At 44.1% G+C, this 121,896-nt stretch overlaps 2 protein-coding genes across 2 annotated transcripts; both read left to right on the plus strand.

Moving 5' to 3' along the window:
* Positions 1–7,559: 7,559 nt before the first annotated feature.
* gpr107.S (G protein-coupled receptor 107 S homeolog) lies at positions 7,560–58,230 on the plus strand. Its single transcript, NM_001094924.1, is given in 18 exon segments — positions 7,560–7,677; positions 12,419–12,544; positions 13,291–13,341; positions 14,017–14,102; positions 14,797–14,930; positions 15,276–15,415; positions 16,527–16,583; positions 16,685–16,792; positions 17,147–17,280; positions 24,284–24,359; positions 25,160–25,233; positions 31,303–31,420; positions 40,144–40,274; positions 42,706–42,749; positions 51,046–51,095; positions 51,806–51,889; positions 53,350–53,477; positions 56,741–58,230. Coding segments are annotated over 18 exon segments (1,755 nt in total). The 5' UTR covers position 7,560; the 3' UTR covers positions 56,838–58,230.
* Positions 58,231–89,803: 31,573 nt separating this feature from the next.
* ncs1.S (neuronal calcium sensor 1 S homeolog) lies at positions 89,804–121,564 on the plus strand. The gene is given in 8 exon segments (NM_001091667.1): positions 89,804–90,231; positions 105,208–105,232; positions 115,194–115,332; positions 115,588–115,666; positions 116,059–116,147; positions 116,865–116,942; positions 117,309–117,430; positions 119,907–121,564. Coding segments are annotated over 7 exon segments (573 nt in total). The 5' UTR covers positions 89,804–90,167; the 3' UTR covers positions 117,408–117,430; positions 119,907–121,564.
* The last annotated feature ends 332 nt before the right edge of the window (positions 121,565–121,896 follow it).

Raw genomic sequence — 121,896 nt, forward strand, 5'->3', positions numbered from 1 at the left:
TAAATATCTGGGGATTATTATTTCTCTAGATCATAATCTGTACATCTCAGATAATCATAACCCAGTAGTAGAGCAATTTGGAAAGGCAGTTAAAGTATGGTCCTGTTTACCAATTTCCCTATGGGGTAGAATTAACTTGTATAAAATGATTTATCTTCCTAAGCTTTTGTATAAGCTACATAACTCTCCTGTATGGATCTCAGAATATCATTTTCGCAAGATTAATTCTATTTTACTGCCTTTCATATGGGCTAATAAATCCCCACGTATTTCATGGACCTCATTAACAGCTTCGCTGGATAAAGGGGGCTTGGCTTTACCCCATCTACGGTACTATTTTTTGGCTAGTCAAATTTATCATATTCACAGTTGGTTTCATAGTGATGTGGAGGATCCAGCTTTGTTAATTATGGCTTCCAGAATTGGATCATTGGAGGCCCTTAAAAACTTGCCATATAGACGGCTGTGTGATTATGATGACTACCCATCTACAATAGTGGTTCCATTTAAAGCATGGGAAATTGCCTGTTCGTATATAGGCCATAAGTCCCCTCTGATATCTCCCTATCTGCCATTGTGGAGGAATTCCAATTTGCCTCACTTTAAAACTCTGCAAGATTGCTCGTATTGGACTGCAAAAGGCTGTAAGCTGCTGGGAGAAATTCTGGTAAACCAGGTTTTTCCTACTTTTCAACAAATGAAGGTTCAACTTAGTGAATCAGAATTGCAATTCTTTCGTTATCTCCAGTTGCGCCACGCTTTCAAGGCTCAGTTCTCATCTCTGGAGGTGATATATAATATCCCCTCGATAGAGCGGATATTGAGGGATCCGAAGAGGGATAAACTGACCGCTAGGCTCTATCAGGAGTTATTAAGCACTATTCCCTCACCATTTGACAGGGCACGGAGACGTTGGCAACAGATAGTCCCTGATATTAGTGAAGAACAGTGGGAAGAGGCTACTGGTTCAATTTATGGTGATCTAATTTCTTTACGGGATAGACTTATTCAATATAAGTTCATTCAACAGCTGTATATAACTCCTATAAAGAGGCAGAAAATGGGTAGAGAAACTGAAGCAAATTGTCCAAGATGTCAGGAGCCAGACGCATCTTTTTTGCATATGGCATGGCACTGTCCTCCAGTGCAAAGGTTTTGGAGGGAAGTGATTGGATATTTGGGTGACAACTTAGCACTTCCCTGTGGTTATTCCCCAGGAACCTGTTTACTGGGACTGGTAGATGATTTAGTACCTTTAAACAAAACTAGAGCACTCATGCGGGTTATACTGTTTTATGCCAAGAAATTAGTGATAATGAATTGGATGGGTAAGAACAATCCGACTATTACTCAATGGGTTACTCTAGTTAATAAAATACTTCCCTCTATTAAGCTTACTTATCGGGCCCGAGGGTGCCCGGAGAAATTTGAGAAAATATGGAATCCATGGCTGAAGATAAACGGTTTGGGAAAATTGTAGAAAGTTATATCTATAATCTAGCTAAACTCAGGTTGGACGCTGGGTATAACATGCTGTGAATTATGATAACATTTAAATGATTTAAGCGAATTAATCAATTAGTACTCTGGTGGATAACTGAACTTGAATTTGTATTTGTGAACCAGGTTTTGTGTTGTGTCTTTCTCCTTCCCCCTCCCCCCCTTTTTTTTTTTCTTTCTCTCTCTCTTTCCCTTTTTCCTTCTGGTGGTAGTGAATATGAGAGGTTGGTAGGAACCACACTATAATAGAGTTGATCATTCATGGGGTAATGGTATCGGGTGAGGGGTAACACTGGGATTGGTGTTGATAAGGGTATAAACGAATGGGAAGGATATTGAGAATTATTATATGGTATTGCTGTGGTTAAGGGGGAGATAGGACACAGATATGATCGAGTGAGGGGAAACACTGGGATTGTTTTGGTAAGGGTATAACCTAATGGGATTGGTATTACAACTTATTCACATTATATTGTGTGGTTTAAGGGGGAGGTAGGACACAGACATGAGTTAATGCGACAGCACATGTATAATGAATCGCATAGGGGGGTAATATATGTAGCTACACACAGTAGCCTATGGGTAACGTACCCGAGGATGGGTTAACCTTAATAACACGGAAGGGATCACGGGATTGGATGCATACACAAGGGTTGTGAAATGCATGGTGGGAAGCTCCTTCAACTTCTATGCGCACTACCGAGTACAGGAGGATGTAATGTATTGTGTTATGTATTTTTTTTTTTCTCGTCTGTTAAAATTCAAATAAAATAATGTTTAAAAAAAAAAAAAAGATATCTTCCTCTGCAGAACTACAGCTCCCAGCAGTATCCATAGTGCAAGCACAAAATATGACCAGCAAAACTCCAAACCTGCATGGTTGAGCTTTCCAGGCTTTTTGGAGTACCCTGCATCAACAGGGCTATCGAACTCCCCTTTAGCCCCTTAAATATTTTCATGAGTTCTGGTCACCTTCCTCTGTGAAAGTAGGAATCTTCCAGCAGTAATGGCTGCGAGCACATGGCAATCTCCTCTTATATAGCCCAGCAGCGACACCGTGTGGCTACTTTTGGGATCAGCCAAGCTGCACCAATCAGGAAACCTTGTATACACCATGAGATGCCAAATGAAAAGGGGAACTTACACTTAAGGGTCCATACATACATATTGAATAAAAAGTTTTGCAGCATAAGGGCTGATCTTGGGGTACTTAAACAAATAACCACTTGTATAAAGCAAATGCTTTTAGGATTTGAAGCCCATCTTCATCCATCCAGGGGAGCAGTAGGATGTCAAATAATTCAAGTCCTTAAAGGCTTAATCAATCTCGCTTTCCACTTCGATAGAGGGTCCTTGGGTTTGCTTCAGATTGGCTGGTAGGCTGGTAAATTCATCATCAAAATATGTTGCATCCTCCCAGCCTATATCTTGCAAAATAGTCACCAAAAATGTTCATTATTAGATGTTCTACAGAAATTGGCACGTACTGGAGATGGATAGAAGCCATGCCAATAATTGCCAAGGGTACCGCCCAGTAGATCCTACAGTTATCGGGCAAAAGGCTGTTGAGACTGGGATTCTGGCTCGTAAACTTTCAAAGTCTCTACCATATCCGGGGAAGGGTCTCTGAAATTTTTAATGAGAATTTATTAGGATTACTTTTTTTTTTTTTAATACAATTGAGGTTATGGAATACAAGGCACTAAGTTTGCCCAGGGGCAGAAACACATAGCAACCAAGCAGCAGGTAGAGTTTACTAGTCAACTGTTTCAATGCAAGCATTTTAGTGGTTGCCATGAATTACTGCTCCTGGGCAAATTTAGTGTCTTAGACTTAGATTACATATGAGGGATTGTGTGTTATGTCGTTAGATCATTTTATAACTTCCTCCTATAATTGGCAGGTGGTGATTTAGACTTACCATCCCAATAGCCCCCCAGTCAATAGGTTATGTGTAAGCTTTCTCCATCTCCACTTCTGGTGCCATATAACCTGAACTCCCAACCATTTGCATTTGTGCAGTCTCCATATCCAATGCCTTAGTCAAATTGTAAGTGAATATTATTAAGACATTTAAGTCATAGTCAGCCCTAATTAGTCCCCTTTACTCCAGGAAATAATATAAAGTGACGCATAGCAGTTTTGCCTATGCCGGAATCCACAATCTTTATATACCCACTCTTGTCCATAAGAAGATTTCCTGCCTTTAAAACTCTGCTTTGAAACCCAATGTAGATATTATAATAACACGGGAACATTATCAGGTCATACCTAAGCTACATGCCAAGCTCAGAGGATTCTGGGTCTTTTAAAGGGGTGGTTCACCTTTAAAGTAGACATACAGTCATATGAAAACGTTTGGGAACCACTCTTAATTCTTTGGAGTTTTGTTTATCATTGGCTGAGCTATCAAAGTAGCAACTTCCTTTTAATATAAAACATGCCTTGTGGAATCAGTAGTATTTTAGCAGTATTCAGAAAAATGCCAGCAGCAGACTGAGTCTGGTTGCAGTAGTGTTCAATGATGAAAATGTATTAAGCCCATATGCAAGAAGCACCTGGCACTACAAAAGTGTGAGTTGGGGAGGTGAGCACTCCACATAAGCGAACCTAGTATTTTAGCAGTGACATAAAGTTTATTGATTAACAGAAAATATGCACTTTGCATGATAATAAAATTAGACATGTGCATAAAATTGGGCACCCCAACAGAGATATTACATAAATACTGCCTCCTTTTGCAAATGTGACAGCCTCTAGACGCCTTCTATAGCCTTTGATGAGTCTGATGTCTGGATTCTGGATGGCGGTATTTTTGACCATTCGTCAGGGCCGGAACTAGGGGTAGGCAGGGTAGGCAACCGCCTAGGGCACAGTAACTGGGGGAGCGCACTTCTCAGGGGGGAAATTTTTTTTTTGTCATTATTAACATTTAATTCTCATGGCTGGCCTGTAGTTAAAAGCATACTTATAAAAAACTACATGCCCCCAAGGACTCCAACCCCCTCTGGGGTTTGTTTAATCGTAGTATTATACTGCAGGGTTTCGCAGCGCTCCCCCACCCTTGGAGCGTGACTTGATGGTGCCTTCCTCTGCGATGCACTTGCACGATGACACGCTGGCGCGCATGCGCTTTGGACTGTGGTGCAAGCCGTTACTCACGTCACTCAAGGAGGAATCGGTTCGGTTGGGCCTAGGAGAGAGAGGACCTGCAGACTGTGCGCGCCTAGAGGGAGCAGTAACTCGGCGCTGAAGATTGTCTGTACTGCTGGCTGGGGCCCCAGTGGCTGCTGTAGTTCCTTGAAGTCACTTCCTGGGCTGCTGCTGGTACAGGTACAGATGGGGGGGCTGCAGGTACAGATGGGGGGCTGCGGCACAGGTACAGATGGTGGGGCTGCTGGTACAGATGGGGGGCTGCTGGTACAGATGTAGATGGGGGGCTGCTGGTACAGATGGGGGGGCTGCTGGTACATATGCTAATATGGGGGGGCGCTGATTGGAACCCTTGCCTAGGGTGTCAAACTACCTTTCTCTCCAGTTCAGTTAAATCTGATGGCTGCCGAGCATGGACAGCCTGCTTCAAATCATCCCATAGATTTTCGATTATATTCAAGTTGGGGGACTGTGACGGACATTCCAGAATATTGTACTTCTCCCTCTGCATAAATGCCTTTGTAGATTTCAGTGTGTTTAGGGTCATTGTCTTGTTGGAATATCCAACCCCTGCGTAACTTCAACTTTGTGACTGATGCTTGAACATTATCCTGAAGAATTTGTTGATATTGGGTTGAATTCATCCGACCCTCGATGTTAACAAGGGCCCCAGTCCCTGAACTAGTGTCACTGCCGGCACCCAATACCAGAACAAATGCCAAGGACCCTGGTCTCGGCTTGGCTTCACCAGTAGTGTGACCACCTTTGGGCTTCGGGAGAAGCCCTCAGCTTAATTGGGTGCCACCTGGACTTAACGAGGGGTACAAGGCGAGGTGTTCTGGCTGGCAAAGGGGGCACGACCGGATAGCAAGAGTCTTTGGACAGAAGGTCAAGGACAAGGCTTCTGGTGGAAACGGAACAGACCGGATCAGGACAGGCAGATAACAGAATCGTCAGGCAAGCAAGGGGTCAAAACCAGATAATCAGACAGACTGGATAAGGCAGATGGTCGGACAGGCTGGGTCAAGGCAGGCGGATATCAGAATCGTCAGGCAGGCAAGGGTCGAACCGGGTTGTCAATCAAGGGATTAAGCTGGAAGAATTGTCGTAGGCAGGCAAGGGTCAGGATACAGAATGCAGAATAGTCAGGAACAGGCAGGGTCAAACACGGATAATCAGTCAGAATAGCAAATTCAGGAACAGGTAGCACAAGGCTCAGGAAACCACAGGATAAGATCCTATAACGGGCCCCGGCTACAGGTCTGAATGGGCCTTAAATAGGCTCCCAATTTGCGCCAAAACGTAAGCATTGCGCGCTGGCGCAATCACGCCAGCGCCTTTAAGAGACGTGCATGCGCGCCCTGAGGATCAAAGATGGTGTCGGCAAGGGAAGAACAGGAGCAGCGCAGCGGGCGTCCACGCCGAGGACGCGCGTGGACCCCGCTGCCCACTAGACCACCAGGGTAGGTTTCTTACAACTAGCCACACAGGCCCACAGCATGATGGAACCTCCACCAAATTCGACAGAGGTAGCAGGTGTTTATATTGGAATGCGGTGTTCTTCTTCCTCCATGCAAAGTACTCTCTATGTATTCTCTATGGCTCAGCTGAACCACTGAAAGGTAGAGGAACATGAACGGCACCAGGAATAAGTAGATATTAATGAAACACCTGCCTTTATCGCTTTTTGCACAGAATCCTGTGCACTGAGAAATCCCATAGCCCAACTGCACGCAGTGTCGGACTGGCTCACCGGGATACCAGGAAAACTCCTGGTGGGCCCAGGTGTCAGTGGGCCCTTCTGCTGCTAAACATTTGGCCTATTTCATGGCCATTCCCTATTTCTTGGAGAAAAAGAGGCTAAATAGAAGGAATAATTTATTATAGTATGTAAAGAAAAGAGACTGGGAGAACAGAGGTTGAGCGAGGAGAGGAAGAATAATAGTACTTAGGGTGGGCCCCTGGTGTCCCAGTCCGACACTGAGTGCACGTGATTGTGTGACTGTGAGAAGCGAGGCGGCAGCAGCAGCGTGAGATGAGCTGTTAAAGAAACTAGGGGACAGGGAACGGGAATGGGATAAATAGCAAAATAATTTATTGTAAGAAATGCAGCCTGTAGAAAGGAGAGGTAACCACCTCCCAGGTGGAAATAACCATGAAAAGGCAAGTGGGACATGTATACCTCCCAACTGTCCTTTTTTAGGAGGGACAGTCCCTCTTTTGACAGCTCAACCCGCAGTCCCTCATTTGTACTGGAAAGTCCCTCTTTTCTCTGCACTGAACAGCCAGAAAAAGAAACAAAGTTTCTCACTTAATTGGCTTTTAGCAGAGAGCCCAGAACAGCTAACAGGTGCAAATAAGATACTTTGTAACAATTTTGAGACACAAAAACACAGTTTAGATAAGGAGAAATATTTTCAAACTTTCATAACCTGCCAAATTTTGTAAAACAAACATGGTAATTAGGGGGTGTGGTCACAGAAAGGCGCGTGGTCAAGAAAATGCTGCGCTACATGCGGAAAAAAAATGTTGTCCCTCTTTTTACTTCCAAAATGTTGGGAGCTATGGACATGGTCTGCAGAGATTGGGGAAAGCTGCTGCTCCTGCTGGCAGTTGTGCTGGAGAGGTGGCATAACAAGGACCCAAGGGAAACTATGCAGCCTGTGGCCGCCCGAGCTTGGAATGTTGAAGTCTGACACGACAAGCAGGCATTCCTATCCTGTCATATGCGCCATATGCTCCCAGCATGCCTCGGCTGCTACGGTGACGTCACGTCCAGCGCCGCACTTTCTACGAGTCACGGGTAACTATGGAAGCCGCGAGTCATGTGTTCGAAGTGGGCGTGCCCAGCTTGTTCCCGGAAGTGAGCGGGATGCTGATGTGGTTGCGACTAGTTCCTTTCTAAACATGGCGCTTCAGGGTGGCGGAGGATTAGGGTCCGGAGGCTCGAGGCTGATAGTGTTCGGGTTACTGCTTGTGGCCTTGCCCGTATCGTGGGCTCGGTTCCACCAGCTCAAGCTAAAGGTAAGGCCGGAGCCTGTGTATGAGCCGGACTGCCCTGAGCTGGTAGGGAAAGGACGAGCCGGACATCCGGATACCTAAAGCGATTGCAAGAAGGACTGTCACTGCTTTAGAACCGGACCGGGGAGGCTGTAGAATGAAGCTTGTGCTGATGGGCAACGTGGGGTGGGATCAAAGGTAGGACCGATTGGGCCAGTGACATGGGACTTGTTTCAGCAGCCAGTGGCTGAGGCAGGGACTGGGCTGTATAGAAAACTGCACAATAGGGCCAAGGCTGGTTGCCCATGGCTTAGGGATAAGTTAGACCGCGCTGGGAATGAGTTTGAGTAGGGGCAATAGGGATATAGTAAGTTGGACAGATGCCGTGGCTGCTGGTAGTTACTGCATGAGCAGCTATAGGGCAGGAGGTGGGCAGCCTGCGTGTACTGGGGCATTAACTGGAGCATAGGGGGTAGAATGACAGCAGTGCGGGAGGGGGTACAGCAGTGAGTAGGACTTGTGTGGGACAGGGGGCCTGCAGTGAGTTGGACTGGTGCGGATGGGGGGTCGTCATAGAGTTGGACTGGGCAGTGCCGCCATCAGAAATCACGGGGCCCCGTGCAACAAAATTTTCTTGTCCCAGCCTGGCCCCCCAAACTCCACCCCAGATCCCACCCACATCACAGTAAAAAGGAGACAGAGATTTTGTTTTCAAAACTCATCAGTTAATAGGGCATAATGCTATACTAAAATCTTTAGACTTTAAAGGGGAAATTTATTTCATTATACAGAGAGCTCAATTTCACATGTCCCTTTCCCACAATATATAACCCACTTGCCTGATTTTAAATTTTCACAGATTTTACACCATTTTTTTTTTTGGTCCCCTGAAAAACGTAATATGGGGGTTCAACAGTATTTGAGAAATCTGGCAAGCCATTGCACTGATATTCCAGGATTCCCTCTAACGCCTGAATCGTTCTTGAATAAATTGCAGCCTTGCTTTGCCGCTGCCCTCCTAGGAAGATGGGTAGGAGATACAGTGTTACAGGGCCTGGGTAAAGCTATCTTATGTACCAGTATAGGGAAATCGAATGAATTCTGAGGGAAGGCGTTCTTTGGCACACCAGTGATGTGGATGATTTTTTCACTAGAATTAAACCAGAATGTACAATGAGATGACCATCAGATACAAGGTGAAAATGCAAGGGTTAAAACTGCGAAGTTCCAAAGTCTGTGGCTACTCAAGGAGGTGAAAAAATGCGAAGGCTGAAGTGCACCCTGCACATTTGTGGCATTATTGGCAGGTACACAGTTTATAACATAAGTAATGAACAGATGCTGGCATCCCAAAACACCCAATCCCACAATGTAACAAAACAAGTGCATTACCAGCACAGAGCTGAGGCCACGGCCTGTAATTTCACACAGCAATGAACTACAGGAAACATGTTGATTATTCGCCCAGCTTTGATTTCGGAGGTTGGTCACAGTCCCAGGATATCAGTCCGGTTTCCTGTTGTAGGCTGGAGCACATGGAATCCTCCAAACCTGTGACCTACCCATCATACCCCACGCCCAGCCTCAACAAGCACAACTTTATTTGTATAGCTGGTTAGCGTGCACAGTACCAACGAGCAGCAAAAATTTTGAGCGGCGACAGCTGTCACTCACCTGGACATGGTTTACCGCTATCTGAATTTTATAAAGGACAGACTGGATCTATAGAGGTTATAGTTGTATTCCTCAACCCATCTGTATCAGCTACTACACGACGAAGGAAACATATCAACCTTTAAAAGGGCTTTGTTGTAGTCTTTGCCCCCATGGCTACACAGCAGCTTGTTTATATAAACTAAAGCTGTACTTATCTGTTATCTACTGTGTATCCTGTGCTTGAATGGCTGCCCCCTAGCTTGTTTATATAAACTATAGTAGAGTTTCTGAAGCAAACACACCAGTGCAACACAACAGTACATTATATTGTCATTGCTATTGGTTTTGTTTGTTACTGTCCCTTTAAATAGAGGGGTACAAGGCAGATTTTACAGGGACAGCATTAGTCTTGTGCAAAAGCAGAGTCTATAGAGTGGGCAGGGAGGTGAGGGCAGAAGTACTGACAACAAAGGGGTGGCTGCTGTGTACTGACATGCACAAGGGAGGACAAATATTGATACAGAGGCAGCAGAGTGTGCAGGAGAGATAAGCAAAGCAATGTTGTGAGTACGTGGCTGAATAGAACACACCGGGGTTCTGCCCGGCCTTATTCATGGGATGGTTGCATGGAAACATTCAGTGCTCCGAGGTATCAGCAGTGCTTCATCCCTTCTCTAGTGAGTGAGTACTCGTGGGTGATGTTACATTGGCATTGGAATAGGGTGAAAATGGAAACAAGAGCAAAATCCAAAGATGGTTTCTTTATTCACCCTGTCTTATTTTTATGTTCACTGTATGCCCAAAAGCCTCTCCAACATCTCTTTCCAAAACCAGGTGGGTATTCAGGTTTTGTATTGAGAAGCAGGGGGCAGAAGATTAAAGATTGCACACAGAAGGGCCATCGGTCCTGTAGTTAGCAAGCTGGACAGATGGCCGATCACAGCTTAAAGAAAACTATACCCCCCAAATAATGTAGGTCTCTATAAAAAGATATTGCATAAAACAGCTCATATGTAAAATCCTGCTTCATGTAAATAAACCATTTTCATAATAATATACTTTTCCAGTAGTATGTGCCATTGGGTAATCATAAATAGAAAATTGCCATTTTAAAAAATAAGGGCTGCCCCCTGGGATCGTAGGATTCACTGTACTCAGAAACATACCAACAAACCATACATGTTAGGTCACATGAGAGTTCTTAACAGAGAACAGAGTTCTTTCTTTTAACAGAGTTCTCTCTTTTGCTTCCACACTTCTTCCTGTTACAGTTAAGTTGTAGTATTTCTGGTCAGGTGATCTCTGAGACAGCACAGAGACCATCACGATATTCCAGTATGGTAAGATTCTTTAATATGCCACTTAATATGATATGAACTATCTGTTGCTTAAGTGTTCATTTTGGGAGTATAGTTTTCCTTTAAGTTATCCAATTAAAACTAGGCTGGTGTGAGGGATACAATGAACTGGAACAATGGTTATAGTCGGGATCTATTGTCTGTCTGTTTCAGTTGTGGATAGCCGGGAGTTGTAGTTCTGTAACAACTCAAACTACTCGCTGTGGTTCATTTATTGCCTTCTGTACTGTTTATACAAGGAGTTCATTGCATGCATTAGGTAGAAACCCAGAACAACAAATTTGATGGTTGCTTTTATTATTCTGCCTGTATGGGGAAAGCTGATTGATTGCTTTCCAGAGAGCCTAGATAGAATACACAGAAGAAACATGCCAGTTATTTCTATCCTGTACATGTAAAGGTACAAAATAATCGATCCTTCTCTCTATATAGCTCCCCCTCTGCCTCCAGCTATTCAGTCAGCCCCCTACGCAGGACCCTTTACCAGAGTGAGACAGCCACAGAACACTTAGTGGAACACCCGTTGAGGCACATCAAGGGCAGGGTGCGAGCGTGACGTCCCCTCTAGTCTCCAGCGAAGGAATTGACTCAGTGGCGGAGTTACCAGCTTGCCCCAGGTACCGGTTGGGCGGTGCATGGTCCCATTCCTTTTTTCCTCCACATCGCGTGCAAGAGGGAGGCAGGCAAGACTGTGGCCAGCGGCACTGGGGAGAATAGTGAGCTGTCGTGACTCCTCTGGATCATTGGGGAGTAGGAGAGGCAGACCTCCCACTTTTAGCAGCATCTCTTGACAAATTAATGGAGAAGCATTTGCTTCGGCTTCCCCTAAGAGACCCTCTAAGCGCTGACCAGGCAGCACACTCTTCCTCTCTGCACATTCCTCCCCCGCACAATCTGGCGAGGAATCACTTAGCGAAGGGGAACTATCCCCTTCACAGTCTGAGGGGGAAGAATCTACCATCTCTCCAGACCACTCCACAAAGATGGATGATCTTACTCATTGAGGTATACAAGATTGAAGAGTCGCCATCCCCAGATAAGAAGTTTAGAGGCTCGTTTCACCTGAACGCTAAGTGGTTTTTCCTGCACATGATCAATTACAGGCCATTGTCCAGGAGGAATGGGACAGTCCTGACCACAAATTTCAGATGACCAGGAAATTTGTGAAACTGTATTTGAGACACTGCTACTCCGTTCCGGAGTTTGCGGTCTGCCCTCCTGGCCCTTTAAGGGGATGCACATACACAGGGTTATGCACAGTTATACTTCATGTTCCCGGAAGTATTGCGCCACAAATCTTCGGCTCTGATCTCGGTTTTCGTATTCGGACTTGGATAAAATGACTTTTCCCCTTTGGTACCTCTCTCGGCTGGACGAATTTCAAGGCTTCACTCGGCATGTTATCAGATTTCAGTTCCTTCTATTTCTTGTTGGCTCAGTTGCTTGAACAGACTTACTAGGTAATGACTCGGCTTCCTCCTTTTCATTGTGCACATTACTTGTGTTCCGGCCCAAGGCCACAGAGTAAATTAGTGACAATGCTTCATGCCATTTGTAGCCCCCTCTGGAGAGCCTGCTTATCTGTGACATCATCAGATAGGGGTGTTTGATGCGGGTCCCAAGCCCCCAGTTGTACTGTACAGCAATCTAATGGGCACATTCTGCTCTGGGGATAAGGTCAATAGATTCCTACGTGTATCACTGGGCATGTGCTTACTCTTGCTAACTGCTCTTTGTATTTTTATTGGCAGGATGACATCAGGCAGAAAGTGCTCCTCAACACGTTTGGCTTTTTCAAGGACGGTTATATGAGCGTGACCATTAACAGTTTCTCTCTGAAAGACAATAAAGACTTTTCCGGCTCGGACAGTTCTACTGTAAGTCACCAGTAATGAACTTCCCTGGCACAGAACTAACCCCCCCCCCATTAAAGGGGTTGTTCACCTTTACTTGAATTTTTAGTATGACGTAAAGAGGGATATTCTGAGGCGATTTGCAATTGGTTTTCATTTTTTATTATTTGTGGGTTTTTTTTTTACTTATTTATCTTTTTATTCAGCAGCTCTCTAGTATGCATTACCAGCAACCTGGTTGCTAGGGTCCAATTGACCCTAGCACCAATGCGTTGATTTGAATAAGAGACTGGAATATGAATAGGAGAGGTCTGCCTGGCTTTTTATATAGTCTCTGCACCACTGGTGCTGACTTCTGAAACAATTTAGCATAAGCCATCTTATTAACAGACCTGGAGGAAGGCTGACTTTTGCTACAGTGTTCAAGCTGGAGAACTGAGAGGGATAAACAAATACTACTGTAATTGCAATTACACGTAACTATAAAATCAGTGAGAATGAGGAACAAATGGATTTTGGGAAGTTGCTTAGAATTCGACTTTCTTTCGTTAGGCAAAAGGAAGCCAGACTTACAATTAGAATTGCTTGTTTAAATATGACCCTATGGTAAATGGCAATACAGCGTTTCATCCCATCAGAACTAAGGATGGCAGTGCTGGTGAAATCAGGATTAAGTGCCAGCACATTCCATGCCTTATGCACTTCTGCTAAGCAGCGGATAAAGTCTTTGTGTCATATCCAATAATAATGTTTGTCTACTTTGCCCGCAGTATGGCTTTAGCCTGGACAGAACGAGGAATGACGGATTCTTCACATATTTGGTAAGTGTGGATATTATTCCTACAGACCCTGTGTTTTCTTAACTTCTGTACTGTACATATGAAGGTGGTATGAACAGACTGACCAATGAAAGGATGGATTGTCTAGACTGCGGGTTACAGTCTGAAAGGGGCTCTAAGAATATGGATACAAATATACAGAGAACCAATGTTCTGAGCATACAATCATACTGTACATTCTAAGGGAAACAATATAGCACCTCCCTCCCCTATGTATAAATACAAATATACATAGAAGAAATGTTCTGGGCACACAATAAGCTATACCATCATACTATACAGTCTAAGGGAAACAATATGGCACCTCCTCCCATATGGATAAATACAAATATACAGAGATGGAATGTTCTGGGCACACAAGCTATACCCTCATACTATATTGTGTATGTACTCTTCTTTTGCATGCAGCAAATTCAACAAATTGAATAATAAGTAAAATATAAATAGTTTAAATATTTATGAATATTTCGAATTTCATTCATGCTGCATTGGACAGTAACCACCTGCATCCCCTGACAACCTAGTGCTCGTGTAGCTCTGAAAATTGTAAGACAGCCACAGCAGGGATATCTATAGCCATAATGCAAGTTGTCATAAGATAATCAGCGATTTTATTCAAGAATGCTGGATTTAATTTTTTAAACTGTTTCCCTGCAGGACCAGGAACTTCATTCTTGTATCCTGAAGAACCCCCCAACAGATGTTTCCATTATGCTCCTCAAGATGGATTTTGTGGGGAAACGGTGAGTTTTTCCTCCAATAAAAGTGGGATGCAGACTTAGATTTAGTCATGGTTATTATTTTTAGCAAGAGAGCCATTGGTTTAAGCATGGCATGAGTTGCATATCAGTTACTTGGGAATCCTAGGATTTCTCCATGATGATTTGCTATGAGCTCTTAAGCTAAGCTTCACATCAGCTGCCCAGACTACACCGAGCACATGCATGTCACTGACATTCCATAAAAAAATTCCAAGATGGTTACCTTCTGGGCACAATTTTGAAGACCTGAATCATTAGAGATACTGAAATTTTAGGCCAGTGCAGTAAGTTCAGTATATAAAATACGGTATTTCCACCCCATAATTTATTTAGGGTTTAGTTCTCCTTTAAGTGGCCATTTATGGGCCATTATTTGTTGCTGACTTGGCCCATCCAGATACAACCTGTAATTTATTGTCTTATATATATATGGAGCCAGTCTCATGCCTGTCTGATATTTTACCAGGAATTGGTCAAATTGCTGCTGTATAGTTTTATAAATGCCATTGGGCAAGGACATTGTTGTACTATTGATACAACCCTTTTCTCATGGGTCCACATAGGACCCATTATGTTTGTCGTTGCCTGGTGGTCTAAACTATTTGTCGGTTTCAGCTTTTCTTATCCTGCTACACTCATTTTGTCTCTGTTTCTCTTTTGTTTTTTGTTTTTTTAGTGTTTATGTCAGCAGCGCCAAACATGACATGCCACTTGTCTCTATCTCGGAGAAGACTGAAGAGCCACCCAAAAACATCACAAAAGCTGATCAACCTGAACCGCTTCCTGAAAAGATGAGCCGCAGAGATACAGGTAATAATAAAGGTGCTTTTTGTTAATATACAGCATAAGGAAAGCAATGGTTCATGTGGGAAAGTAAAAGCCCTAAGCTAAAATAAAAAAAGATACCTCATGGCCACCCAGTCTCAGAGCTTTCTGGTGGTGGGTCTTACTTTGTGGCATGAGCTACACGTTTTTTATTTCAGCAAGAAATACTTTGTAGCCTTACTGCCAACACACCATATAATCATTTATATGTATATCAGAACAGCAGTATGGAAGCTGCATATAAACAGAACAGTTCCAGAAGAATAAAGTGCTAGCAAGCACCAAATGTAAATAGGCTACTTTGGTTTGTTTTTTTTTGTTTTTTTGAAGAAGTTGCAGAAAATGCTAACAAAAAGAAAGAAGATGCTTTGGAAAAAAAAGACAAAGAAGGCACAGCTGAGTCTGCCACAAAGCTTGAAAAAGATGCCAATCAAAAGAAAGCAGTGGAAAAGAAAGAGAAAGAGCAAAAGGTACTTGTGATCTGCAGTCATGGTTCTAACTTACATTTTAAGGTGGCCATAGATATATCCCCTGTATTCCCTCATTTGCTAAAAACCATCCAACCCCTGTAATGTATCAGGCTGTATGACTGATTCAGAGAATTCCATGTCTTCGCAGCTCTCACTGTATAAAAACCCTTTCCAAATATTTAGACGGAACCTCTTTTCTTCTAATCGAATGGGTGACCTTGCGTTAGCTGGTAGACCTACTTGTAAATAAAGCATTAGAGGGATTATCATATGATCCCCTTATATATACATAGTTATCATATCACCCCTTAAGCGCCTCTTCTCCAGCTTGAGCAACCCCAATTTAGCCAGTCTTTCCTCATAGCTAAGTTTTTCCATTCCTTTTACCAGCTTAGTTGCCCTTCTCTTTACCCTCTCTAATTCAATAACGTCCTGTTTGAGCACTGGAGACCAAAACTGTATGGCATATTGTAGCAATCGTGTAACTTCTGATCAAAATGCTAAAATAGTTTCAAAAACGTCAAAACTGTCTGAGAAGTTTACTGCGTCATACTAAAATTTAATAAAGTTGAACTACCCCTTAAATTGTTCTTGTTTGTGTGGACAGTAATGTCTTAAGCTCCACTTAGAGTTCGAGCTTTGTTTATATAGGTAGTGATCCTCTAATACAGTTTGCAGTTGGCCTTTGCTTGTTTTGTGATCTATTTCTATTATAAGGTGAACTTACCCTTCATTCAAACTTGGTTATCTGGAAACCTACTGACGCTGATGCTATAGTCGTAGCCGTGATTAACTTAACTTGTTTGTTTGGAATGACAGCAGCTGATCCGCACTATATCTCACTGAGGAAATAAATCTAACCAGCCTCCCTGTACAAGTGGTTGTCACTAAGGTCACTTTGCAGAGGCTTACACAGGAAATGGCTGCTCTCTGGCATATACAAGGAGTGCCTGGATCACTTTTTCAGAGATGCAGGTTATAAGATCTCGCATATGGGAATCCTTCATAATGAAAAGTAGCAAAATGATGCCTTATATTAGATAAATGCAATTACAGTGGTTGTATCTATTGTCTTTAACCAATGAACGGCTTACCATTGTCTGTGTTGCAGGGTCCTATTGAGTATAATGCCACCATGCACGTCGAAAAGGGAGTTGCCTCGTTTCAGGTGAGTGTGAATCTTACACTGTCAGCTGTCGTATGGTGTTGGAGAGCATCATTTGCTCTTGAGAATAATCTTTCTCTGATTTCCCTGTGTTTTTATTTCAGTTTTCCTTCAACATCAGTTCAGAGGAGCTGGAGGGCCTTTACAGTTTGTATTTCCATAGCTGCGCCGGAAACGGCATTTCTGTGAAGCAACATGCCTTTAGCCTGGATGTGAGTAAGCAATTATTATGGTGGGGAGCTAAACCTGATCTAATGTGAAATACAGTATTGGTGGCTGTTAAAAATTTTTGGCTCTTGAAAGGCCGAGTGCTTGTTTTCCATATGAATCACTCAGGATCAGGATATTTTCTTCCAAGGCACTGCGTCCAAATTGCTTGATCCATTACCCAAGTGTCTCCTACACGCCTTGCCTTTACAGGGGATACTTGGGAAACGGATTAAACTTGATCAAGAGTGGATTTTTATGGACAGCAGCATTGGCTAGGGAGACACACACACACACACACACACACACACTTTCCCATTTAAGCATGGGTAATAACTTGCCGCTATGATTCTCTACAGATCAAAATTATAGAGAAGAACACGGAAAGCTACTTGTCCGCAGACGAAATCCCACTACCGAAACTCTACATCTCAATGGCTCTCTTCTTCTTTGTGGCTGGCCTGGTTTGGGTTCACATCCTCCGGAAGCGCAGGTGTAGATTTAGCGTCTTATTTGGCAGCCATAATAACACTGCATACTTCCCGAATCCTGGGAAAACAGAATAGATGTGCAATTAAACAAAACAGAGCTACCGTCAAATCATAACAATTTTCCATTAGCCTGTCAAGTGGGCCCCTCTTCTGCTTTCATGCAATGCCTAACTGGTTATGTCTTCACAGGTAGGGATTTTGGGTAATCTCAAGAAAATATCAGATCTAGCCAATACAGAATGTTAAAGGAAAGATATACCCCCAAAATGAATACTTAAGCAACAGATCTATATTTATATCATATTAAGTGGCATATTAAAGAATCTTACCAAACTGGAATATATATTTAAAGGGATACTGTCATGGGAAAAAAATTTTTTTTCAAAATGAATCAGTTAATAGTGCTGCTCCAGCAGAATTCTGCACTGAAATCCATTTCTCAAAAGAGCAAACAGATTTTTTTATATTCAATTTTGAAATCTGACATGGGGCTAGACATTTTGTCAATTTCCCAGCTGCCCCATGTCATGTGACTTGTGCTCTGATAAACTTCAATCACTCTTTACTGCTGTACTGCAAGTTGGAGTGATTATCACCCCCTCCCTTTTCCCCCCAGCAGCCAAACAAAAGAACAATGGGAAGGTAACCAGATAACAGCTCCCTAACACAAGATAACAGCTGCCTGGTAGATCTAAGAACAACACTCAATCGTAAAAACCCATGTCCCACTGAGACTCCTTCAGTTACATTGAGAAGGAGAAACAGCAGCCTGCCAGAAAGCATTACTCTCCTGAAGTGCAGGCACAAGTCACATGACATGGGGCAGCTGGGAAATTGACAAAATGTCTAGCCCCGTGTCAGATTTAAAAATTGAATATAAAAAAATCTGTTTGCTCTTTTGAGAAATGGATTTCAGTGCAGAATTCTGCTGGAGCAGCACTATTAACTGATTCATTTTGAAAAAAATTTTTTTTCCCATGACAGTATCCCTTTAAGTAAATATTGCCCTTTCTCTAATGTGTGCTTGGGGGACACGGAACCATGGGTAAATCTGATGGCATTAGGAGGTAGGACACAACAATAACTGAAAAACCAGCTCCTCCTCCTCCGCTGGCTATACCCCCCAGCAGGCTGAGCCTAATCCAGTTTTTGTTGTGTCCTCAGGAGGTCAGGACAAGGAGTTATGCCAGTCGCCTACACTGTGTAAGATGCCTTTGCATATTGTCTACAATGTAATTTCTCCTACCGCACACCTGTAGTTCACCAATCCTGCAACTGGTGGTGCGTTTCTTCCGTTGACCCGGCCCGGTCCCTTAGCAACGAATGTGTATAGAAAACGGATCCACACACACAGGTTAATGCAGTCGGGGAGTATTCCCTTTTATTCAGCCACCAAACATTCTATGTTGTTTGAATGTTTGGTGGCTGAATAAAAGGGGATATTCCCCGACTGCATTAACCAGTGTGTGTGCGGATCCGTTTTCTATACACATTTGTTTGCATATTGTCTCCCACCGTGGGAAGTGTCCCTGGGGTATTTTGCTTCACAGCTATCCAGTGACCATCCAGTTCTTATCACCCTCTTTTATTGTGCACAGGAGGAGTGAATTGGCCAGGACACGGAAGGCGCTTGGACCCTGGGGGGGTAAGTATACCTGTTTCCCCTAGTCCCCTGCTCCATATCGCAGCTCCGAGACTTCATTTCTCCCCTATCCCCCCAATGCCCGGAGGGGGGAGCAGACAGCCACCCTTCTCCTCATGGCACTGCCATTAAGCGATACCATATTGCAGACGGGAGAATAGCCGGTATCCGCAGGCCCTGTTTAAAACTTTCGTCCCAACCGGTTCACATACGCCCACAAGCGCATCACTATAATGCTTCCGGATACGTACAGGCGCACATCACGTGACGCACTCTATTCAGAGCGGTTCTTACGCCTATGAGCTTAACTATTTAGCCTTCTCTTATCACACCATGTCTGAGGGGAACAGTTTCCTGGCATGTGCCAAGTGCCGCAAACGACTCCCCTCAGGGCACAAAGAACCTATATGCTCTATATGTAAACCACCTGAGCCTGAGAAGGAACTCCCAGGCCCTACTCCTGTCCAGACAGACCCAACTCGTCATGCTGTTACCGTCCTAGATGTTACTACAGCAACACAGACAGTAATTCCAGACTGGGCAGCCCAGACTGGACATACCAAAGTTGGCATTGTCTTTGGACAAAATCCTGTCCAAATTAGATAAACCCAGACATAGGGGATCCAAACGCAGAGCACCCTCCCCATCAGACGAAGAGAGTGACAATAATTCCAGAGATTCCTCACCGGTGCCCCCAGATGGAGAGGAGGGTCTCTGTCTATCAGAAGGGTTGTCTCGTAGCTCAGACCTTCTAGACGAGGAACCATCAAAATTCTCTGCTGCAGCAGTAGATGACTTAATCACTTCTGTGTTGGGGACTCTTAACATACAGGAGCCAAGATCAGCACAGATAAATCTAAGGTCCTGTTTAAAAGAAACAGTTGGTCTTCACTGACTTTTCCTGCTCATTCACAGCTTGAGCAAATAATTCAACATGAGTGGAACAAGTCGATAAGTCGTTTCCAACCAAACTGCCGATTCCTGAAGCTCTACCCATTCTCTGCGGATACCACAGATAAATGGTTTTCACCGCCTTCAGTGGATGCACCAATCTCACGCCTATCTAAAAACACGTCTCTACCAGTTCTGGATGCCTCGTCCTTTAAAGACCAGATGGACAAGAAAATGGATGGGTTACTACGATCCCTTTTCTCAGCCTCAGGCACTGCCCTTCACCCTATCCTGGCCACTGCGTGGGTTAGCAGGGCTGTCCAAACATGGCCCTGTTTCAAACAATTCTATCTGGAGTGCTGAGACAAGAACTTTCTCAACTGGCAGCCCAAATCAAAGAAGCAAATGAATATATATGTGAGGCGGCCTTAGACGCAACCCAAGCTGTTAGCAGAGCTTCAGCGCTATCTATAGCCACTCGGCAGTCACTCTGGATGAAGCTGTGGTCTGCCGATTTATCATCCAAAAAAATCTCTTTGTCATTCAAAGGAAAACTCCTATTCGGTCCAGATCTTGACAAGATCAAGTGACAGTAGGAAAGAGCACTCTACTTCCTCAACCAAAAGCGCGTTCTTCCTTTCGGGGAGGGAGGTTTTTTCGTCCATCACAAAACAAGAACACTAGACACTCTCCACCATGGCATACAACCTCCGACAGAGGACGTGGCTAAGGCCAGAACCTCCTGGCAGGCTCGTAAAACCCTCTACCAGAACCTCGGACAAGCCCTCCACCGCATGAATGGAGGTCTCCGGCACATGGAACACCTTTGGGGGGGAAGGCTGCTCCATTTTTCCCAACAGTGGCTAGAAATCACATCAGATTCTTGGATAGTGGAAGTCGCAACTCAAGACGGATCAGTACGTCCAGTGCTAGACCTAAAGTGACTAAACAAATTCATCCGCACAAGAAAGTTCAAAATGGAATCTCTACACTCCATCATTGCAGCGATGACCCCAGGCCAATTCCTAACGTCTCTAGACATAAAGGACGCCTATCTACAGGTGCCAATTATCCCTTCACATCAAAAGTATTTACGATTCGCCGTACAAAACCAACACTACCAATTCAGGGCACTTCTCTTTGGCCTTACATCGGCCCCAAGGGTATTCACAAAGATCATGGCAGTAGCCACGGAAGAGATACGGCAGTTGGGAATATCCTCAACCCCATATCTCGACGATCTGTTAATCAAAGCACCTTCTTTGTCAGAAGTGCAAAGAGCAACCCATCTTGCCATGAACAAGCTAAAAGAACTCTGATGGTCTATCAATCTAGAAAAATCCTCCACAACACCCAGTCAGTCTATGGTGTTTCTAGGACTGTTGTTCGACACACAGACACAAAAAGTGTCCCTGACGCAGGAAAAAATTGTACATCTCGAAGATCGAATACGTTCCTTAATGGCAAAGACAAACCAGATTCTGCATGAAGGTACTGGGGGTCATGGTATCAACGATAGAAGCGTTTCCATTCGCTCAAATTCACAAGCGGGAGCTTCAATGGAACACACTTGTCACAAGAGATCCGTCTCTCTCACAAGACGCGAATATCCCTGACCTGGTGGCCACAAACACCTTGCCTCTCCAGGGGAAGACCTCTCGTAGAGTCACAATGGAGACTAATGACAACGGATGCGAGCCTGTCGGGTTGGGGAGCGTTACTGGAGGGCAGATCAGCATAAGGTCTGTGGACTCGAGGAAAGTCGCTTGTCCATAAATCTCCTGGAGATCAGGGTAATTCGTCTGGGACTACGGCACTGGCAAACAGAACTATCAGGCCAACCAGTAAACAGTCAGACAACTCGACAGCGGTGGCTTACGTAAACGACCAGGGAGGCACAAGAAGCAAAGCGGCCTTACAAGAAGTCAGGCACATTTTTCAGTGGGCGGAGCAGAACAATGCCAGACTATCGACCATTTTCATCCCAGGTCTACAAAACTGGGAAGCAGACTTCCTCAGCCGCCAGACATTAGACCCAGGAGAATGGGCTCTAAAGGAGGAAATATTTCAAGAAATAACCGCAAGATGGGGCTGGCTGGAAGTAGACCTAATGGCGTCTCGCCACAACGACCGGTACCAACCTTCTTTGTACGCTGCTGGGACCCTCTGGCACGAGCAGCAGATGCTCTCACAGCCCAGTGGGACTTTCAGCTAGCGAATGCATTCCCTCCAATTCCTCTGATACCCAGAACAATCAAAATCAAAGATGAGCACGACCTGGGCATTCCGACATCAGGCCTCAGCAGAACAACTGTGCAAAGCAGCTACGTGGACCTTTATCCCACTCCTTTGCAAAATTCTACCATTTTGACTCATTTACGGCACATGACACACACTTCGGCAGAAAGGTGCTTCAGGCCGCAGTTGAAAAATCCAGCTAGGACCTCTCCCGCCCTATTACTGGGGGACATCTTTGGTACGTCCCCATGGTTCCCTGTGTCCTCCAAGCACACACTAGAGAAAAGGAGATTTTGTGTACTCACCGTAAAATATTTTTCTCTCTGGTGGCTTGGGGGACACAGGGCTTCCCTCCCTTCATGGAGGCCTATTCTGTTTTTTTTTCAGTTACATGTGTGATAAGTTTTTCAAGTTAATCATTGAAGGTTGAAAAAACTAAAACCTCCTTCGTTCCTTCTTTGGGACAAACTGGATTAGGCTCCGCCTGCTGGGGGGTATAGCCAACGGAGGAAGAGCTAGTTTTCAGTTATTGTTGTGTCCTACCTCCTAATGGCATCAGATATACCCATGGTTCCCTGTGTCCCCCAAGCCACCAGAGAGAAAAAGATTTTACGGCGAGTACACAAAATCTCCTTTTTCCATCTCTTGCCTTGAACCACCATTTCATGATGGTCTGTGTGCTGCCTCAGAGATCACCTGACCAGAAATACTACAAATCTAACTGTAACAGGAAGAAGTGTTGAAGCAAAAGACGAAACTCTGTCTGTTAATTGGCTCATGTGACCTAAGAAGTATAGTTTGTTTGGTATGTTTGTGTGCACAGTAAATCGTACGATCCCGGGGGGCGGCCCTTATTTATTAAAATGGCAATTTTCTATGTAATTACCCAATGGCAAATACTACTAGAAAAGTATATTATTAAGAAAATGGTTTGTTTACATGAAGCAGGGTTTTACATATGAGCTGTTTTATGCAATATCCTTTTATAGAGACCTACATTGTTTGTGGAGTATAGTTTTCCTTTGAAGAGATTGTGACACTGTGGCATTTATCATAAACATGGTATCACTTTAAAGGAACAGTTCAGTGTAAAAATAGAAACTGCGTACATAGGCTGTGCAAAATAAAAACAAAAAATATTTCTAATGTAGTTAGTTAGCCTAATATGTAATGTATAAATACTGGAGTTGCTCGATGTCTAACATAATAGTACACTACTACCTGCTTTTCAGCTCTTTAACCCTGAATAAGTCAGTGACTTTAAGGGGGGCCACATGGGACATAACTGTTCAGTGAGTTTGCAATTGATCCTTAGCATGCAGGTCAGATTCAAAAGCAACAGTTATGACCCATGTGCCTCCCCCTCAAGTCACTCATTGGTTACTGCCTGGTAACCAATCAGTGGAAACCAAGAGAGCTGCAAAGCAGGAAGTAGTGTTCTGGCTATTATGTTATCAACTACAAGAGGTCCTCTGCACTCAACCCATTATCAATATATTTAAGACAGAGACATTTTGTGCATACTGCTACTAAAAAATGCCTTACCCTTTTGGCTATTATGTTAGACATCCAGTCACTCCAGCCTTTATACATTTACATTTTTGTCTAACTATATAAGAAACATTTTTTATTTTGAACAGCCTATCTATTTACCCAGTTTTTATCTCTACACTGAACAATTCCTTTAATGAACTCCTGTTTCCGACCTGTGCTGCAGAACAACCAGCTGACGCTTGGCTATTTAATTCTAGCTTGGAGTCTGGGGATGCCCAGTGAGTTCTAGGAGTTTATCTGCCTGTCATATATTATGACATTAAAAAATATTTTATTGATCAGTTGGCCAATAGCAGCCTCGGTTCATTTGTCCTGTAGAAATCTTGCTTAACGTTTAACCATAAAATGCCCTGTGTAGTCATCCCGTGCAAAGGGATCAGAGCAACGTCATCCTTCTAACAGTTGCATACCTATGACATGACTGTATTTGCACAAACTGTTTGTGCCCAGAGGTTACTGCCTGTAGAAACACCCAGGCCCGGACTGGCAAATGCCAGAGGGGCTGCTGTAAGGTCCCATAGACAGTCACTATTTAGTGGGCTGGTGGAGGACTATTTGGGCCTCTGTGTACTTAGAATGCCAGGGCCTATTTTGACTCCCAGTCCAGACCTGTACACACCACTTTATTTAGTGTACTTTGTAAATTTGATTGCTAACATAAAGTTCTGTTTATGTTCCAGGAATGAAGTGTTCAAGATCCACTGGCTGATGGCGGCACTGCCCATCACAAAGTCGTTGTCACTGGTATTCCATGCTGTAAGTGTCCTGTTGTTACTTTACAAATTGGCTAACATTGCCATGTACGGGCAAGAAATATAGTGATATTATAATTAGGGATGCACCAAATCCATTATTTGGGATTCAGCCGAATCCTTCACGAAAGAATTGGCCGAGAGCGGAATCCGAATGCTAATTCGCATATGCAGATTATAAGTGCTCTCATATGGGAATCCTTCTAAAATGAAAATTGCAAAATGATGCCTGATGCATATGCAAATTATGGTGGAAAAGGAAAAGTGGAAAAACAATTTTTTGCTTCCTTGTTTTTTGAAGAAAAGTCATGTGATTTCCCTTCCTGCCCTAATTTACATATTCAAATTAGGATTTGGTTTGGCCGGCTGAATCCTGCTAAAAAGGCTGAATCCCAAACCGCATCCTGGATTCTGTGCATACCTAATTCTAATTCGGTCAGGTGGAACTCCAAGGTGACTTCTAATATCCTCATATTTGTTTTATTATAATACACAAGTTTCATTGAGTCATGTGACCGAATGGAAAAACTAAACTCCAACTGATGACATCACTGAGAACCATTTCTATGGATATAATTTACAAGCTATTGTGTATTACAAAAACTATATTCATGGTAGTAGCATGTTTTTCTCTAGAAGGGACAGGAATTATCCCCCATCAACAATCGGCATTATTGTAACCAATGTGTAAAGTCGGAACTTACTATTGAATAAAGAGTTACACAATACAGTTGCAATAAATTGTGGCTTCTGAGACGGCTGTCCTTGTCTTATCTTGTCTTTGACTCCTCCTTTGTCTTCTAGATTGACTACCACTACATTTCATCCCAGGGATTCCCAATTGAAGGCTGGGCGGTGGTTTATTACATAATGCACTTGTAAGTATGAGCCATTTTGCTTCGAGTTACGCTTCGGAATACATGAACTTAAGTCATATTAGGGTTAAAGGGATCGTTCACCTTTAAATTGTATTTTCCCTTCCCTCGCAGCTATTGCTGCATGACATTTTAGATTATTTGAAAGAGTAAACTTCCAAGCTCTTTTCACTTGTATGAGATTGTTCTGTATTCTCTTTAATTCTGTCTGTTTGCCCTTTGATTAATAAGCTACTTTCTCAACGTCAGCTTGGGGGACACAGGGACAATGGGGTATAGCTAGTACCATTAGGAGGCAGGACACAACTACAAAAAAGACAACTGGCTCCTCCCCCACTGGCTATACCCCCAGCAGGCTGGAGAAGAGCTCAGTTTTAGTTGTGTCCTCAGGAGGTTAGGACAGAAGAATTTTTTATTTTATTATTTAGTCAGTTTTTGCTGACACCAGGGGGTTGCTGGAACCTTTACACTGCGTAAAGTACCTCATTGGCACCTTCCAACGTGGGACCTGTCTCTGGGGTCACAGGTGTTTCACACAGACCACCCAGCCAATTCCTCTCCTTCCCTTACAGATGGAGACCAGGCTGGCCGGCAGACAGTACTGGGAGAGCGGTCTCCAGGACAGGTAAGTCCCAATGGGCTCTCTCTCCCCCTTTTCCTTCTCCCTCCCCTACCCATGGAGGGCAGAATGGATTTTTTCCTCAGCCCCTAGCAGCCTCATTGGAGAGGTGAGAGGGGGGTTTTCCTGGCTCTGCGCTTCCCCTTAAGCCTCTCGAGCAGGGAGGGGGTTCCCCTACAGGATTCTACTAGTGGAGCGCACGGGTCTCCTACCACATACGCGGCTCGCCAAGCAGCCGCAGTGATCTTCCCTATGCGCTCTGATGCGGTTAGATGCGCTCCGCATGCGCACAGTACAGACGGGCGCCATTTTCTTAGGATAGGCGCCTTTCTTTCTTTCTCCCTGTTGCGGAAGTAAATGCCCGCGGTTTTGTGATCTCGCGCGATCCTAAGCGCGCTCCTCTACCTAGCGGCCGCCATTTTGGATCACACACAGGGGAATATCCACGCTGCTCCCAGACTGCTATACTCTGGAGCGGAGACACAGGGCACCACTGCAGGATTGACAACTGATCCTCCTACTACTACAGCTAAGTGTCAGGCATTACTGGGTTATTCCCCCAGGCATTCCCACTTGCAAAAATTTTTCACTATGTCTGAGGGACCCAGTGCTAGCCTTTTTTCTAGGGGGGCAACCTCAGCCCTGGTCACTTTTCTGTCGTGTGCCAAATGCCGCAAACATTTGCCCTCAGGGCACAAATCTCCTCTATGCAACCAGTGCACTACACTGCAGGTTTCTGAACCCTCACCACCTTCTCCACCTCTGGTGAATCAGGCGGCACAGGGGGATCCCTCAGTATCTAGCCCTGAAGCTTCTCCACACAGAGTACAAGCAGCACCTGAGTGGGCAGCCCAATTGGCCACAGGCATTCCTAAACTAGCGCAGTCACTAGACAAACTGCTCTCTCGCCTGGACACTCATAAACCTAGACCCTCCAAACGCAGGGCCCCCTCCCCATCCGAAGATGACAGCGACTCTCCTCCTAGGATCTTTTCACCTCCTGATTCCGGGGACGAACAAGATCATTCTGATGGGGAGCTTCTTTCAGATTCAGACCAAGATGATTCTAGAATTTCCTCTGACACTGTGGACTCTCTTATTTCCTCGGTGCTAGAAACCCTCCACCTTCAGGAACCGGAGGTCCGTGCGGAGTCTTCAAAATCTCTCTTCAAGCGACGCAATAAGACTTCACCTATGTTTCCGTCCCACAACCAGCTTGATCAAATTATCCAACAAGAATGGGACAAACCCGAGAGGCGTTTTCAAACAAACCGTCGTTTCCTAAGGCTGTATCCTTTTCCACCTGAGCTTACTGAAAAATGGGCTTCTCCTCCATCCGTGGACGCCCCAGTGTCCCGCCTCTCTAAGAACACGGCCTTACCAGTCCCTGACGCGTCCTCCTTCAAGGACTCTATGGACAAGAAGTTAGAGAGTTTGCTACGCTCTTCATTCGCAGCTTCCGGGTCCTCGTTGAGACCAGTCCTGGCTACAGCATGGGTAAGCCGAGCCATACAATCCTGGGCTGACACTCTCCTCACCGCTATTGCGGACGGAGCACCACGTCACGAACTCGCTCAGTTGGCATCTCAAATCAAGGAAGCCAATGACTACATGTGTGAGGCCTCACTTGACGCCACTCAAGCTATCAGCAGAGCCTCCGCTCTCTCGGTGGCAGCCCGCAGATCCTTATGGATGAAACTATGGTCAGCTGACCTTTCCTCTAAGAAGTCCCTGACTTCCATTCCGTTCAAGGGGAAGCTCCTTTTCGGTCCTGACCTTGATAAAATCATTAGTCAAGCTACCGGGGGTAAAAGCACCCTTCTTCCCCAACCTAAAGCACGTCCCTCCTTTCGGAAGAACAAGTTTTTTCGTGGCTCTCAGACCAAGAGCGCGAGATCTTCTCCCCCGAGGCACTCCTTTTCGAACAAGGGCCGTTTCGGCAACAAGCATCGAACTCCCTGGCAGAACCGAAAACACTCTTCAAAGCCCACCGACAAGACTGCCTCCGCATGACGCCGTCCTTCCCGGGCCGAATTGTATAGGGGGAAGATTGTCCCACTATGCAGACACGTGGGTATCTCTTGTTCAGGACACCTGGATTCACGAGGTGGTTTCTCAAGGCTACCATCTAGAGTTCTCGTCTCTTCCACCTCACCGATTCTTCATGTCAAGACTCCCTCAAGAATCGGGCAAACGTACAGCTTTTCAGAGGGCCATTTCCAACCTCCTCCTAGCAGGCGTGATTACTCCTGTCCCCCAGACGAACACTTCACGGGCTACTACTCAAACCTGTTCATAGTCCCCAAAAAGGACGGCTCTGTCCGGCCGATCCTAGACTTAAAGGAACTGAACAAGCTCATTCGTCCGAGAAGGTTCAAGATGGAATCCCTCCGATCTGTCATTGCGGCGATGTCCCCAGGGCAATTCCTAATGTCTCTCGACATAAAAGACGCTTATCTTCATGTTCCCATTTTCCCTCCTCATCAGAGATACTTGCGCTTTGCCTTCCAAAGTTTCCACTACCAATTCACAAGTCTACCATTCGGCCTCACTTCGGCTCCCCGGGTCTTCACGAAGATCATGGCGGCTGCCACTGCTCTGATCCGCAACGAGGGGATCTCCATCACCCCGTATCTCGACGACCTTTTGATCAAGGCGCCTTCGCCTCAGGAGGCTCAGCGGTCCCTTCAGGTCTCCATGACGAAGCTACGGGAACTAGGTTGGGTTCTCAACCTACAAAAATCCTCTCTAATCCCCAGTCAATCCATGAACTTTCTAGGCATGAACTTCAATACTCTGACCCAGAGGATCTCCCTCCCTCAGGAGAAGATTGTTCATCTCCAGGCCCTGGTTCGGTCACTGCTGCAGAAGCCCAAACATCCCGTGAGGTTCTGCATGAAAGTACTGGGTGTCATGGTTTCCACCATAGAAGCAGTCCCCTTCGCCCAATTTCATCTCCGGGAGCTCCAGTGGAACATTCTCAGCACCTGGAGACGGAAATCCCTACTACAAGAGATACTCCTCTCTCCTCAAACTCGGACGTCCCTTCTGTGGTGGCTCAACACCACTCACCTCTCAAGGGGAAAACACCTCGGGGACCCCAGTTGGCGCATTCTCACAACAGACGCAAGTCTCTTCGGTTGGGGCGCAGTGCTCGAAGGCAGGTCGGCCCAAGGGCAGTGGAACCTCACAGAAACGACGTTGCAGATCAATCTCCTCGAGATCCGTGCAATTCGCCTGGGCCTCATCCACTGGCAGCAGGACCTGACGGGGCAGGCGGTGAAGATACAGTCGGACAACTCCACGGCGGTGGCCTACATCAACCACCAGGGCGGCACAAGGAGCAGGGCGGCTCTAAGCGAGATAAAGATCATATTCCAGTGGGCCGAGAATCACAGCGTACAGCTGTCCGCCATCTTCATACCGGGACTGCTGAACTGGGAAGCCGACTTCCTAAGCAGGCAATCCCTGGACCCAGGCGAGTGGTCACTAAAGGACGAAGTATTCCAGGAAATAACTTCCAGATGGGGCGATCCAGAGGTGGACCTCATGGCGACCAGGCACAACAGAAAGGTACCGACCTTCCTAGCTCGTTACAGAGACCCACTGGCCCTAAACGTGGACGCTCTGACGGCCAACTGGCCCTTTCGCCTGGCGTATGCCTTTCCTCCCACTCCTCTCATTCCCAGAACGATCAGAAAGCTTCAAAGGGAAAGGTCCACCCTCATCCTCATAGCACCGAGGTGGCCTCGACGAGCATGGTTCACAGACCTTCTCAACCTCTCCGTCGCAGAACCGTGGCCTCTGCCTCTTCTTCCAGACCTTCTCACTCAGGGTCCAATCCTACACCCAAATCCGACCTACCTCAACTTGACGGCGTGGCTCTTGAGACCAAGATTCTAATTCAGAAGGGATTTTCAAGGGCCGTGGCACGCACTATGTGTGCGGCACGGAAGCCAGTTTCAGCCAGGGCCTATCACAGGGTCTGGTCCACCTACCGTCAATGGTGTTTCACTCGCAAGGTTAACTTCCGGCTTTTTTCTCTACCATCTCTACTGGAGTTCCTGCAGGAGGGCCTTTCACTTGGACTGTCTTTGGGTTCCCTCAAATCTCAAATATCGGCTCTATCCGTACTTTTCCAGAAAAGACTTGCTCTGCTTCCTGACGTCAAAACCTTCATGCAAGGAGTGGCTCATGTGACTCCGCCTGTCAGGGCTCCCACACCTACCTGGGACCTGACGTTAGTGCTCCGGGCTCTTCAACTTCCTCCCTTTGAACCCCTGGGGTCGGTGGCCATTCAGTTCCTGACCTGGAAAACTGTTTTTCTCCTGGCTATTGCTACAGCAAGACGGGTTTCTGAGATCAGCGCTCTTTCCTACAAGTCGCCTTACCTTGTCTTCCACCATGACAGAGCGGTCCTTCGTACCATACCATCCTTCCTACCTAAGGTGGTCTCAGAATTTCATATAAACCAAGAGATCGTGGTTCCTTCCTTCTGCCCAACTCCAGCAAACCAGAAGGAAAGGGCACTGCACACTCTGGATCCTGTGCGGGCCTTGAAGTTTTATCTCTTCAGAGTTCAGGACTTCCGCAAATCCGATTCCCTGCTGGTACTTCCCTCAGGCTCACGTCGGGGCGCATCGGCTACCAAACAATCCATCTCTCGCTGGATCAAACAAGCTATACAAGGTGCATACAAAGCCCGGGGTCAAACACCTCCGTCCAGGGTCACTGCCCATTCGACCAGGGGTGTGAGTACGTCCTGGGCCTTCAGAAACCAGGCATCAGCTGAACAGCTGTGCAAAGCGGCAACTTGGACATCTGTCCACTCGTTTGCAAAATTTTATCATTTTGACACCTTTGCGGCATCTGACACTCGCTTTGGCAGAAAAGTGCTTCAGGCCGCGGTGGCTGACACCACATAAGCCTCTTTTTTCCCACCCGGTTGTTAGGGGACAGCTTTGGTACGTCCCCATTGTCCCTGTGTCCCCCAAGCTGACGTTGAGAAAAGGAGATTTTGTGTACTCACCGTTAAATCCTTTTCTCTTCAGTCACTTGGGGGACACAGGGCTTCCCTCCCTGGATTGAGGCTTTCACTTCCGTCAGACAAGTTCCCTTTTCTTGTTAACTGTTATTGGCTTTTTTGAAAAGTTTTTACTTAGTTATGTAATATCCTGTTGACTTTGGTACAAACTGAGCTCTTCTCCAGCCTGCTGGGGGTATAGCCAGTGGGGGAGGAGCCAGTTGTCTTTTTTGTAGTTGTGTCCTGCCTCCTAATGGTACTAGCTATACCCCATTGTCCCTGTGTCCCCCAAGTGACTGAAGAGAAAAGGATTTAACGGTGAGTACACAAAATCTCCTTTTGTGTGACTATTGAGTGAATTTTCACTGCTTCAAAACTTTCTTCCATCTGGGACCCATATTTAATTCCTTTATTTCCCTGCAACTTTTAGGTTAAAAGGAGCCTTGCTTTTCATCACCATCGCTCTAATTGGTACAGGCTGGGCCTTTGTGAAACACATACTCTCTGACAAGGATAAAAAAATCTTTATGATCGTCATTCCCCTACAGGTATGATGAGCTGTATTTTGTTCTATAAACAAGAGAAAAAGAACCCCAATTGCCTCCCACTCGTACAGCAGTTCCTCAAATGTTAAACTACCTATAAAGTATTTTGTGATTGCTGAAGGCAATCACTAACCAATAAAATTAATAATGTGCTAGGTTTAAACAAAATAAGATTACAATAAAGTGCAAGTGCTATAAGAATTTATTCTATTGATTATACTTTAACTTAAGGGTTAATAAATACTTGATACAATTAATACTCCGCACAAATTAATAGCCTTATGATACAGTGTATTATCAGGTACCTTATGTTTTCACCCACAATCAATCCGACCAAGGAATTAATTAGAATAAGGATACTAAAGTGCTTGAAGTGCTAATTAGATTATTATAAGATGGCAATTACCATAAATTCATAATTGCTTCCAAATTAATTGATTATAAAGTGCTAGACAGTGCCAAGTAATTAATAATAAATATATAATAAATAGTGTAGTTGATATAAGGAGGACCACAATTGATGGGATAAATAGATGTTAAAAACACACACAGAATGCTCAGGTTAAAAAGGTTTTAAGCAAGAAATGGAAAAATGCAGAGGGTGGAGTTGTCCCAAAAACTGCTACCTAAATTGTTTTCTATCCCTGGGACACCACAAAGATAAGGAGGCAGAGTATCCGGGACTTGTGGTCTTGTTTGTTAATCTAAATCCTATTCTGAGAAGAACTAAATGAGCCTAAAAAACCACAAATCCACGGGCTCTTGTGAGCTTTAGTAGCAGAGAAGAGAGAGATACCCGAGCACTAGGTAGAAGTAGATTTCTTTCCCACCCCTTCTATTCTGTTTCCCAAAGACCGAAATTATTCTAAAATTTTAAGTTAAAAGGATTCCAAACGCCGACACGCGTTTCGCAGTGATAGCTTTATCAAGGCGTAATAGGAGCGTACCCCCAGCGTCGGGTTTAAATCACTTCCTTAAGGTGTGTCACTATAGGAAATATCGCGAGACTTAAACCCTACTCGCAATGGTCAGTGTATCTATCGCGAGGATTAGCTACCATGTGTTGTCATGGATACCATGTAGCGTACGTATAGCGTTTAATGCAGAAAATCATATACTTACTGCAACTATTTGGCATATCTAAAACAAATCGCAGATATCATTGCCCGCATTCTTAACGCCTCAGGGGGACTTATCTTATTAAATGAACCTATTATTATTAACCTATTGGCTTCAGATGGATTAGGTCGTTTACTGTATATATGTATGTACTATGATTATTTTAAAATGCCATATTTATTAAATATCAATTAAAATACCATCCATTACTTGTTTTTTAATATATATTTATACATCATAAGAGCATAGGTTAAAAATGAACATGTTTCTTCGATTTAGAATAATTAAATGAATTATAAAATTACTTAAATAAATGATGTGAATAAATTATTCTCATTTATTCCTATAGGGGATACTGTATTCATTCTAAAGATCCAAAAGCTCTCCCTTTTTAACAGAGCTTGTTCCAGGTTTCCTTTACGTATTCCCCTTTACGACTTTCTCCAATGCCCAGAACTTCATAGTAGAAGGATCCTTATTATGTAGTTTTTTAAAATGTTGAGCTACAGTGGAAATTGTTTTGTCACTTTTATTTTCGTTACCAGCAGTTCTAATTGTACTGCAGTGCTGCTGCATTCTTGTTTTAAGCATTTGAGTGGTCATTCCTATGTAACGTTTATTACAAGGACATTCTATGCAATATATTACGCCTTGAGTCCGACAATTTATGTAGTTGTTGACATTATGAATAGTGCCGAAACGATCCTCAAAGTTAGTAATTTTACGTATCCTACTGCACATATTGCAATTACCACAGGGAAAGCAACCACAGTTTTTTTGCCTATTATTTTGTGATATTTGGAAGTGACTCCTGGTCAATAAGTCCCTCAGATTCGGACTTCTCTTATAGCATATTGATGCACGTTTCTGTAATAATGTTCCAAGAGTATCATCTTCCAACAATATAGGCCAGTGTTTATCCAGAATGGCTGTATTTTGTGTCTGCTTTCTTCCACTCTGCTACAGTCCTGTACTGGCTGACATTATAGCTCTCTTTATAAAGACATTATTGAAATTGTTGCCCATCCTACCTTGTCCGCAGCAGTCCTGCCCTGCTTTGTGGCAGATATTTCAGCTATCTGTACAACAGAGCATTCTGTCCCAGTGGCTGCACAGATCCAGCCTGATCCCCATTGTAAGCATCAGTCTTGTCCTGCTTTATGGCTGAGATTCTAGCTATCTGTATACCAGAGCATTCTGTCCCAGTGGCTGCACAGATCCTATCTAATCCCCATTGGAAGCAGCAGTCCAGAAGCTGAGATTCTAGCCTTTGGAGTGGACCTGTCACCTACACATAAAAAGCTGCATAATGAAATTCCTTTGCAAATTAAATATGAAACCCCAAAAAATGTTTTCATTAAAACATCCATACCTGTTATAAAGGTGTTTAAATATCTAAACTGTCAATCAAATATTACCTGCCTCACCTCTATGCCTGTGGCGTAGAGGAGGGACAGTTAATTACTTTCACTTTCCATTCAGCACTTCCTACATGTCACTGCTCTCCTCACATTCCCCCTTCCTTCCTCAGGCTCTATAATTGTGTAGGGCACTGCACATTGACATTAGGTCCCCCATTCTGGTGCATACACAAGATTTTGGGGTGATGCACAATTTCCCTTAATAACCGTGTCCACAAAATGGCTGCTGCCTGCTTGCTGTGATTGTATAATTCCAAGACAGAAGGAAACAAAATTTAAATAATATATACAGTGTAAGTAAAGTTTCTTTTGCTCAACTAACATGATAGAAAAAAATTTGAAATTATTTCTTAGGGTGACAGGTCCCCTTTGAATCAGATAATTCTGTCACAAGGTAAACTTGTGTCCAAAAAACATTATTCACAACACTTGTAGCCCTTAGGCTAAGGTGACATCATAAGATTTGACCTTCATTTGGCCCAGTTACTTTTTGTGGGCAAATAACACAGAACCATGGAAAAAGTTGAAAAGTTTCCAGTCTTGTTCAGTTGCAACTGCCAACAGCAGCGTTGCACAACTGGACTTCTATTATAGAGGCATCATTGCTTGTGGGAGAAGGGGACACCGTCACCCACTTACTAATGTCTGACAACTGCAGGTGTGTGTTTTGTAAGCTTTTTACCTATGGCAGTGGTATACTTTTTGATTCCTTTCGTGGTAATGAAAAGGAGCTAATAGTTATTTATCTAAACTTGCCACCAAAGCCAAAAGCAATGCAAATTGTTCTACTCTAATGTTGACTTACCACACGAAGGCACTGCTGAGCAGAAATCTCGAAGCAGAGATATTTTTCCATATCCCTTTAGTTTATAGAAACTCTGAAGATTCCTATACACAACCCTTTCTGATTGGGCTTTCTTAGTTAATGAAAAAATGTATGCCTATGAGCTGCTTTGCTTCTGAGATAATTTCTCAGTCAGCCACTTTCCATTATGCCCCTGACCTCACCACCTTTAAAGGAACAGTAACCAAAAATGAAAGTGTATTTAAGTAATGACAGTATAATGCACTGATCTATTTTAGAAACTCTGCTATAGTTTATATAAACAAGCTGTTGTATAGCCATGGGAGCAGCCATTTAAAGCTGAAAATGGAGAAAAGGCACAGGATACACAGCAGATAACAGATATGCTCTGTAGTATACAATGGGATTAGAACAATGGGATAGAATTTATCTATCTACTGTGTATCCTGTGATTGAATGGCTGCCCCCATGGCTACACAGCAGCTTGTTTATATAAACTATAGTAGTATTTATCTGTTATCTACTATGTATCCTTTGCTTGAATGGCTGCCCCATGGCTACACAGCAGTTGCTTTATATTAACTATAGTCGTGCTTCTGTACCAAACATACCAGTTTTACCAGTGCCGAGAAACACTACATTATATTGTCATTCCATTAAAACAGTCATTTCTCCTTGGTTTGCTTGGGGGACACAGGAACAGTGGGTATAGCTTGCACCACTAGGAGGCATGACACAACAAATACAAACAAACGAGTCCCTCCTCCTCCTGCTATACCCCAGCTCCCAGGTGGGTTATAGTTGTACTATACTAGAGGATGGACTGGGCAGCCACACTGAGCAGTTTGCTTTCTTGTCCACCTCCAACAGGACGTCACTGGGGTCTTAGAGTGCACACTGCACCGACCACCCAGTTTTATTCCCTTCCCCTTATGCTTTCAGGGGGAGGATGTTACTGGCCGTATGACAGGGGACCAGGACTGCTTCATGAGGTAAGTGTCTCATGCCTGGAGCCCCAGTCAGTGTCTGCGTCCTGATTCCTGTCCTGCCACATCTACAGCATGGGTGAGTAGGGGAAAGAACAGTGCATGTGAAGGGATCAGAAGTGATTCGCTACTGGCACTCATTCCCTCACTTCAGGCAGGCAGATTGCGTGTATTCTAAAACAGAATCTTCACGCACTTAAACTGGGATTCGATGCGCAACCTGGAAGTGATGCACATTGGTCTTGGACCCCTTCCCTCTACTGAGCGCGCTCCCGTAACCTCCCTACTTCCGACTTCTAGATAGGCAGAGCTGGAAGCACGCTGTATTTGCCTGTACAGACCAGAGACCCTCCATCACAGGGATCTCGGTCCCCTCCCCAGTGGGCTTCCCAATTGGCGTCTGGCATCCCCAAGTTAGCCAATTCCTTCGATAGACTCCTGGCTCGTCTTGACAAGCCCAAGCCACCCAAGCGCAGGGCCCCCTCTCTGTCCACGGCAGAGAGCGATGAGGAATCCTGTTCTCCTCCCCTTCTCCCAGACTCAGGAGATGAACAGATTCTCTCTGACGGAGAACTGTCACACAGTTCTGACCAGGAAGAGGAGGAATCTCCTAAATTATCCTATGAGGCTTTAGACTCCCTAATTTCCTCCATACTTGAGACCTTACACCTACAGGAATCTGGAGCTAGTTCAAGTTCTTTCTCGGGGCCTTTTAAGCGTCGGAGTAGATCTTCTCCTTCCTTTTCTTCTCATGGTCAACTTGAACAGATCATTCAGCAGGAGTGGGATAAGCCACAGAGACGCTTCCAACCTAACAGGCGTTTTCTCAAGCTATATCCTTTTCCATCTGAACTTATTGAGAAGTGGGCCTCTCCCCCCTCAGTGGATGCCCCGTGTCACGCCTTTCAAAAAAACACGGCCTTGCCGGTGCCTGATGCTGCTTCCTTTAAGGATTCAATGGACAAGAAAGGTCTCTTTCGTTCCCTATTCTCCGCTACTGGCTCCTCTCTGCGCCCCGTTTTGGCCTCAGCATGGGTGAGTAAAGCTGTCCAGTCATGGTCAGACGCCCTATGCCAGCCAATTGTATCCGGGGTTCCCCATCAGGAGCTTTCTGAGCTGGCCTCGCAGATTAAGGAAGCTAACGACTACTTATGCGAAGCATCTCTCAACGCAGTGATAGGCCGATCTTCTTCTACGGTCCCTGCTCTCGAGGCCGAAGCACACTGCAAAATTCTGCATGAGGGTCATGGGAGTCATGGTATCGACCATAGAAGCAGTCCCGTTTACTCAACACCAAATCAGGGAGCTTCAGTGGAACATTGTCTCAGCCTGGAAATGCAGATCCCCTCTTCAGGATATTCGCCTATCATTCAAGACCAAGGTGTCTCTTCACTGGTGGACTCAAATCAGTCACCTGACACAGGGTAGACCCCTCGGGGATCCTCAGTGGCGCCTTCTCACTACGGACGCAAGCTTATCTGGCTGGGGAGCAGTCCTGGATGAACAATCAGTATAGGGTCCCCAACAGAGCAGTGCCTCCACATCAATCTTTTGGAGATTCATGCGATCTGACTAGCCCTAGTCCACTGGCAACAACAGCTTGCGGGTCAAGCGGTAAGAATCCAATCCGACAATGCCACAGCAGTAGCATATGTCAACCACCAGGGCAGAACAAGAAGCAGGAGCACATTAAACGAAGTCGGACTCCTCCTTCGCAGGGCAGAAACTTAAGCACATATCTCCGATCTACATTCCGGGACTTCTCAACTGGGAAGCAGATTTTCTCAGCAGACAATCCCTAGACCCAAGAGAGTGGTCTCTAAAGGACGACATATTTCACCAAATCACTCAAAGAGGTCGACCTCATGGCAACCCGTCCTCTCTTCCTCGCTCGTTCCAGGGATCCTCTGGCACTAGCAGCAGATGCCCTGACAGCTCCCTGGGATTTCCAGCTCGCCTACGCCTTCCCACCTCTGCCTCTGCTCCCCAGAACACTCAAGAAGTTGCAGAGGGAGCACTCCACTCTCATTCTCATTGCTCCCAGGTGGCCATGTCGCACTTGTTTCTCTGATCTAGTAAATCTATCCATAGACGAACCTTGGCCTCTACCCAACATTCCAGATCTTCTTTCTCAGGGTCCCATACGGCACCCATGCCCTTCCAACCTCAGGTTGACGGCGTGGGCGTTGAGACCGCGATCCTAAAGAAGAAAGGTTTTTCGAATGCCGTTATTCTCACCATGAGAGCGGCTCGCAAAACCTGTTTCTGCCAGGACCTACCATTGTGTATGGTCCACCTACCATCAATGGTGCCAGAGACATGAAGTAGACTTCCTCAGACTTTCCATTCCCAACCTGTTGGCCTTCCAAAGGCGACTGGCCTTACACTCGGATGTCAAGACCTTCATTCAGGGGGTGGCCCATGTTAAGTCTCCTGTACAGTCCCCAGTTCAGTCTTGGAATCTCTCCCTTGTACTTAGGTCCCTGCAACAATCTCCCTTTGAGCCCTTGTCTTCCATCTCTTTTCTTTGCTCACCTGGAAGACAGTTTTTCTGCTGCCCATCGCATCGGCTCGCAGGGTATCAGAGATTTTGGCTCTTTCCTGCAGGTGTCCCTTCCTTGCCTTTTACCATGCACTATTCCTTCCTTCCTCCCCAAGGTGGTTTCCACCTTTCATCTGAACCAGGAGATTACCATTCCAACCTTTTGCCCTTCTCATTCCAACCCTTAGGAGGTGGCCCTTCATTCCTCGGACCCCGTGCGGGCCCTCAAGTATTACCTGAGTGGAGGACATTCGCAAATCCGACTCTCTTTTTATCATTCCTACAGGGCCACCAAGGCAAACATTTCTTCTTGGATTAAGCAGGCTATTCAGTCAGCTTTGGTATGTCCCCACTGTTCCTGTGTCCCCCAAGCAGACCAAAGAGAAAAGGAGATTTTGTGTACTCACCATTAAATCTCTTTCTCTCCAGTCGATTGGGGGACACAGGACTTCACTCCCTGGTTGAGGCCTTCACTTGGGTTACTTGGACATGGTTCGTGTTTATTATTAACCTCCTGTTATGTTCTTTGATACGAACTGGTCTAGCTCCGCCTGGGAGCTGGGGTATAGCAGGAGTAGGAGGGACTAGTTTGTATTTGTTGTGTCCTGCCTCCTAGTGGTGCAAGCTATACCCACTGTTCCTGTGTCCCCCAAGCGACTTGAGAGAGAGACATTTAACGGTGAGTACACAAAATCATGCTCAGTGGGCTCTGTGCAGCTTTTGAGAAGCTAAGCTAAGGGGTTGTCACAAATTATCAAACCGAAAATAAGGTTGGCCTATAATATAAGGTGATGCTACAGGGCTGATTATTAAATTCTGATGCTAGTTGCAATGGTTTCTGTGCTGCCATGTAGAAATGATCTGTATTAATTACTCAGCCTTATTGTGACATTTATATTCTATATGTACTATATATTGTGAGTGGATCCCTAAGCTCAGTAAGTGACAGCAGCACAGAGCATGTGCAATGAATCAGCAGAAAATAAGATGGGGAGCTACTGGGGCATCCTTGGAGACACAGATCTTCCCCGCTAAAGGGCTGTTACAGAAGCCCAAAACATAATGTACAACATTTCTAGCTAATTCTTTATTTTAGCTTTAGTTCTCCTTTAAGATGCAGAGCACAGCAATTGCCACAGATAGAAGTGCTCTGTGCATGGGCACTAATGAGCACAAGTCACTGCAGACTTGGCAATCCCATCAAACTATATAGAACCTGAACACAAGAGGCCGGGCAAAGTGTGAAAGCCATGTTCAATAAGTGATAAAAGTACAGATTACAGGCAAAATGAATAAAGGGTATTAATGAAATGAAGTATTGAATAGCAGCCTTAGGGGGCGTATGAGTTGATCAAGTATGAGTTGTGCTAGTATATTCAAGGTCACTTTAATCCCCTATCAGGGAAGAAATTATTTACTCCCCTTTCAGTGTAATCGAATAACTAGTGGTCGACCCAGCAGATAAGCAGAACCCTCCTGCTCTTTCGAAAGGAGAGGGATCTATGTGGCAAGATTGTCATGTTGAGTAATTGGAAGTTGGAGGCAGCAATTTCAGCAGATCTCTCTCCCAGAAGGTTTTGTTGCAGTTCCAGGAAAAGTCAATAGCAGGGGGTTGTCCTCTGTAAATGAGCTGGATCCCGCATATGATATGTCTGCCTTGAAATGAGACTTTACAAAAACACACATTATTAGACTTCCCCTTTAAGATTATTGGGTTCTGATCTGTGGTTATGAATAATGTAGCTTAATGGGGGTTCCAGTTCTTCTGGATGGTATGATCCCCCTTTAATTGTGTTAAATACTTCAGTGATGTTATTCTCTCCATGTTTTCTCAATGATATTGTGATTGACAGGTGCTCGCCAACGTGGCATATATCATCATTGAATCCACAGAGGAAGGCACAACAGAATACGGGCTATGGAAAGATATCCTGTTCCTGGTGGACTTCCTGTGCTGCGGAGCCATCCTCTTCCCAGTTTTATGGTACGTCTGATTTGGGAAGGTTTATAGGTCTCTTCCTCTTAATGTGAATATGCCATCAAAACCTGTCTGTTTACCATATGTAAACTTTAAAAGGTATCACTACAGAGATTAACTGGCCCCTGCATTGTCTAAACCTCAAATTCAGACTAATCCTCTGCATTGTCCACACCTGTGATCCCCCTGCATTGTTCACACTTGTTCACACCCCTAAAACCCTGTAACTGTTCTACCTGAGACTCAGACTGAAACTGCCCACATTGTTCTCCTGTTCACACTCTATTCAAAATGCTAATGGGGCACCAGCACTGTGTCACTGTATGTAGTACATATTAGACTGGTCCTGATTCCTGTCTCCTGCTCTGTTCTGCCTTCCCTATGCTCCCTGTGTGTGTCATACTTTGGTATTTGTTCTGGGGGTTTGTTAGCAATTGAAAATTATTGTTAGTGGTCCCTAAGGTGTTTAATCATATGCTGGGTTACTGTATTAAACATAGGGGAGGAGGCATATGGATTTAAGGGTATGTCTTAATATGACTTTTTTCACATATGAGTGACATCCTTGCCCCCTGTCCTGCATTACCATTTCCCTCCTTACCATGATGGTTTTTAAATAAAGAGAGCAAGAAAGTGTACAACACTTTTTCATTTATATTACTGCCCCCTGTACCCAGGACCGCCATCAGAAATTGCAGGGCCCCATACAACAAAATTTCCTGGGCTGCACCCACCGCAAGCCCCACCTACAGGTCCGCCATAAAAAACATTTGTGGCCAGGGCCCCCCATTAAAAAATATTGGTGGCTAGGACCCCACATGAGAAAAAAAAATTGGTGGGCAAAATTGGTGGCCAGCCCCCCCCCCCCACATTATGAGAAAATTGGTGGCCAGGGCCCCTTAAACGTCCATGCCTTCCCGAAGTCAGCAGCTCTCAGACAGATGGGGGCCCGGCTAATCAAGTAAGTATGGCGTGGCTGGCCCTCCTTACCCTCCTACAACTCTCCCCCCTGTCCCCCCCTGATGGCTGCCCTGCCTGTACCTGTACCAGCAAGCTCAGCAGCCATCATAATGCCCCCAATCTTTACCTCTGTCAGCAGCAGCCAAAAATAAATCTGATCACATCATATTGCCCCCAAGTATTTATGTACCTGTGCCAGCGCCCAGCAGCAACAGCAAACATATGGGCCGAAAATCTGTACCTGGCTGTGCCAGCAGGAAGCTTCACACTTTACAGTAATAGAAAGAATGTCTTCAGTTCTGTGCAACTGTGCAAGGCTGAGAGCAGCGAGAGCTACACCAAGCAGCCCCCCAGCTCTCTGCCTCTCTCTAACATCACATCAGTGACGTCATTGACGCGTGTATGCACATCGCGGTTCACCACACAGAAGGAGCTATTACTTGCCGGCAAGAGGGAGAAGGGGAAGGAGATGGATTCCATCCAACTGGGTGACAATGATTACTGAAACAAATTATTAAATAAGCGCTTGAAAAAAAGTGCGCCCCTCAATGATGGCGCCCTAGACAGCCGCCTACTCTGCCTACCCCTAGTTCCCGCACTGATCCCTTCAGTGAGCACCAACCATTTGGTTTTTTGGTGTGCTATTAATGTGGACATCGTCTTGCGGTAACTGGTGTGGTTTAAAGTGGGTGTGGTCTAAAAACAGGGAGTGGCTAACACTGGCATCCGTTATCGGCCCTCCACCATGTAGATTGAAAAAATTCCGGCCCTCTGTACCATCGAAGTTGGACAGCACTGCTCTAGGGCATTTCTTGGTATTCTTTGCCCTTTAATCTCATGGTTTTCTTTTGTTCTTTTGCACTCTGATTTTCAATTCTGCTTTCTTACAGTCCCCCAGTCACAGTTTTATCATTATATACTCCTGTTTGCATCAAGGGAGACCTGACTGTGTCTTGGCTTGACACAAACACACCAACACCACTCGCAACTGTGGACACAACTGTTGGGTCTATCTTGGGTTGTGAGTGGTCTAGGTGTATGGAAGGTATCCTTTGCACAAAGATGGATTCCTCTGTGCATCTCCAGGCTACATTTATAATCACTGGTAAAAATTAGGGATGCACCGAATCCACTATTTTGGATTCGGCCAAACCCCCTGAATCCTTCGCAAAAGTTTCGCCCGAATACCAAACGGAATCCTAATTTACATATGCAAATTTGGGGTTGGAAGGGGAAAACATTTTTTACTTCCTTGTTTTGTGACAAAAAGTCACGTGATTTTCTCCCCGCCCCTAATTTGCATACGCAAATTAGGATTCCGTTCGGCCAGGGAGAAGGATTCGGCTGAACTCGAATCCTGTGAAAAAGGCCGAATCCCGAAACGAATCCTGGATTCGGTGCATCCCTAGTAAAAATGGGCAGAAACTTCTGGAATTCCCTAATTTTATATTTCTCAATGCTTTGTGTCTGCCAACAGGTCCATCAGGCATCTACAGGAGGCTTCTGCCACAGATGGAAAAGGTAAGTCTCCAGTTTTATTGTAATGCAAATAGTCTGGGTCTATAAAATTCCTAGAAATTTTTGGATAGAACTTGTGTATATGTCCAGTTTTGCTTTGATGCTCCAGACTTCATCCTCTAGGACAGTGGTCCCCCGGAAGCCACAGTCAAATGTAAAAAGACTAGGGGAGCAACACAAGCCTAAAAAAAAGTTCCTGGGGGTGCCAAATAAGGGCTGTTTGGTAGCCCTAAGTGAATTGGCAGCCTACAGAAGGCTCTATTTGGCCATAAACTAGGTTTCTATGCAACCAAAACTTGCATCCAAGCCAGGAATTGAAAAATAAGCACCTGCTTTGAGGCCACTGGGAGCAACATGTTGGGAACCACTGCTCTAGTATATGAGTGCAGTTGTGCACCTTCACCACCAGATAGCAGTAGTGGTGAAGCAAGTAACATGATGTCCTCCCTAACCTGTGCAATGCCGAGACAAGTAACTATTTATTTCCTGTAGGGATGCACCGAATCCACTATTTTGGATTCGGCCGAACCCCCAAATCCTTTGTGAAAGATTCGGCTGAATACAGAACTGAATCCGCAATTCAGAACTGAATTGCATATGCAAATTAGGGGTGGGAAGTGGAAACAATTTTTACTTCCTTGTTTTGTGACAAAAAGTCACGCGATTTCACCCCCACCCCTAATTTGCATATGCAAATTAGGATTCGGTTCGGCCGGGCAGAAGGATTCGGCTGAATCCTGCTGAAAAAGGCAGAATCCTGGCCGAATCATGAACCGAATCCTGGATTCGGTGCATCCCTAACTTCCAGGCAGTTATATAGCGTTGGCACATTACAGAGATTGTGCATTATTCACATCAGTTCCTGCCCCAGTCCCAGTGGAGCTTAAAATCTAAGGTCCCTTAGACACATCAACACACACAGTAAAGGCATTTTTACTGGGTGCCAGTTAACCTGCCTGTATATTTTGGACTGTGTTTGCAAATAAACTACCTGGAGGAAAAACGTGCAAAGATGGAGAGAACATAATCAGCCTTGCAGATAGTGCCCTGGCTGGAATGAAACCTAGGACCCCAGCACTGCAAGGCAGCAAAGACTATAACATTTCACTCAAACAAAAACAAGGCAAAATATGAATATTTTGCTGAAAAGTGCTATTGTCATGCACTAAACTTTGCTCCGTGTTGTGTATGGTAGGCACTGGATATTGCAGGACATGTCACCACTGCAGGTCTGTCTGATAAAAGCTAAATATTTCAGCACACCCTGCTATTCAAGATAGAGGTACCATGCTCTCAGAAAGGCAGGTGCCAATATAGACATACATAAACCTACTAGCACAGGTATTAAGTAACTGGTCTGCAAATGAGGCTTAAATGCTTCAGACAGACTGTAGTGTAGCAGGTGCTAGAGAAACTCTTATTGGCTGCACTCACAGTAGCAGGCTGCAATTGGGGGGGGGGCAGGTGGGAGTCCCCAATTGCAGTCTAGGGTCAGGTGGAATTGACTCATGCATGACTGAGCATGTTTGGTCATAATGGAGTGTAACCCTTGGACAGGGTTCAAGACTGAAAGTGGGCTAATAAACCTCTATATTTGTATTTATATATGTGAAGAAGGTGCTATATTGTTTTTCTTAAGACCGTACAGTATGAGGGTATAGCTTATTGTGTGCCCAGAACATTCCTTCTCTGTATATTTGTATTTATACATATGGGAGGAGGGGAGTGCCATATTGTTTCCCTTAGACAGTACAGTATGAGGGTATAGCTTATTGTGTGCCCAGAACATTCCTTCTCTGTATATTTGTATTTATTCACCCAATATGCTGCCAAAATTCTTATTCACTCATCATTGTCATCATATCACTTCTAGACTACTGTAACTCTCTTTTAGTTGGCCTTCCCCTCCAGAGACTGTCACCTCTCCAGTCCATAATGAACACTGCCACAAGGCTCATAAACCTCAGCAACCGCTCCTCCTCTGTCATGCCACTCTGCCAATCCCTACACTGGCTTCCACTACCTTTCATAATAAAATTCAAATTAATGACCCTACATCTCTAATCTCATCTCTATATACTCACCCAACCACTTGCTACACTCCTCTATTGACCTGCTACTCAACTCTTCTCTCATTACCTCCTCACATGCTCGCATTCAAGACTTTGCAAGGGCTGCACCCCTCCTCTGGAACTCTTTCCCATGGTCTTCTCCCAACCTTTCTGCTTTTAAAAGATCTCTTAAAACACACCTTTAGAGAAGCCTACCCTCACTCTGCTTAACTACCAAATGCAATACCACATACAGTACTACATGTCTCACTTAATTCTGATCTAATTCTAAGACACTTCCACACCTTGTGTCTTATTCCCTTCCCTTTAGATTGTAAGCTCTTTTGCGCATGGCCTTCCTCACCATTTGTACCGTATTGGTTGTGATATATGTAACTCCATATGTTCTATGTATGTAATTCATGTGATTTAGTTGTATAAACACATTTACTTTATAGCGCTGCGAAATATGCTGGCGCTATATAAATAAATGTTAATAATAATACATATGGGAGGAGAGAGGTGCAGTACAGTATGAGGGTACAGCTTATTGTGTGCCCATAACATTCCTTCTCTGTATATTTGTATATATATAATATAATGCTAAGGAATGCAGAAGAGCTGACTGATGCTGCACAGCCTGTAGGCCATACCTGTGTCTCCTGCTTTAAACCTGAACCCCTCCATAGCAATTCCATGGACCTCTAGCCAACCCTTTGAGCCCTTATACATGTGCTTGCCATTACCTGTGATCCCGATGATACTTAGATGCATCAGAAGGTCAGTGCTCCAGATAATTACCTGGCCACAGCCTACACTTGCAGTAAAGATATAGAGATGGTGCTTCTGCTCTGTAAGTGCCTGATTTTAGCCCTGTCAATAAAGGATCTTCCCTGGCAAATCCAGCAAATTGCGTTGTGACTTATTCCCACCCACCATTCATCTCGGCATTCAAAAGGCAGGTTATCGGCTCCATGTGCTGCAGTGAGTGGCTTCCCATGATGCACCAGTCCATAGTAAAATCAGTGGGCAATCTGGAGTGATGCCAGTCCTAATTCATCCTGCTCAATTGCTCTGCACTAATTTATCCGTTATATGGAGCTTCAGATGCCCCCTCCACATATCTGGGGCAGAATATCAGCCTGGGTAACTTCTGTTGAGTTGTCTCTGCACATTAATGTCCCATTCATTTCTTAGCCACCTTTGCATGGCAGTCGATGGGCTAAACAGTACCTGTCCATAAGCTCTGTGCTTTCATTTCCATTTAACCCTTCTGCTGCCACTGAGGCAGCAGTACAGATTGTACTTTTCTAGCTACACATTGCATCCGTTTATGACTGAGCATGAATTCTGATTGCGAGCGGCTCTAATCCTGTAAGTGCAGCACAGCAGCATCAGGAGTAATTATCTAGCAGGCCCCTCCTTAGTAAAACTGAACCGCCGCCAGTTATTGCTATTAGCTAGACTGCCCTCCCTGGGCCCTGTGATTCAGGGGAACCTGAGAGAAGGAAAGGCCTAATAATAGGCCACAGGGGGGTGATTGATTCTGGCTGTATTCGGTCTTGTCTCTGGTGGACTGGAAGTTCCCTGAGTACATTTATATGTAAAAGTAGGAGCCATCTTTCTTGGAATTATGCTTTCCAAAAGAGTCTCTAAAGGAATTTTATAGATAGATAGATAGATAGATAGATAGATAGATAGATAGATAGATAGATAGATAGATAGATAGATAGATAAGGAATGTTCGAGGCACACAAGCTACACCCTCATACTGTACTGTTTAAAGTGGACCTGTCACCCAGACACAAAAATCTGTATAATGAAAGCCCTTTTCAAATTAAACCTGAAATCCAATTTCTATTTTTTTTATTAAAGCATTCATAGCTGTTGTAAGCTCATTTAAAAAACTCAGCTGTCAATCAAATATTGTCTGCCCCTCCTCTATGCCTTAGGCAGACAATTACTTTCACTTTCCATTCAGAACTTCCTAGATGTCACTGCTCTCCACACATTCCCCCAGTTCTCTTCACTATTAAATTGTGTAGCCAGGGCATGGGGATGGACATTGGGTCCCCCATTCTGGTGCACAAATAAGATTCTGAGATGATACAAGGCTTGCCTTATTAACAGTGTCCACAAAATGGACACTGTTATTAAAGTTCATTTTGCTTGACTAATGTGATAAAATAGAATTTTGAATCATTTTTTTTGGGCGACGGGTCTCCTTTAAGGGAATCAATATGGCTCCTCCCATATGTATAAATACAAATATACAGAGAAGGAATGTTCTGGGCACACAATGAGCTACAACATCATACTGTAATGTAATTTCCTACCCATATGTATAAATTCATACAGAAGGAATGATTCGCTCAAAAGAGAGAGAGAGAGAGAGAGAGAGAGAGAGAGAGAGAGAGAGATATGCACCTTACTATAAATAGAATGTTTTGCCCATATCCCCAGATGGTGAGCACAGTGAGACTCCCCAGCATTGGTGGACTGAGTCCATGTTGACTAATGCCTTCCCAGTACATACACACCTCTCTCCATCACAGCTCTGTTTGTGCTCCGTGTGTAATTAATAATGCGTGTTTAGGTAGCAGAGCTACTTCCCCACATACCTCTCCCATGGTCTGTCTTTATAAGGGCTTGGGGCAGCACTCCTGGCTTCTCTGCGGTGGCACGTACACAAGGTATGTTTACGGAAGCAAACAAAAGACCAGCCCTGGTGTTAATCAGACCCCAACCTGGCAATTTTAGGCTAGGTCCAGATGATTTATAACACTGCGCTCTTCATGTCTTTTCAACAACGGACAATGTCGCACAAAATTACGCTTTTCGCCACCGAAATCCGCCGCATATGTCTGCACCCAAGTGAAAACAATGCTTCTGGGTGAAGGAGAACAATATGGCACCTCCCTCCCATATGTATAAGTACAAATACACAGAGAAGGCATGTTCTGGGAAGATCGTTGGCTATACACTCTCTGTATAAGGAAGGGAAATCCTACAGTATTAATATTCACTGGTATTTTTAAGCACTACTTGATTTTTCCATTGGGGGCTGACATTCATAAATTGTTGCCCTGAAGGATGTATGAGTTTTTCAGGAAGGGTAATGCTTCTACCCCCACAAAAATGTTGAATGCGCAAAGGGCACTAAATCCATCACATTTATTTGGGACAGATTTTGCTTCATTTCTGGATTACTCAGCAGCAACTGTGCAAAGGCAGGCAGAGGTTAAAGACAAAGTAGTCTATATTTAGGTTGTATACAATGGGCAGGGCACTGTCCTAACACGCAGGGAATTGATGTGAGCACTGGGGCTAGGATATACACAGAGGGGATCCCAGCACAGGGAAAGCATCTCATCTGATGCACAGCAGATGCTTTTCTGTCTTTAGGAAGCCTCTCTGGAAATAACGGGGCTTATGCACCATGCCCCCAACTGTGTGTGTGACTCCTGCACCAAGGTTCGGATTCTCATCTGCCCACTTCCCAGCATTACTCCATTTACTCCTACACTTGTCGGGCTTTTCATTGTTGGCTTATTGTTGGGGTGACTGTGCTGAGAGCAGTAGGCAGGACAGAGGAAGTAGCGCAGGAGCCAGTGTGTATACACAAGCCAATCTTACAATAATATGAGCGGATCATGTTCACTTTTTCAGCCCGGTGAAAGATTGTTTGTTTCCATTCTCCCAATCTAAATTCTCTCACTGGCTTCTGGTTTGTGTAATAGCTCATTTAGCCCTGCTTTCCTAATCCTTCCCTGGCTCCTGGATTTCCAGTCTCATCCCTCTCTCCTGATTGCCTCATTCCTCACTTGCTCCTGGCTCTCTAATCTCATCCCTCACTCTGTGCTCTCTAATTTCATCCCTCGCTCATTGCTCTCTAATCTCATCCCTCGCTCCTGGCCGTCTAATCTCATCCCTCGCTCCTGGCCATCTAATCTCATCCCTCGCTCCTGGCCGTCTAATCTTCCTCCAGATACTTGCTTTATAATCTCTCCCTGGCTTTATAATCTAATTTTTAGTTCTTTTGTTAGTTTATGGCTCTTTAAGGCTGCTGCCACAATAAGATGAATCTCGGCCTGCATTTATCTGATCAGCCACAATACAGTGGTGTGAAAAACTATTTGCCCCCTTCCTGATTTCTTATTCTTTTGCATGTTTGTCACACTTAAATGTTTCTGCTCATCAAAAACCGTTAGTCAAAGATAACATAATTGAACACAAAATGCAGTTTTTAAATGAAGGTTTACGTTATTAAGGGAGAAAAAAAACTCCAAATCTACATGGGCCTGTGTGAAAAAGTGATTGCCCCCCTTGTTAAAAAATAACTTAACTGTGGTTTATCACACCTGAGTTCAATTTCAAAGGTTATAAAGCCATTTCTAAAGCTTTGGGACTCCAGCGAACCACAGTGAGAGCCATTATCCACAAATGGCAAAAACATGGAACAGTGGTGAACCTTCCCAGGAGTGGCCGGCCGACCAAAATTACCCCAAGAGCGCAGAGACAACTCATCCGAGAGGCCACAAAAGACCCCAGGACAACATCTAAAGAACTGCAGGCCTTACTTGCCTCAATTAAGGTCAGTGTTCACGACTCCACCATAAGAAAGAGACTGGACAAAAACGGCCTGCATGGCAGATTTCCAAGGCACAAACCACTTTTAAGCAAAAAGAACATTAAGGCTCGTCTCAATTTTGCTAAAAAACATCTCAATGATTGCCAAGACTTTTGGGAAAATACCTTGTGGACCGACGAGAACAAAGTTGAACTTTTTGGAAGGTGCGCGTCCCGTTACATCTGGCAGCATTTCAGAAAAAGAACATCATACCAACAGTAAAATATGGTGGTGGTGGTAGTGTGATGGTCTGGGGTTGTTTTGCTGCTTCAGGACCTGGAAGACTTGCTGTGATAGATGGAACCATGAATTCTACTGTCTACCAAAAAATCCTGAAGGAGAATGTCCGGCCATGTGTTCGTCAACTCAAGCTGAAGCGATCTTGGGTGCTGCAGCAGGACAATGACCCAAAACACACCAGCAAATCCACCTCTGAATGGCTGAAGAAAAACAAAATGAAGACTTTGGAGTGGCCTAGTCAAAGTCCTGACCTGAATCCTATTGAGATGTTGTGGCATGACCTTAAAAAGGCGGTTCATGCTAGAAAACCCTCAAATAAAGCTGAATTACAACAATTCTGCAAAGATGAGTGGGCCAAAATTCCTCCAGAGCGCTGTAAAAGACTCGTTGCAAGTTATCGCAAACGCTTGATTGCAGTTATTGCTGCTAAGGGTGGCCCAACCAGTTATTAGGTTCAGGGGGCAATTACTTTTTCACACAGGTTTGGATTTCTTTTCTCCCTAAATAATAAAAACCCATTTAAAACACTCATTTAAAAACTGCATTTTGTGTTTACTTGTGTTATCTTTGACTAATAGTTAAATGTGTTTGATGATCAGAAACATTTTGTGTGACAAACATGCAAAAGAATAAGAAATCAGGAAGGGGGCAAATAGTTTTTCACACCACTGTACTTGCCTCAGCTTACCCTTGTGAGTGTGAGTGAGTGCATTTTGGCACCAAAATCTACTCTGTTTGCTTGCACATGGGCCATCACCATGGCTCCAAGTGCAGTCATAAGGGTAGGCCAAGGCAAGCATAGGCGTGGATAAACACAGGCCTAGAATCAGTCTTATGTAGAAGCCACCTTGTGAGTGAGTTACAAGCCAGAGGGGAAGGATCAAGAAATTAGATTTCCAGGGAGAGAATCCGCCTAATTTGTCTGTAGCCTAATTTCTCCCCAGGTCCTGGCCCTCTAGCCTCTCCCTCTGACCCTGACCCTCTATTCTCTACATTTTATGACTTATCCTGGTCTCTGGGGCTCAGAGCACATATAGCACATCTACCAGTCTGAAGAATCACCCAAAAAATTATCCTGCTGTCCCCATCTGTCTGCTTTTCACCCGCTCCAAAAGCACACAGTGACTTCACCTGTATGGCTTAATTGTTTGGGTGACATAGAACGTCTACGTGCAAAATGGCTTGAAATGCTGAAAATTAGGTATAGGAATTCTGGTTCTCATTGCATATAGTAACCGGAAAGCAAGAACTAATTCCAACAGCCCATGACCCTCTGTTCTTTAAGGGTTTTTAATCCAAAAAAAACAAAATAGTGAATAATGAAAGAAATTCAGCCATTCTTTCCTTTTAAAACTTTTATTTGGTTTGGTTTCCGCAGCCGCAATCAACTTGGCGAAGCTCAAGCTCTTCAAACATTACTATGTCATGGTAAGTCTCCTTATATGTATGGGCTCTTTGCCCTTGGACAGAGAAGAACATTACCATGAATCAGCTGGCCAGCCTTGACCCGCTTCTGTCCCGCCACACAAGGGCAGCGCTAATGCATCCAGTCCTGCAGTCCCCAGCTAATTTAGAGCAGTTAGACTGAGAGGCCATTGGCTGGTGCAGTAATTGCACTGCACTGATCTATTACAGTGAGGCCAGTGGGTGCTTGAAATCAGCCATAATAAGCAGCAACTCACGCAGCAATCTATTAAGTGGTGCCATAAATTCCTCTCAGCGAGATTAATCCCAGATCGTCTGGCCCTCATGTGCTTCACTTGAGATGGTAAGTGGCTCTCTGACAGGCAGCGGGAGGGGCCAGTCTGTACTGTATACGGCACAAATATGGGGTAGTTGAAAAGCTTGAACCCCACTGGCTGATGTAAAGATCCATCACCTTACTGTATAATTTCTCTAATGCACCCTTTTCTTTACCAAGAATGATGCCATCCATCTTAACCTATCCCGGGCCCAAAATTTGCCTGCAACCCCCTTGACAATAATCACTGATAAAATTAAGGACTTTAGTTGTGAAAATCCAATATTTTTCCAAGGTCAGGTTCTAGCCAGAAAGAGATTTCTTTAGAAATGTGTAATGATTGTTCTTGATCTCCGAATTTCTCAAACGCCCCCCTTTCCTTTTCTCTTCCCTCCAGATTGTTTGCTTCATTTACTTCACCCGAATCATCGCCATGTTCATCAGGTTTGCCATTCCCTTCAAGTGGAAGTGGATGTACCAGGTAAATTAGATGTAAATTGCCTGACTTAAAGGAACAGTAACACCAAAAAATGAAAACGCTTTAAAGTACTTAAAATATAATGTACGGTTTCCCTGTACTGGTAAAATTGGTGTTATCCAGAAAGCTCCGTATTATGAATGGCTGTCTCCCATAGACTCTATTATAATGAAATAATCCAAAGTTTTAAAAATGATTTCCCTTTTCTCTGTAATAATAAATCAGTAGCTTGTACTTGATTCCAACTAAGATATAATTAATCCTTATCAGAAGCAAAACCAGCCTATTGGGCTTATTTAATGTCTGCATGATTTTCTAGTATACTTGAGGTATGAAGATCCAGATTATGGGAAGATGCGTTATCCAGAAAACTTCTGGTCCTGAGCATACTGGATAATAGGTCCCATACCTGTTCTGTACTGTACTATACTATACTAAACAAGCTGCTTTGTAGCCATGGGGGCAGCCATTCAAGGATCAGGTTACATAGCAGAGAACAGATGCATTCTGCAGAATACCAATGTATTAAAGGAACGCTAACACTAAAAAATTAAAACTATAGTTCATATAAACAAGCTGCTGTGTAGCAATGGAAAACATTGAAAAATGGCTATATGGCACATGTTAAATACTGGATAACAATATGTTCTACAGAGATTATCTGCTGTGTAAAGGTGCCCATACACTGAGAGATCCGCTCTTTTGGCAATGTTGCCAAACGAGCGGATCTCCCTCCGATATGCCCACCTTGAGGTGGGCAATACCGGGCTGATCCGATCGTGGGCCCTACGGCCCAACGATCCGATCCTAACGATGCCTAACGGGCGGTCGGATCGCGGGACTGCATCAACGAATAGATGCGGCTGCGATCCGACGGGTTTTTTTGTCCCATCCGATCGAGATCTGGCAGACTTTCGGCCAGATCTCGATCGGTGAAGCCCGTCGGGGGGGCCCCATACACGGGCCAATAAGCTGCCGACACGGTCTGTCGGCAGCTTTTAATGGCCCGTGTATGGCCACCTTAACCTGAGCCTTTTCTCCTTTGAATAGCTGTTCCATTGCTACACAGATGCTTATTTATATAAACAATAGTAGTGTTTCTGAAGCAAACAGATGTTTTACCAGTGCTGGGCAACACTGCATTATATTTTTATTACTTTAAAACACTTTCATTTGTTGATGTTACTGTTCCTTTAAATTACAGAGCTTATCTGCTCAGTAACCTGTGCCCTTTCTCCCTTTTTCAGCCTATATGGCTGCTCCCATGGCTACACACCAGCTTATTTATATAAACTATAGTAGTGTTTCTATAGCAAACGCAATTTATACCAATGCAGGGCAACAGTGCATTATATTTAAATGACGGTACGAAATACTTTTATTTTTTGGTGCTACTGTTACTTTAACATGTAGTCACATCACTGATCAATACACGGGTGTAACTCTTGGGTTGTTGTCTACAGCTCTTGGACGAAGTTGCCACATTTATATTCTTCGTATTGACCGGCTATAAGTTCCGCCCTGCGTCCGACAACCCGTATCTGCAGCTTCCTCAGGATGATGATGAGGACGACCTGGAAATGGAAGCAGTGTGAGTAGAAATATATGATAAGGCATTTTGTTGTCCACTCTCATTTGTTCAACTTTCAGTTAGCTTTCAGTATGATGTAGAGAGTGATATTCTGAGACGATTTGCAATTGGTTTTCATTTTCTTTTATTTGTGGTTTGTCAGTTATTTAGCTTTTTATTCAGAAGCTCTCCAGTTTGCAATTTCAACCATCTGGTTGCTAGGGTCCACATTACCCTAGCAACCATGCATTGATTTGAATAGAAGAGGCCTGAATACATAAAGGAGTAATAAAAATAGCAATAACAATACATTTGTAGCCTTACAGAGCATTTGTTTTTTCAGATGGGGTCAGTGACCCCCAGTTGAAAGCTGGAAAGTGTCAGGAAAGAAGAAGGCAAATAATGCAAACACTATATAAGAAATAAATAATGAAGACCAATTAAAAAGTTGCTTAGAACTGGCCATTCCCATTTGCCAAGATATTTGCACACACAGGGATTTCAGTAAATAACTGCTGTAAATTCCATATATTTATGGTTCAGAAATCAACGGGGTGGTCTACCAAGCCAGGACTATAAAGCATTCACATCTTAAGTCAAATGAAAGATAAATGAAAGTGTAAGTACTGCTAAAATGGAACACACCCACAGTTACCATCTAATAAATGCTATCCTATATTACTGTATGGCCATAGGAATGGAGTAGCCTTTTACCAGGTATGTAGCGTCCCTAATATGCTGTCATATCCAATCAAAATACTGCTATGAAAAATTGCAACTGCCAATTACAATGCTGCTTTTACACAGGCCAGATTAGTATAGGGGTTAAAGACAAGCACTGATGTTGCCCATATTTCTGAATACGAATAAACATATATAAATTATACAGGTATACATCCATTATCCAGAAAGCTCCGAATTATGGAATGGTCGTCTCCCATAGACTCCATTTTATCCAAATAATCCAAATTTTTTTAAATGATTTTCTTTTTCTCTGTGATAATAAAACAGTAGCTTGTACTTGATCCCAACTAAGATATAATTAATCCTTATTGGAAGCAAAACCAGCCTATTGGGTTTATTTAATGTTTACATGACTATTTAGTATACTAGCATGAAGATCCAAATGACAGATCCTTTTCCGGAACACCCCATGTCCTGAGCCTTCTGGATAACAGATTCCATACATGTATATGGATTTCAGTGCCTATGGAAAAAGATAGGGGCAACTGTTAGCAAGTCAGCATAAGGGCAGAGGCATGTGCCCTAACTTGGGATTCTGTTTTCTGTCCAAGCAGTCACATGTGTTCCTGTATAGTCTGACTGTGCAATCTGTTCTCTGGAGATGGGCCCTGAATACAATTGTGTTTGCTTGCATGTATACACTGACCACTGCCAATTCTCCTTTCAGCCTTCAATAATGATATTTAGCCCCCCCCCTCCTCCGGCCTTGTGCCTTTCGTCGACCAGAATAATAATTTTTTCCCTCCATAAATCTAAATGGGAGATGGGAAAGTAAACATTTCTCCAAGATGGGATGTTATCTAGTAACATCCGCACATCTATGTTTAAATATTTAGGCACCTCGGTGGAAACTATCATTTTTTTGATAGGTCCAATTTATTTTTTTCCCCTGGAAGGAATATTTTCCTGTATTTCAGGCGGCCCCCCGATGTTCCTTTATAAAGCTTTAAAGGGGTGGTTCGACTTTAGGTTAACTTTTAGTATGCTAATTCTAACGGTGGCTCGTTTGGCAAGGTCACCAAACGAGCAGATCTTTCCCGGGATATTCCCACCAATGGCAGGGCGATATCTGATTCATTTAAATGTTCGGCCCTAGGGAATGGGCATCCACGGGTTGTAGGACCGCATTAACTAGCTGATGAAAAATCAAACCTCCCCGATCAAAATCTTGCCCATATATTGATTGGGGAGACCCGTCCAAAGTCCCCATACAATGTCAGATAATCTGCTGAATTGATCTAAAGGACTGATATCTGCATCTTTAATCTGACCGTGTATGGCCACCTTAAGCAACTATTCCATTGGCCTTCATTTTTTTATTTAATAGTTTTTGAGTTATTTGCCTTCTTCTTCTGTCTCTTTCCATTTCTCAAATGCTCTGTAAGGCTTTCTATTCAGTCGCTCTCCTGTTAATATTCCAATCTCTCACTGAAATCAGTGCATGGGTGCCAGGGTAATTTGAACCCTAGCAACCAGATTGCTGAAATTGCAAACTGGAGAGCTGCTGAATAAAAAGATAAATAACTCAAAAACCACAAATAGTAAAAAATGAAAACCAGTTGCAAGTTGTCTCTGATGATCCCTCTTTACATCAAACTAAACGTTCATTTAAAGGTGAAAACCCCATTTAAATCTAAAACTTTAAACATTTCAAGGGCTTTAATGGAAACGGGCATATGGGAACTTGCAGCCAATCGGTGAACTTGTCCGTTTGTGCTTCTCGCATCCTCATCAACCACTTCTGGTAGGTTTGCAGGCTGTTGGTGGAGCTGCCTCGTGGGGCCATGGGGGATAAATGGCCCTTTACACTAGTTGAAGACTGACTTTGTCTTAAAATAAAGCTCATGGCCCTTTTTGCCCACAGCCTTCGTGTAGAACTTTAGTGGGTTTGCATTTTGCACCCATCTCCCCAGGTAGTACAGAGCAAGCTATTTTTATGTCTGACTAATTCACCTACAATGACAGCATAGACCAGGGCTGTCCAACTGGCGGCCCGAGGGCCCCCCTTATGTGGCCCTCCACATCAAAGTCTGCCTGATGTGTCTTTTTACCATATGTAACCTTTAAAAGGTATCACTACAGAGATTAACTGGCCCCTGCATTGTCTAAACCTCAAATTCAGACTGATCCCCCTGTATTGTTCACACTTGTGACACCTCTATTGTTCACTCCCCTAAAGGCCTGTACTGTTCACACCTGAGACCCAGACTGAAACCGGCCATATTGTTCTCCTGTTCACACTTTGTACAAAATGCTAATGGGGCACCAGCACTGTGTCACTGTATGTAGTACATTTTAGAGTGGTACGTCACCTGACTAAAGAGGTATGCCCCCGAAACATTGTAACCTTTTGGCTTGACATTAAACACGGGTATTAACCCTTAAGCAGAAAACGTGTGCTGGAGTATTTCGTTCGGTCTCCATATGCTTTAGGCATAAGGTTATAGGTTGTGTTACTGTGTCATATACCCCCATACAATTGTTATAATTCAATTAAATCTGTATTTAATTATTCTAATGCTCTTATTTTAAACCCACAGAGTGACGACCACAGGCGCAACAGAAAGCGTCAAGAAAGTTAAAAAGATGGTCAACGGCTCCTCAGAGTCCCGGTCAGAGCGGGAGAGCACAGCATGAGGACAGACCAACCCGAAATGGCTTTTAATTTATTTTCTACCTAATGCAAAAACAACGACAAAAAAAGTGGGTCAGACTGGTACACTTTCCCTTTCTTTTCCTATTACAAGACCATTATTCTCACGGCTTAATCCCCCCGAAATCAATCAAATGCACCACCATTTTTTAGTTTTGCCTCTCTGCCATATGCATTAGGACATGGTAGCCCTGAGTATACTCCTGGACATTTAGTGCTCCCCCCGGTGCCTGAGCGTGGTGCATATGGGGAGGAAACACTTTAGCGCAAAGAGGAACCATGAATGGATTTCATAAATGTGCCAGAAATTCCATATTTTATAGGAACTAATAAGCTGTGTAGCAGGAGGATACTACTGTCTGAGTGACTGGTATTGACCCTGGAGAATTACCCCCTTTTATTCTGGTTCCACCTCCTGGAAGTCACATTTATATGTAAATATTCCTTCTGGTTTTATAGGGAGAGAGACACTCGCACACATATATACGTGTAATGAAGGGTCGGAAAAAATATGTAATAGAAGAAATTACTGAAAGTGCCGAAGGCCCCACTCACCTATCCATTCTGGACATACCAGAGTTATTGTTTCTGATGGACGGACGTATGTTGGAAAAGGACAGATTTCTAGTGTTTGCAGAGTTTCTTTCAGTCCTACCAGCCCACTTTTTCCAGTAGTAGAACCCTGAACATGTATGGCTTCCCTCATAAACAATATGGTACCCTGGGATATAGTCAACTGTGACCTTATATTTTCTTATGCACCAGTTGGTCAGACTGAGTCTATATTTCAGTCCTTACCTGCTGATGCTGGGGCCCTCCTTCACTAAACTATCCAAGCTCTTTTGATTTCTAGATTGCTGTGTGTTTGCTAATAATAGGGAAGACTTTGAGTAGGAATATGTTTTATTTTGTTTTTTAAATTTTTTGCCCACCTTATAGGGGAGGGGCTGGAGGGACAGACCATTTCTATCTTAATTAGAATGAAAGGCAACGTGCATCAAACAGACAAGCCATTGCGCCTTGCAGAGGTTCATGGGAGTGTTCGTGGGTTTGGCCAAAAATTCTTGGATCATGTTCTTTTCAATACAAAATGTTATCTACCCTGGGGTTGATCATCCTCGTGACTGTCATATGTTTAAATCCTTCATCGGCATGTTGGGGAGGAACAGTGAGACATGGCGTGTGTAGTGGGGCCCTTTGGGGACAGTAGAGCAAGTCAGTCACTTTTAACACTTCCCTGTTGTCCAATATGCAACGACTCAGGAAACGGTTCATTACTGTAGAAGGCCGAGACCTAGAGCCACTGAGCAGGATACAGTTACTTTTTAGGTTGCAAGTCTATACTTTTTTTGTGAATAAAAAATTGTATTTGCTTTACTAAAAAGAAATGATTATTTTGTTAAAAAAAGTGAGGTTAACTTTGCCTTAGTATTGTTGTTATAAGGTCATAAGTATTAACATGCATAGTACATTTGTTATCCTTCATGCTGTTGTGAATTATACAGAGAAGGAATGCTCTTTCCTACCATATGTATAAATACAAATATACAGAGAAGGAATGTTCTGGGCACACAATAAGCTATACCCTCATACTATACTGTCTAAGGAAAACAATATGGCACTCCCCTCCTCCCATATGTATAAATACAAATATACAGAGAAGGAATGTTCTGGGCACACAGTAAATCATGCAGTATTGAGGATATACACTCTAGTTCTTCTTTGCCATACAGGCTGCTGGAAAAGCTCCACGTTGAATATATTCGCAACTTGGCAAAACAGAATATCTTGTGTGTTAAGCAACACAAGGGTGATACATAAAATTAGCTTATAGCCTGACTCTCTTACAATGACAAAGCTATTTCTAGTGCTGTCTGTGCCAGCATCTGCAGGGTTAACCCCCCCGACTAGTTCATTTCCCTATCCTCCGGTGAGCCGGTATTGTGTACAAGGCTTGTGGGCTGTACAAGCGCAGCATGGAGCGGAGCAGTGGAGGTGCTGCATTGCAGTAGTGCTGTGCTTCAGTGCAGATGGGTGCAACTCGTTCCAGAGAAGGGAGGGACTCAGTCTCTTGTGTATGGGGAGACACTGCTTGGTTTTTCATTCACCCATTTTCCACTGGGGAAAAGAATTCTGTCTTACCCAAGCTGCAACTCCCAGCACCCCTCACTGGGTTGCCATCAGAATTTGTGGATTTCCCCTTGAGCAAAGCCAAGGCCCCATATTAAGGGCTTGGAAAGGTCATTGACTGCCTGGGACAGGAAAAATGTGTTTCTGCTCAGGCCCCCAGTTAACTGCCCCCCCCTGCGGTTAAATTGCAGGCCCCTTCCACTTACCCATCATTCTGTTAATATGTGTTACATGGTACCAAGCAACAACTGATCGGTTGCTAAGGGATTGTTGGATAGGCAACAGTTTTCTCTCATGCCAAGGCCCCCCTCTCTACGAAGCATGAGTAGGGTTCCATATTGTAGGAATGCTCCTCTCAGACAAAGAAGGGGTCGGCATGGGGCCCTGTAGGTGCTGCTGACACATTATCTGCTGGATCCCTGCCCGTTGGCTGAACACAACTGAGATTTGCTGCAATTAAACCTTATTTTCCTAACCAATACAGCCAAACTCCTCCACCCAAACAGCCCGTCTGTCATCGCCAAGCAACTGTGTTGTTATGATGCACAGAAGCTGCTGCCGGGAACCCACCCCACCCTGTGTCTTTAGCTGCACCCAAGTGCTTCTCCCAGTTGCTCTGTGCATGATGGTGATGGGTGCAGCCATGTTTGTGCCCGTGGTTAGCTGTAACACTGAGAGCCATGGAGCAGAGACTGGCACACTGTGTCATGCAGCGACTTGTAATTACACAATATTTGTTTTTGTTATAATTATTATTATTTTATTATTATTTTTACTCTCCAGTTTGCAATTTCAGCAATCTGGTCACTAGGGTCCAAGTGACCTTCGCAACTATTTATTGTCTGGAATATGAATAGGAGAGGCCTGAATAGAAAGATTAATAAAAAAAAAAAAAAAGTAGCAGTACCTATACATTGGTAGCCTTACAGAGCATTTGTTTTAAGGTGGCCATAGATGTAACAATTACGATCTTTCCTGGAAAATATGTTTCCAAAAAAGATTGTTCGTTTCAATACATAAGTGCAGAGCTGAATTGTCACATATACAAGTAGAAACAATAGAATTCTGCCTGTATCTGACGATTTAGCACTAAACATTGGCTGATCTTCTGGTGCCTTCAAAGGCACCTGATCAATTTTTCCTAGCTGCATGGCCTGCACCCACTCCCCGTAGCTTATAGTTATGTTACTGGCCAAACGCCTGCCCTTTCCACTCTCCTACCCTGCACTAACATAACATTGATTTTGTGGTCACAAAGGGCTCCAGGCTTCCAGGACTTGCAGCATGTGGAATGCAGATGTATCAGTTAATATTCCATCTGCAGAATGTTCTAAGGAAACATTTCTTTGCCAGGAGTATCTGATAAGCACTGGCACATCTCCCTCACATCCCTTGAAATTGCGATTTACCCTTGCACGTACGTAGGTATGGGACCTGTTCTCCAGAATGCTCTGGACCTGGGGTTTGGATCACCATACCTTAAGTCTACTTGACAATCATGTACAGTAAGGCCCATAAATCTTTGGACAGAGACAACTTTTTTTCTCATTTTGGTTCTGTACACACAGTTACCACAATGAATTTTAAATGAAACAGACTTTCAGCTTTAATTCAGTGGGTTGAACAAAAAGATTACATAAAAATGTGAGGAACTAAAGCCTTTTTTTTTAACGCAATCACTTCATTTCAGGGGATCAAAAGTAATTTGACAAATTAAAAAACTGAAAATAAAATGTTCATTTCTAATACTTGGTTGAAAACCCTTTGCTGCCAATGTCAGCCTGAAGTCTTGAACTCATGGACATCACCAGATTCTGGGTTTCCTCCTTTTTAATGCTCTGCCAGGCCTTTACAGCAGTGGCTTTCAGCTGCTGTTTGTTTGTGGGCCTTTCTGTCCGAAGTTTAGTCTTCAACCAATGAAATGCATGCTTAATTGGGTTCAGATCAGGTTTCTGACTTGACTCAAGAATATTCCACTTCTTTGCTTTAATAAACTCCTGGGTTGCTTTGGCTGCATGTTTTGGGTCATTATGAAACGCCTCCCAATCAATTTGACTGCATTTAGCTGGATTTGAGCAGACAGTTTGTCTCTGAACACCTCAGAATTCATTTGGCTACTTCTGTCCTTCTGTCCTGTGTCACATCATCGTTTTATAGATGATGTGGTATGCTATGGATCATGAGTTGTTCCACACCTTCTCCATACTTTTTTCTTTCCATCATTCTGGTAGAAGTTGATCTTGGTTTCATCTGTCCAAAGAATGTTTTATTTTTTTTTTAGCAAAGTCCTAACTAGCCTTTCTATACTTGAGGCTTATGAATGGCTTGCACCTTGCAGTGCACCCTCTGTATTTACTTTCATGCAGTTTTCTCTTTATGGTAGACTTGGATATCGATACCTCCTGGAGAGTCTGGTTCACTTGTTTGGCTGTTGTGAAGGGGTTTCTCTTCACCATGGAAATGATTCTGCGATCATCCACCACTGTTTTCTTCTGTGGACGTCCAGGTTTTTTTGTGTTGCTGAGTTCACCAGTGCTTTCTTTCTTTCTCAGGATGTACCAAACTGAAGATTTTGCCACTCCTAAAATTGTAGCAATTTCTCGGATGTTTTTTTTTTCTGTTTTTGCAGCTTAAGGATGGCTTGTTTCATCTGCATGGAGAACTCCTTTGACTGTGTGTTGTCTGTTCACAACAAAATCTTCCACATACAAGTACCCCTCCTTAAACCAACTCCGGGGCTTTTATTTGCTTCATTGATAATGACATAACGAAGGAATTGCCCACACCTGCCCATGAAATAGCCTTTGAGTCAAAGGTCCAATTACTTTTGAGCCCCTGAAATGAAGTGTTTGTGTAAAAAAGGCTTTAGTTCCTCACATTTTTATGAATCTTTTTGTTCAACCCACTGAATTAAAGCTGAAAGTCTGCATCTGAATTGTGGTAATGTACAGAACCAAAATTAGAAAAAAAAGTTGTCCAAAAATGTAAGGGCCTAACTGTAAGAATAAAATATACCCAACCTGGTTTTGCTTCCAGTAAGGACTAATTATATCTTTTTTTTATTTAATAAAAAAATAAATTAAAAAAAAAATTATATCTTAGTTGGGATCAAGTACAATAATTTTTACAAATTATTTAAGATTATTCGGATAAAATGGTGTATATGGGAGATGACCTTTAAGTAACTCAGAGCTTTCTGGATAACGGGTTTAAAGATAACAGATCCAATACCATAACCATATAACACCATAGCTTATTATATATTTGTATTTACACAATTTAGAGGGAGTTGCCATATTGATTCCTTTAGACAGTACAGTATGAGGGTGTAGCTTATTGTGTGCCCAGAACATTCCTTCTCTGTATATTTGTATTTATACACATGGGAGGGAGGTGTCGTATTGTTTCCCTTAGACAGTACAGTATGAGGGTATAGCTTATAGTGTGCCCAGAACATTCCTTCTATATATATATATATATATATATTTGTATTTATACATTTTACTGTATATACCCAACTGCATATGTAGGTAAAGTTTCCCTTTAATATCACGCAAATACACTTTGAGGCAAAAAGGCAGATGGGAGGAGTGAGTGCACAGACAGGCACCTTCCCATTTTGCTGTAATTGTCTGGGGAGTGGGCATGTAATATGGGCACAGATAAAAGTCGAAACACTGCAGATTTATCACCTGGGGGTACAGACATTAATTTATTGGCTGACTCTCTCCTTTAGATGGCATACTGTGGGTTCTGAGACTTAGGCTGGCAGAGATAAACATCCATATTTCCCTTTTTCCCTGTTTGATCTTGTATATGGCAGCCACTAGATACAGACAGAGAGGGTGCTCCGGGGGGAAGGAATCGTTTGCCAGCACTTATGGGGCGAGGCGGCCGATAGAATTCTAATCATCACTCATTCTGGGCCTCTTTTATTGTGTTTTCCTTGAAAATTGCCAGCAGTGATGGGGTTAACACAACCCACAACATTCTATATGAATGAGATAAAACCTGTAATACTGATATTTCTATTGTACCCCTCATTCTGTAGTGTAAAAATAGTGCATGTTCTCATAAATATAGAATCAATACAGGCCCAAGAAATAAATGCCAGTGGGACAGCCATAACATGCAGTCAGGCCTTATTTGCTATATAGGCAGGTCCGAGTGCCAGTGTACATCTGTGGCTCCTCATTCTGTATGTGCCCCTCACCTTCCCCTCTGTCTGGGCAGGGTCCATCTGTGGTTTCCACATTCTGTATGTGCCCCTCATTTTCCCCTCTGTCTGGGAGGGGTCCATCTGTGGTTTCCACATTCTGTATGTGCCCCTCATTCTCCCCTCTGTCTGGGCAGGATCCATCTGCAGTTCCTCATTCTATATGTACCTTTCACCTTCCACTCTGGCTGGGTAGGGTCCATCTGTGGTTCCTCATTCTGTATGTACCCCTCACCTTCCCCTCTGTCTGGGCAGGGTCCATCTGTGGTTCCTTATTCTGTATGTACCCCTCACCTTCCCCTCAGTCCGGGCAGGGTCCATCTGTGATTCCTCATTCTGTATTTACCCAGGCCAGGCCCGGATTTGTGGAAAGGCCATCTAGGCCCAGGTCTATGGCGGCAGTATTTTAGGGAGGCGACATGCTGCCCAACCACACCCACATTGGTTCAAAAACACTGTGGATGCGCTGGATATACAATCACTTTGCAAATTTCCCATGTGCCAAACCCCATTGCTCCACTCCAGATGATGAAAATTTGCAAGAATAAAGGGGAGGGGACAGGGGCGACGAACAGCAGAGGGCCTAGGGACGCTCATTATGTAAATCCGGCCCTGTATGTACCCCTCACCTTCCTCTCTGTCTGGGCAGGGTCCATCTGTGGTTCATCATTCTGTATGTGCCCCTAACCTTCCCCTCTGTCTGGACAGGGTCCATCTGTGATTCATCATCCTGTATGTATCCCTCACCTTCCCTTCTGTCTGTGCAGGGTCCATCTGCAATTGCTCATCTTATATGCATTTGGGGTTTAAAATATTACAGATTTTGTAATCTAAAAATGACACCGATTTGTAGCAAATGAAGAAGCTCATTAATACCGTGCTCCGCATTAAAATCTCAAACATGAATAATTCATTTAATTTCTTATTTCTGGTAGAGTTAGGAGCCGCTCAGTCACTGCTTTTCTGCCTGATCAAATCTGAGCAGCGTTGAAGCAAGTATCGAAAGCGCTACTGACTGGGAGGGGGATTTCCCCTTGAAACAATGGCGTTTAATTTAGCCCAGCGTGGACGCGCCTGGCGTCTTTGCGCAGGCGCAAGAAAGGGGGGGTGACGTCATTGCGCATGCGCGCATGTACTCAGGAACGGCCTTATAAGGCAGCGCCTCCAACTGAGCTTCCTCTTGGCGCCCATAGCAGCTACAGGCACAACTTCTGAGATGGAGGACGCACTCCTACAGCAGATCCAGGCTAGGATGGCACAAGAGGGTACAGAGTGGTTGCAGAACCTCCTCTACACTGAAAAAGATAAGGCAGCAGGAAGATCAGGGAGAGAAGGGGTAAGAGGCACCAGGGCTCGCCCTGTTCGCCGTTCTCGCCCGCCCATTAGATTAAGCTCCAGTCCCCCTACAGCTCGTAAGAGAGCTCAGCCAGCCATAGTACCAGTTGTAACATCTACACCGGCAGTAACAGCCCCACAGTTACAGGTGACTGCACAAGTTCATGCATCTGCAGAACCAACCTTAGCTGGGTTGCAGTCACGTTTACACTCCCCAAGTCATGTTAGTTGTGGTCAGGGGCATTTGCAAAGTCGTTCCCCATCGCCTTCCATAATTCCCCCCTCCCCCCACCCATGTGGTGGCATACCAACTGGGGTTCGCACGGTGATGGGGGGCCCAGCAGCTAATTTAGTTGAGGAGCTTCATGATTCCATGGCATACAGCTCTGAGGAAAGAGAGCTGCCCAATTTTGATACGGCACCACCACAGGCCATTAGGCCTCAGCCTGTACACACACCTGTGATTCATCAATCTCCTCCGCCCCTATTCAACCCTCCACCCTTATACCATCCCGGCTCCCGGCTTCCGGCCTCACTCCCTGCACTTATTGTTTCAAGCCAGTACAGGCTAGACAGGCGGGGGTCACATGGGATGGGAGGGTAGTTAGCGGTTAGGGATCTTGCATCACAAGGTTCTGGCCGGTGTAAACGTCATTGTGGCGCTGTTAGGTCCCCGGATAGGTTTTTGGATAATAGGGGAGCCTCCAGGCATAGGCGCTACGGTCCAGGGTACAGTGACCACAGCTCATCCGCCTCCCGCGCACAAGACACCTCCTCCTCAGAGAGAGACTCTGCTTGTCTTAAAAGGAAGACAGCTACTACAGTTCCTGCACAACCGACAGCGACAGTTACTCTACCGGTTCCCAACCCATTGTTACAGGCTGGAAGTGATGGCATTTTGCCGAACAGCGTACAACAGCATACAGGTGAGCATGCTTGTTTGGGTGCTTGGGATCAGCTGAGAGGTAATTCAGAAGTCATTAATGCTTTACGGTCTATTATAGGTTAATTACTGGGAACTGCTTAAGCAGCATCTCAACCCTCTTTAGTTTGTCCTTTAAAAGACTCCTACTTTTGTGGTGTTACACCATTAGGGTGCCATATCTCCACTGATACCAAGGAAAAAATTTGGTGCAACGAATTTATTGACATATGGTCTTTAATTTCACCGGATCAGCCCACAGTTGACCGGGAGAGGCGTTTTGAAAAGCCTGACGACGTAAAAGTAGCAAAGACTTTTGGAAATTGGCTACAAGCCTTTTCGGTGCTGGCCTGTGTAGTGGGCCAGAAATTTCCCAATAAATATTCTGAGCTTTTCGTGTACTTGGATTTAATCTATGGGGCCTACAACATACCCTTGGGGCACCCAGTGCAGCGGCCACTACACGCCCCGGTTCCTGCTGGTTGTTTAATGAGGGACACTGCAGGTTCTACAGCCTGTGTAAGTTCAAACACGAGTGTTCCACTTGCGGAGGAGCCCATTCGGCACTCCGATGCTTTAAGAAATTCAAACCTACTACCCGTGCTGGCAGCGGTAAGCCAGAGGACCCCGGTGAGCATACAAAGGATGTCCCCGTGGCTAGACAGTTATCCCAAGAAGCAGGAAGCCGCCCTACTTAGAGTCGGCTTTACCTATGGTTTTTTCATCCATTTTCAATACTCGCCTTTTCCTACATTTGCTGAAAACTTGAAAAGTGCTGTTGACAACCCGGGGGTAGTTGCGCTAAAACTAGCTAAAGAAGTCCAGCTTGGCAGGGTAGCCAGCCCTTTTGATATTTGCCTTACCCAAGAAGGAACCCGGAAAATTCCGGTTGATACACCACCTGTCCTACCCAAAGGGTACATCTGTGAATGATGGGACTAGCAAAGCGGCGGCAGCAGTGTCGTATATTTCCTTTGATAGGGCTGTCTCCTTGGTTAGGACACCCGGCTCAGGGGCGCTCCTTGCTAAGTCGGACATAGAATCAGCTTTCCGGCTCCTCCCGGTTCACAATGATTGCTTTCATTTGCTGGGGTATCATTTCAACAATGATATTTACTATGATATGTGCCTACCTATGTGCTGCGCAATCTCCTGCAGGTACTTTGAGGTTTTCAGCTCATTTTTAGAATGGGTAGTACGTACTGAAACAGGGTTCAATTTGGCGCTGCACTACCTTGACGATTTCCTTTTTGTGGGGCCCCGATCTTCCAAGGTGTGTGGTTCGTTATTGAACGCGTTCCAGTTTTTCATGCAGAAATTTGGGGTGCCAGTGGCACTGGATAAAACCGAAGGCCTCACTACGGTTCTTTCTTTTTTGGGCATAGAAATAGACTCAATTTTGATTGATTTTTAGGTTGCCACAAGACAAATTGCAAAAATTGAAGGACGCCATCACGGTGGCTCGACTCTGCAAAAAAGTGACACTACAACAAATGCAATCATTATTAGGGCTATTGGTTTTTGCCTGCCGCATTATGCCTATGGGCAGAGTGTTTTGCCGAAGGCTGTCTCTTGCCACTTGTGGTGTTGAAAAACTCTATCACCACATTCGCATTACTAAACAATTGCGAGAGGACTTAAGTGTATGGCACTCTTTCCTAGGCATCTACAACGGCCATACTTGCTTATTGTGTGAGGAGGTCCAAAACAGTGAGGTGTCCTTATATACTGATTAGAGATGTCGCGAACTGTTCGCTGGCGAACTTGTTCGCGCGAACATCGGGTGTTCGCGCTCGCCGGAAGTTCGCGAACGTCGCGCGACGTTCGCCATTTTGGGTTCGCCATTGTTGGCGCTTTTTTTTGCCCTCTCACCCCAGACCAGCAGGTACATGGCAGCCAATCAGGAAGCTCTTCCCTGGACCACTCCCCTTCCCTATAAAAACCGAAGCCCTGCAGCGTTTTTTCACTCTGCCTGTGTGTGCTGAAGAGATAGTGTAGGGAGAGAGCTGCTGCCTGTTAGTGATTTCAGGGACAGTTGAAAGTTTGCTGGCTAGTAATCGTTTTGATACTGCTCTGTTATTGGAGGGACAGAAGTCTGCAGGGGTTTGAGGGACATTTAAGCTTAGGTAGCTTTGCTGGCTAGTAATCTACCTTCTACTGCAGTGCTCTGTATGTAGCTGCAGTGGGTGCTGTCCTGCTTCTGATCTCATCTGCTGACTGCTGCAATAACAGTAGTCCTTGTAAGGACTGCTTTTATTTTTTTTTTTGTTGTTTTACTACTACTACTACTACTACTATAAGAGCCCAGTGCTATTAGTCTAGCAGTGTTGGGGAGTGGGACTGGTGTGCTAATCTGCTGCTCCTAGTAGTTCAGCAGCACCAACTTTAATTTTTTTTTTTAATATTCATTTTTTTTTTATTTTACTTTTTTTTATTTTACTACCGCTGTAGTAGTGTATAAGTTGACCTTTTAGGCATTATTTGCCCTGTAGGCATTATTTGCACACTGTTTTCTTCAACCCGCCATCTAGCTGTGTGACCTTGTTCACATTCTGTCTAAATATCCATAATATTACCGTCTCCAGAAAAAACACCGGAGTGACTTTTTTCAAGCAGCCATAATATATTTTACGTAATTCGTATCCACCGCTGTAGTAGTGTATACGTTGACCTTGTAGGCATTATTTGCACAGTGTTTTCTTCAACCCGCCATCTAGCTGTGTGAGCTTGTTCACATTTTGTCTAAATATTGATAATATTATCGTCTCTAGAAAAACCACTTGAGTTACTTTTTTTCAAGCAGCATTCATATATTTTACGTAATCCGTATCCACCGCTGTAGTAGTGTATACGTTGACCTTGTAGGCATTATTTGCACACTGTTTTCTTCAACCCGCCATCTAGCTGTGTGACCTTGTTCACATTCTGTCTAAATATCCATAATATTACCGTCTCCAGAAAAAACACCGGAGTGACTTTTTTCAAGCAGCCATAATATATTTTACGTAATCCGTATCCACCGCTGTAGTAGTGTATACGTTGACCTTGTAGGCATTATTTGCACAGTGTTTTCTTCAACCCGCCATCTAGCTGTGTGAGCTTGTTCACATTTTGTCTAAATATTGATAATATTATCGTCTCTAGAAAACCACTTGAGTTACTTTTTTTCAAGCAGCATTCATATATTTTACGTAATCCGTATCCACCGCTGTAGTAGTGTATACGTTGACCTTGTAGGCATTATTTGCACACTGTTTTCTTCAACCCGCCATCTAGCTGTGTGACCTTGTTCACATTCTGTCTAAATATCCATAATATTACCGTCTCCAGAAAAAACACCGGAGTGACTTTTTTCAAGCAGCCATAATATATTTTACGTAATCCGTATCCACCGCTGTAGTAGTGTATACGTTGACCTTGTAGGCATTATTTGCACAGTGTTTTCTTCAACCCGCCATCTAGCTGTGTGACCTTGTTCACATTCTGTCTAAATATTGATAATATTATCGTCTCTAGAAAAACCACTTGAGTTACTTTTTTTCAAGCAGCATTCATATATTTTACGTAATCCGTATCCACCGCTGTAGTAGTGTATACGTTGACCTTGTAGGCATTATTTGCACACTGTTTTCTTCAACCCGCCATCTAGCTGTGTGAGCTTGTTCACATTTTGTCTAAATATTGATATATTATCGTCTCTAGAAAAACCACTTGAGTTACTTTTTTCAAGCAGCATTCATATATTTTACGTAATCCGTATCCACCGCTGTAGTAGTGTATACGTTGACCTTGTAGGCATTATTTGCACACTGTTTTCTTCAACCCGCCATCTAGCTGTGTGACCTTGTTCACATTCTGTCTAAATATCCATAATATTACCGTCTCCAGAAAAAACACCGGAGTGACTTTTTTCAAGCAGCCATAATATATTTTACGTAATCCGTATCCACCGCTGTAGTAGTGTATACGTTGACCTTGTAGGCATTATTTGCACAGTGTTTTCTTCAACCCGCCATCTTAGCTGTGTGACCTTGTTCACATTCTGTCTAAATATTGATAATATTATCGTCTCTAGAAAAACCACTTGAGTTACTTTTTTTCAAGCAGCATTCATATATTTTACGTAATCCGTATCCACCGCTGTAGTAGTGTATACGTTGACCTTGTAGGCATTATTTGCACACTGTTTTCTTCAACCCGCCATCTAGCTGTGTGAGCTTGTTCACATTTTGTCTAAATATTGATAATATTATCGTCTCTAGAAAAACCACTTGAGTTACTTTTTTTCAAGCAGCATTCATATATTTTACGTAATCCGTATCCACCGCTGTAGTAGTGTATACGTTGACCTTGTAGGCATTATTTGCACACTGTTTTCTTTCAACCCGCCATCTAGCTGTGTGACCTTGTTCACATTCTGTCTAAATATCCATAATATTACCGTCTCCAGAAAAAACACCGGAGTGACTTTTTTCAAGCAGCCATAATATATTTTACGTAATCCGTATCCACCGCTGTAGTAGTGTATACGTTGACCTTGTAGGCATTATTTGCACACTGTTTTCTTCAACCCGCCATCTAGCTGTGTGAGCTTGTTCACATTTTGTCTAAATATTGATAATATTATCGTCTCTAGAAAAACCACTTGAGTTACTTTTTTCAAGCAGCATTCATATATTTTACGTAATCCGTATCCACCGCTGTAGTAGTGTATACGTTGACCTTGTAGCATTATTTGCACACTGTTTTCTTCAACCCGCCATCTAGCTGTGTGACCTTGTTCACATTCTGTCTAAATATCCATAATATTACCGTCTCCAGAAAAAACACCGGAGTGACTTTTTTCAAGCAGCCATAATATATTTTACGTAATCCGTATCCACCGCTGTAGTAGTGTATACGTTGACCTTGTAGGCATTATTTGCACACTGTTTTCTTCAACCCGCCATCTAGCTGTGTGACCTTGTTCACATTCTGTCTAAATATCCATAATATTACCGTCTCCAGAAAAAACACCGGAGTGACTTTTTTCAAGCAGCCATAATATATTTTACGTAATCCGTATCCACCGCTGTAGTAGTGTATACGTTGACCTTGTAGGCATTATTTGCACAGTGTTTTCTTCAACCCGCCCATCTAGCTGTGTGACCTTGTTCACATTCTGTCTAAATATTGATAATATTATCGTCTCTAGAAAAACCACTTGAGTTACTTTTTTTCAAGCAGCATTCATATATTTTACGTAATCCGTATCCACCGCTGTAGTAGTGTATACGTTGACCTTGTAGGCATTATTTGCACACTGTTTTCTTCAACCCGCCATCTAGCTGTGTGAGCTTGTTCACATTTTGTCTAAATATTGATAATATTATCGTCTCTAGAAAAACCACTTGAGTTACTTTTTTTCAAGCAGCATTCATATATTTTACGTAATCCGTATCCACCGCTGTAGTAGTGTATACGTTGACCTTGTAGGCATTATTTGCACACTGTTTTCTTCAACCCGCCATCTAGCTGTGTGACCTTGTTCACATTCTGTCTAAATATCCATAATATTACCGTCTCCAGAAAAAACACCGGAGTGACTTTTTTCAAGCAGCCATAATATATTTTACGTAATCCGTATCCACCGCTGTAGTAGTGTATACGTTGACCTTGTAGGCATTATTTGCACACTGTTTTCTTCAACCCGCCATCTAGCTGTGTGAGCTTGTTCACATTTTGTCTAAATATTGATAATATTATCGTCTCTAGAAAAACCACTTGAGTTACTTTTTTTCAAGCAGCATTCATATATTTTACGTAATCCGTATCCACCGCTGTAGTAGTGTATACGTTGACCTTGTAGGCATTATTTGCACACTGTTTTCTTCAACCCGCCATCTAGCTGTGTGACCTTGTTCACATTCTGTCTAAATATCCATAATATTACCGTCTCCAGAAAAAACACCGGAGTGACTTTTTTCAAGCAGCCATAATATATTTTACGTAATCCGTATCCACCGCTGTAGTAGTGTATACGTTGACCTTGTAGGCATTATTTGCACACTGTTTTCTTCAACCCGCCATCTAGCTGTGTGACCTTGTTCACATTCTGTCTAAATATCCATAATATTACCGTCTCCAGAAAAAACACCGGAGTGACTTTTTTCAAGCAGCCATAATATATTTTACGTAATCCGTATCCACCGCTGTAGTAGTGTATACGTTGACCTTGTAGGCATTATTTGCACACTGTTTTCTTCAACCCGCCATCTAGCTGTGTGACCTTGTTCACATTCTGTCTAAATATCCATAATATTACCGTCTCCAGAAAAAACACCGGAGTGACTTTTTTCAAGCAGCATTCATATATTTTACGTAATCCGTATCCACCGCTGTAGTAGTGTATACGTTGACCTTATAGGCATTATTTGCACACTGTTTTCTTCAACCCGCCATCTAGCTGTGGTGACCTTGTTCACATTCTGTCTAAATATCCATAATATTACCGTCTCCAGAAAAAACACCGGAGTGACTTTTTTCAAGCAGCCATAATATATTTTACGTAATCCGTATCCACCGCTGTAGTAGTGTATACGTTGACCTTGTAGGCATTATTTGCACAGTGTTTTCTTCAACCCGCCATCTAGCTGTGTGACCTTGTTCACATTCTGTCTAAATATTGATAATATTATCGTCTCTAGAAAAACCACTTGAGTTACTTTTTTTCAAGCAGCATTCATATATTTTACGTAATCCGTATCCACCGCTGTAGTAGTGTATACGTTGACCTTGTAGGCATTATTTGCACACTGTTTTCTTCAACCCGCCATCTAGCTGTGTGAGCTTGTTCACATTTTGTCTAAATATTGATAATATTATCGTCTCTAGAAAAACCACTTGAGTTACTTTTTTTCAAGCAGCATTCATATATTTTACGTAATCCGTATCCACCGCTGTAGTAGTGTATACGTTGACCTTGTAGGCATTATTTGCACACTGTTTTCTTCAACCCGCCATCTAGCTGTGTGACCTTGTTCACATTCTGTCTAAATATCCATAATATTACCGTCTCCAGAAAAAACACCGGAGTGACTTTTTTCAAGCAGCCATAATATATTTTACGTAATCCGTATCCACCGCTGTAGTAGTGTATACGTTGACCTTGTAGGCATTATTTGCACACTGTTTTCTTCAACCCGCCATCTAGCTGTGTGAGCTTGTTCACATTTTGTCTAAATATTGATAATATTATCGTCTCTAGAAAAACCACTTGAGTTACTTTTTTTCAAGCAGCATTCATATATTTTACGTAATCCGTATCCACCGCTGTAGTAGTGTATACGTTGACCTTGTAGGCATTATTTGCACACTGTTTTCTTCAACCCGCCATCTAGCTGTGTGACCTTGTTCACATTCTGTCTAAATATCCATAATATTACCGTCTCCAGAAAAAACACCGGAGTGACTTTTTTCAAGCAGCCATAATATATTTTACGTAATCCGTATCCACCGCTGTAGTAGTGTATACGTTGACCTTGTAGGCATTATTTGCACACTGTTTTCTTCAACCCGCCATCTAGCTGTGTGACCTTGTTCACATTCTGTCTAAATATCCATAATATTACCGTCTCCAGAAAAAACACCGGAGTGACTTTTTTCAAGCAGCATTCATATATTTTACGTAATCCGTATCCACCGCTGTAGTAGTGTATACGTTGACCTTGTAGGCATTATTTGCACACTGTTTTCTTCAACCCGCCATCTAGCTGTGTGTATTATCGTTTCCAGAAAAAACCAACTGAGTTTTTGTTGTTGTTGTTGTTTTTTTAAAAATAATGCCAGGCAAAGGCAGGCCGCCACGCAGAGGCCGTGCTAGGGGCCGTGCTGCTATGCAATCCTGTGGCCCTAGCAAATTGCCCAGTTTTAAAAAGCCAATGACCCTGAACTCCCAAAATGCTGAAGAGGTAGTTGACTGGCTTACACAGCACACCCCATCCTCTACCGTTTCTAACTTTACCACAACATCCTCCTCATCCTCCACTTGCTATGGCCACCCCACGTAACACTTCCTCCACCACCGGTGCCCCTTCTTCACTGGGGTCAGAGGAGTTATTTTCCCATGAGTTTCTTGAACTGAGTAATGCGCAACCATTATTGCCAGAAGAAGATGAAGGAGATGAGGACCTTACACCAGATTTAATTCTGGCAGAGAACACGATAGAGATGGACATAATGAGTGATGAGGAGGAGGTCCCCGCTGCTGCTTCCTTCTGTGATGTGTCAGAAGAAATTGATGCATCTGAGGAGAATGATGATGAGGAGATTGATGTTTTGTGGGTGCCTAGTAGAAGAGAGCAAGAGGAGGGTAGTTCAGATGGAGAGACGGAGAGTCAGAGAGGCAGTAGGAGAATAAGACTTAGAAGAAGCAGGGAGGACAGCCCGCAGGGATCAGTAGGGCAACAACATGTATCGGCACCTGTGTTCAGCCGGCCAACGCACCCGCCATTGCCGCCAATGCCGCCAACTTCTACTGTTACCGCCAGATCGCACACTTCCAAAAAGTCAGCAGTGTGGGATTTTTTTAATGTGTGTGCCTCTGACAAAAGCATTGTAATTTGCAATGAGTGCAGTCAGAAACTGAGCCTTGGTAAGCCCAACAGCCACATAGGTACAACTTCTATGCGAAGGCACATGAGCGGCAAGCACAAAGCACTTTGGGAGCAACACCTCAAAGGCAACAGGCAAACTAAAAGCCACACTCCTTCTGGTCCAGCATCTTACTGCTCTACCTCTGCTCTCCTTGACCCGTCTGAACCACCCTCCACTCCGCCTTCCACCTTGACCACCTGTTCCCATTCCCAGTCATCTGCCACCAGCCAAGTTTCTGTGAAGGCCATGTTTGAGCGTAAGAAGCCAATGTCTGACTGTCACCCCCTTGCCCGGCGTCTGACAGCTGGCTTGTCTGCACTCTTAGCCCGCCAGCTTTTACCATACCAGCTGGTGGACTCTGAGGCCTTCCGCAAATTTGTAGCAATTGGGACACCGCAGTGGAAGGTACCCAGCCGCAATTTTTTTTCTAAAAAGGGAATACCACACCTGTACCAACATGTGCAGAGCCAAGTTACCGCATCTCTGTCACTTAGTGTTGGGCCAAAGGTCCATATGACTACTGACGCATGGTCCTCCAAGCATGGTCAGGGCAGGTATGTCACCTACACTGCCCACTGGGTGAACTTGGTAATGGCTGGGAAGCAGGGAATGGGTAGCTCAACAACAACAGTGGAGTTGGTGTCACCGCCACGGATTGCACGCGGTTCTGCCACCACCTCTACTCCTCCATCGCTCTCTACCTCGTCTTCTTCTTCTTCTTACTCTGCTGCTGGGTCCTCCTTCTCCTCCTCCACACCTGTGCACCCCCAGCTCCCCCTAGGCTATTCGACGTGCCAGGTACGCCGTTGTCACGCTGTCTTGGGGATGACGTGCCTGGAAAGCAAAAACCATACCGGATCTGTACTCCTGTCATCTCTGCAGTCACAGGCCGATCGGTGGCTGACCCCACACCAACTGCAGATCGGAAAAGTGGTGTGTGACAATGGAAGCAATCTGTTGGCAGCGTTGAGACTAGGCAATTTAACACATGTGCCCTGCATGGCACATGTGTTAAATTTAATAGTCCAACGTTTTGTCTCCAAGTACCCAGGATTCCAGGACGTTCTCACCCAGTCCAGAAAGGTGTCGGCCCATTTCAGACGTTCCTACACAGCCATGGCACGCCTTGCTGACATTCAGCAGCGCTACAACATGCCAGTCAGGCGTTTGATTTCTGACAGCCAGACTCGCTGGAATTCAACGCTCCTTATGTTGGAACGTCTGCTGCAACAACAAAGGGCCGTCAACGAGTACCTTTTTGAACTGGGTGGTAGGACTGGATCTGCACAGCTGGGGATTTTTTTCCCCCGTTACTGGGTGCTTATGCGCGATGCCTGCAGGCTCATGCGACCTTTTGAAGAGGTGACAAATATGGTCACCGAAGGCACCATCAGCGACCTAATACCCTTCGCTTTCTTCCTGGAGCGTGCCGTGCGACGAGTGACAGATGAGGCTGTAGACCAGCGTGACGAGGAGCTGGAAGCGCACGATTTCTGGTCGGAATCACCAGAACGAACCCAGGCACCTGCTGCAACGCAGGGAGAGGTGCCAGAAGTGGAGTCAGAGGAGGAAGGTGGCTTTGTGGAGGAGGAGGAGGAGGACCAACAGGAGCAGGCTTCCCAGGGGGCTAGTGGTGACCTTTTGGGGACCCCTGGTCTTGTACGTGGCTGGGGGGAGGAGACCGTGGATGATGCAGTCCTTGATAATGAGGAAGCGGAGATGGATAGCTCTGCATCCAACCTTGTGAGAATGGGGTCTTTCATGCTGTCATGCCTGTTGAAGGACCCCCGTATCAAGAGGCTTAAGGAGAAGGACCTGTACTGGGTCGCAACGCTACTAGACCCTCGGTACAAGCATAAAGTGTCAGAAATGTTACCAACATACCACAAGTCCGAAAAGATGCGGCATTTACAAACCAGCCTGCAAAACATGTTGTACAATGCTTTTAAGGGTGATGTCACTTCAGGAACTCATCAACATTCCAGGGGCAGAGGTGCCAGTAATCCTGCCACGAGCACACCTGCAAGGACAAAGCCCTTTGGCCAGTCTGTAACGTCAGACATGCAAATGTTTTTCTGTCCAAGGCAGCGCCACAACCCTTCTGGATCCACCCTCAAAGAACGCCTCGACCGGCAGGTAGCGGACTACCTGGCATTAACTGCAGATATCGACACTCTGAGGAGCGATGAACCCCTGGACTACTGGGTGCGCAGGCTTGATCTGTGGCCAGAGCTGTCACAATTTGCCATGAACCTCTTGTCTTGCCCAGCCTCAAGTGTGCTCTCAGAAAGGACCTTCAGTGCAGCAGGAGGGATTGTAACTGAGAAGAGAACTCGCCTAGGTCACAAAAGTGTCGATTACCTGACCTTTATTAAAATGAATGAGGGGTGGATCTCGGAGGGTTACTGCACGCCGGAAGACTTGTTCTGACTTCTATGCAGCTGTCCTTCTCTTCAAGCCTCATGACTCCACACACAGCTGTCCTTTAGCGTCCTCCTCCTCCCTCCGCCACCGTTACAAACTAGGGTGCAAACCCTACTGGTTTTAATTTTTTCTGGCCTCTGTGCTTCAGTGGCTGCAACCAAAAAAACTGGGCAAACAATGTCTACAAGGTCAACGTATGGCAAAAAATGACTATTTTCAGCATTTATATGGCATATTTTTTCTGGCAACTGTGCTTCAGTGGCTGCGTCCAAAAAAATGCATATTTTCTGCATTTATATGGCATAATTTTTTCTGGCCTCTGTGCTTCAGTGGCTGCAACCAAAAAAATGCATATTTTCAGCATTTATATGGCATAATTTTTCTGGCAACTGTGCTTCAGTGGCTGCGACCAAAAAAATGCATATTTTCAGCATTTATATGGCATAATTTTTCTGGCCTCTGTGCTTCAGTGGCTGCAACCAAAAAAATTTATATTTTCAGCATTTATATGGCATAATTTTTCTGGCAACTGTGCTTCAGTGGCTGCGACCAAAAAAATGCATATTTTCTGCATTTATATGGCATAATTTTTCTGGCCTCTGTGCTTCAGTGGCTGCAACCAAAAAAATTTATATTTTCAGCATTTATATGGCATAATTTTTCTGGCCTCTGTGCTTCAGTGGCTGCAACCAAAAAAATGCATATTTTCAGCATTTATATGGCATAATTTTTCTGGCAACTGTGCTTCAGTGGCTGCGACCAAAAAAAATGACTATTTTCAGCATTTATATGGCATATTTTTTCTGGCCTCTGTGCTTCAGTGGCTGCGGCCAAAAAAACTGGGCAAACAATGCCTACAAGGTCAACGACGTTGACCTTGTAGGCATTGTTTGCCCAGTTTTTTTGGCCGCAGCCACTGAAGCACAGAGGCCAGAAAAAATATGCCATATAAATGCTGAAAATAGTAATTTTTTGCCATACGTTGACTCAACGTATATGGCAAAAAATTACTATTTTCAGCATTTATATGGCATATTTTTTCTGGCAACTGTGCTTCAGTGGCTGCGACCAAAAAAACTGGGCAAACAATGCCTACAAGGTCAACGTATGGCAAAAAATGACTATTTTCAGCATTTATATGGCATATTTTTTCTGGCAACTGTGCTTCAGTGGCTGCAACCAAAAAAACTGGGCAAACAATGTCTACAAGGTCAACGTATGGCGAAAAATTACTATTTTCAGCATTTATATGGCATATTTTTTCTGGCAACTGTGCTTCAGTGGCTGCGTCCAAAAAAACTGGGCAAACAATGCCTACAAGGTCAACGTATGGCAGTTGTTTAAAGAGAACAGTAGATTACTAGCCAGCAAAGCTACCTAAGCTAAAATGTCCCTCAAATCCCTGCAGACTTCTGTCCCTCCAATACAGAGCAGTATCAAGCAGATTACTAGCCAGCAAACTTACTATCATCTGTCCCTGAAATCACTAACAGCTCTCCCCCTACACTATCTCTTCCAAGCACACACAGGCAGATTTTTCAGATACATTTTTGCCCTTGATCCCCCTCTGGCATGCCACTGTCCAGGTCGTTGCACCCTTTAAACAACTTTAAAATCATTTTTCTGGCCAGAAATGTCTTTTCTAGATGTTAAAGTTCGCCTTCCCATTGAAGTCTATGGGGTTCGCGAACCATTCGCGAACCGCTCGCATTTTTGCGCAAGTTCGCGAATATGTTCGCGAACTTTTTTTCCGACGTTCGCTACATCCCTAATACTGATGCGGCTGGTTTAACTGGTTTTGGAGCCGTACTTGGAAATTCCTGGTGTGCGGGTCCTTGGCCAGCTACCTGGCACGAGCTTGGTCTTTGCAGGAACCTAACTTTATTGGAACTATTCCCCATCGTAGTTACCCTTGAACTCTGGGTTCCAGGCCTGGCCAATCGAAAGATTTGTTTTTGGACGGACAATATGAGTGTGGTGCATTGCATTAACGGTTTATCTTCCTCTTCACTTCCTGTTTTAGCATTGCTGAGACATTTGGTGTATTTGTGCTTAGCCCATAACATTTGGTTTCGGCTAGGCAAGTGCCGGGGAAGGTCAACTCCATTGCTGATGCTCTTTCTCGTTTTCAGTGGTCAACGTTTCGACCTGCTGGCTCCCGAGGCGGAAGAGGAGGGTACGGAATGCCCAGCTTCCCTGTGGCCCCTGGTGGAGACGAATTTATGAGTTTGACACAGGCATCGGTTACGTCAGCGACATGGAAAGGTTACGGTAATGCTTGGACTGAGTGGGTACAGATGGGGCATGGCAGGTCCTTAGCCAGTGACGCTGACAGGCTGCAACTCACGATAGATTATTTGTTACACGTGAGGGCAAAAGGCTATTCTGCCACAGTGGCTCAGAGACGTCTGTCGGGACTTGCTTTTTATTTTAAGTTGGCGGGTTGGCATGACGTGACAAAACATTTTGTAATTTCGCAAGCGCTTAAAGGGTGGAAGAAGGAAGTAGTTAAAAAGGAGAGCCGCAGACCCATCTCTTTTGCGTTGCTGCAACAGTTAATTTTGGGTCTGCAGCGGGCAGTTAGTTCCCCTTATGAGATTTCCCTGTTTCAAACTGCTTTTAGCTTGGCATTTTTTGGTGCTCTTCGCATCAGCGAACTGGTCCCCATGCAGGCCCGGACTGGCAATGTAATTTTTCGGGCAAATGCCAGAGGGGCCGCACTATATTTTGTTTAATTGGGCCGCTCCTGAGCGACAGTACTAATTTAGAACTTACTTTTCACCGCATCCGGGCTCTAAGACCCAGCTCCTAGCTCCAACTATGGCCCCGCCCTTCCCACTCGTCTCTGCTCTCTGCTGCTGTTGCAGCCGTGCACTAGTGGTGTGGAAGCTAAAAGTACAGGGCCTGTCAGTCTCCTGTCTCCTGCATCAGCTCAGTAAGTACAGTCAGACTGCAGCACACACTACTGTAGAGCAGCAGCCAGCAGATCCACGTCTGCCCAGTAGTTACTGAGGCTGTGGACAGGTGTGGATTATATTGTTTATGCTGACTGCTGGTCTGCCTGTGCTGGGCCTGAAGCCCTGAATGTAATGCTCCCTGCCACAGTAACATTCAATTATCCATTTTTTAAAATACAATTGGGAAAAAAAAATAGGAGCAAAAGGAGGAGAGGCTGATCGAATAAAAAATATAGGGCCAAACTAAATAGGAGTGAAGATGGGGAAGCAGAATAAGTAATGAACAGAGAGAAAGCTGGAATAAAGAAAAACTAAATGCTGAAGGGTGGAAAAATGTTGGGGCATGAGTGAGAATTTGAAAAAAATAAAGCAGAAAGGATCCATCCTCTTTCCTTTTCTTTCTGTAATTCGTGCGACAGTGAGCTGTCAGAGTATGAAATAGTTGGTGGCCACTATGTGCCATGAAGTGCTGGGGCTAATGGAACAAGGAAGAGATAGATACAGTACAAAGGCAGGGTTACAGCAACAGTTAGCAGGAGAGAGACAGGCACTGGAGTCCCTGTGGTATGCCAGTTGGCAACTCTAGAACTGCTGCAAGCTGAGTTATACAGGGAACTCTAAGTATCACTCATGTACCCCCTATTGTACTTGATAAGGATATTAAAAGTCACTGAGGGGTTATTCTGTGACCATATAAAGGCACAAGGCTGCAGGCTGAGTTATACAGGGAACTCTGAGTATCACTCATGTATTATAAGGGAAAATGTACCCCCTACTATAAATGATAAGGATATCTGAAGTTACTGAGGGGTTGTTCTGTGACCATATAAAGGCACAAGGCTGCAGGCTGAGTTATACAGGGAATTCTGAGTATCACTCATGTATTATTAGGGATAATGTACCCCCTACTGTAAATGATAAGCAAACATAAATTTAAATGCCCATTGGTATGTATCTTATAGGATGCATTATTAGTTCTCCTTTAGCACAAGCCCAGAAACTAAAATGTACTCCTTTTGCATTTGTTTATGACTTATAATAGAATATAAAAAAAATATATAAAAAACATATATATATATATATATATATATATATATATATATATATATATATATATATATATATATTCGTGTGTAAATAAAAGACCAGCATGCATTTCTATGTGGGCTGCTTTGATTTTTTTTGCCAGGCCTGCTTTTTACTCCCAGTCCGGCCCTGTCCCCATGAGTAAGGTCAAAACAGGTGGCCTCTAGGCGGAAGACATTATTCTTGGTAACTCCTTCATACGCTTCCGAATCCGAAAATCTAAAACGGACATCTTTGGGCAGGGCACTTGGGTGACTCTTTCAGCGATTGATGACGTAGCTTGCCCGGCAAGACTTGTCTCCGCATTTTCGGCGGTTCGGAAGCAGGGTGTGTGTTTTTTGTCTCATGAGGATGGTTCCCCGCTGACTAGATATCAGTTTGGCACTATTTTTAAGAAATGCTTGACTGCGTTGGGGCTCAACTCCAAGGAGTTTGGGACTCATTCCTTTAGGATAGGGGCAGCCACGGAGGCTAGTGTTCAAGGCATGAGTGAGGATCAATTGAAGAGCATAGGCAGATGGAAATCGAAATGTTATGCTGGTTACATTCGACCGCAGCTTCTTACTAACTGAATTTTCTTTACAGACGGATCATCTCCTGTGGTACTTCTGGTGGGGCACTCATACATCTGTCGAGCGGCACAGCGTGCGGAGAATCGTCCAGGCACACGTGTGATTTGGCGAGGCATCAGTGGCATGCGGTGGCTGCAAGTACTCCCTGAGGTGGTTCGCTTTAGCCGAGCTTATGATGGCCCGCTGGTACTGGTAATACACCCTGGGGGTAATGATTTATGCCAAGTTTGGGTAGCTGAGCTCATTTCTCTCATTAAATCCGGTATTGCTCGTTTCCCCACATTTTTTGTGGATTTGGTTATAGTTTGGTCAGAGTTGGTGCCCAGTTTAGCGTGGAGGGGTGCCCGCAATGTTGCTGCAGTTGATAGATCCCGCACCCTGCTTAATCAAAGAATCTCGCGTTTTGTGCGTAGCCAAGGCCTTGGGATATATATCTTTTTTGATATAAACTTTTTTGGATTTGACTGCCTTGGAACTGGGGCTGGTCCCTTTGGCCATGCTGAATAGCTGTATGGACTCCCAATTTTTCAATAGATATAGGTTATTGATCCTTTGCCTGTATTCAGCCTAGTATAAAAGGCGACAACACATGCACACAGTGGCCGGCATTCGGGGTAAGATATATATAAGGTCATATAATTGACAGTTAACGAGATACGTTTTTGAAATGGCAAGGATCGGGAATAAATAAATATATATAAATAAAGCTGTGGCCAACCTTCACCCACTATTCTGTTTCAGTGTGTTTTATTTATAAACTAGCATTCAAAGGGGGTATCCCTAGCTGGGCATAATTGTTAAGTTCCATAGGCTTAAACATCTTCACAGTCTTATATGAGCTGAGGTGTAAAGGCTCAATTATGTGTCTAAAATATGGATTAGCCTTCTGATTGGTCACTTGAGTGGGGTAAATATCATACCATACTCCCTCTAAGGAGGATGAGCTGGGGCATAATTACAGAAGAAGCAGACCCAGGGTACCCAGGATATATTGTGGGCCCATTTAGCATTCATTGATTAGTCGTTATAGGTTTCTGAAATTATCATGAAATATTAACTAGAAGCTGATAATCACATCAGTTAAACGGTACTGTATTGTGGCACCAACATGTCCGTTTAGTTAAGATATTTTATATATGTATTCACTTTCTGCATAATTTAAAAATTCATATATATTTAAATATTGTACTGACCTAACCTGACTGAAAGCAGAATCTGTGCCACTGGGACAGAATGCTCTGTTATACAGAGAGCTAGAATCTCAGCTGCCATAAAGCAGGGCAGGACTGCTGCTTCCAAAGGGGATCAGATGGGATCTGTGCAGCCACTGGGGCAGAATGCTTTGTTATACAGATAGCTTGAATTTCCGCCATAAAACAAGGCATACCTGCTGCTTGTAATGGGGATCAGATAGGATCTGTTTAGCCACTAGGACAGAATGCTCTGTTATACAGATAGCTAGAATCTCAGCTGCCATATAGCCACCATATAGCCACCTTGTACAGATCCACCTCAGTAAAACACTCACACACCAAGGCAAAGAGGCAGACGCAGGCTCTTTATTGCTTTTTCTTTATCTGAAATAAAAATCTTTGGCTTCCTACCGAGAAAGTGATTTTCTGTTCTTCTCGTGACGCTTATCTGGGAGGGAGTGATAAGACATTGCTTTAAAGCTGATGTCACTAAGCAAAAAAACACAGCAAACTATTAAGTAACTCTCTGTTTCCCCGTGAGGCTGCGCATTCATGCTGCTAAAATATTTATTGTTTTTTCTAGGCAAAACCGGCAAATCTAAAACAACAGTCTGCGTTGTGCTTATGTACTGATTGTTCAACTGTCAATGACAGGAGAGTTACAAGAGTCAGGTGACTGAACAAGAATAGAGAAGGATATAAGTCTGGTACTATCAGCTGTTTCCCATTCATGTAGATGGTACAGTATAAGGGTATAGCTTATTGTGTGCCAGAGCATTCCTTGTCCGTAGACACATACACGGTTATTAGAGTTGCCACCCAGCCGGTATTTTACCGGCCTAGCCAGTAAAACACCTGCCAAGGCCGGGGCCGGTATTACAAATTTACCAGCAATGCAATTGCCGGTTATTTGTAATACCCTTTAAAAAAGCCCCTGGCCTGCGGGACACCAGGAAAAAACCCGGTGGGCCCTGCCGGCCCTGACGTGATCCCTGGTCTCCTTCTTCTTACCTCCCTCCCTGAACCTGGTCGTGTTTCTAACATGTGCGTGCGAGGGGGGCAGGAAGGATCTAGGGAAAATAAGACTTCACGGCTGGGGGGCCTGGGGGATGGTGCGGGGCCCTTAACGTCCGACACTGTATATATAGTATATAAAGTCTTGGCATAGTTGGCCACAGCCGATTTACAGTACAAAGTGCAGTATTTACCAGCACTTGGGCAATGCGTCCTCTTTACATCAGGACAAGCAATCAATAACACCTTATTGTTAGCACACAATCATAAAGCAGTGGAATTATTGATATATATGACAGCTTTCGGCTTTGATTTAGCGTGCGTGTGTTTAACCACAGAGCAGCTGGGAGTTTATTGATTCGGGAGGCTCTTCTTTATGAGCAGTGTAAGTCTGGATTAGACACTAAGCCCCATTGTTGGAACAGCTGCCTCTCTGCAACTCTTTCTGCTTGTACCTGTAACATAGCAGGGAGGGCTATGGAGCAAGCGAATGTATCCTGTTGTGTTAAGATACAGATAAATCAATGCAAATGAGGTTTTATCAGATTTGATAGGACTGAGAGAGAAATTAAATGCTAACCTACCCCTTCCTATATTCAATATAAGGTGTTTTTTAAGAGAATGAGGAACCACAGATGGACCTTGCCGAGACAGAAGGGAACGCAAGGGGCACATACAGAATGAGGAACCACAGATGGATTCTGCCCAGACAGAGGGGAAGGTAAGGGGCACATACAGAATGAGGAATCACAGATGGACCCTGCCCAGAGAGAAGAGTACATACAGAATGAGGAACCACAGATGGACCCTGCAGAGACAGAGGGGAAGGCAAGGGGCACATACAGAATGAGGAACCACAGATGGATTCTGCCCAGACAAAGGGGAAGGTGAGAGGTACATACAGAATTAGGAACCACAGATGGACCCTACACAGACAGAGGGGAAAGTGAGGATTACACACAGAATGAGGAGCCACAGATGGACCCTGCCCAGACAGAGGGGAAGGTGAGGGGCACATACAGAATGAGGAACCACAGATGGAGCCTGCCCAGATAGAGGGGAAGGCGAGTGGAACATACAGAGCAACTATTCACGTATTTTCAGGCAATTGATCAGCTGATTGATTCACACAAGCATAAACTGGTCACCTGATAACCCCTCGCCTAGCTTTTGACTGAACCTGCCACCCTTAGCTAGTGCTGTGTCCAGTATCGACCTTTACCACAATAACCCAACTGTCATTCAGCTCTGGATTGTGGAAAGCCATTTGGAGAAAGGCACCGTGTAAATTGAGAAAAATGAAAACTTTCCAGCCATTTCTTCAGTGAAATGTTCTGTATTTGTTTTTTATTAATATAAAAGAAAATATAAAACACACACATTAAAAGTCAAGTGTACGGTAAGTTTCCGCTTTGATCTAGGGGAGTCGCTCAGAATGTTAGCTCTGTGGGTAAGCAGTGCAGCGTTTAGCAGCCTACCAACCATGACCTACTAGAAGACCGCGAAATACACAATGGCCAAGTGTATGAAGTCAGTATGAAGTCATAGTGAAATGTGTAGGTCACACATACACTTGCCCTGACACATTTCTCTGCCTTAATCTTCTTGAAGTTAATACAAGCATGGCACTTTATTTTAAGGAAGTAGAGAGCCTTGACACCAAAGACCCACTTCCCTCCAGGCGGCTTTATAAATATTTTATGCTCCTATCCTCTGGCCACCCACGGAGCCGGTGAAGGGAAATATCCTATGTTATTATCCCTGCAAATAAATCTGGCAGCATGTAGGTGCTGATTCCCTGCATTAGTGCAAATATTTGCAGAGAGGATGCCATTGCTTCGCTGTGCATTAACTCTTCTCATCGTGAACCAAGATAAGAAATAAATAAATTCTAACAGAGCTAATTAGCAGCAGCCTATAAAATCCTTAATGCTGCATCGCTTCTCGGACTACTACTCCGCCATAGGGCATGTAAGTCATACAAGTGACTCAAGAGAATAGGGGAGAGCTCTAGGGTGTTGTCACTGTTATAATTTTCAGCACTTTGCACGGTGAGCCGTTTTTTGATGGTAATAGATATTTTTTTGTGTGGAGTTCCCCTTTAATAATGATTGAATGAAATGGACCCCCCCCCCCCCCGTTACTGATTGATCTCCACTGTACTGATCCCCTGTTACTAACTGCCCCCATGTTAGTAAGTGATCCCCCTGTTGTACTGATGGATTGTCACCACACTACTAATCTCCCTATATTACATACTGATCCCCATTTTACAAAGGATTCCCCTTGTGTTACTAACTGATCCTTTTCAAATATTATGGGGATCCATCACTCACTGTATTTAGGGTATCTCCAACAGAGTAGTAGCCCCGTCCAGCCACAAACCTTCCATTAAACTCTGGAGTCCCACAGCAATTCAATGTGTCTTTATTTCACTGTGAAATAAAGACACATTGAATTGCTGTGGGACTCCAGAGTTTACTAACTGATACCCTTGTTTTACTTACTGCCCCCCAGTGTTACTAAGTGACTACAGAATTACCCTCCAATTACCAATTTCCCAGTCTTTGTATTCCAAAGAAAGATTGCGCTGCTCCCACACCATCCCAGACTCAACTGTAATCCATCAGTGCTGCACCCTCCCTAATACACCCTGGGACTGACTTACTACCATAAGTGCTAAATTCCCCCCTTTAATTTGTCTGTGTGGTAACCAGTACAGTCTGCAGCATGCCTCTATATGATCCACTAATTAGCCAAGCTGCTCACAAACCTTACAATATAACGTGATGGTTATTTCTGATAGGAGCTTGCAACGACTTTATCCATTGAGTAGAGGCTCACCCAAGTGATGAGATGTGGGGCCCTGTTGCTACAGCCAAACCCCCAGTCTAGGCTATTGCAGCAGGCACATGTGCACCTGAGTTCTCTACTCCAGGTCGGGTTTGGTATGCTCCAGTGACATCGCAGGATCTGAACAAATCCGGGTGCATGCACATGCCTTGCCTGCTTCCTCTCCCAGCAAGTGCACCCCACTGGACCCAGCAGCGCAAATAAAACCAAATATTAAAAGAAAACAGAAATAGTAATTGAAAAAAGCTAGATAGGGCCTGTCATGATACAGGCCTGACAGAACCCATACCAGTTGTACCAACAGTATAAAAAACTGGTAATGGGTTCAAGGTAAGATGAGTCCAAACATGACTAGGTTTGGTACTCTGTATGTCAGATGTGAATATCTGGGCAGGGGCAGGTCACACAGTATTGATGTTTAGTATCTATGGAATCCATGAGAGAATTAATAACCAATGAATATAATTTCATCTCTCTCCTATGTTCCTATAAGGAGTTATGGTCATTATATTATTGGTCCAGTTCCTACTCACAGGAGGTCATAAATACTCAATCAGTGTCCTACTAGGCCACGCCTCCTTGCATTCTTGAGGGAGGGGGGAGTGTGCAGTTACCTGATGCCCGGAAATCACTGATAGGGCTCTTACTGAAGAGCGTTTTTACCTACGCTCCCCTGCGTTCCGTTTTTCTGCGTTCAGCCATAGGGGAGCGCAGGAATAGATGCATTACATTTTTCCAATGGTGCTGTACTCACACAGGCGCGTGTAGGCGCCTACACGTGCCTGTGTACAGCCCCATTGGAAAAAATGTAATGCATCTATTCTTGCGCTCCCCTGCGGCTGAAGGCAGAAAAACGGAATGCAGGGGAGCACAAGTAAAAAAGCTCGTCAGTAAGAGCCCATATATAGTCAGCTCTTCTGACTAAGAATTGGATTTACTTAGGAGGACCAATAGCTATTGGAAGTTATCCCAATTTGTTTCCCCTTGCCTCCAAAACCCGGAATTCTGTACCTTTGGAGTTAAGTATAGGTTTTCCATGTTTTCACTGTTAATTTAAAAAACTGTTAATTAAAAAAACTGTTTGTAATTGTATTATTGAATGTATGTCTGTTTTTGTAACATCTTTTTGTTAATTGCACTTTTATAATATTAAAGAGAATTTAATATGTTTGTCTTTGGTGCTCTAAACGAACCTAGCCTGAAAGAGTGTAAGGGCTCTTACAGACGAGCATTTGAAGCTGCGCTCCTCTGCCTTCTTGTTTTATGCGTTCAGCCGCAGGGAAGCGCAGACGCAGGGTAGACGCATTCAGTTTTTTTCAATGGGGCTGTACTCACACAGTAGGCGCCGAACGCAGGAAAAATGCAGCATGTTGCGTCTCAACCTGCGTTCGGCGGCTACATGCACTTGTGTGAGTACAGCCCCATTGAAAAAAACTGAATGCATCTACTCCTGCGCTCCCCTGCGGCTGAACGCATAAAACAGGAAGGCAGGGGAGCGCAGCTTCAAATGCTCGTCTGTAAGAGCCTAACTGTGAGCCTTAACCCTCTGCATGCTGAATGGAAAGACTAGTCTCTGTATGCTGATTAACCCTCAGTGTACTGGAGTACTTGTTGAATCAGTAGGATCTAAATGACTATAGTGAGAGAATGGTTAATGCATAGGTGTAGTGTGAATTATTACCTGTTAGAGAGAACGTGGGAATAGTCACATTAGGTTTCTATCATCTGTTAATGATAGATGGTGGCAGTGAATGAGTTTTGTGGGTATTGGTTTGTGTTTGGGGCGCTGTTATGCTAGTCTAACTGTGTGCAAGGTGTGTGAGAGTTAGTGTAGCCACACCTAAAGTCACATGCAGCTGGAAGTACCGTATCCGTGACAGGGCCCCTGATCTCTTGTGGGCCCCTGATCATTAATCCGTCCCTGATTGAGCCCATGTTCTGTTTCCATTCATAGATGTGAAGTAGATCATCTTCCCAATGTCTGTAGGGAGTCTATTAATTAGCAGTAATACTAATAATTAATGGTCTAGTGATTAGCAGTGCTGTCCCTAAATATCTAGGCTGCAAAATGTAGCCCCACCGACCCCCCCAATCAACATGGTTCTGTGACTGTGTAGGGGCTCTCATCCCTTGAGGACCCACCGCTCAGAGTCGGACTCGGCCAGTTTGGACACAGTGGGTCCTAGCACTCATGGGCCCCGCCGACCCAGACCTGGTGATGTGGGGTCAGAAAGGTAAGCACGAGGAGAGAGGTTAAGGAACCAGCGTGTGGAGGACTCAACAGCTGAGGTCAGTGGTATAACTAAATTAATTTTAGTGCCAGGGTCAGATTGGACCCCGGGAGAAAACCTGGTGGACCCCAGTCCTCACGGGCCCCTGCCGGGCCAGGCCCTCTCTCCTAATCTGCCAAGCACCAAGAGAAAAAGTGTGTGGTACGATGCGTGCCGACGTTTGTGTCGGAGTGTCTGCATGTGCGGTGCGCTCCAGTGTTTGTGCATGTGCGCGGGGGGCCCCAGAAGTGTGGAGCCAGTTGGGCCCCTCGTGCGCCAGTCCGACCCTGTTTAGGGCCCACAACATATTCAGAGATTTTGCCAATTTATATTGAAATTGCTAATTAATTCGAGCCTCATGGGGCCCCCTATACCTCCTGGGCACCACTGCAGCTGCAGGGTCTGCTTCCTCTGTACTAACACTCTGACAGGTGGCAGCCACAGAGGGCCCTGGATCCCCAGTCCGACGTTGCACCCTTTGGGGTTCTGTCCTGTCACAGATTTAAAGGAGACATATAGGATGAATGACAAAACCCTAATTTTGTAGGCAATTATAAGTAATATATGTTGTTGCTTTTACATGGTGCTAAAAATTAATATTATCTTTAAAATAGCCCCTTTATTGGAGCTCCTTGTAGATGTTCTCTGGTCCCTGTCTATATTTCAAATGAGGGGTGGGCGTGTCCCTGCCAGAAGCACAGTAGGAGGGGGGACAGCCAATCACAGTCCTGCAGTCACAGAAGCACAAACAGGCTATAGTTCCCTATCAGGTCCTGCTAGCTGCTGATTGGTTCCTGTCCTACAGTGCAGTGAGCTGAGAGCTGCCAGCTCCCCTGCACAGCCTGGAAATTCAAGGAGCCAGTGGAAGTGGAAGGGAGGGATTATTAGGGTTTTTGCAGAAATATTCAATAAATCAGCCGGAAACACTACTTTTTTTTAAGCACAATTCTTCTATATCTAAAGAAGTATAATGCACTGGTACTTTCTTATTTTTTTTACAAAAATATCTCCTTTAATAAATGTATAGTTATAAAGAGGGCTTGCTTCTAGCTGGGGACCCAAAATGCTGGCACCCTAAGGTGCTTTATTTAAAGGCAGGAAGGATGTGTATGTTGCAGGGCAGTGTGGCACAGGATAATGGGGGGCTTGAGGTGAGACAGACATGACAGGAGGAGAATTATGTGCAGAGGAGAAGAATGAAGCAAATGAATGAGCAGCGACTGTGTCATATGAGGAGGAGGGGGCGGCTGTGCGGACTGTAATGCACACAAGCAGCCACTCAATGGAAAGAACACAGAGGAGGAGCGCAAAGTAACTAGGGACAACCACAGAAGCACAGCGGCCACTAAGCAGACGCGCTGCTCCGCTGCCTACACCGGAGACACAGCACCGAACACACCTCCCGCTCGCACTGAGCTCATCCGCGGCCTGGAGAACCCTTAGCCCCGCTGCAGCCTCTGGCTCCTTCCATTCTGTTGCGCGGGGACGCCGACAAAGAGTAAAAGCGGTGCTGCAGCGCGTCGGGGATACTGAGGATTCCCCCCGAACCCGCGCCCTTCTCACACCTCTATAAATATATATATACCCCCGGCTCCTGCACGGAGAGGGGCGCGAGCCTAAAGGCTCAGGTGGCTGCTGCCTGCTGGGGGTGGTTTTCATGAATTAAACCCGATCAGGGGGCGGAGGAGGAGGAAAGCGCTTGAAGACAATGGGAAAATCCAACAGCAAACTGAAGCCAGAGGTGGTGGAGGAGCTGACCAGGAAAACCTATTGTAAGTACAGCTCTGGGGCAAATGTGCTGTTAGGGGCTCTTGAATTTTGGCATTGGGTTGTGGCGTAAGAATGCTCTGGGAACTCCCATTGTTCTAATCCTGTGGATCATAAGATGTTCTATCATTGCCCCATAGCCTGCACAGCATGCTGGGATTTTCATGAGTTGCTATGCTTGCATGCTGGGAGTTGGAGTTCAGAAAGGGCCAACCCTAGCCCAGAGTGCCTTCACAAATGTCTAGCCTAGCAGGGATACACACGGGAGCTGTAGTTCATTAGTCTCAGAGTAGTGTTACAGGGCAATTCATGTTGCTGCAGTTGCAGATCTGCGTTACCTGTTACCAACCTTGGCTATCATGTCCTGTTTGGCTTGCAGAGGTTGCTGGGTATTGCAGTTCTGTCCCTGGCACACAGAGCATGGGATGCTGGCTCCCTGCTGGTTGGCATACCTTTTAGGATGTTTGGTTGTCTTTCAAAGGACGCAGGGAGTTGTAGTTAAGTCACATCTGTATGGTTGTGACTTGGCTGCAGTCAAGAAGGGGGGACTTGGTGCAGCGGAACTATGGGTATAACTTTGCATCCAGGGGCCCCTCAGCAAAGTGAATTCACCGGCCAACCTTCTTCTGGCATACAATCCCCCTGCTGTCTCCCACCCCCTACACCTAGACGAGGCAGGCAGCACATGGGGTGCGTGTTTATCTAGTCACATGGTGCAGTTGCGCTAGACACCCCAAGGCAACACTTTTTTTTCCTTTGCATAAACAAACTGTCAGTTTGATGACTGCGTTCTAATTTAAATATGCAAATGAAGGCTTGTGTTCAAATGTTGCCTCTATAATGAATAATTCATTATATCAGCAGGAGGAATATATATATATTTATATAGCTGTTCACTTTGCAGACTTCTTCTTAGGGTGCCATGTTGGACCCATTTCCCAGGTATCCCCTGTGTCACCCTATACTGTATAAGAAAATTGCTAAAAAGTGCATGCGCCAGTGCTGGGGCACACTGGAAATTTTAAACTGGAAACCAGCTAATTCGATTCAGTTGCTTGTGACCTGACTGGATGATGGGGGTGCAGCCAAGGACAAGCGTCCAGGGTATTGGCCAATCAGAATTGTAAATGTAGAGGACCTTATTTAATTGTGTGATATTCATTGTCCTGGCACTGTATCTGTTTTCCACTCTGCTGGAATAGATACACAACGCACAGACCCCCCCTCCCTTCGGAGGCATGTGTGTTCCTGTGTGTGTGGGAAGGGGGGCTGCACATTGCTGCATTTGTAGCTTACCCTGAAAATCTGTCATCTTATTGCCTGGAATGTGATGCTGGCGGGCACCAGTGTAAGAGGGGGGTGTCTATGCACTGAGTGGGTCTGCGTCATTAGAAACACACACTGGGTTGCCCTTTGTTATTTTTAAGATTTATGTTGACTTACCCTTTAAAAAAGGAGAGTCTTAAATTCACAGGCGGATTTGCGTTCAAGAGCTGCAGTTTTTTTTTTTATAAATCTTTTGCAGTGGTAAATATTTGAGTGAATAAGTGCCTCCCTTTTCCACACGTCCTCGATGAGATATAATAAACAAGCGGATGCTGCTGGATTTTAGCCTAAAATCACTTTGAGGACCCCCTAACATGCAGAGACAGCAGGCCTAGGGTTTTGGGGGTAGCCTATATAAAGAACCAGAGGGGAGAATCTTAATGCTCAGATTTAATCTATTTGTTAATAACAAGGTTATCGTCCCTAAAATAAAGGCCCCATTGGCCCCTAAGTGTCTAGTTCCAGTTCCAGCCACGTTCGGATGAATGAAATGTTCTGCATATGTGAGAGCGCTGGCAGGGAGCCAATTCCCTGGATAATTTTGGGTCCCTTCAATAAAATTGTGACGTGGAAGTGATTTGGTGCAACCCCAGGGTGGACTCCAATAAATAGAAATGTTTGTGTTTATATTTCCTTAACATAGTTTCCTCTCAGAATACTGTTTCCGCAGGGGCAAAGAGTACGCTCTTCATTGAGGAATTTGCATAGGCTCAGTGGAACGGGGATCTCTAAAAGGGTGTTGGCGTTTAGGAAGCAGGTGAGCAGGACACGCTCCAACAGATTGTAGTCTAAACCTTTGTATCCAACAATACTATCTGTATGCGCATCTTTGGGCACCTCACATTTTCTTTGGGGCATTTTGTCCACCTCAGGTTGAGAACAGTGCCACAGAAGCTGCCACTCTCCACCTGTAAAGGGCACTGTCCGATGCATAGGGAGTGGTGGCTTACGAGTTTTGCGCCAAAGTCTGTCTGTCCAATAGACAGGTTCCCTTTTAAGAGAGAAGGGAGTTCTGTCCACACTGTGTACCAGGGGCCTTAGAGGCGGCATACATGTCCAGGGCCATACATTGGACATACATGTCCAGATTTGGTGAATTTTTGCATCTATTTGGTGCCTCGGAGGTGGGGTCAGTTTTGAGAGAATATTTTGTAATTCTACTACTAATGCATGGGTTGAAAAAATGTCGGACCTGTGCTGACCTGAACCCAGCCTGGCGTTTTGTACCGCAGTGATTTATCCACCTGTGTCCAACACACACATCTATAATTTCACCAGGGGGGGTCGTTGCCCCCTCTGCCCCCGCCGCACACAACCGTGCGGGAGCAAGCATTGTACTCTCGGTCATATGCAATCGAACAAACCCAGATAGGCGCACATTAGCAGGAACTCCCTTGGCCCCATCAGTGAGGTAACTTTGCCGGACTAGGGGTAGGCGACAGGGAAGGTACATGCCTGGCACCCCTCAAGGTTTGTGCCCTAGGCACGTGCCTCTTCTGCCTACCCCTCGTTCCGGCCCTGGGCAGGGCAGAGGCAAGGGTATAAAGGCCTACTGAGTCTTTCAGCCATTGGCAAAGGGACGCAATAGGTAACCTGAGCCTGACCGATCCAAGCACCGCCAAATCCTACCAAACTGCATTTGGTTAGTCAGTATAATAAATGTCATTTGCCAATGCCCGTTCAGACCACTCGTTTGGACTACTAAAAAAGGAAGTGAACCATGTGATAAAGGTATTAGTGCCATTGGAATAGGTATACTTCTGAGAATTAGTCTTTGCATCCCACCTCATTATCACTTTGCCTCATTTCTCTGTGTCTCTCCCCACCTGGAGGCGCCACTTTATAATAGATCCATGCATCTCAGTGTGAAGAGGAACTCATGCTTGCCTCGCTTTGCCTGCTCCCTTCTCTTGCTTGCATAATTTAAGAGGTGTTTAATATCAATAGACCTACGTTTTCTTTTCACATCTTTTGTGCGATATCTTTTTAAATGGGCTGTTCAACATCCAATGCTCTTTTCAGTTCAATTGTTTTTTTAGATTGTTCATCAGAAATAAAAACTTTTTTTTCCAGTTACTTTCTAATTTCTATTCATGACTGTTTCTAAAGTTTAAAGTTTCATTCTTCACCTTATTAGTGATGTGCAGCATAGGGAAAAGTCAACCCTAGTCCACAAAAGCTAATCCCCAACCTTAACCAGCAAAACCTTAGCCTGCCCCGGGTGCCCCCAAACCTAACCCACACCCAAAACCTCAAAACCAAATACCAAGTACTGCCCCCAATCTTAACCCACAAAACCTTAGCCTGCTCCAACCCGCACCCAACCTTAACTGGCAAAACATTAGCCTGCCACCAACCCTAACCCTAAAAACCTGAGCCTGCCCCCAACCCTAACCGGCAAAACCTTAGCATGCCCCAACCCTAACCTGCACCCAACCCTAACCCACAAAACCGTAAGCCTGCCCCAACCCTAACCAGCACCCAACCTTAGCAAGCAAAAGCATAGCCTACCCCCAACCCTAGCCCGCAAAACCTTAGCTTGCCCCCAACCCTAATTTGCAAATCCTTAGCTTGCCCCCAACCCTAATTCGCAAGACATTAGCCTGCCCCAACCCTAACCCGCAAAACCTTAATGTGCTCCCAACCCTAATCTGCACCCAACCCTAACCCGCAAAACCATAGTCTGCACCCAGCCTTAATTGGCAACGTCTTAGTGTGCCCCCAATCCTAACCTGCAAAACCCTAACCTGCACCCAATCCTAACCCGCAAAACCGTAGCCTGCCCCAACCCTAACCTGCACCCATCCTTAACCAGCAAAACCTTAGTCTGCAGCCAACCTTAACTGGCAAATCTTAGCCTGCCCCCAACCCTAACTCACAAAACCTTAGCTTGCCCCCAACCCTAATTTGCAAATCCTTAGTTTGCCACCAACCCTGATTCGCAAAACCTTAGTCTGCCCCAACCCTTACCCCCAAAACTTAAGTCTGTCCACAACCATAACCTGCAAAATGTTGCCGTTGTAGCACCCGCGCCCCAACCTTATTGCTCTGTACACTACTTCTGTGTGTGCCTCTGGTTAAGGGCTAGTCCACACGGGGAGATAGCGACGCGTTTGCGGTCGCGGCGACAAAGCGCCGCGCCAGTCGCCGCGACCGGCGCAGGCGACAGTTTTGTATGGGCGCCTATGTAAAAACGCCTGTGCTAACCACACGAGGCGATGCGCTTTTCAACAGTCGCCTGAAAATGCCTGGCGAGGCATTTTCAGGCGACTGTTGAAAAGCGCATCGCCTCGTGTGGTTAGCACAGGCGTTTTTACATAGGCGCCCATACAAAACTGTCGCCTGCGCCGGTCGCGGCGACTGGCGCGTCGCTTTGTCGCCGCGACCGCAAACGCGTCGCTATCTCCCCGTGTGGAATAGCCCTAAGAGACAGGGAATGTTTGGGAGCAGTGGAGGAGTGTTTTTCCCCAGTCTGACTCATACCCAACCCTAACCTGCACTGGTTCAACTTGAACCCATCCAATCGGCGGTCAACCTGCACATCACAACTTCTGTCTTTCTAAAGCAGCTTTGGGAGGGTGGGGTCACTGACTCTCTAAACCAGGTGTAGGCAACTCACGGCTCCTAAACCTCATGCGACTCTTCATCCTGCTTGCTGCGGCTCGGTCACGTCGTCTACACAGCCCTCGCACCTGCTGGCAGCCTCTTGAGTGTGCGACTGCGGTAAGTTAGCCGCCGGCAGGTGCGAGGGCTGTATAGACGTCCGAGGAGTGACAGCCAAGACCGAGCCACAGCAAGATGATTCATCATGGTCCTAACCGCGGTCACCCACACAAGTCAAGAGAAGGAAGATCAGCATGGAGCTTCAGAAACAGAAGTCACATTATAAACAGATGAGAACACTAGCATTTAATAGGGCTATTCAGTGTTAATTTATTTCAAAGTAGGCCTACACGTGCACACTGCACTGCTATTTATTGTATTCTGTTGTTGTAACAGTTAAAATTAAAAAAGGTTAAAAAGTTTATAAGCTGTGTTATGTTTTGCGGCTCCAGACTATTTTTCTTTAGTGGAAGAGGGGGCAAAATGGCTCTTTTGATAGTAAAGGTTGCTGACCCCTGGTCTAAACTGATCTAAATTGATACATTTGTTATTTTTGTCCCTGCTGAGCAGAATCCCTGAGTGTCATTAAAGGTGGCTGTTAGAACTGATACAATAGTTGCCAATATTCCACAGATACTGCTGAGAAATGGATCAACTAATGGAGCAAATTGTAACATAATGTGCCCCTGGATCACTGAGCTGCTGAACACCACAGACACCAACATTACAACAAAAACGGTAAAAAATAAAAACTGAAAACTACTGAAACTCTTCCGCAATCTATACACCTCCCCCTCAGCCTTTCTTACAGTAAACAATATAAATTCTGATAGGTTCCCCATGAGGAAAAGCACCAAGACAATGCTGTCCCCTCTCTTCTTTAATATAGCATTAGATCCACTACTTAGACACCTAGCCCAAAACCACACATTCCAAGGACTCACCATGGGACATACACAATACAAAATAATAGCATTTGCAGATGATATCCTGCTATTTATAAACAAAACAACCGGAGACGTTCCCGTGGAATCATGCAAACCATCAACAGATATGCTACCTTTTCTGGTTTAATAATAAACTATTAAAAGTCAGAAGCTATTAAGTTAAAACACACTATTCAAACTGACTGGACACAGGACATCCCCTTCAGAAAAGCACAGCATTACATCACCTATCTATACATCAAATTCACAAATCCCCACACGGACACAGAAAACATAAGCCAAACCATATCTAGTATCCAGAGTGATTTAGCAGATTGGAAAACAACAAGCCTTTCGTTTTTGGGAAGAGCATACCTCATCAAAATGGTATATTTTCCCAAGCTGTTATACAAACTCCAGATGTTACCTTATTACCTAAAACAATCAGACCATAAATTAATAAAAAATAAAAAAAATATTTAGAAACTTTATTTTGGGAGTTAAGCGACCCAGGATTGCCCTGTTCAAACTCCCAACAATGCAAGACAAATGAAGGCATTAATTTCCCGAACATAAGCGACTACAATGAAGCCTCCCTGCTGCGTCATGCTGGAGACTGGATCTATAACACCAATACATACAGTGACATAGACTTAGAACAGAAACTCATGGGAACCACGTATTTAAACCCTCTGATTCATCTTCCACATAAGGAACTCACACAAACACAAAAAGATAATCCTTTATTCATAAGCACGTACAAAGCCTGGAGAAATGTTCACCAAAGATGGAGAGCCACACAATCTCTTTTGTTGTACCTACCCTGGACTGGTAATAAAGAGTTCCCAAGTGGCTTACTAACAAATGTTTTTAACAAATGGTGAAAAGAGGGCATTTATTGTATCAGATATACTTACCAAAAATTGAACTGTTATGACACACTCAGAAGCCTCAGCCAAATTCCCTTCCCTCTGTGGCCAACACTTCTATTACTTACGAGCATCTGACTATGCGAGAGATGTCCTGCACAGGATGACAGATCAGGATCTTTCCAGTCCTTTAAACCATATATGGAAAGGAGTCTACACTCTACCTCTTATATCCACAAATTCATCAGGGTAGTCTTAGATCCGTCAGTAAGCGACACTCCTTTTGGGAAATAGGCAGATGTCATATCAACTCTTACCCAATGTCATTGAATTTCACTCCTACTCTATGGGAATAATACCATCTAGTCAATACCAGATCATGGCCCTACAACTCCTACATCAATCGTACCTGACCCCTTTAAAGAGGTTTAAAATGGGCATACTGCCCAATCCAACATGCCTAAGGTGCTCAGAAACTGAAGCCTCTCTGACTTGTATATGGTTCTGTCCAACTATTAACGCATTCTGGTTAGAAGTTTACAAGTACTGGCACTCACTAACCAAACAAACAGTCAAACCTAACATAGAATGGACTCTCTTTAGCAAAATCAGAGAGGCACAACAAGTATCTAAAGCTGACATAGTCTCAGCAGAAAGACTAGCTGCAGCTACAAGAAAAACCATACTGCAGGAATGGCTTTCCCCTATCCCACCTTCCATGAACCTAGTAAAAAACACATTGCATTTTCAATTCCACATGGACTGGCTGGAAGCTTCCCTAAACAAAACTTCCCAAACAGATAAGTTCTTTGACACCTGGACCACATTTATTCTAAGCCTTCCTCCCGACATCAGACAGCTCACAGTCTCCACCTTTCAATATACCCCTTGGTATGACTTGGAATGCCTGCGAGGCACTAACCCCTTGGTTCTAGCCACAACGATCCCAACTTGTTGATGAAACCAGCTGCCTCCCAGAGTCTATCATCATATGGGTAATTATAGACGTGCTACATATCCATACTCCAGGCAAATCAAATATTTGATTTTAGTCAATCTATTTTATTTGTTTTGTTGTAATTGTTTTCTAAGCCTTGGCATTCACTTTACTTAGGGTAGGACTACATGGACGTCTTCGGCGCAATCCGACGCACTGCAACAAAACGCCTGCAACAATTCAAATGCGACAGAAATAGATAAGAGATAGAAATGTTGGATGACGTTGATCTGACGCGACACGACTGTCGGATATAGACGCTGCGTCTGCATCTGACAGTCGTGTCGTGTCGGATTAACGCTGCGACTTCATCCGACATTTCTATCTCTTACCTTATTTTTGTCGCAGGCGTTTTGTCGCAGCGCGTCGCGACACGACTGTCGGATATAGACGCTGCGTCTGCATCTGACAGTCGTGTCGTGTCGGATTAACGCTGCGACTTCATCCGACATTTCTATCTCTTACCTTATTTTTGTCGCAGGCGTTTTGTCGCAGCGCGTCGGATCGCTCACGTCGGATCGTGCCAGAAATGGAAAACAATTGAAACAAAGTATTTTATTTTCTGAACTGAAAAATGAGTTTGGAGATTTATTGGGCCCTCATGTGATCATCTTCCCACAGGTCTATACAGACCAGTTCATGCACCTTACCCCTGCTGTGGAATGCTGGGAAATGTAGTCCAGAACAGGATGCCATTGCTGCTCTATATTAAACGTTCCTGGTGTGGCTAGAAGCACATTTTCCTCCTAGTTGAAGCTGATGGGCGGTTAGTGAATTGTGAACACCCCCCCCCCCCATCGGTTTTTGCATTGGGAATTAGAGCAGTTTTCTAATAAATTGCTTCTTGCCTCTCCAGGGGCCAGGCGTTCCCCCTCCATGCTGCCCCCTCTCTTATTAGCTCACTGCTTTCCTTCTGCTGTTTCCTCTCTCTCTCTCTCTCTCTCTCTCTCTCTCTCTCTCTCTCTCTCTCTCTCTCTCTCTCTCTCTCGCACCCGTAATGAGAGAATTTACTCTTCACTCTCGTCTCTCATTCTCTTTCGCCTCCCCTATCTCTTTGCAGTCTTGGTTCTCCCAATGGACTTTCTCAGGGTGAATCAAGAAGCAGCCCATGTTCTACAGGGACATTATTGCCTTTGGTTCCAATCAGACCCCTTATCTGCCCAATCTAGGGTTGCCACCCTTTCTGGAAAAAAATACAGACCTTACTATATATTTATCTTTTTCCCCTATTAATAACATTGGGATCAACCATCATTTTCACCGGTCAGGCCGGTAAGATACCAGCCAGGTGGCAACCATAGCCGTCCAGCAGAGGGAGCCATTGCACTGGGGCTGAACTAAGGCCCCATCATATTCAAGGACCTCTTTGTCAAACATGACATTTTCCATTGATTTCCCATAAATCGTCTGCGGCTCCTTTAAGTGCATAAGAGAGATGTGTGACTCAGTGGAGCGTTCATTGCTTCTGACTTGTGATTTTAAATAACACTGATCCTGTAGCTCCAGCTGCCTCATCATTACTCCTGCTTCTCTCCCAGACTCCCCTGGGATTTGTGATGTTTCCCTTCTCCTTTAATCCGCTATGTCTTGCCCCCGGTCTCACACACACACAGTAATGGCTAAAACTTGGTGATCTGCCTGCTGTTATCACTTCTACCATTCAGCTTCGGAGTTTTATGTGTGTTTAATCATTTCATTTATATATTCTGCATGACTGCATTTAAGCATGGAAAGTTTGCATTGTGAGATGTGAAATAATTCAAGTATAGGTTTAAGGACATTAGAGGACGACCCATTTCCTGCTGAATTGTGCTTAGTACAGGGGAATACCTATGCTGCCATCGTTTTAAGGGGATCTCTCTGTACAGACTGAGCAAACTAAGGGGACTGTTCCTGCTGAATTGTGTTTAGTACAAGGAAATACCTATGCTGCCATAGTTTTATGGGATCTCTCTGTACAGGCTATGAGCAAACTTAGGGGGCTGTTCCTGCTGAATTGTGCTTAATACAAGGGGAATAACTATACTGGAATAGTTTTATGGGGTTAGACCCCACCAATCACTGTCCTGCTTGCATGTGTTGCATGTGGGAGTGGGGAGAGCAGCAGGGTTCATTTGGGGGCTTGTAATCCCCATCCAGGGTCAAACAGTGCACTGAAAGCAAGGGAAAGATCTGTTTTCATTGTGCATTCTCTTACTTGACAATGTCTGCCATGGATGTCAGCGAATGTGACGTGGCCAAACTTGGCAGCTGGCAACCCTGCTTTGGAGCTATGTTTTTACAGAGAAGTCGGTGGGGGGGTGGGGGCTTGATTAAACACAGTGGCAGGTGTTTAGTTCCCCTTTAATAGAAATGACCAGCTGCCTAGCAAGCTTCATGACTGGGAGAATCTGCTTCTTTATTCTATAACACAGAGAAAGCAGATTATCCCACATGGGGCAGTAAAAGAGCCAATTTCAATTGGGTCTATTCTTGTTGTTGGTGTTTAGGATTAGTTGGATTTGTGTGTCAGATTCAATCTGTACATAACCAGCTGTGCAGTAATATCTAGCTCTGATCTAATTGGCTGGCAGATTTTCCCTTTGGCTCAGACTGGCTATCTGTATATCAGAGCATTCTGTCCCAGTGGCTGAACAGATCCTATCTGATCCTCATTGGAAGCAGCAGTCCTGCTTTATGGTAGCTGAGATTCTAACTATCTGTATAAGGGTTCAAGCACACAGGCAGATTCGGGGATATTTAGTCGCCTGGCGGGGCGACAATTTCCCCAAACTGCCTTCCCCCTGCCTTCCGCCTGCTATAATGAGAAAACGGCAGCACCAAGGCACTTGTGGCTCTTCGATTTCCGAAGTAGCCCGAAGTTTCCTCGTGAGGCAAATTCGGACGACTTCGGAAATCGAAGCGCCGTAAGTGCATTGGCTGTCATTATAGCAGGCAGGGGGAAGGCATTTTGGGGAGATTGTCGCCCCGCAGAAGAGGCGATTAGTTGCCAGGCGACTAAATCTCCCCGAATCTGCCCGTGTGCTAGCTCCCTAACAGAGGATTCTGTCCGCAGCTCAGATCCTATCTGATCCCCCTTGTAAGCAGCAGTCCTGCCCTGCTTTATGGCTGATATTCTAGCTATCTGTATAACAGAGCATTGTGTCCCAGTGGCTGCACAAATCCTAGCTGGTCCCCATTTTAAACAGCAGTCCTGCCCTGCTTTATGGCTGAGATTCTATAACAGAGGCACTTGAATGTAGTTCTATTTAAGGGAAGACAATGGGAAGATCAACGCACTTATAAACACAATGAATGGAGCGTGCAAGTGAGCGATGAGCTTATCCTGCAGGGCAATGATCTAAAAGACACTTGTGACCATAATGAATACAGCAAAAATTCAATTCTGAGAGTAGACATTTTTTTAAAGGACCAGTAACAGCAAAATTTTTACTAAAACGATTTGTTAGTATGCTACAAAAAAAAGACGCAAACACATATTAAACTTTAAACTCAGCAATTCTTTATTGAGAAATAACTCACCGAAACTCTGCTTGCTCTCCTCTTCAGAAACATCGTCAATGCGACGATCCATCATGCAACCCTCGATTTCTCCTCCCTGGCTATCTCCTATAAGGAAGGCAGGGAGGAGAAATGGAGCGCCACACGATGGATCGGCAATTGCTGTTTCTGAAGAGGAGTGCAAGCGGAGTTTCGGTAAGTTATTTCTTAATAAAGATGTATCGGCTTTAAAGCTTAATATGTGTTGGTGTCTTTTTTTCATAGCACAGTAACAAATTTTTTAAACAAAAATTTTTGCTGTTACTGGTCATTTAAGCTCTTTCCAAGGGCAACCCCCCAGATGTGATTCCTTTTAAAAGGGTTGTTCACCACTGAGTTAACTTTTAATGATGTATGATGTAGAGAGGGATATTCTGAGTCAATTTGCAATTGGTTTTTATTTGTGGTTTTTGAATAATTTAGCTTCTTATTCGGCAGCTCTCCAGTTTGCAATTTCTGGTTGCTAGGGTCCAAAACAACCCAGGTGACTGTGTGTTGATTTGAATAAGAGATTGAAATGTGGATAGGAGAGGCCTGAAAAGAAATACAAGTAATACAAAGTAGCAAGGACAATAAATGTGTAGCCACACAGAGCATTTGGTAGTTTTAGCAGCAGAGGGGCCTCGGGTCAGACATCCCTAAGACGACATGGCAGATACACAGATGAAATATTAAACACTTTAGGCTGAATTTGTCTTGTTAGTCCTTCTGATCTGTTAAAATGTAACCAAAAACACAGGAGATTCCCTTCATTAACCTATGCAAGACATTTTAAAGAGGATGTAAAACCAAAAAACACAATAAGCTATACCCTCATACTGTACTGTAAGGGAAACAATATGGTGCCTCCTTCCTCCCATATGTAAAAATACAGATATACAAAGAAGGAATGCTCTGGGCACACAATAAGCTATACCCTCATACTGTACTGTCTAAGGGAAACATTATGGCACCTCCCTCCCATATGTATAAAAACAAATATATAGAGAAGTAATGTTCTGGGCACACAATAAGCTATACCCTCATACTGTACTGTCTAAGGGAAACAATATGGCACCTCCTCCCATATGTATAAATACAAATATACAGAGAAGGAATGTTCTGGGCATACAATGAGCTATACCCTCATAAGTACTATCTAAGGAAACCAATATGGCACCTCCTTCCTCCCATATGTATAAATACAGATATACAGAGAAGGAATGCTCTGGGCACACAATAAGCTATACCATAACACTGTACTGTCTAAGGGAAACAATATGGCACCTCCCTCCCATATGCATAAATACAAATATACAGAGAAGGAATGCTCTGGGCACACAATAGGCCATACCTTCATACTGTACAGGCTAAGACAATAATGGGTAGGCTGATGCTGACACAGCCAGTGACTTCGCTGCTTTGTCTCACTATTCATAGCTGGCAGTTAGGGTATAAATCTCGGTTAGTGAGCGCTGATTCATTTCCCCCAGACTATACAAGGAGATTTATTTTTAGGTTTAATTACCTAACCATGGCCAAATAAAGTATAAATCGATTTTTTTTTATACCTTTAGGCTTAAAGGAAAACTAGACCCCCAAACAATGTTGCTGTCTATAAAAATACTTTGCATAAAACACCTCATATGTAAAACCATGCATCATGTAAATAAACCATTTTCATAATAATGTACTTTTTTAGTAGTATGCACTACCGCATAAGGCGGTGAGGTTGTATCCTTGAGTTAAGTCACACCCTGGTAGCAGTTATGTCAGAGAAGGTGTTCAGAGCGGTCCACTGATTGCAAACTGTAACTGTCTGGCCTGTTTACATTTTTTTTGCACTGCTGGTTCACACACCTGAAACCGTGCAGCAGCAGGCAACTGCTTGAACAAATTTGGAAAATTTGTCAGACAAATGTGCTGGAGAGATAATCCCTGTATCTGTATCTCAGCAAGGCTATAATTCATTGAGTCTCCTTTGTGATTTAATTACTTGTAAAGCGTAGTCGGGTAATCAGACAGGCCTATATCTCTATCTGTCATTCCCATTCCTTTCCCTTATCGTGTCAGGGTGATCAGGAAGTAGAAGTAAAATATGAGAAATGTAAATTCATTGTTAGTTTAGTTCAGAAGTGCCCATACATTACTAATGCGGGGTCTACTTCTGGTGATGTGGTCCCATTATGATCTACATCCATAAAAGCATTGTTAGCATTCTGTTCCATGGAAAATATTACTTAAATATTAGAATGATTTATGAGAGAATTGATATTGCTAAATTTAATTAACAACTATTTCTTATGTAACCTAATAATGTAACATAATAAATATCTGAATAAAAAGAATGAAATAGGAGGGTGATTTAGACAAGCTGTTTGTTGAGAGTGTCTTGAGATCTACTGATCATCAGCTAAAGGTCTACTAGTAGATCCCAATCTACCTTTTGAACACCCCTGGTTTAGCTGATAGGGCTGGGAGAATGCCGACATGTGTAGGTGCTATTATTAAATATGCCCTGTGCAGGGCTCTGCTGAAATCTTGTCCCACCTTAGGGCAAGGAGTTTTAAGTCATTTCTAGCTTGTTGGGTGGCTGACAAATCATTCTGAATCGCCACCCCTTCCATTCATTAGTGTGAGGGGCGTGTTTTCCATCTTAATGGGCGAAGGCAAAACACTCAACCCTTGCGGTTCTAAGTGATTTCCATTGTAATGAATGGGGGGGGGGGGCTGATTCTTGGTCACCCACCCACAAAGCTTGCTATTACCCTTACGTGTATCCTGCACCCTCAGCATTCCCCCTTTATATAGGTGTGCTTATGGGAACTGCCCTGGAGAGATTTCAGTCCTGCACATTAGGTATCTTGCAGTTCCCAGGGGATGACCCGATTCATGTCAGGTCAGGTATCTGGATTCCCAGGCCTGACTCAGGAATTAGGATTACTGCATGCTTGCATCTTGGGGAATACTTGAAGCAATCAGGGGCAAAACTGTTTGACTCGTGTTAAAACTAAGCCTAGTGTATGTGTGACTGTGATCATGTCATTAGATTGTAAGCTTCATTGGCACTGCAATGATGTATAATGATCTCTGCAGTGCAGATTATGCTATAATTGTATAAATAAAAGATAATAACAATGTCACTATGTCAGGTAGATGACAGTGGCAGAAAGTGACAGTCGCAAGAGGAAGGAAACAGCAAGGGAAAATGAATGTAGTTAGAGAGCTGAGAGTGAGTCAGGACAGTCAGGCAGAATGGATAAGAGATGGGCAGGCTGAGAATCATAGGTTTGTAGATGCAGAGAAATGGAACAGCAGGCAGTGAAAAGTGCTTTAATGAGGCAGGTCTTAAATGACAGCTATAAAGTGTAGAGCTGCATAACTTCCCCCATACAGGGCTGATTATCTGCTATATCTTGTGCTTGTGGGTGAGAAGCATTATTATTAGCAGATCATGTGAAAAGAACTTTTATGGTATACTTCTACTGGCATAGTTTTATAGTATCTCTTGTACAGGTAATGAGCAAACTTAGGGGACTGCTCCGCTGCATTGTGCTTAGTACAGGAGAATACCTATGCTGCCATAGTTTTATGGTATCTCTCTGTACAGGCTATGAGCAAACTTAGGGGACTGTTCCTGCTGAATTGAGCTTAATGCAGGGAAACTGGAATTGTGGGAATTCTTAGCAGGACTGCATTGAGATCCAACTGTCTAAACTACTTTCTCTCACTCTTTTGCAGTCACAGAGAAGGAAGTACAACAATGGTGAGTACCCTTTTAATGAACTTTTCCCAATTGTAAACTATTGCAGTGAAATAGTTAAATGCTGGTGTGGGTAACATAATGCTATGGTTTAGCTGCTATGGCTTAAGCTGGCTGTAGATCACATCGAACGAATCGAGGATTCGTACGATTTTCGGAACGTGTGTGGAGAGTCCCCACATTTTTCGTCTGGCGGAGATCAGTCGTTTGGTCGATCGGACAGGTTAGAAAATTTATGTTGGCTGCGGGTAATATCTCTGCGTGTATTGCCGATCGTATGATTTTCAGTGGGAGACTGTCACTAGCTTTGTCTTACGATTGCTGTCAGGGGCAGGACATCAGCTGATCTGTTCTTTAACTACTTTATTTGGTCGGAATGGAAAGACTTTGATCTGAATGGTTAGTGGCAGGTCAAGAGATGGGAAAGTCCGATCGTACATTCATTCGTGCGATCGGATCTTTGCGTCTGTGGCCAGCTTTAGCCGCTAACTCTGAGATACAATTCAACCAGCAGAAAAAAATCAATGCTAGATGGTTGATAAACTGTCGCTGCTGAATTGTCTGGTGGAGGATCATGGGAGTTGTAGTTATGCAGCACACAATGTCCATTTCTGTCCCATTCATTCCAGACAGGGTGGATCATTGCTGAAAATAAAATTACAAGAAGGCTTAATTCCATTATAAGTCCATATAGACAATAAATTCCCATTAATGTTATTCTCTCTCTCTCTCTCTCTCTCTCTCTCTCTCTCTCTCTCTCTCTCTCTCTCTCTCTCTCTCTCTCTCTCCCTCTCCCTCTCCCTCTCCCTCTCCCCCTCCCTCTCCCTCTCCCTCTCCCTCTTTGTTATGAACCATGTGGGGGGTCAGTGCTTATTTGTGCTGGGTACCCCTGGAACTATAGCAGGGTGAATGTTACCCCTATGTTTCTATATATCTGTAACCTTGTTATGAGCTAAGGGGGCCCAGCCTGAAGGCCAGTTAGGGGGATCTCTCGGGTAACAGTCACCCTGCTATAGTTCAAGGGGTACTCCTTGCCTCCTTTCTTTATAATATGGTTATTGTAACTGATTCTGCTCTGTAGATAGATCACTTCGGAGGATCAGTGTTTGGGGGACTCCCTATATATTACTATCTGCTGTAGGGGTCACAGAGGGAAGCCAAGCAGACACAGCAATAGCGGATGTGCTAGAAGAGACAGCAGAGCGGTTCTGTTGGGTCCCCAGAAGACACTGGCTTGTGTGAGAATAAATGCGCTGAGCTTGCTTTATCTGCTGTGCTATATAGGCTCCATGTTCTGCAGAGCCTGTGCTAGAACCCTTATAATATGGCAAATATATATGGACTGCAGTGCTGTTCTGATGCTTCGTGCAGGTTATTGGCCAGTTAAGATGAGCAAGAATTTCCCCTTTCGTTGAGCAGTGCCCACTGCGGGAACTAGAGCTGCACAGCCCATGCCAATGTGAAGGCTCCATCAAAGGTTTATTTACCCTTTAAAAAAAACCCTCAGTCTAAATTCTTTTGTTTTGTCATCCCCCAGCTGTGTACATGAGCAGCTCTATTGAATCGTAGGGTGTCCGACCCCGGGAATCCTAGTCCAGTTCTGAGGACAAATTATTTCCCCCCCAAGAGTCTAAACAATGCATTTCTCCATCTCTCCGTGCCTTTTGCCTTGAGTTGAACATATAAACGCATTTGCATCAGGCCAGACGTATAATTGCAGGACACAGGGGGTTGCTACTTAGTTTCCATGGCAACCAGGCAAACCACAGTGGCCCGCGGACTGTATCAGCGCCACTTGTCTCTAGGGTGAGTCTGCAAATTGTTGTTATGTATAAAAAGTGTGAGCAATGCTCCTTTCTGTCAGAGTCTTGCGCCGGCTCATCTTTTTCTCTGATCCGCTTGGTTCTGCCCCTGTCTGGCTGCATTGCTTCCTCTCTGTAGCATTGTGGTTCCCATATCATTCATGCTGCCAGCCATATGCCAGTAATTCTGCCTATCACAGGCCTCAGCGGGCTCTGCAGTGGCACCATCAGCAGCGTTAATGCCATGTAGTGACAGAGAAATATTCTCTATTTTTAATAGTGATACTTATTGACCCCTTTTAAAAAGAAAGCAAAATATCCCTGTGCCTTTAAATGGTCACAGAACCCCTCAGTGACTTCTGATATCCTTATATATGACAGTAGGGGGTACATTATCCCTTAAGGTAAGGCCATTGAGGCAACTGTGGGCGACTATTGAAAACGCATTGCCGCGTGTGCATTAGCACAGGTGACTTTTCATTGTAGCCTATGGGGAAAACCGCTGAGGCAGTTCGGGGAGAAAGTCGCTCAAAAGACGAGGCGATTAGTCGCCAGGCGACAAAATCTCCCCGAATCTCCTCGTGTGGACTAGCCCTTATAATACATGAGTGATACTCAGAGTTCCCTGTATAACTCGGCAGTGCAGCCTTGTGCCTTTATATCAGGGGTGTCCAAACTTTTTGCAACAAGGGCCAGATTTGGTGAGGTGAAAATATGCGGGGGCTGACCATTCAGCTTGATATTCAGCCTGACACTGATATCCCTTCCGAGGTAGCTAACTAGCGATTTAGGCCCTATCTATTTGGAGTCACATGACATTTCTACTGTATTATTATCCTTTGTTTCTATAGCTCTGACATATTCCCCAGCGCTGCACAAAGATTATACATCATTCCCATTAGAGCAGCTGAGATCAGACACTACAACTCCCAGCACCCCCTGCCTGGATCCCAATGGCTCGTGTAATAATCATCCAGAGCGCAGGGGATGCTGGGAGCTTAGTGACAGAAGGAGGAGAAGCCTTGGTCTGGGCTAAAGACAGAGGGGCCCAAGTGCTGAGTAATGGGAGCTCTCCAGCAGCATCAGGCCCAATGCAGTGCACATCTCTCGCAGGCCCGGTCCCTCCCTCCCTCCCCCGTCCTTCCATGACCCCACTGCCTCCCCCGACCCACTGCCCATCCCGACCCCTGCCCCGCGCTGCTCACTATACACGGTCACCGCCTCCATATGCTCAGTGCGGAGCAGCACATCGCATCGGTGCTCGGGGAGATTCAGCAGGAATTTGAGCTGCGCGATGCTGAGATCCAGGAGCAGCTCGTCATTACCTGCCGCGGGCCGTACTTTGGACACCCCTGCTTTATATGGTCACAGAACCCCTCAGTGGCTTCTAATATCCTTATTTACAGTAGTGGCTACACTATCTCTTATAATACATAAGTGATACTCAGAGTTCATTGTATAACTCAGACTGCAGCCTTGTGCCTTTATATGGTCACAGAACCCCTCAGTGACTTCTAATATCCTTATCACTCATGTATCCTTATAATACATGAGATACTCAGAGTTCCCTGAAACATGAAACATGTTGTGATTCAATAAATAATTATTTGCGGCAGAGATTGCGTCTTATGTGCTCCATCCAAACCTATGTTTGCTGAAGTTCCCTGTATAACTCAGCCTGCAGCCTTGTGGCTTGATATGATCATAGTCCCCCTCAGTAACATCTAATATCCTTATTTACAGTACTGGGGACATTATCCCTTATTCTCCATGAATGATTCTCTTTAGAGTTACCTGTATAATTCAGTCTGCAGCCTTGTGCCTTTATATGGTCACAGAACCCCTCAGTGACTTCTAATATGCTTATATATGAGAGCAGGGGGTACATTACTCCTTATAATACTGGAGTGAGACAAAGCCACACTATCTGTTGGGAAGGTGGGAGTAGCCATGTTCCGGTGCTAACCCTACCAGGCATATAATGACAGGGGCTGAGTGCTACTTGTACTGGTTTACATTTTCGAGGGCCAGTTAAGTGCCATGAGCTCATCCCTTTTATCACGTTGGATGAGGATGGTGCCATTACCTGTGTGTATCGTTTGCCAGCAGGCTTCTCTGTATTCTATTTGTCTATTAGACAGGTCTCCTCCCTGGGGTATAAGCCAGGGCTTCCCAAGTAAGGGTAATATATCTGTAGTTGCAGCTTTCACAAAGCTTGTTCAGGGAGTGGAGAAATGTCACTGAATTGGAAATGGAGAAATGAATATGATACAAAGGCATCTAGCAAGAGGTCCTAGGCAATAGAATAAGTGGGAGCAAGTTATTGAATAGACAGCCTTATGAATATTGATCTTCTGTATAACGAATGGGCTGGAGGTGAGCTCAGGTGATAGTTATTGACCCCCATATCTGAATTAAGGGGAGTGGCCAATATTTGTTATGGGGCGTAAGTATTCACAGCAATAACAATACTGATTTAGGGGTTATAGAGGTGGAATGGCAAAGATTCATTAAAAATGCACAATAGGGAGGGTTAACTCACCCACAAGCTCCATAGAAGCAGACAAGTATTTTGGGATGGATCTGACATATTGTTTCCCTTAGACAGTACAGTGTGAGGGTATAGCTTATTGTGTGCCCAGAACATTCCTTCTCTGTATATTTGTTTTTATACATATGGGAGGAGGGAGGTGCCATATTGATTTCCTTAGACAGTATAGTATGTGGGTATAGCTTATTGTGTGCCCAGAACATTTCTTCTCTGTATATTTGTTTTTATACATATGGGAGGGAGGTGCCATATTGTTTTCCTTAGACAGTACAGTATGATGGTATAGCTTATTGTGTGCCCAGAACATTTCTTCTCTGTATATTTGTACTTATACATATGGGAGGGAGGTGCCATATTGTTCCCCTTACTAAAGTGTCTAGGTAAAGTCTTAGAGTAAATATAAAATATTGGCCCTTGGTGCAACCATTTTTCTGGAGGGCCATAGACAGCTTGCAGGGAGGTGTATGTCATACTAGCCAATCACTTTGCACCATTTGGTTAGAACCCCATATTCACACAGATAAGGACTTGTACCTGATAACTAGTGAGCTATAGAAGGGCTGGGAAAAGCACTGGAAATAAAGCAGAATATTCTGTGTATTTGCACACACACACACACACACACACAACAGTATGAGTGTGTATTCTCATACATATATAAACACCTTCTGGTAAATAAGCATGCAGAGCTGTGTATATAGGAGTATCTGAGCCGATTTTATATATAAATATATATATATATATATATATATATATATGTGTGTATATATATATAAATATATATATATATATATACTGTATATATGTATATACACTCAGAGAAGTGATATATAAATATACCCAGAGAAGTGGCCGTGGCCACAATGGATCACAGAAGGAGTGCTGAATCCCACCCACGTACGCCGCGTTTCTGGGCTTTGCTCAGGCTCTTCTGCTTTCCTTTTTGGAAGAGCACATGGGAAGTGGTTCCAGTTACTAGTTGAGGACTCAGCGCAGTTTCTAATTAGCACTCATAGCAGTTCTTTATTGTGCAGGCGGAGAGGGTGTGTACTTTTTCACGATCATGAACTAAACTGCCTCTGACTTACCCTTAATAAGTGAAAATCGCTAGGACATACCCTCTTGAGTTCAGCAGGCTTGGAAAGCTAGATTGCCAGATGTTTGTCTGCCTGTCCATTCCCTAGCATGAACTGAAATGAAAGTGGCATAGGGTGTATTTTTGCCTGCCTTATGCCCATGAGGGCTGAGAAAGCATTGAAGGGCAAGTACACTGGCACCCCCACTGATTATATGGTTGTAACCTTTTGCCATGGGTTTGTTGGACCTCTTCGGTAGCAAATTGGAACTAGTGATTTTTAGGTTTCCTTGTTTTTTAATCCATGTTGGTGCCTGAGCTGCACATTGCCATCAGCTGCCCCACTCTCCCTGCCTTGGTCCATGTGCCAACCCTACTGCTGCTCTCTGCCGGCCCCTTTGCCAGATAATCTTCTCCCCCACCAACAGCACTCCAACAGTTGCGCCCAAGCCTATGCCTAGTTTCAGCCCTGACTTTGGAATAGCAGGGCTAAAATAAAAAAAATCAAGTGTTCAGCAATGGATTCAATAAATAGGGCTTATAAATGCATTCTGCCTATTGTTTGAATAACTAAACCGCACAGAACAGTGAAGCTAAAAGTATTTTTAATTTTGATTCCACCACCTCAGACTTTCCAGTTAAAACTGGAACTCTACTTATCTGTAAACCTAAGACATAGGCATCAGATGGAGGAAGGGGGGGGGGGTTGTATATAAAGAGGTCATTGGAGGGGGCAGGAGCGGAGGACAGCAAAGTTATATTTCAAATTATGAAGATCAGACAATAACGCCGCCATTGTTTTGCATTGTATAGATTTCTTTTTCTGTGTCACACTAATTAACGTGCTCCATTTGGATGGAAGCGTGATCAGGGGAACATGAGACAGCAGTGGCTTCAAAAGGAAACCCCAGCCACTTTGATTCTCCTAGTTTGCAAGCTGTTACGTTGCACAAAAGGCCCCATTTCAATGAATACATACAGTTTCTGTCTATGCCACTAATAACAAGCCTGAGCTGCGCCCATAGAGTAAAGTAAAGAATAAAGTAAATCAGGCATATTTTTCCTTTAAAGGGAACGTATGTACGGGCTTTGTACAGTACGATCTGCTGTGTGTCTTGGATGGACAAGTTTAATGTAGAACTGCCAACTTATTCCCATGCCAAAAACCCCTATGTGCCATTTTCAGGAAGTTATACTAATGCGGAGATGGAGCGCAGATGGGTGCAGTATGCTGCCAATCCAAATATAGCTTTGTATATACCACCGAGTACTTTCTACCCCACGTACCACAAACCATTCCATGGTATAGAATCTCAATAGCAGAGAGATTAGAAAACTAGTTCTTCAATCAGGAAAACGTAGTTCTGCTTAGTTTAACTTCCATTAGGCAAAAAGAAAAAAAACAGTTTTAATAGTGTCCAGTGTTCATATTTTGAAAATTAAGTGGTTGATTTATTTTGGCTGTTATTTCTTCTGCTCTCCTAGCTAAAACAAAGACCTCCAAGGGGTCTCTGTCGAAATAGAAGGCATAAAAGTGTATATGTAAAACCAGGATTGGACTGGGACATCCGAGGCCCAACGGGACTGACTTCAAGGGCACTGCCCTGTGCACCCCTTACGGTTTTATCTCCCATTCCACCTAATATCCAGTAGAGGGAATGGTCCAGGAGGGGAGAGGGGATTGTGCAGGTGCATGAATGGGCCTGGGTCAGTGGAGCCCATGAAGGCCAGGGCACACCAGATTTTTTCCCAGTATCCCACCAGCCTTGTCTGACACTGTGTAAAACACTGTTTGATATAAATAAAGCCAAATATACTTTTCTTACAGTGTGCCTGTAAGAGGGAAGCAGTGGCAAAGTTTTGGCCTGCCGACTTAGTAGCTCCAACTCCCTCCTAAAATAACACGGCCATTTAAAGGGGTTTTTCACCTTTGAGTTAACTTTTAGTATGATGTAGAGAGTGATATCCTGCAACAGTTTGCAATTGGCTTTCATTTTTGATTATTTGAGTTATTTAGCTTTTTATTCAGCAGCTCTCCAGTTTGCAGTTTCAACAATTTGGTTTCTAGGGCACAAATTAGCCTGGAAACATACACTGATCTGAAAAGGAGACTGGAATATGAATTGGAGAGGGTCTGAATAGAAAGATGAGTAATAAAAAGTAGCAATAACAATACATGTGTAGCCTTAAAGAGCCTTTGTTTTTGAGATGGGGTCAGTGACCCCCATTTGAAAGCTGACAAGAATCCGAAGAAGGCAAATAATTAAACAAATAACTATAGAAAATAAATAATGAAGACTAATTGAAAAGGTGCTTAAACTGACCATTCTATAACGTATTAAAAACATTTTAATTCACTTAAAAGGGCAGCATCAGGAGTAATGATGCACTGGGTGCGCCAGTATTTTATGACTTACACACTGTGGCCACAACCATTTCATGATAATGTGACCCCCACCAATTTCACGGCCCAGTCTTGAGAATTTCATGGCAGATATTGTTGCCCACCCACCCTAAAAGCCCTGCATTGGAATTTGGGGAAGGGTGTATGTTTGGGAGGTATGTTTTTGTAATTCCTTATAGACAAATTTTTAGTTTTAAATATTAAACTCTACCCAGTTGTTTGTATAGGCCCTGTGCTCTCACACAAACCAAGGGCTCACATACATAGAACGTTATGCCAGCCAATGAATAAAAAGAGCTGTGTCTTTTACACTTCCTGTTTACGTTAGAACCTGCATTACTTCCTGTCAGGTGATGGGAAGTGTGAGTGAATCACAAAATGGTGACTCAAGGGAATGCAATATTTGCTTGATAAAGGGCTGGAAAAGCTTGAAACGTCGCTTAGCTTGAGGCACGAATAAAGCAACAATTTTTTCACCATAATCAGAGTGCTGCTGAAGTATTTTCTTGCTGATTTGTGTATATTTATGCCAGTTTGGCTATGATTCTAAGTGTATTTGTAGACTTGCTGCCATAAAGTAGCAAAATAAAAGGAAGTAAAATTAGTCCCTTTATTGATCACATTTCTAAAAGAACTACATTTCTCTAAGGGCCAAAGCTTTATAAAGAAAAACAGAAAAAGTCACTATTTATATTTAAAAAAAAACCAAACTCCTCAATTGATGTGATAATGAAATAACGAATCTAATGAATTAATCAATACGCATTTTTTTAGCTTCTGAGCGGCAGTAAAGCAGTTTCGCTAAATGCTAAAAATTATAGGATTGTCTGCGACGAGGCAGTCGATTAAAATGGCTCAGTGTCAAAGGGCCCCGGGGCCATTCGATAGATCAGTAAACACTTGCTCGCTTGATCGATTCCCCCCTAGCTGCACTTTAACTCTTTGGCTGCAGAAATGTAGATTTTGCATTGCCTGAGGGAAAATATAAGCATGATGCTACACAGGCAGGGTGTGAGTTCAGAGACCATGTTCCCAGCATTCTCAGCCAGATGAATGGCATCTGTGGGGCATAGCAACTGCTGCTATGTGTGCAAAAACTGTGCTTGTACGGCTTTTATCCCTATTATCCCCACTGCTACTATAGGCACCATAGCGCACTACTATGCCTGCTATCCCACAGTCCCTTGCCAGAGACTATTATCCCACTGTTACTATAGGCACCATCTCCCCTACTATACCTGCTATCCCACAGTCACACTCCCTTCCCAGAGACTATTAAGCCACTGTTACTATAGGCACCATCTCTCCCTACTATACCTGCTATCCCACAGCCACACTCCCTTCCCAGAGGGTATTATCCCCACTGTTACTATAGGCACCATCTCTCCCTACTATACCTGCTATGCCACAGTCCCTTCCCAGAGACTATTTTACCACTGCTACTATAAGCACCATCTCTCCCTACTATACCTGCTATCCCACAGTCATAGTCTTTTCCCAGAGACTATTATTCCACTGCTACTATAGGCTTCATCTCTCCCTACTATACCTGCTATACCACAGCCACAGTCCCTTCCCAGAGACTATTATCCCACTGTTACTATAGGCACCATCTCTCCCTAGTATACCTGCTATGCCACAGCCACAATCCCTTCCCAGAGACTATAATCTCACTGCTACTATAGGCACCATCTCTCTCTACTATACCTGCTATCCCACAGCCCCATTCCCTTCCCACAGACTATGCATAATTGCATGATGATGTCATGCATGTGCATGCTCCATTGCACGCTAAGGATGACGAGGGGGCAGCAGACAGCTCACATACAATGTTTAGTGTGCGGAAGAGGGCCTGGACTAGGGGTAAGTGGATGAAAGAGAGCCCCCCTTAACCTTTGCGCCCACTGCTACTGTAGATATCACTGTTGTAATGGTGAGTTGACCTTGTTTGAACCCTTCCCTAAAGACAGCTCTGAAAGTAAAGTTGTTGTTTTTGTTCTGTTAAAGAACAGTAGCAGAGGAATCTGTGGATATTTCCTGGCATATAGCAATGGCTAAACACTTATTTGCTCGGGTTTACTGCATATTAATTGATTGTAGTGACACCTTGCTGATATTCTATGTCTTTGCAGGTATAAAGGCTTTATAAAGGATTGTCCCAGTGGGCAGCTTGATGCTGCAGGCTTTCAGAAAATTTACAAGCAGTTTTTTCCATTTGGAGACCCCACTAAGTTTGCAACATTTGTCTTTAATGTATTCGATGAGAACAAAGTAAGTCTTATTTTGTATTGAATAAAAACCAAATCCTAGAACATTTTTTCTTTTTATTTGTATGTGTTTGTATAATTTATTAAATTCATATTAATATCATAATTGATAATAATCAAACAGTCACTTTTATTATTCTCTGGTCTCCAACAGACTCCTCTGGGTTAATGCAAAGGGCAGATTATAAATAAAAAAGGATAAAATGCTTTTGAATATTAATATATATATATATATAATTTTTTTTGTGTGTGTGTTTAGGACGGCCGCATTGAATTTTCCGAATTCATTCAAGCCTTGTCTGTCACATCCCGTGGGACCCTGGACGAGAAACTGCGATGTAAGTGTCTTTATTCTCTCTTCATTGTAAATAGAGACAGCAGAAAGTGTTCCAAGGACAGACCTGCAAAGACCCCCTCTGCATTTAATTGTCACTGCAACAAAGAGAGCTATATTATTTGCAGTTCTCTGCAATATAATTGGTTACTTCAATAACTGTCAAGGGCAAATAAGATGCAGTCGGAAAACAAAAGCAGCAAACCTTCGTTGAGTGGTGGGGCTAAAAGGTTTTACACACAGATGTACTCTCTTTTTAAACAAGCAATGACGTTTCAACTATAAAGTCTTTATCGATATATTGGCCCATAATGACAGATAATGAAGCAAAGGTGTATGGGTAAGGGAATGATGGGGTTTTCCCAGCCAAGGACTGATGTGTTTTTGTACCTCCAGGGGCTTTTAAATTGTACGACCTTGACAACGACGGCTACATCACACGGAACGAGATGTTGAACATTGTGGATGCCATTTATCAGATGGTGGTAAGTTTTCAGCCAAAAAAATGTACAGTAAAACGAACAATGACTTTCACTTACAGTAAAATCCAAGTGCTTTACTGTCACTGACTCATGATCTTTATGAGGGACCAAGAGTATGAGTCATTTGGTTGAACCAGGGGAATAAAAATTGTTGCTCATCCTGCTGGTGAAAGACACATATCATGAGGAGCGATGTGGCCATATAAAGGCACAAGGCTGCAGGCTGAGTTATACAGGGAATGCTGTATTATAAGGGAGAATGTGCCCCCTACTGCAATTAAAAGCATATTAGAAGTCACTTAGTGGTTATGTGACCATATAAAGGCACAAGGCTGCAGGCTGAGTTATACAGGGAACGCTGAGTATCACTCATGTATTATAAGGGATAATGTACACCCTAATGCAATGATAAGTATATAAGAAGTCACTTAGGGGTTCTGTGACCAAATAAAGGCACAAGGCTGCAGGCTGAGTTATACAGGGAACTCATCACTCATGTATTATGAGGGATAATTCAGCTTTTAGTTAATTCTTAAAAAGGTGAGTAAAACTGACTGGTATAGGTTACTCTTGCAGCATTATTGTTATCCTTAAAGGTAACCTCTAATTGCATCTAATGAAGATGAATTTGCTAATCTGTGTTGCCCTTGGCATTTGGCAGACAATTCACATGCCCTTTTGTGGTTCACCCCCCCCCCCCATGTTATTTTCTTCTCCTAGGGGAATACCGTGGAGCTTCCTGAAGAAGAAAACACCCCAGAGAAGCGGGTTGATCGGATCTTTGCCATGATGGACAAGGTGAGGATAATGCTATTTGTTGAGGGTTGTATTTTCCTCCCAGAAGCACTAGAGGGTGCTAGATTCTTACATGAAGCCAGCAGAGGTCCTTAGCAAGCAGAAATCAATTGGTGAGACAGTTCTTGTTATTGATTCAATAAAATATGATTAATGTCTATGTACTCCACGAAATATCCTCCTGGGTTTGCGAGTCCCGTCTGGCTTATTGATTTATTTATCTTTGTTACTGCCATGGAATGTGTATTGTATGACAGTAGGAACACTGGTTCCTGCACATCAGCCCTAATGGAGCTGGGAATCCCTGTGCTTGGGCCCCAGGTTTTAGACCTAGGAACAAGCTCTGATTCTTTATGCTTTTTCCTACAGAATTCAGATGGGAAGTTGACACTACAGGAGTTTCAGGAAGGATCTAAGGCAGACCCCTCAATCGTGCAGGCGTTATCTCTATATGATGGACTGGTATAGATGCTCAATAAGGCGTCTTGCATGTACGTAGTTGTTATTGCTTTTGGGGAAAGTTGCATAATGCCCAGAAGTAACCAACCTGTGAAATTTCGCCTGAGGATTTTGGATATGTTAGTTTGTTTGGATCATGCTTTGGATCATAACGTAAGGCCTTTATTGTGCAGCCAAGATCCATGTGAAACTCCCATAACAAGTGCGGGGTAAAATCCCTTAGTAAAGGGTGCAAACCCCCACCCCACCAACCCACCAACTCATATTCACATCTTTGTGTTGCACCCATCTGCACCCATCAGAATAGCTCCAACTTGTGAAGCCCAAAGTGTGAATTCCAGAGTAAATGATTAGTTTGTTTAAACGTTGTGGCTCTTAGCAGTTTATTTGGTTGTTATTTGGCTTCATTTTTGTTTTCTTGCATTTACTGTACCTTGAATGCCATTTAATCCATAGGGCTATAGGGGGAGCTGTAATGTTTTTCTCTGCGCCACTGGCAAATCTACACAATGCTCCTATAGAGAGAGAGAGAGAGAATGAATTGACTCGGAAAGTTGAGATGTATTAAAAGCAGATTCCTGACCCAAATCGTACAACAGTTCAAAATTGGTACAGCACTTTTTAAGGTACAAGACAGGAAATCATTAAAGGGATATGACATCACCATACGGTTTAACCCATTAATTAACCTCGTTAGTAACACCTATTTACCTCACCTCCATTACCATGTCCTGACATAGGAAACAAAGCAAAGAGGGAAAAACAGTGGACTATTTAGAAAAATTCATACAAATCATAATCTTTGTTTAACCCATTGGGTGCCAGTGAATTTAACTAATGGATCCACCACACTTCTTTCTTCCTTAATGCCAACTCACGGTCCCTCCCCGTCTAGGGGAATCTTCTCTAATGCCATGTACTTCAAAATTCAAATCTGTATGCCCCTTCTCTATGTAATGCTTAGTAACTGGCAGTTTGATATTGCCCCTTCTAATAGTGGATCTATGTTGTGATATATGTGTCTTTATCTGCAAAGTGGTCTCACCAACATATATGAGGCCACATGGACAAACAAGAGCATATAACAAAAATTTCCATAGGCAAGTAAAATGCCCTTTAAGCGGATATTTGTGTCCAATCTGAGGATGTTGGAAGACCACTCCTTCATTCACACAGCAACACTGACTACATGATAGACATGGAAACATTCCCAATGACCTAGGTCCGATATACCTCTGTACTGGCCCCAGCATCTGAATGTCCTAAATTCCTACCTCTACGGTATGATATCATCAGTGGTTGTCTAAACTCCATGATTTCAGGGTGCGCTTATCCCACGACCCCAATGCAACAGCATTACTGTTCCCACTGAGCTGGGTGACAATAGGGATCCGTGGGCCCCCATCTTTAGGGCTCTCCTATGTCTCACCCTATGTTATCATAGGGTGAGACATCCAATTGTTGATTTCTTCTATCAGGTTCACTTACAATCCATTCGACTCTCGAAAATTAACTAATGGGAATAGAATTTTTGATATGTTTTGGGTGGTAGCTCCAATAATGTAATAGTTGGTTCTTTTCCGTTGGTTTGGAGTATAATTTCGTACTAATTCCATTTAAACCCTTTAATGACTGTCACATCCAGGAATTGTATAGCTACAGGATCCATATGTAAGGTATATGTAATATTGGGGCAGGGCCGGATTTCATTGCCGTCAGCCCCTAGGCCGCACCCTAATCCACGCTGTGCTAGTGGCCATGGGCCACGAGGTCCTAGTGCCCGCACTGCCCCGCCAGCGCAATTGCTGGTGCCCTGGGGAGCTGCGCGTCTCCAGTGCTCCCCGAAAAGTGGCTGGGCAGCATGCTGCCCCTCATATTTGCCCGCCCTAGGCCCGGGCCTTTCTGGCCTAGCCACAAATCTGGCCCTGTATTGGGGTTTAACCCCATTAGTATATATAGTATATATTTGAACAGGGCAGCACTCCGCTTCTATATTGGCCCCGGGTGCACGGCAAAAATTCCAAAATGTTCTAAATAAGACCAATGCCGAGTTTTCTTATGATAGAAAATGAATATATTAGAAAGTGCACATATATATACTGTATATGTGTGTGTGTGTGTGTGTATGGGATCCGAATAACGGAGAGGCTGTCTCCTGTAGACTCCATTTTATCCAAATAATCCAATTTTCAAAAAGTGTTTTTTTTTCTCTGTAATAATAAAACAGTACCTTGTACTTGATTCCAACTAAGATATAATTAATCCTTATTGGAAGCAAAACCAGCCTATTGGGGTTATTTAATATTTATATGATTTTCTAGTAGAGTATGAAGATTCAAATTACAGAAAAATTACAGAAAGATTCGTTATCCGAAAAACCCTGTCCCGAGCATTCTGGATAACAGGTCCCATACCTGACTGTGTGTGTACAAACACACACACACGTAAGAAATGTTCTGTGTACACCGATTTTCCCTGATGTCAATTTTTTTATTTTTTTTTTCCCAGATTCCCCTGGGGTAAGATCCTTCGTGTGCCACTAGACCATGTCAGCAACGCAGCTGGTTCCCTTCCAAACGTCACTCCAAGAATGCACAGGGATAGAACACACTCCTTCCATCCAAATGTAACCTCAATGGAACACTTTTACTTCCACGTCTGGCTAAATACTGGTGGCTGGGAAACTGTACCCCCAAAGGCTGCCCACCCTTCCTCGTACTACACACATGCTCTTTTTTTTTTCACACTGTCTTCTGCCTGTGGCTTCTTGTGTTTCCCATGCGCTCAGAGAGGGTGGACCATTCAAAGCAAAGGAGCAACTGTTTATTTATTTGTTTTGCTCCAAGACTTGAGGGGTGATGTCTGATGTTGGACCCTCAGAAATTTGAAGCAGCTTCGTCACCACGGAGTAGAAGGAAGAAGGTATAGCCAGGTATATGTTCATACAAGGAACTATGGTTGAGGCTTTCAGCTCTTAATGAAGAGGATGGCATGTGTATATAATATATGTGTCCCTGGAACCTCCAGCGCACAGTAGCCTATTGATTGGTTCTATTTTGCATAATGCTGAATCGTGCTTTTATTGTGAATAAGTGATTTTTTCTATACATACATACATATATATATATATATATATATATATATATATATATATATATATATATCATATCTTTTTATTTATATTTTTAAATGTAGTCGTGTAAATCACATGCTTGTGTGTGTGTGTGTCAGGTGGCTGTGAAAGCGGCACTGTGTTTCTCGGATGAGTGGATTCGCCCTCCAGCTGATGATGTCTGTGATGCATCAATACACACCAATACCTGATGCAGCAGAAAAGGATAACTGGGCTGACGGATTGAAGTCCTTAATTTTTAAAGAAGTTTCTCATTCCCCTCCATAAATGGTCTCCCATTGCCCAATGTTTGCGTATAGTTCTGCAGTTGGCTTGAAAAACAAATCTAATCAGTGACTGTGACAGCAGTTTTTCAGCCTCTAGTGGGATGCTGTTGTCTGTAAAGACCTTAATCGTGCCTAAGGCAGGTATATTTCAGGCTTTAGTCTTAGGGCTAAGGTAAGTGCCAAAATGCTAGAAATTGCCCTGAATATTGACCCCCTGAACCTATCCAGGCATATAACGTTCAGGACAATGAAGGGGCAGTTTCAAGCCGATAGCCACCCATCACGCTGAAAATATTTAAAATCACCCAGGGCACTTCCTGGGGGGCGGCATTTTCCATTCGGGTAATTGAGGGGCAATTTTAAGCATTTTAGCCGACTCCAGGGCAACAGAGGGGCAATTTCAAGTATATAGGCACCTGCCAAGCTGGAAATACAATCATCCTGTTTGCCAGTACCCTAAATCTAATAGTAGGAACCCCATGAATGATGGCAATCATGCAATCAGTTTGTCACCTTCCCCCCCCTTGATCAGCTGTATGTTCTTATGTTTTTTTTGAACGCATGTCTTGTTGCCTTGTCTTGAGTCTAAATAAAAAACACAAGTGCACTCACAATATCAAAACTTGGACTCGGAAAGCCAATTTCGGAAAAAAAATGTCAGACGGCTCTTTCACAGTGTTAACAAGCTGCATGTGGTTTTTGCTATAAATATGTATACATACGGATATTTTTCAGAAAATAAAAGAGGAAAAAAATCCCCAAACCAGTGCCTGTCTCCTCCTGTGCCGTTATTTATTTTAGCCTTTGCTTGGTTAGTGTCTGGGGAGTGTTACAGACTCCAGAACTATGAAATATAAATGGAGACGGTTCTGTAGGTTAATGTTTCTGTACTTGGCAACTGTGGTTTTGTTTCTGTGTGTAGAATATTTTTTAAAGGAGAAATGGAGCCATCAAAAGAATCTGGCTAGAAAATTTGTAGTTTATATGCAGATACCATTTAACATAATGATTGAAACAGTTCTATTTCCCCTTTGAAATCCCAGGCTGTCTCGACTGTTGGGAACACCTCACCAATCAGCGGTGGTGGCAACAAGAGGCC

This window comes from Xenopus laevis, chromosome 8S, assembly GCF_017654675.1.
Source record: "Xenopus laevis strain J_2021 chromosome 8S, Xenopus_laevis_v10.1, whole genome shotgun sequence".
Lineage (NCBI taxonomy): Eukaryota > Metazoa > Chordata > Amphibia > Anura > Pipidae > Xenopus > Xenopus laevis.